This window comes from Crassostrea angulata, chromosome 2 (genome assembly GCF_025612915.1).
Source record: "Crassostrea angulata isolate pt1a10 chromosome 2, ASM2561291v2, whole genome shotgun sequence".
NCBI lineage: Eukaryota > Metazoa > Mollusca > Bivalvia > Ostreida > Ostreidae > Magallana > Magallana angulata.
The window spans coordinates 65,515,819-65,659,997 of record NC_069112.1 but is presented as its reverse complement, the minus strand read 5'-3'; the positions used below and the strand labels follow the sequence as shown (position 1 = coordinate 65,659,997).

At 34.4% G+C, this 144,179-nt stretch overlaps 14 protein-coding genes, 2 long non-coding RNA genes and 2 pseudogenes across 17 annotated transcripts; 9 read left to right on the top strand and 9 right to left on the bottom strand.

The window, feature by feature from the left end:
- Positions 1 to 32,556: 32,556 nt before the first annotated feature.
- Positions 32,557 to 34,137, top strand: LOC128172798 (uncharacterized). Its single transcript, XM_052838544.1, has 4 exons — positions 32,557 to 32,582; positions 32,747 to 32,866; positions 33,517 to 33,582; positions 33,870 to 34,137. The coding sequence occupies exons 1-4, from the start codon at positions 32,557 to 32,559 to the stop codon at positions 33,979 to 33,981; spliced, it is 324 nt and encodes a 107-aa protein (XP_052694504.1). The 3' UTR covers positions 33,982 to 34,137.
- A 23,185-nt stretch (positions 34,138 to 57,322) lies between these two features.
- On the top strand, positions 57,323 to 60,687 carry LOC128172762 (uncharacterized). Its single transcript, XM_052838515.1, has 5 exons — positions 57,323 to 57,455; positions 57,577 to 57,630; positions 57,804 to 57,866; positions 57,989 to 58,084; positions 60,463 to 60,687. Exons 1-5 carry the CDS (start codon positions 57,395 to 57,397, stop codon positions 60,636 to 60,638), a joined length of 450 nt encoding a protein of 149 aa, XP_052694475.1. The 5' UTR covers positions 57,323 to 57,394; the 3' UTR covers positions 60,639 to 60,687.
- Positions 60,688 to 66,091: 5,404 nt separating this feature from the next.
- LOC128172793 (uncharacterized) lies at positions 66,092 to 67,374 on the bottom strand (annotated as a pseudogene).
- A 1,033-nt stretch (positions 67,375 to 68,407) lies between these two features.
- On the bottom strand, positions 68,408 to 73,484 carry LOC128172806 (uncharacterized protein KIAA1958-like). Its single transcript, XM_052838551.1, has 3 exons — positions 72,410 to 73,484; positions 72,068 to 72,101; positions 68,408 to 69,140 (listed from the first exon to the last, which is right to left on the bottom strand). Exons 1-3 carry the CDS (start codon positions 73,362 to 73,364, stop codon positions 68,660 to 68,662), a joined length of 1,470 nt encoding a protein of 489 aa, XP_052694511.1. The 5' UTR covers positions 73,365 to 73,484; the 3' UTR covers positions 68,408 to 68,659.
- Positions 73,485 to 75,487: 2,003 nt separating this feature from the next.
- Positions 75,488 to 76,073, top strand: LOC128172846 (uncharacterized). The gene is made up of 4 exons (XR_008242358.1): positions 75,488 to 75,581; positions 75,693 to 75,761; positions 75,869 to 75,916; positions 76,032 to 76,073. It is a non-coding gene; the product is annotated as an uncharacterized LOC128172846 (long non-coding RNA).
- Positions 76,074 to 78,341: 2,268 nt separating this feature from the next.
- Positions 78,342 to 80,093, top strand: LOC128174728 (uncharacterized; annotated as a pseudogene).
- Positions 80,094 to 80,233: 140 nt separating this feature from the next.
- On the top strand, positions 80,234 to 82,816 carry LOC128174727 (uncharacterized). Its single transcript, XM_052840207.1, has 2 exons — positions 80,234 to 80,775; positions 80,938 to 82,816. The coding sequence occupies exons 1-2, from the start codon at positions 80,234 to 80,236 to the stop codon at positions 82,814 to 82,816; spliced, it is 2,421 nt and encodes an 806-aa protein (XP_052696167.1).
- A 2,486-nt stretch (positions 82,817 to 85,302) lies between these two features.
- Positions 85,303 to 86,616, bottom strand: LOC128174726 (uncharacterized protein F54H12.2-like). The gene has a single exon (XM_052840206.1). The coding sequence runs from the start codon at positions 86,614 to 86,616 to the stop codon at positions 85,303 to 85,305; it is 1,314 nt and encodes a 437-aa protein (XP_052696166.1).
- A 928-nt stretch (positions 86,617 to 87,544) lies between these two features.
- Positions 87,545 to 88,687, bottom strand: LOC128174725 (uncharacterized). Its single transcript, XM_052840205.1, has one exon. It carries the CDS (start codon positions 88,685 to 88,687, stop codon positions 87,545 to 87,547), a length of 1,143 nt encoding a protein of 380 aa, XP_052696165.1.
- A 371-nt stretch (positions 88,688 to 89,058) lies between these two features.
- On the bottom strand, positions 89,059 to 89,526 carry LOC128174724 (death-associated inhibitor of apoptosis 1-like). Its single transcript, XM_052840204.1, has one exon. The coding sequence runs from the start codon at positions 89,524 to 89,526 to the stop codon at positions 89,059 to 89,061; it is 468 nt and encodes a 155-aa protein (XP_052696164.1).
- Positions 89,527 to 103,664: 14,138 nt separating this feature from the next.
- On the top strand, positions 103,665 to 104,600 carry LOC128172858 (uncharacterized). Its single transcript, XR_008242370.1, has 3 exons — positions 103,665 to 103,771; positions 103,895 to 103,971; positions 104,496 to 104,600. It is a non-coding gene; the product is annotated as an uncharacterized LOC128172858 (long non-coding RNA).
- Positions 104,601 to 105,118: 518 nt separating this feature from the next.
- LOC128174723 (uncharacterized protein F54H12.2-like) lies at positions 105,119 to 106,435 on the top strand. Its single transcript, XM_052840203.1, has one exon. It carries the CDS (start codon positions 105,119 to 105,121, stop codon positions 106,433 to 106,435), a length of 1,317 nt encoding a protein of 438 aa, XP_052696163.1.
- Positions 106,436 to 109,371: 2,936 nt separating this feature from the next.
- LOC128174722 (uncharacterized) lies at positions 109,372 to 111,565 on the bottom strand. The gene is made up of 2 exons (XM_052840202.1): positions 109,921 to 111,565; positions 109,372 to 109,535 (listed from the first exon to the last, which is right to left on the bottom strand). Exons 1-2 carry the CDS (start codon positions 111,563 to 111,565, stop codon positions 109,372 to 109,374), a joined length of 1,809 nt encoding a protein of 602 aa, XP_052696162.1.
- A 1,064-nt stretch (positions 111,566 to 112,629) lies between these two features.
- On the bottom strand, positions 112,630 to 114,517 carry LOC128174721 (uncharacterized). Its single transcript, XM_052840201.1, has 3 exons — positions 114,389 to 114,517; positions 113,048 to 113,722; positions 112,630 to 112,683 (listed from the first exon to the last, which is right to left on the bottom strand). The coding sequence occupies exons 1-3, from the start codon at positions 114,515 to 114,517 to the stop codon at positions 112,630 to 112,632; spliced, it is 858 nt and encodes a 285-aa protein (XP_052696161.1).
- An 854-nt stretch (positions 114,518 to 115,371) lies between these two features.
- LOC128174720 (uncharacterized) lies at positions 115,372 to 118,315 on the bottom strand. Its single transcript, XM_052840199.1, has 3 exons — positions 118,054 to 118,315; positions 116,697 to 117,185; positions 115,372 to 116,354 (listed from the first exon to the last, which is right to left on the bottom strand). The coding sequence occupies exons 1-3, from the start codon at positions 118,313 to 118,315 to the stop codon at positions 116,002 to 116,004; spliced, it is 1,104 nt and encodes a 367-aa protein (XP_052696159.1). The 3' UTR covers positions 115,372 to 116,001.
- Positions 118,316 to 119,779: 1,464 nt separating this feature from the next.
- LOC128172792 (uncharacterized) lies at positions 119,780 to 120,430 on the top strand. The gene is made up of 2 exons (XM_052838539.1): positions 119,780 to 119,796; positions 119,986 to 120,430. Exons 1-2 carry the CDS (start codon positions 119,780 to 119,782, stop codon positions 120,287 to 120,289), a joined length of 321 nt encoding a protein of 106 aa, XP_052694499.1. The 3' UTR covers positions 120,290 to 120,430.
- A 3,045-nt stretch (positions 120,431 to 123,475) lies between these two features.
- Positions 123,476 to 129,498, bottom strand: LOC128172670 (ficolin-2-like). The gene is made up of 6 exons (XM_052838442.1): positions 128,265 to 129,498; positions 127,759 to 127,846; positions 127,060 to 127,199; positions 126,761 to 126,857; positions 125,005 to 125,169; positions 123,476 to 124,548 (listed from the first exon to the last, which is right to left on the bottom strand). The coding sequence occupies exons 1-6, from the start codon at positions 128,571 to 128,573 to the stop codon at positions 124,280 to 124,282; spliced, it is 1,068 nt and encodes a 355-aa protein (XP_052694402.1). The 5' UTR covers positions 128,574 to 129,498; the 3' UTR covers positions 123,476 to 124,279.
- Positions 129,499 to 132,352: 2,854 nt separating this feature from the next.
- On the top strand, positions 132,353 to 140,713 carry LOC128172745 (uncharacterized). Of its 2 annotated transcripts, XR_008242323.1 has the most exons (4): positions 132,353 to 132,828; positions 133,095 to 133,133; positions 139,396 to 140,464; positions 140,580 to 140,713. XR_008242323.1 is itself a non-coding variant. In XM_052838500.1 (3 exons), exons 1-3 carry the CDS (start codon positions 132,789 to 132,791, stop codon positions 139,854 to 139,856), a joined length of 540 nt encoding a protein of 179 aa, XP_052694460.1. In that variant the 5' UTR covers positions 132,353 to 132,788; the 3' UTR covers positions 139,857 to 140,713. The 2 variants fall into 2 exon arrangements, 1 of the variants encoding a protein (XP_052694460.1); XM_052838500.1 differs by having other exon boundaries at positions 139,396 to 140,713.
- The last annotated feature ends 3,466 nt before the right edge of the window (positions 140,714 to 144,179 follow it).

Below are 144,179 nucleotides of genomic sequence, written 5' to 3'. Positions count from 1 at the left end.
TGGCTGTCAGAATTTCCTCGTTAACGATTCACACGAGAAAAATATCCTCCTTAAACAAATATGTAGTATTGTTCCCTGTGCATGTTCATATGTTTCACAGCAAATTGAAAATGCATGTGTACACCGAAAGAATACACAACTTCTCTTCTGCATTACGGCTCTCTCTTTTCTACAATGCCGTTCGTTACTGTTTACATTCGGCGCGCGCGCGCGGGGGTCACAAACAGGGGCGCCCTGACACATAGTTGCACATAGAACGTTTAAATAATGTGTGTTCATTGAATTCATAAATGATATAGATGAAAAAAATGAAATTGAACCACAACAATTTATCTAAGACGCAACACAACGTAATGCAGTAAATGCCTGGGCCTTAATGTGGCATTTGTTCGCTTGTGTGTCTATGTAGACATATTAACTCGTTCATGTACGATTCTTACATATTTGTTTTATGAAATTTGAAAAAAAATATAGGACAGAACTTGTTTAATTTGATACCAAATGACATTATTTAATATATTAACAATAACTAAATTAATTTTTTTTCATAAAATGATAACGATTTTTGCTATCAGAAAAATACGTGTATGAGCTGCTGACCCCTAATTATAGGGGCCAGCCCTTTTTTCTTAATTTTAAATGAAAGCTCTCGTTATTCTAAACAACTTTTGTTCTATATGTATTAACAAAATATTTTTAGTTTAAAGTTTATAATACAAAAAGCAACAAAATTTCAGCCCCGAAAAAATCTTAAACTTTGGCGACAAATAGCTCAAAAACTAACAAAGAAATTACCATAATTTTCATGCCAGCAAAATTATAAAATGTTACCGACAATTTCGCCAAATTTTATGCATCTATCATCTGTAGTTCCCGAGATCAACTCTGGACAAAAGACCCCCCAATTTTCAATTAAAGGGCTATAACTCATAACCGGAAGTGAATTTTAAAAATTTGAGAAAAACGTCTAGAGATATTAATATCATCTACATACCCTGAAAGTTTCATAGCAATCAGACAAAAAATGTTCGAGAAATCTCGTGCACAAAATTTGCGGGAAAAAAAAAAAAATAATAATAAGAAACAGTAGAATAACAGAAGGGTTTTCCGTTGAAAAACGGAAAACCCTAAAAAACCTGAAAAAGAAACATTACAATAATAGAAGGGTCTTCCGCTGAAGACGGAAGACCCTAATAATAAAAAGAAACAATAGAATAACAAGAGGGTCTTCCGTTGGAAACGGAAGACCTTAACTAGAGCAAAGCTCGTTGCAAAGCAACGAGTGGGTTTTCCGCTAATGTCGAAAGTAATGCTAGAAGTCGCTCTAAGAAGCAGTCTTCTTAATCTAATGACAAAAGTAACTTAAGTACAAAAAAGATTTTAAAAATCAATTGATTCTTGGTATGACTTAACAAAATCCGAATGGTTTTAAGTACAAATTAACAAAAAAAACATCACCATTTCAAGACCGAGTTACCAAAAAAATCCGAATGTGTTTAAGTACGACTTAACAAATTTGACTTCATTTTAGGTAAAAGTTAACTTTACCTGGAACTAACATCTAATTTCTTAACCCAGAATGCAAAATCAAAATTTCCGTAAAAAATCAATTTTGTTTAAAACATAAATCTGAGCAACATTTCCTCTACACTGCTTTTCAAAGGGTTGACCTTTCGTACTATGTGCTTGTTGCATCATCAATTGTCAGAAACTTATCGATGTATAGTTTACTTAATTTTATTATTCCTCTGTGAATATTTTTTTTTAAAATTACTATGAACCAGACAACACTGAAATGGTGAACATTTCAAAGGGCTCCGCTGATGTTATTTTAGAGAATTTTGCTTTGACCTTGACCTATAACTTGAAATTTTTCCAGCTGGCAGAGAACTTCTAATTAAATTTCATTGCCCCTAACATATAGGCATTTTTGTTCAATCTGACCAAGATTAAGCATATCCGGGAAATAATCTACTGTCTAAAACTAATTTCATGAAGATCTGCTATGACCCTCAAATTGACATGGTTCAAGGTCACTGCACGCCATTAACCAATAAGCTCTGTTTAGGCAAAATATTAGCCAATTAGGGGCTAAAAGGAGAGTATATATATGCTCTTAAAATATGGATTTTTGTGTGATCTGATATGACCTTGACACTTGATCTACAAATATCATTCGAGGTCATTGCATATCCTTTGATCAAAGCGTCATGTGGGTGAAGTATGAGCCTGATTGGAGCAAAGGGAGAGAAGATGTACTCCAGACAAGGATTTTTTTAATATAATTCTGCTATGACCTTTACAGTTTACCTTGAAAATAGGTTCAAGGTCACTACACACCCTTTACTCAAAAGCTCTGCTTATGTGAAGTCTGAGCCAAATAGGGGTTAGTAGAAAGTATATATGCTCTGAAAAAAGGATTTTTGCATGATCCGATATGATATTTCACCCTTTACCTAGAAATTTCATGCAAGGTCACTGCACACCGATTCACGATAGAGACAGTCTGTGAGTATTAGCCAGATTGGACCAAAGGGAGAGAAGATATGCCCCAGACAAGGATTTTATATATGTAATTCTACTATGACCTTAACCTTACACCTAACAACATGGTTCAAGGTCACTGCACATCCTTAACCCAAAGGAACCCTGTGGATGAGGTATGAGCCAGATTGGGCCAAGGGGAGAGAAGCTATGCTCCGGTCAAGCGATCTCGGATGGACAGACGGACAAACTGATCACTAGAAGGCGCCCACACAAACTTGCTTTCTATCTAATTTGAAATAGTATCCATGCTATCTGCCCATGGTGAATAGTCATCAAAACCATTCATCAGCAGAATTTGATTTCCCTCCTTTTTAAACTCGGAACACCTCTGACCTAATCAGATCACCGCATTAAATACAAAGTTTGATAACTCAAATTTGTTTATCATCAAAAAATTCTGCATCGCTGACAAATAAAGTTTTCTTCGGTATAATAGTATACCAATTAATAGCAAGTTTATTGTCCCACCCCACAGCAATTATTTCCCTTGGCTTTGCCTCATGAAATAGTTGCTGTCTTGGGGGACAATAAACTTGCTATTGTCCTCATACCCAGTAGATACTAAATAGGCATATAATATCCCATCCACCTCCATTTCATGTTATATAACCTCCCGTTTGTAACCTTCAATTTCAATGTGTAAAGTCAACACAACAGTCAAGGCCGCAAGTTTCACAATTTATTACTGCTTCTCATGTACTTAAAATTAGGGGCCTTAATATTGCTTTGACCTAAAAAAAAAAAAAGTTGTGTGTTTCGGGTAACCTGACCTAACCTACAAAAATGGCCCGATCCTACCATTTTTAGATGCCTGATTTTATCCGACTGTGAATTTTATCTTATTTCCAATAAAAATACGTTTTTAAATATGAAACAAACAAACATTCTTAGGATTCAGGCAAAAAAAATAGATAAAATAAAAAAAAATCCCCACCTACCTAACCTAATTTTTTCATCAGTGTTACCCTAAACACATTTTTTTTTTTAGGCCTTACCAATTCCAACAAGAGACATCCCATTAACTATTGATAAACGTTAAAATTCATTTCATGAATCTACGCAACACTGGTAAATCTTCAAGTACAGTCACTATCAATTTTACAAAAATATTGACGGTTCTTTATCCGAAACTGTTCCTTGTACCTTTAACTGCAGTTAGTACACTAACATTTTATGAAAAGACGGTTTGTCTTAGAATAAGAAAGCTAATGCAATTCTGAGAAAAAGAATACCACATATTGCCAATTCCATAGAGGTTTAATAAAAATATGGCCATTTAAGTGAACCCACCATTTCCAATTTCCTTTAGTAAACTCAGATTTATAGGGTTCTCCATAGTAAAACATCTTTACCTGACCTTTTAGAGGTCAATTGTTGTTCAACCACCTTTAAAAAGAAACCTTATTCAATACAACATACATCTACATGATATAATCATGATAAAAAGCTTCACATCACTTAGAAATGCCCTTACATGTATACCCCCCCCCCCATCTTTTGATTTTCACAAAAAGTAATGGTTTGAAATGTTTTACCTAATTTTATGAAACTTGTGGCAATTTCCTTGAGTCATTTCTCACACATATTTGAAAACAATCATCAATGATTCTAAAATGTGATCTTTATTTGTTTATTGTATGATTTGTACCATTTTAATTAACAAATAGACAGCTGTCCTGCTTGTGATTTCTTGTTTTCATGAAAATAGTAAGCTAACAATCATATTTAGTGAATATCTAATCTATTCTGATTTCTAGTCTCCTTCTAACCATGCTAAAACAGTAAGTTACAACCTACAAGTTAGACATCTGCCTTAAATTAAAATTAAATTCAAACACACCCATGCAGGTATCTGGAGACAGATCGAGTTGATTTCCATGAAAAATGTTCAAATTTGACATGTTTTTCTACTTTTTTTATGCATATATACCTTCGAAAGGTAGAAATAGGTTGTTTCTTGTTCATTTCAAAAGTAATTATCATAGCAGATGTTATTTCAAAGTCAAATGTACATTTACATATCCTACATGTAATCTTAATGCAGACAATTGGATGAGGGGGGGGGGGTTCAATTATGTAAACACATCTAAATATCTTTATAAAATAAAAAATAAAGGAAACATAATTGCATACTTTTATTGAAAAACAAATTTTCACAACAATTATGAATTTCTTTAAATAGCCTTAATTTTGTTTTTCATAATATCTTATCAAACACAAACCACAACATGGGATGATGCTTTCATAAAGTTCCATTATTGTTCATGCATTATCCGATTTAATTTGAATAACCGGTAAAAAGTCTGTAGAACACAAGGAATATGCATGTGGATAGAGGTGACAAGTTAATCTCAAGAGCTGACCCACAAGAATCAACAGGTAAAAGCAATGTGGTGCCATGTCGGAACAAGAGTCCGTTTTGAGCTGAAATAAAAAAAAAATAATTAGCTGTGTTTACATACATGTACTAGTAATAGCTGTGTTTACATTAACATATGCATATTATTTCTGGAAAAAATACACTGACCATTCAGTGTAATAAGTTTTACATATCCCAATACATGACATAACATTTAGGCAGTACAAGATCAAAAATTTGCAAATCAAGTCATACAGTACAGCTCACGAGTATCCCGACAAAAACACCGACCACCGTGTTTGAAAGTCCACGCTGAGCGTGGAAGTGTCGGTACCTTTGATCTATTGTTCTCTGTTACGGCCACCGAACAAGAAAAAACACGGTGCGACACGGTGCAACGCGATGCAACACGGACAATAACACGGTGTAACACGCGGTATTTACCTGTGAAAAAAAGGAGGATTTAGGAATAAAACTTATAAAGAATAAAATATTTATTGATGTACGTAAGAGAATCAAAGACAAAGACAAAGAAATAGAAATAAATAAAATTTTTATGCACGCAATTTTCAGACGCAATTTTCAGACGCATGCGATTGACACGGTTGATTTTTGTTAATATTAAAAATCGATTTCGCCCACATAAAGGTTTGATCAATTAAAGCACTAACACTTTCTTTTTCGTTTTAAAATTCAAATAAACGGTTCCATAAGTTTTTGTTTCAGTCCGTTTTTAAACGTAGTAGTAATCGTAGTTACTGTAGTTTGGCAGTTTCAATAGTGCATAGAACCATAACTGTGATCTTTTCTCACGTATACTCTATTCAACGATAACAAATCTAACGGGTTGTTGATAACAAATGTACTTTCTCTAAATAATATAATTATACAGCTTTATATCTAATATATTTTCAAATTTTCTTTCTTTTATACATATGTGTGATGTACTTGTCCATGTAGTACCGCACGGTACATATTCATAGCGCTAAGAATCCGTGGATCGGTACTTGATTATTTTTTTTTTCATCATTATAGCAACTTGAGTTTAGAAATTATTTGTGTTCCAAGAAACTACTCAGTATTGCAATAATTACTGTTTGATTGTTTAATGATCGTCATATAAGAGAGAGAGAGAGAGAGAGAGAGAGAGAGAGAGAGAGAATACCAGTATTATTTAATATAAGTACATTTTACTTGTAATTCAGTGTAATAAGTTAGATTTATAGTTTCCATTATATTGAACCCTTTTCCCTTAAATTGCGATAGAATATATGCAGTCAGGGTCCACGTGCTATCCCTGTCAATCAAATCAGCCCGCGAGATAGACCACGTGCTCCTTCCATGATATGGAAAAAATGTCGTTCTATTGTTTTTTTTAAGTCCGCAAAATAGAAAAATGTTTAACAATGAAGTATTCAGTGTTTGAAATGTTAAGTTTCTTCATTCTTATACTGCATGCATGAGGGTTGGAATATTCAGTTGTAAAATCTCTCTCTCTCTCTGTGTGTATGTGTACTTTTGTGCAATCATTTTAGAATTATAAGAGTTCTATTTGTATGAATTTAATTCATTTATTTTAGATCCATGGTTTTAATAACGATTTCAACACAATGACTAAAAGTTTGTAAAGTTCACGATGTAATAAGATTTTTCGTTAAATTTTCGACGCTATTTCACATCAGTAAAGTTGTGTTTATTCTAAATGCTTGCAAAAAGTTACCGGTATTATCTCATTCATCTTTTTAATCAATCAGGGTTTTTTTGTACATACATGTATGTGTACCCGGTAAATAATTTCTTAGCGCAAGTTAATATTTTGTGAAATTCCCGCATTTATAGAGTTGCTGAATTGTTCCCCGGATCCACGCGCCGATAGTCTTACGTGTAGTTGTTTGTGTACATATCTACAGACAATTTTGTTTGTTTGTTAGAGATTAGGTAAAATCATTGAAATAACAAAGTAGAAGTAAGATATATTCAGACCATACCCACGACGGGTTGTGATGAGTTACTTAACAGGTGTTCGCGGAAAGGTGTGAATAACGGCATCTCGAGTACACCTGTTCAGACGTCCAAATATACACACAGTTAGTTGTAAATTCCAATGACACCTAACAAGACAGAAAATAACACCTGTTGTGTATAGAACCCAAGATGAAAGACTATGCTGTGTATCTGATCAGCTTCCGTACATTGCACGAGTGATTTTTTCATGTGAAATGACGAGGCCATACCGAACTATACGGAAATAAAGTTGAAAATTATTTTATGAAATGCGGGTATATTTTTAATACATGTACAATGCTTGAATATGATTTAACAAGAGTTTGTACATGCATTTATCTATAATCTATAATATAAAAGTGATTTTTTGTTTATTTATTGCTACATAAATAGCTGAAGTCCAAATTATTCGAGTCACCGGTAATATGGGGTTGTTATTTACTATAGCACATCAACAGCACATGTTTTTAGAAAAACATGGTCTGAAATGTTTTCATTTCTCATTTTTAATTGGTTTAAAGTAAGGCAGTAAATCAATTAATAAATCAGAAAGTGTTTACAGATAACAGAAATAAGACGTTTAAGCTCCCGACATTTTAATAGGATCGTCAGTTACAACATCACGTGTGTAAAGAAAAAAAACAAGATGAATTAAATTGATTTGAATTTTGATTATATATTAAATGATTATTAAATATTTTTGGTGAATTTATTTCAATTTATTTAAGAACAAATGAATTAAAAGGTACCCATTTATGTCGAGTTTTCAGATCACAAAAAATTAACTTCACGTTGACAGCCTCGACAACTTTCTAGGTCCGTGCAACTTAAGTCGACATTCTTTTTTTTTTTAAATATGAAAAGGATGTATATGTTTCAACCCTTGTTTAGCCATAATTTCTTTATTTCTAAACATACACTATATCTATCAACGTCTCAGGTAACGATATCCACGGAGTAACACAGTGGCCACGGAGTTACACAGGTGGCCACGGTGCGACACGGTGCTTTTTCTTGAATTTTCCAATACACATACACGGTGTCACACCGTGTGCACGGTGCGACACAGACCGTTTTCCACCGTGTTTTTTACACGGTGGGTGTCGGGATACTCGTGAGCTGTACTGTAATATAACATTAAAAAAATTTCTTAGGTATAGACACTTATCAGATTGAGAGAAAGTTTGAGAGAGAGAGAGAGAGCTAGAGTTTATTTCTTGTAGTGCAACAGTCAAAAATTTCAATTCGAAAATTACAAAGGAATATTATATATAATTACCCATCTGAACAGCGTCAAAGTACATGTATTTCCTTCTGGTATACCATGTTTTATCAATTCTTCCGGGTTTTTTTTTTTGCAAATAAATTTGGCGAGGGTTTTGGTTTCTTTTCTTTTAAATTACATGTTTTAAAAACAATACTATGTGTAATAAGCATAAAACATGTATGAGTAAACTTAATGAAGAATTTTTAATAGATTATTTTTCACAGAATGTGTTACATTACATGTATGTCAATCTTTATAAAAGTAGCGTTTATTTTGTGCGTCATCAATTTGAAGTTTTAGTAAATATCATTTACTTGCATGGTAGCTATATATGTCTAACCCAAATTTTCTTCATAAAGCTACAGCTGTATGTACCACATAATTATATGTTTTGTCACAAGTAGACATTTTTAAAAAATACCCAAATTCCAACAGTTGAAAGTAACTTGATGAATTTTTCATTCTCTGATAAGTTCATTGTGTTTTGTGCGTGCATATATTATAAGTCTGCTGCAACAGCAGCCAATCAGCGGTAAGCTGAATCCACTAATAAGAAAGTTTGTGGTTTAGGAGCGGGTTATGCATTTATGCATAATGTAGCTGACACTGACTTGAATGCGATGCTGTCAAGAACACCACACCAAATAATATCAAGAGACATAAATATTCACTTAAATGTATTGTGTTGTAAAGTAAAGGTTTTAATACAATTATTGCATCTTGCAAAACATGTGATGACTCTTATAATCATCTGTAATATATCTGATATATATGTACAAGGTGGGAAAAATAGTGACAGAACAGACTGGGATTCGAACCTTGCCCTCTGAATCTCCAGTCAAGTGCTCTACCAACTGAGCTACATGTATCTGGCACCGGTATTCAAACCAGTCTGACCGTCACATCCCCCCCCCCCCCTTTAAATGATCTTCACCCTCAAAGATCACCCTTGGCTCTTCCACTGGCAGGAGTTAACCTGTCAGTTCCAGGGGTTGGTTACAACACCAATATTGTATAGGGATGGAACGATCCACCGATGCACCGGTGCACATCACGGTATTTATTTTGAGGATATTTGGATCGTTACATTTACCATTAATACATTACGATACCTATGCGGACTTTTTTTATTTTCCAAAAATATCTGAGCTTCATATATCGGCTATTTTTAGTCTGCTCGCCTAATATGAAAGTACAAAGATGGCGGAAAACCTCGTAAAGTTGTCAAACCTGTTAGGAAGCGAAATTCTTTTAAGTAATCGATTATTAATCGATTACTTTTTTGAGTAATCGTGCCCATGCCTGGTAACAGGATGGGAGAAATAATGAAGGACCAAACCAGGAATTAAACCTTGGCCCCCTGAATCTCTAGTCAGGTGCTCTACCAACTGAACACTGGTATTTAAACCGGTCTGACCGTCACATATATAAGAAGTTATTTTAAACAATGGTGTTCAATAAAAAATAACACTTGCAACCTTCAGTTTTTGTCTGTAATTAATCAATATTGGCGTGCGATCAGTTATCCTTGAGTACCATTTTTCATCAGTGCATTGTTACGTCATTTAATCAACACATAAAATTATATACAAAAATATGATGTAACATTGCACCAGCGAGAAATGGTCCTCGACAAGAACTGCTGGCATGCCAGTACTGCCAGTAGTCAGATTAAAAAAGAGAATATAAATGAAAAATTACATTTCAAACATTAATAAGGACAATTCAAGTACACATCAAAACTGCTAAACAAGAAAAATTATGTGAACTGGTAGAGTGGTACGCATAGTTCTAATTTGTAACCTACATGTACAAGTACATGTACCGGGTACCCGTTGGTCTGCTAAACCTCTCTAAAGATACATTGATCGGCATCATAAAAATATTAAAGACTTTTTAGTCATGTTTTAACTCTGAAGTCTGAAGTATACAATTTTATTTTCTTGATGTTACATGTATGTCTACAGGGTATTTATGTCTACATTTGGAGTCTTCCGCACAAGAATATGATCATATGTTTCTAATTAGACCCTGCTTTGAATTTTGAGTTGAAATTCACAATCTGATTTTTTTTAAATAGATAAATTCGGTCATCCTTTCCAGTCACCCATGAACCTCGAGCAAGTCTAAACATCCAGTAAACAATGTAAAAATTACATGTTAGTAAACAAACACCCACACCTTAACAAAAACATCTAACTCTGTAATTCTTATAAAATTCTTAACCCAGCAGATGTTAAATCATCAAGATATATTTGTAAATTCATACGTGATGCACATAACATAAGAAAATCTATGTACAGTACCAACTACATGTATATTTGTATACTGTATGTATGACTTTCGCCACATGTGGATTTTCTCAATAAATTGAATTGTAATTTACACAAAATTCTAGTAAAAAGGAGAAAAAAACAAGTGAAAGGTAAATCATTTGGGATTCAATTCCGTTAAAAGGATTTATATTGTCTGGACTAGAAAAATAACATACATCAGTGACAGTGTGCACGTACTTACATATACATCTATAGACTAAATGTTAACCAGTTAACATGCTGACATTTTAACCACTATAGACAAGAAACTTTAAAAGGAATAAAAAGCCTCACCTTCTTCAGTAACATCCACATAGATCACACACTTTAATGTCCATCTTTACCCCTTTATTACTCGTAGCTTATCAACGGCTGATCAATGGAAACATAAACATCCGTCGACATGGTCGACAGAAGTGTGGCTGTCAGAATTTCCTCGTAAACGAATCACACGAGAATATATCCCTCCTTATACAAATATGTAGTATTGTTCCCTGTGCATGTTCATATGTTTCACAGTAACTTGAAAATGCATGTGTACACCGAAAAATGCACAACTTATCTTCTGCATTACGCTCTCTCTTTTCTACAATGCCGTTCGTTACTGTTTACATTCGCGGGTCCGCGACAAACATTGCAAACATTTGTTCTGCGTGGCCAATTAGAACGTGTTAAATAAGTAGTTGAATTCATAAATGATATAGCCTAGATGAAAAAAAATGAAATTGAATCACAACAATTTATCTAAGACGCAACACAATGTAATGCAGTAAATGCCTGGGCCTTAAAACGGCATTTGTTCGCTTGTGTGTCTATGTAGACAAATTAACTCGTTCATGTACGATTCACACATATTTGTTTTATGAAATTTGAAAAAAATAGCGCACAGAACTTTTTAAATTTGATACCAAATAACATTATTTAATATATTAACAATAACTGAATTAATTTTTTTTCATAAAATGATAACGATTTTTGCTATCAGAAAAATACGTGTATGAGCTGCTGACCCCTAATTATAGGGGCCAGCCCTTTTTTCTTAATTTTAAATGAAAGCTCTCGTTATTCTAAACAACTTTTGTTTTATATGCATTAACAAATTATTTTTAGTTTAAAGGTTATTATACAAAAAGCAACAAAATTTCAGACCCCCCAAAACCTTAAACTTTACCGGCAAATAGCTTAAAAACTAAAGAACATTTTGCCAACATTTTCATGCCAGCAAAATTATAAAATGTTACCAACAATTCTGCTAAATTTCATGCAACTATCTTTTGTAGTTCCCGAGATCAACTCTGGACAAAAGACCCCCCAATTTTCAATTAAAGGGCAATAACTCATAACCGGAAGTGAATTTTAAAAATTTGAAAAAAATGTCTCTAGATATTAACATTGTCTACATACCCTGAAAGTTTCATAACAATCAGACGACAAATGTACGAGAAATGGCCTCCACAAAATTTGCGGATAAAAAAAAAAAATAATAAGAAGAAACAGTAGAATAACAGAAGGGTTTTCCGTTGAAAAACGGAAAACCCTAACTAGACACGATCTCGTTGCGAGCAACGAGGAGGTCTTCCGTCCGAATTTTAGAACGGATTTGACGTCATGGGCTTAAATTTTGACAACAAAACATGATCTGGAAATAGTAGTTGAGTAATAATGCTTTCCTGTAATGCTTTATAAGTTCTCTTACGTTGCTTTTTTAAATGCTTGCAATTCTTTCAATTGAGATAGAAAAGATTAAGCGTTTAACCTCTGGCCCCTAAAATCCCTAATCAGGTAACGCATGAGAAGATCATTAAATTGTTAGGTTAAATAAAAAAAATTCAAACTGCGTAATTTTTTCAAAGTACGTTGCATACCTTATTTTGCTTTTGAAACCTACTAAAAACATCTCTCAGTAAATGACTATATAGATAAAAAGACTTTAGGCCCACCTTGATCCCTAATTTGAGGGGTCAGTCCCTTTTACTTAATATCAAATGAAAGGTCTTTTAATTTGAAACATATTTTGTTCAACACGTGTTTAGATATTTGTTACCGTTCCTGAGATATACGGGAAAGAAAGTTTTAGGGACCAATTCATTATCACCTTATAGGGGCCGTTTAACGACATTTTGAAGGTTGAATATTGTTTAGTACATCATTTAGAGCATCTTTTCATCTATACTGCATTTCAAAAGATATTTCATTTCTGATATATTGGTGTTTAAATGTTGAACATTTGACCTCTGAAAACCTCTGATTACGTACGCATGATAAAATCATTACATTGCTTAGATACATAACTGTAAGATAACATTTCTGCTTTTATGACCTTTCACAAAATATTTCTCAGTAAACAGCTACAGATAACAGACTTTAGAGCCCTCTGGTCCCTTAATTTGAGAGGCAAGTCCCCTTTTCTTGATATCAAATGAAATGTCAAATATCAAATGATATATTGGTGATCAAAATTTTCAACGTTTGACCCCTAAAAATCTAATTACCTCATTACGTAACACATGATAAAATCAATACATTTCTTCGATACATAACAGTTCTGATCGACTCAAATTTTTAAATTCTTTACCTCACGTAATTTTAAATGAAAACAGTTGTGAATGGAATTAGTGATTACTTTGGAGAAATAAACAAGTATTGAAAATAATTCAAGCCCAGGATCATGCACATGACAAATAAAGTGTCTTACACATGTAAATCTTAATGTTAAAGCTGCTTGGTCCGATTTTTAATAAAATAGTTGTACGCTTTTAAACGAGGGTTATGCTAAGTATGTGTGTAATGATATACGTTGCAGTAGTTTTCCTGGTCAATTAAGCCTTATTTCAATGAAAAAATAATATACATGTTGAAACTTGTTGAATCCGGATGTCGTGTATTATTAAAAAATATTGTGCAACCCGGATCTTGTCTATTCCGGCCGCGATGCTTATAATTAGTGAGAGTTATCTCCCGTAGTCCGGTCACTTATCGATCGATCGGCCTTCTGCGAGATAATTAATGCTCAATTATCGACAATTGTTTCTGTCGTAGCTCTTGATTTAAACATCTGTGAATAAAGATCCAAACTAGCTCATTTCAGTTTATACCGTTAAGTCTTGTTATAAATAAATACGCATTTTTTGCCAAGATTAGATAGGTAGATTATAGTTCACCCAATTTTTTTAAGGCCGTGATTCAGGATACCGTGGGAGTAAGACTGCCGATATCGTTTGTTATCCCCGTTGTATGGGTACACGTACAAAGTTGCATATTATTCTGTCAAAATTCTCAATTTTTTATATATAAAATTCTCATTTACATATAAATATTAATCTATTGTTTCCTGCATAATAACAGTTCTCGCCATTAGTTAGTTCAGCCCACTGTTGACTTGTTAATGTTTTTTAACAATTTCCGGTTAAGAATTTTCAGGTTAATTGGATGTTTGAAAAATTATCAATTAAGATGATTTGATTGAAAAAGCATTCCATCGTATGTATTCCGTTATGGATTTATCCCCCCCCCCCCCAAAAAAAAAAATGAAAATGAAAATAGATACCGTAAATAAAATCGATGTAATCTAATATATTTCAAAAGAATTGAAAGTTTTGCAAGAATACACGATCAAGACCTACTGCATTAAATATTATTATTATTTTGCAACAGATATCTTTAAAAGGAAGTTAGCCATTCCGGCCAAGTTTTTTATCCACCAAATTAGACAAGTTTTTCCGTACAATGTACAAATTTATTTACAAAATAAACGACATAAAAGGGTTTCGCGTTATTTCGCCTCGTGTTTAAACTGGCCCCTTACGCCGAAGCTAGTATGATTGTATTACGATTTTGACAATAACAAATAAAATATACAGTATGACTATTTGATAAAAAAGTGTATATTTGTTCATTAATAGTTTTGAAGTTTACGTTGTTTATAATTGATGCAAAACATGCAGGATGAATAAACCCGGTCATTCGAAGGTTGAGACCAAACAGTTAACCGTTCTAAACTATCCCATGATGTATTTATGGGGGTTTTGTATGCCCAATTATATTTATTTACTTTGAATATTTCTAACGTTAAAAGGCTATAAATTCCGTGTAAATACGAGTATCAAATAATTTTCCATGCAAACCAAATGAATGGTCTTACAAAGATGTTATGGCCAATCGGAACATTCTCCACTTATTATACCTCGAAACGTTATTTCAAATCATCATCTAACAATGAAGGGAAATAGAAATATTCGGCGGATCTAAATGTTCAAATATTCTTATGATAAAATTTTGTATTTATGGCAAACGTAGATTAATTATATATATTTTTTATCTCCTACAAGATATAATCGCACTTGTGTTTTGTATCCATCTTTTTTACACTCTTTGTAGCCAAATCTGTCAAAATTCGTGGTCGTTTAACCCTCTTGTTTTAAACCACGCTGAAATGTTCACAATCGATGCGCTGTCAAACGAAAGAACTATTTTATGACATAGACAAGATCACAAAGAACAATTATGTAACACCTTTTTTCAATGACAGTCATACTATCTTTTTTTGAAATTACGAGACCAAAACAGAATTCATTCGTAGGTAAAGATATAATCTTTTGCAAAGAAATAAACTCATGTGTGCATTACAGCAAGGCGCAAATCTTGTGTATTGGATAACGGTATAGCTAGGCCGCTCGCTAGTCCACCAGCGACCTATTTCCTCGGCCGCAGGCAAGGGATCGGATGCTTAAAATTGTTTACATACATAGCCCGGAATCCAGCTAGATTTTTAAATGCGACTTAAATTCATTGCATAGAAACAGTTCTTCTATTTATAATGTGTTTTACTAGAAAAGTATTAAACTGTTTAAACATTTTCCGCATGTAAGCTGGTTTACTGTCTATGGAAGTAGGTAAAATCTTTAAAATTGGAATTTTTCTGTTTGCAGCTAAATAAATAAACCCATGGGTGCATAACAGCAAGGCGTAAATTTTGTGTATCGGATAACGGTAGACCGCTCGCTAGTCCAGCCGTGACCTATTTCCCCGGCCGCGGGCAAGGGATCGGATACGTAATTGTTCACATACATAGCTCGGAATCCAGCTAGATTTTAAATGCGACTCAAATGGATTGCATAGAAGAAGTTCTTTTATCCATAATGTGTTTCACCAGAAAATAAATAAAATGTTCTAACAATTCCCGTAATATAAACTGGTACCCTTTATATCAGTTATACGCACTAATACCCCGTTTATTTGCCAAATAAAACACAAATACATGGTAACAAGTCTAGCTTTTAACACTCATATTACGCAATACTCGAACAAAATATTATTGTTATGACATTAATTAGATCATAATGAACAACTTTTGCAGCGACAGCTATATCGAAATCTTAACCGCTTTTGAGTTATAAAGTGAAAACTTTAAAGCGTTCTAGGTCCCTAATTTTAGGGGCCAGTCCCTTTTCCTTGATGTCAAACAAATGATCTCGTTAATATAAATCTTTTTTCTTCTACATGTCTAAACAAAATATTTACGAGAAAAGAGATAAACTAAGAAAACCAAGCAAAATTAGAACGCTTTTGTTATCTCAATTTTCGAGCCCTACCGAGCGCCGGCGTTTCTTGTGCTAGAAAAACATGAATGCGTTTGTTCAGAGAAGCAATCTTTTTTCTATCATCCCTGAAATTTTGAAATCGATATCTTTTGTAGTTTATGAGAACACTCTTGGACAAACCAACCCCCTAAAAATCATTAAAAGGCCAATATCTCAAAAACGGAAATGACGTCATCAACCAAAAAATTTTCCGATAAGGTTCACACCATAGTTAGTAAGATCTGAAAATTTCGTGCAAATCGGTTGGGCCGTTTCTGAGATATCGCGTGCACAAAAAACCGTAAGAAAAAAAAAAGAAGAAGAAGAAAAAGAAGAAGAAGAATAACAACTAGACACGATCTCGTTGCGAGCAACGAGGAGGTCTTCCGTTCGATTTTTAGAATGAAATATGACATCATCGACTTTGATTTTCGACAGCAAACATGTTATGGAAAAGGAGTGAAGTACTAATGCTTTATTGTATTGTTTTTGTATAAGTTCTCTTGCTTTTTTAACCTAATCTAGCTTTAATAACGTTTCACAAAGTGGCTCTCATTATAGGGCTATAGATAAAAGATTTTTGAGCTCTTTGATCCGCTAATTTAAGGGGCAAGTCCCTTTTTCTTGGATTCAAATGAAAGGACATTTAATTCTGAACACATTTTGTCAGCAAGTGTTTAGAAAATTGTTTTATTAGGGGCCAGCCCCTTTTTCTTGATATGGAATGAAATGTCATTAAATTCTAAACAAATTTAGTTCAACACATATTTAGTAATTCGTTACCGTTTTGGAGATAGATGAGAAAGATGGTTTTAGGGGCCGGTCCCTTATCTCCTTTTAGGGGCCGTTCAACGAAATTTTGACGGTTGCAATTTGTTGAGAACATCATTTTGAACAACTTTTCTTTTATACTGCATTACAAAATATTTTTCCTTTCTGAGATAAGGGTGATCAAATTTTTGACTTTTGGCCCCTAAAAACCCTTAATTACGTAACACATGATAAAATCATTACATTGCTTGAATACAGAACTATAAGATAAACACATTTGCTTCTATAATATTTCCCACAATATATCTCAGTAAAGGGCTACAGATTTAAGATTTTAGAGCCCTTTGGTCCCCTAATTTGAGGGGCCAGCCCCTTTTTCTTGATTTCAAATAAAAGGTCATTTAATTCTACACAAATTTTGTTCAACAAGTGTTTGGAATTTCGTTACCGTTTTGGAGATATATGAGAAAGAAGGTTTTAGGGGCCGGTCCCTTATCTCCTTTTAGGGGCCGTTCAACGAAATTTTGACGGTTGCAATTTGTTGAGAACATCATTTTGAACAACTTTTCTTATGTACTGCATTACAAAATATTTTTCCTTTCTGAGATATGGGTGATCAAATTTTTTGACTTTTGGCCCCTAAAACCCTTAATTACGTAACACATGATAAAATCATTATATTGCTTGAATACAGAACTATAAGATTAACACATTTGCTTCTATAATATTTCACAAAATATCTCTCAGTAAAGGGCTACAGATTAAAGATTTTAGAGCCCTTTGGTCCCCTAATTTGAGGGGCCAGCCCCTTTTTCTTGATTTCAAATAAAAGGTCATTTAATTCTACACAAAATTTGTTCAACAAGTGTTTAGAAATTCGTTACCGTTTTTGAGATATATGAGAAAGAAGGTTTTAGGGGCCGGTCCCTTTTCTCCTTTTAGGGGCCGTTTAACGAAATTTTGACGGTTGAATTTTGTAAAGTACATCATTTTGAACAACTTTTCTTATGTACTGCATTACAAAATATTTTTCCTTTGTGAGATATGGGTGATCGAAATTTTAGACTTTTGGCCCCTAAAAACCCTTATTTACGTAATACATCATAAAATCATTACATTGCTTGAATACATAACTGTGAGATAAACATATTTGCTTCTATAATCTATTACAAAATATCCCTTGGTGAAGAGCTATGGGTAAAAGACTTTAGAGCCTTCTAGGTCCCTAATTTTAGGGGCCAGCCCCTTTTTCCTGATATCAGCCGAAAGGTCTTGTAAATATGAGCCTTTTTTACATTACATGTTTTAATAAAATATTTTCCAGAAAAAAGATAAAGAGAGAAAAGCACAAAAATTTACGACGCTTTTTTAATGTCAATTTTCGAGCCCTAGCGAGCTTTGGCGCCAGAAGTGCTAAACTTACAAAACAACAACCATGCAAAACTTCAATCTTTCCTTTACCAACCGTAGAAATTTGAGCTTAATATCTCTTATACTTTAGGAGAACGACAGAAGACAAAATACCCATATAAAAATTAGAAAAATCTCAATATCTCAAAAACAGATGTGACGTCATCAACACAAAAAATTTTTAATCAGGTTCAGACCAATATCTATCATATCTAAAACTTTCATTGAGATCGGCCGAGCCGTTTCTGAGGAATCGCGTGCACAAAAATAGGAAGAAAAAAAATAATAATAACTAGACACGATCTCGTTGCGAGCAACGAGGAGGTCTTCCGTCTGATTTTAGAAATTGAGATTTATGTTCGATCTTGATTTTGCTATTTAACAGCTATACATGATTTAAAACAGGAAAAGAGGATCTTCATTTTAAGTGCCTGATACTAATTTGTTTCAGGTGTTTAGAAATTCGTCACCGTTCTTGAGATATTTCAGAAAGAATATTTTAGGGGCCGGACCTTATCTCCTTATTGGGGCCGCTGAACAAAAATTGTAAGGTTGCATGTTATTAAGTACATTATTTTGAGCATCTTTTCTTTTATACTGCATTTCAAAATATTTTTTCTTTTTGAGATATAGGTTATCAAATTTTTGGACTTTTGCCCCTAAAAATACTTAATTACGTAACACATGAGAAAAATCATTATAATGTTAGGCTACATAATTGTTAGATAAACATATTTGCTTCTATAATCTATTACGAAATACCCCTCTGTAAAGAACTATAGGAAAAAACTTTAGAGCCCTCTAGGTCCCTAATATTAGGGGCCAGCCCCTTTTTCATGGTATCAAATGAAAGGTCATTTGATTATAAAGACATTTTGTTCAACAAGTGTTCAGAAATCCGTTACCATTCTTGAGATATCTCAGAAAGAATATTTTAGAGGCCGGTCCCTTATCTCCTTATTGGGGCCGCTGAACCAAATTTTTTAGGCTGCATCTTGTTAAGGACATCATTTTGAGCATCTTTTCTTTTATACTGCATTTCAAAATATTTTTTCTTTTTGAGATATAGGTGAGCAAAGTTTTGGACTTTTGACCCCTAAAAATCCTTAATTACGTAACACATGAGAAAATCATTATACTGCTTGGCTTTATAACTGTAAGATAAACATATTTGCTTCTATAATTTATTACAAAATATCCCTCAGTAAAGAACTATAGTAAAAAGAGTTTAGAGCCCTCTAGGTCCCTAATATTAGGGGCCAGCCCCTTTTTCTTGGTATCAAATGAAAGGTCATTTGATTATAAAGACATTTTGTTCAACAAGTGTTCAGAAATTCGTTACCATTCTTGAGATATCTGAGAGAGAATGTTTTAGGGGCCGGTCCCTTATCTCCTTATTGGGGCCGCTGAACCTAATTTGTTAGGCTGCATGGTGTTAAGTACATCATTTTGAGCATCTTTTCTTTTATACTGCATTTCAAAATATTTTTCCGTTTTGAGATATAGGTGGTCAAAGTTTTGGACTTCTGACCCCTAAAAACCCCTGATTACGTAACATATGAGAAAATCGTTACACTGCTTGGCTTCATATTTGTAAGATAAACATATTTGCTTCTATAATTTATTACAAAATATCCCTCGGTAAAGAGTTATGGGTAAAAGACTTTAGAGCCCTTTAGGTCCCTTATTTGAGGGGCCAGCCCCTTTTTCCTGATATCAGCAGAAAGGTCTTGTAAATATAAACTTTTTTTACATTACATTTTTTAACAAAATATTTTCCAGAAAAGAGATAAAGAGAGAAAAGCACAAAAAATTACGACGCTTTTTTAATGTCAATTTTCGAGCCATAGCGAGCTTTGGCGCCAGTAGTGCTAAACATACAAAACAACAATCATGCAAAACTTCAATCTTTCGTTTACCAACCGTAGAAATTTGAGCTCAAAATCTCTTATAGTTTAGGAGAACGGCCGCAGACAAAATACCCATATAAAAAATAGAAAAATCTCAATATCTCAAAAACGGATGTGACGTCATCAGTGCAAAAAATTTGCTATCAACTACAGACCACTATCTATCACATCTGAAAATTTGATGGAGATCGGTTGAGCCGTTTCTGAGAAATCGCGTGCACAAAAATGGGAAGAAAAAAAAAGAATAAAAATAATAGGGAAAAAGAAACCGAAGAATAACAATAAGGTCTTCCGTTGGAAACGGAAGACCTTAATAAGAATAGGGAAAAAGAAACAAAGCAATAACAATAAGGTCTTCCGTTGGAAACGGAAGACCTTAATAAGGTCTTCCGTTGGAAACGGAAGACCTTAATAATAAAAAGAAACAATAGAATAACAAGAGGGTCTTCCGTTGGAAACGGAAGACCCTAATTAAAAAAAACTTGTCAGGGAAATTTATCGTCAAGAATTTTAATTTAATCGATGTCATTAAAAAAAAATTAAAAGTAAATAAAATTGAAAGGACTATATATGATTAGGACCTAAAATTGCTCCTAAAATGAACATCATCATTTCACTATCATTCTTTTTTTTCTAAGTACAGATATGTATGTAATGTGTTTACATAATATTCATTTTGGTTCAAGTGCCAATAATTTATAAATATGACATTATAAAGACAACCTTTTCCTGCCATTTTTGCATTTTTAGCGTAAAACAGCTTGTTTTCAAGCAGTTTCTCCTTCCGGAAACATAGAGCGCATTCTTGAACAAAAAAAATATTTTAATCAGAGATGTATCTAGCCAAGACTGATAAGTGAAGACAAAATTTTCCTTGTTTAAGCATGCGCTCTATATTTCCCATTCGTAAATAAATAAAAAAAAATGTCAATTTTTGGCTGATTTTGATTGAATTATAGAAATGGCGTCACTTCTGACGTCATTTACTGCCAGTGAGTGCAAATAAACCAAATAAATAGATGAAAAATTTATTTTATATCAACTCTTCTAAAAAATTAGTGAACATTTTATTGTACCCGAAACACTTAAAAAATGGCGAATGATGGTGGCCAAATTTAACACTTATCATATATAGTTCTTTATGGGGTTTTTATCAGAACGGCCAGCACAGCAGTTAGGCCACAGACAGTATTACGACGACCACCCTTAGAACCATGGTAATGACAGCCATTGCATTCAGTAAGTTTTGAATTAAAAATGAATAAATTTAAATAAATAAAATAATGGATGATTTAAATTACTATTGAAGTTGTTTTTTAAGCAACCCTTTTATTTAGACAAACCTTGGATATATGTTATCCTGGGAGGGACGGCTGTGGTGGTCTTTTTTCGGTGATGATTGTGCGATTAAGAGAAGGTGTCTGAGGAGACGGGTGGACATCGAGATCGAGTCCCAGTCACCCGCCGAGTTTGACGCAGTTGTCATGAGGGACTTTAAAAATGATTAACTTTTTTTTAGTGATAATTCTGACGCTATGTGTGAGGAGAAGAGTCCACGATGTACCTATTCAAGTTCGACCCCCACACCACCACCAGTCATGCCAGCTCCTCAACCAAGACCACTCCGCCGTCGACAAGGCAGAGGCGCCCACCCAACAGACTGACTGATTGCTTTCTCCAACCTCCTTTTGTAATGGTAAACTTTTTAACATATTTACTTTTCTGAAGTACTTTATGTATGTAATAAACGATATATAAATATTAAAAGAAGATCTAATTTCACAAGACTAAGACTCCGCGAAAACTGAAAAAATATAATGTTTATTTTATTCAAGATACACATTTTACAACTGAAGAAGAAAATTATATAGAAACAATGTGGGGTCATGAGGTCTTTTTTAGTTCATATAAGTCAAATTCAAGGGGAATTGCAATTCTCTTTAATGATAATTGTGAAGTTAAAGTACATAAAAATTACAGAGATGAAAATGGAAATTATCTTATTTTAGAGGCTACAATCGACACGCAGCATTGTTAAGGCGTCCCGATGCTAAAATACGGCTGGAAAACGATATTATTTGAATCATGGCAAAAATAATTTTACCGGGAGTATTTCTTTAAATCTATGTTACATTTATTGACATCGATGTTAAACATTATATTTGATGCATTTTTGTGACGTCATATGTACTTCGTAATCACGTGACAGGCGAATCCTAATATTGCAAATGATCTAGTTAAAACGCATCGGCGCAGGTGATTAATGACATTAAATCATACATATTTTTAAGAAAAATCCTTTGTTAAGTCATAAACTTTGAAGTTCTTGCTTGGGAAAGAAATAGATATTTCGTTTATAGAAGATATTGTTGAAACATTCCACAAAATCATCAAAATAATGCACATTTTTACTAATCAAATGCGATTTACAAAAAATCGGGGTAAATCCGTAGGTTTCCGCAGCACGATTCACATTGGTACTTATATTCTCTACCAATTTTACGTAAAATATTCTAAAATTATGTTGATCTTTCACCTGCGCCAAGCTGGTTTTACATGCATTAAAATTTCTTCATTCAGTTGTTTACACGTAGCAGGGAGAGTCTCCAAATCACTAGTTTATAAATAGTCTTTTACCTAAAACGAAGCTTTAAAACTGCCGATTATTTGATACTGGTTTTTAATATGAATGAATTCTGTACGTCTAGAATTAACTGCAGCATCTATATAAAGAAAACATGCGGTATTTTACTGGTTTGATATAATCCACTTTTAACGTTAAGATACATTCCCTGAGAACTATCGACAGGAATGCAGATCGTGACGTCAAAGTTAATTATGACGTCATATCGTATGAAGTACAGACAAGTGACTTTCTACATATCGCATCGGGAAGCCTTAACATGCCCGCGCAACCTACAATTTTTATTAGTCAACTTATATGGCCCAAATTCTGATACCCCAGAGTTTTATTCCCAATTGTTAGGAAAGATAGAAGAAATTTACTCAGGCCAATATATTATAATAGGTGGGGATTTTAACTTAGTATTGAATCAAGACCTAGATACAATGAACTATAAAAGAATTAATAATCCTAAGGCACAAGTAGAAGTTCATAAACTCATGGAGACTCTTGACTTAATTGATATTTTTAGAGAAAATACTCCCACATTAAGAAGATACACCTGGAGAAAGAGAAACCCAATTAAACAGGGAAGACCTGATTTTTTTTTTATCTCACAATCTTTTTTATCTCTGGCTCCACAAATAAAGTTTGAAAATAGTTATCGATCAGACCATTCACCAGTAGTATTAATTTTTAAAACAAATGAATTTAAGAGGGGTAAAGGTTTTTGGAAATTTAATAATTCACTACTAACAGACAAGGATTATGTTAAACTAATTAAGGAAAAGATTTGCGAGGTTAAGCTACAATATGCCTGTTTAGTCTATAATAGAGAATTAATCCCAGAGATAGACAATGACATAATATCTTTTACAATAAATGACCAAATATTTCTAGACATCTTGTTAATGGAAATAAGAGGAAAAACAATATCATACTCTACTTTTAAGAAGAAAAATGCAAGTAAGCGAGAATCACAATTAGAAAAAGAAATACTAATTCTGGAACAAAACTTAGGAGAACAATCCTTGCCTGATATTACCAGTAAACAAAATGAACTTGAGAATATTAGAAAAGAAAGGCTAAAAGGACAGTGTTTACGGTCAAGAAGCAAATGGATAGAGGAAGGTGAAAAGCCTTCTAAGTACTTTACTTATTTAGAATCTAAAAACTTTATCAATAAGCAAATACCAAAACTAGTGCAAGAAGACGAAACAATAATATATGATCAAGATGAAATTTTAAATGAAACAAAAAACTTCTATGAGAAGCTGTATAGTATAAAAAACACAGGAAGCTGGAGAAAATTTTGTTAAAGAAAAAATAAATCAGTTTGACTTTCCAAAATTAGATACTAAGGAATTGCAATGCATTGAAGGCCCATGAAGTAAAACAGAAGTATTAAACTTTCTTAAAAAAATTAAGAATGATAAAAGTCCTGGATCGGATGGTTTCTCTATCGAGTTTTTTAAATTTTTTTGGAAAGACTTGGGTTCCTTTATAACACGGGCAATAAATAACTCATATGAACTGTTAAACTTTTCAGAAACTAATAAATTAGGAATTATTACCTGTATTCCCAAAGAAGGAAAACCTAAGCAATATTTAAAAAATTGGCGCCCAATAAGTTTATTAAATGTTGTCTATAAATTAGCCTCTGGATGTATAGCTGAACGATTAAAAAAAGTCTTAGACAAACTAATCAGTAGTGACCAAACAGGATTTTTAAAGGGGAGATTCATAGGAGAAAATATTAGACTAGTGTATGATTTAATGAACTATACTGAACAAAACCAAATACCAGGATTATTAATGTTGATAGACTTTGAAAAAGCATTTGATTCCATATCTTGGAGATTTATTTACCAGACCCTTGATCTATTTAATTTTGGTGATTCAATTAAAGATTGGGTAAAAACTTTCTATAGTGGAATCAAGTCATGTGTTATTCAAAATGGGATAGCGTCAGATTATTTTTACCCTCAAAGGGGCTGTAGACAGGGTGACCCAATTTCACCATATCTTTTTCTTTTATTTGCAGAAGTTTTAGGGATTCTTATAAGAAATAACAAAGATATTAAAGGTATAATTATAGAAGGAGAAGAATATAAACTTTCACAGTATGCAGATGATACTACTCTGTTTTCAGATGGATCCCCAGAATCATTAGATGGAATTCTAAGAGAACTAGATTTTTTTGCTGACTTATCAGGACTAAAAATAAATTTTTCTAAAACAAAACTTGTTTGGATTGGGAGCAAACAATTTTCAAAAGAGGTTTTTCATCATTCAAGATGGAAGTTAGAATGGGAAATAACACTTTTGACTTGTTAGGAATTAAATTCTCCATAAATCTTACTGAAATGATTGATTTAAATTACAACCCAATATTTCAAAAAATTCAAAGTACTTTGAAACAATGGAAACGCAGAAAACTAACACCTTTTGGACGATTAGTGGTTTTGAAAAATTTAATTATTCCAAAATTTAACCACCTTATTCTTACCTTACCAAACCCCAACAATGAAATGTTAAAAGAAATTGATAAAGAACTATATTATTTCCTATGGGGTGGCAAAGTCCACAAAATAAAAAAAAATATTGTCATCCAAGATTATAGACTGGGGGGATTGAAAATGATTGATTACTCTGATTTTACACTTGCTTTGAAATCAAGTTGGATTCGTAGACTCCTCACATCAAAATCCAAGTGGGTTAATTTATTAGAAGCTCAAATGAAAATAAAAATAAATAACTTATGGATAAAGGGCTCGGATTATGTACTTAAACACAGTAAAAGTATAGGTAACAAATTTTGGTCAGAGGTGTTCCTAAGTTACATAAAAATAAGTGAGACAATCTCCCAAAACACCAATCCACTTTTTGAACACATATGGTATAACCCAAGGGTAAAGATAAACAAGGAAAGTATATTTTTGAGAAGTTTTTTTAATGCTGGTTTTGTTTGCATCATTGACCTTTTTGATATAGATGGTGACTTTAGAAGTTTTGAATCTTTAATTGAACTTGGTATTAAGACTAATTTTGTTGAATATAATGGTCTAAAAAAGAGTATATTAAAACGAATAGGTGAATGCAATATAAAAGAAATTAAACCAACAGTTGGACCATATATCCCAAACACATTAGCCATATTCTACAAAAATAGAAAAGGATATAAAGATATGTATAATATATTGATAAGGGAAAAGAGGGTCCAAAATAAAGCAATACTAAAATGGGAAGAGAATGACACAATATATAATGAGAATGATTGGTATAAAATATTTGAACTTCCTGTTAAGACAACCCAAGAATCTAAATTCCATTGGTTACAATTCCAAATTTTACACAGGATATTACCAACAAATTATTACTTACATAAGCTGAAACTTATTGAATCCCCTAAATGTTCTTTTTGTAAACAAGATTCTGAAACAATCAGCCATCTTTTTGTGGAATGCCCATTTGTAAAAGAACTATGGAGTGACATTGAAGAGTTATTTTTAAGAAACTACAGGGTGTCCCTAATGTTTGATAAGCAAAGTATACTTTTTGGTAAATATAAAAACTACCATATGTATAGAATACAAAACATGTTAAGTTATATTGTAAAACAGTATATTTTCACTTGTAGACTTAAAACTTACCCAACTTTAAATGTGTTGGAACTCAAAAGGAAAATTGAAAACAGGCTTCTTGTGGAAAAATATTTACTTTTAAAGAACTGTGAATTCGAAAAATTTGAGAGACACTTGGAGAATATTATTGAAAGAATTTAGCAAGTCTTTACTATATCCCCAACTATTTGTTATTGTTTAAAAGAATGTATGATGCTTTTTAAAAAAATCTAAATAAATCTTTTTGATAAGCAAACCCTGATAGATAGCTATGCTGCAAAGCAACCATTGCCCCGTCAGCTTTTTCTCTCCGCCTTCTTTTCCCTCATAAATAAATATATGTACATGTACGTGCTAAATATTATGTTCATGCTGTTGTTTGTGTACATTATAATCACATATTGGAAAATCCTTAAATTTAGAGCTGTCAATTTATAAGTTGGTGTGCATGTTATATTTTTTATTTGCTTTTCTTCTTTTGTTTCTTTTGTTTGTGTTTATATGCATATTATTTCACTCAATGTTTTCTGTCCTTTCTCACCCCCACTAAAAACATAAAAAACAAACTTTCACACCATTGTGAACTATTATATATCTATTCTTGCATGTATATTGTATGTAAAAAAAATGTTGAGATTCCAAAAGAAATGTATTATGTAAGAAAGCTGTGAAAGTCATGAATAAAAAACATAAAAAAAAAAAAAAGACTCCGCGAGTTTTCTAAGCTAGAGATACTTTGCATAAAAATGCTGGGTATTACCTTTCGACAAATGTAAAACGATGAAAATGCGATATCTACAGTATTATATAAGGTAATTTTTTTATAGACATCTAAAATTTATTTTATGGTTTTTTTTAGACTAACGATGTTTGGTTAGATGCCAGGCCGATTATAATTCACTCACCCCCGAGAGCCCCTATGTTTAGACTGGTATGTATGATTCATTAGATTTTTATCTCTACAATGAAATAACAAAACAACATGTAAAATATTGATTAAGTAACATTGTGTAAGTTACAAATGTTCATTCAAAGAAATAACTGAAATAAACTATGTTAAAGAATTTTTACGTATACATTTTCTATAGGTAAGAAGGAGAATATAATTTACAGAGACGGAGGAAGGTGGGGAGGTGAGCACTCCGTTTGATTCACCGGCACGGATGCAGGCGCCTGCAGACACGGTAAATATATTTTTAAATTCATGAACAAAGATATAGAAATCAAAACTATAGTAGCATACCTTGCATGTCTGCTGGTGTCGTTGACATTTGTTCTCATCAAAATATTCAACGCTGCAGTTTTCATATTTTAATAATTTATCTCTGTGCTCAATGTAGACATGTGCGGTGCGATGAGATGAAAACTTGAACGTGTAGTCGCAGTACAAACATTTAAATTCCGCTTTGCACACCTTAACGATCATAGTTGTCTTTTCGATTCAGAACTTTTTTACAAGTATCGCTTCGAAATCTTCCTGATTTTTCAGGTACCTCTCTATTATGACGCATGAGAGAAGATTTGTTACAAAATGACTTGCTGCATATGATACAAAATGACATCCTCGAAAACAACCGCACTTTGCAAATGCTATTGACAACTGAACTAGACTAAAAGTACATATCTTTATCATATATGTTGTATATCGTTCGTCATGAAATTACATTATGTTACTTCTTGGTTCTATTTCCAGGTTGATAGATCTGGCCGGATGTTGTCCGGAAATTTACATTTTTCTTGTAAACGCAAGTGTTAAGGATTTGGTATTAACTTTAATCATAATTTTGTGAAATTTCAACCCCTTAACCTTTTCATCAATTAAAACATTGTAAATTGTTTGGTTGTGCTCTCCCAGCCGACTCAATTTCTCTACATTCCAGTATATATATTTACACGAAATATATTTTATTATATTGACACTGACAAACTAAATTGTGACCGACTTCCGCCTCACGAGGCCTTTCATTCCAGTTTAAAGAATGCCAATATTACCGACGAAGAGTATGCTTTCTGTCAAAGAGTGTGGAACGAAAATAAAATGACAACCTTTCATGATGGTCTAGTCTGGTACAACAACCTTGATGTCGAACATTTCGTACAAGCCATTAAAAAGTTGCAAAAGTATTATTTCGAACGAAACATTGATATATTCAAATGTAGTATTTCGGTACCGGGTCCTGCACGCCGAAAGTTGTATGAAAGTGGTACAAAAGAGGGGGCGAGTTTTGCCTTGATCGATTACGAGAATGAAGATCTATGACACCATCAAGCAAAACATAATTGGGGGTGGGGCAAGCATAATTTTCAAACGCTACCACGAGACCGGAAGGTCATTCATTCGTGGTAATCCACAAAAGCCCTGCAGTAGAATTATAGGGTTTGACGCCAATGCGCTATACCTACATTGTATAGGAAGAGAAATGCCCCTCGACGCTTTTGTGCGCAGGCGCTTAAACGATAACTTCAAGCCCCAGGAACGAGATATATATACCATTGCATACGACTGGTTGGATTGGTTGTCCCACTGTGGGACATACAAAACCATTAAACACAAACTCAACAGAAAAGAAAATAGGACGCTTTTCAGTCGACGGATACGACACGGACACGGTGATGTTACTGGCACGGGCATCGTTGTTGGTTGACTCGCCATGTTGAAAACAACAAATTCTTACAAAAGAGGCAAGTTAAATCCAAACTTGCAACAAGATATCTCAAAAAACGAGGTTACAATGTCGTTGAAATGCGCGAATGCACTTTTCGCTTCAGTATTCGCACCAACCTTCAGTTGAAAAATTGTATTCTCGAGAAAATTGTCAACAGGTCAAAGTCAACTTACACCTCATTCAAGTTGTGGTGAATGGCAAGTTATTTGGTATTTGACCATATAGAATAATCGTTTGGAATCCAGTCATGTTTGTTATCATAAGGATACAAATATCTTCATGTATTAACAGTTAAGTAGAAATAAAATCAAAATAAAAGATTATAACTGGGTTTGTGTACTCAAAGTAGTATCAACAACTTAAAAGAATAGAACAGTTTTTATTTATAGATCATGAACAGTGAAAAGGGTAAAATCCGCCCATATGCCCCATAATTTTTGCAAATCAGGATGAGAATCTAAATATTAACAAGAATAGAATTCATGGGTCCCCCGCCGGTCAAGCAGTATACTAGTATCGAGTCTATCGACCAAGGCTGATTTTCGAACTTGACCAACGTATTAGTGGTATAAACATTTGGTATAAATTTAATGAAAATCCGTCAAAATTTGTAGGCATGAGAGCGCTTACAAGGTCAATTTTTGGATAAACTGGGGTCATTATTGTGGTCAAAGTCCCATAACTCCAACAAAAAGTATTGACCAATGCTGATTTTCGAACTTGACCAAGGTATTAGTGGTATAAACATTTGGTATAAATTTAATGAAAATCCGTCAAAGTTTGTAGGCATGAGAGCGCTTACAAGGTCAATTTTTTCATAAAAACGGAGTCATTATTGTGGTCAAAGTTCGATAACTCCAACAAAAAGTATTGACCAATGCTGATTTTCGAACTTGACCAAGGTATTAGTGGTATAAACATTTGGTATAAATTTAATGAAAATCCGTCAAAGTTTGTAGGCATGAGAGCGCTTACAAGGTCAATTTTTGGATAAAACGGAGTCATTATTGTGGTCATAGTCCCATAACTCCAACAAAAAGTATCGACCAATGCTGATTTTCGAACTTGACCAAGGTATTAGTGGTATAAACATTTGGTATAAATTTAATGAAAATCCGTCAAAGTTTGTAGGCATGAGAGCGCTTACAAGGTCAATTTTTTCATAAAACGGAGTCATTATTGTGGTCAAAGTTCGATAACTCCAACAAAAAGTATCGACCAATGCTGATTTTCGAACTTGACCAAGATAATAGTGGTATAAACATTTGGTTTAAATTTAATGAAAATCCGTCAAAATTTGTAGGCATAAGAGCGCTTACAAAAAAGTGTGACGGACGGACGCACGGACACACGGATCCACGGACACACAGACCCACGGACCCACGGACGGACGCCCGGCATTTCTATGTCCCCGCACCGCGTTGCGGCGGGGGACAATTATATATGGCCTTAATTTTACACCCATATAACTGTTCTTGCAGTATATAGACACAGTTTTTGTCAGAGATCCATAAATTCCATTAAATAAACATACATGCATTTCATTTTAGTACACAGACATACTTACATCACCTTATAGCCAGAGGAGTAAAATCACATTAGAGTTCGTGCAGGGTTCAAGAAAGGTTGTAAGCTCTGGGGGAAATGCGCACCTTTTGACAGGAATACAATGTACAATTTTATTAAAAGCTTACAGGAGAAGAAAACACAACATGCACTCCTCACCATCAAAAGAAAATTGTAGCAAATCTTATAGAAGATTTAAGGATCAGGCCTTTAAAGAATATAGAACATCGTTTTTATGTTCAGTTTCCAGAGGTTAAAGACCATAGAAAACACCTGAAAGGAGAGGTAAGCCAACAAATTGGTACTTTTATTTGGAATGCATATTTAAGGAGGCTGGGTTAACAAATTAACCATCAGATCTTCTTTAAGTCTTGAGATATGATTTGTTTAGCTATAAACTATCATTTGCTTAAGAAACTTTCTAAATAATTTATCTGTTAAAATCAATATCCTCTATCTTTGTATAGAGCTCTTCTATGTTAATATTAAGGAGATTAAAATATTCCAAAAATGGCAGCGTCCATGGAGCCCTCTTCAGAGCATTGAGTATCACCAATTCGTTTTTTTGAGTGATTGTTAAAGCTTAACTGTAAAATTTTAATCTATATACATGTACTATTGTGACTATTAAAAATGATAAAATATATCCCTGCTATGGCTTTTATTCTGCATTTAAGTTTTTCATGTGAATTAAAGATCTAATTTGTGCCCAACTTTTTTTTATTTAATGGCCCGACTTCTGAAATTTTGATCTTTAAAAAAAATAATCCTCTGCCATAATTTTATTAACCAGGCATCCAGTATCCTCCAGCCAATGGATTAACGGCTTTCCGATTACATAAAGAAAGTTGTAACTGAACATGGGGTTACTAGTACCTTAAAAATGAAATTGCTTTTGGAGGTTTTTTTTAAGACAATACATTTTTCACAATGCTCCTATGCCACCATGATGAGGCTTACTTTACCGCCGAAACACTCTACAACTACCATTATAACTACATGTATTTCTTCAATATTATCATGATGCAACAATCAGGTGTTGTTTAGAGTGTCGGGTCCTAATAATTCAATATCAAGTCTGGTTGATTGATGTTGTTTATTTTAAACTCTTGCTTATTTGTAATTACCTCCTGCTAATTTGTAAAGAAACAGGTGTCATGTGGAGACCATATATATATATATATATATATATATATATATATATATATATATATATATATATATATATATATATATATATATATATATATATTCCATTCTTCTATGCAAAGGCAGTCAATAGGATATAATTGTAACATAGTTTGTAGTTGACCTAATATGGTTTATCTGTGCATTGTTACTTGTAAGTAAATTCCCTATGGGCTCGATCTAATAATGTCATTAAATTTCATCTGTCGGTCATTAAATCCTTACGAGTATTTCTGATGATCATCTTACTTTCTTAAAACTAAATGTATATGTCTACATAAAGGTAAAGATGTTAAATTATATGCAGTTCAGTAGGATTAATGTGATTTTTTTTTATGAATAGACTGAACAGTCCAAGAAGGTGGTCAGCATTTTGTGCGAATGGCCAAGAAAGGATCTTCCCATCAGCAAGGGAACAGGAAACATACTAGGCCACAATATAGCAACCTTGGTAATTAATTAATCGCATAACCTTGGCAATGACGGTGTAATGTGCAAATATCTGGATAAACATACACAAGTGCACGCGCGCACACACACATGCACACACACACACAAAAGCTCAGCAGTCAAGACAATGTTTAAAAGAGACTGCAAGTTCTATAACTTACTTTTTCAGTGCAGACAGATTTTCAGAAAAAAAAATATTTCATATATTTTTATATTATGTTATTCAATGTAATTTTTAACAGTTTTCAACACACATCAAAGCTAAGCTGAAGGAAATAATGGAATTAGAGGAAGGTGACAAGAGGTAATCAAATGATAAACAATAAAAGAAGCCAAAATAATGTCATCTCCATATCATTTTTATGGCAATGAAATAAAATATCATATGATGTTTTTTATAATGTAACCCTAACTGTTTCAATACTATGATTTCAAAATTTTAGATTAATTAGACTTCTTATATTACAGGTGTTATAAGCCACACTGGAGACATATGCGGTGGATTGACAGAAATGATCTCACAGACCACAACATTTTGAATAACTCTTTTAAAGGAATGGAAGAAAGAATTAACATTTTCTCTAAAAAGGTAGCTTACACACAAACACATATAAATATATATTTATATATACAATTAAACACACTGTGTAATTTACTAAGTTTTGACTTCATTCACATAAATTCAAGTTCAATAATGGAGAATGTTTTAATGCATGACTTTCTGTCCGTATGAGGCATCTGGCAAATTTAACTATGTGTGCATGCATTAATTGCACCTTAGGTTACTTATTTACTGACAGCTTCATGTAAATCCTTAATTAAATGTAATTACAAAAAAAACAGTATTCTAATGTGTTTGCCTTGATAGTAAAATGTTTACATGCTTACATGATAAAAATCATGTTTTTCTTAACATGCATCAGGATATTAACTGAAAGTACAATTTGCATACTATGAAAAAGTTTGTCGATTTCCAGAATGCATGTACATGTGTAGCAATTATTGCTACACATGTACATGTATTCTGGAAATCGACAAAATGTTGGGATAAATCCAATATATCATGTTTATCGCATGTACCGTAATGCTTTCGCATTACATTTAGAGAGCTTGCCAATGATATATTACATGCTGATTATTCCTTTAGAAGGAATAGTTGTTAGTTCTGTATTGAAGTTTTTTATATACATGCATGTACATTACAATAAAAAAAATAAATTACTTTATTTTTCCTTACCAAACTTTACAGAAATGAGTGCCCTTGTTTTGGAAGATTTTGCCTTGTTTAAACCAAAAACAATCATGTAAGTATTTGTTGCAATTTAATTTGCATTGTAAATGAGCTTACCATAAGATATTTAATCATCCCGGCCTGAACTTTACAAAATTTGAAATTTTTAAGTTCACCTTGATTTTATTCAAACTCTCAGTCATGTTTACTTTGATTTATATATTTTATTTCCTTAAGACATTTAAGTAATATGAAAACATTTAAATATACGACTGCTTAATAAAAAAGTGGTGAAGGCCTCCATTTAATAGATGTTGCCTTCATAAATGTACATAGTGGTTCTTTTTCTTTTTATTTTAGTGGTCTCCTGAGTCCCCCAGGATATTACCTGAGCGTGAAAAATTGCAGGAATGAGAAGTTAATGGCAACACTTGAGGATGGGTATGATAGTTTATACTCGCCTATTATATAGAAAACAAGAGGCCCATGGGGCAACATCGCTCACCTGAGCAACAATGGGCATTCAAAAAGTATTGTGCCATATGGTCCCTCGGTAGAATAACAAAAAATAAATATTGTAAAGTATTCGAATTTTACACTTATTTTTGCATACACGTAATATTTGACATTGTACCACGGCTACTAATAAGTCTGTACATTTTGCCGTTTTCAAATGTTTTTTTTTTTCAAGTTTTTTTTTCTTTCATAAAATGGGGTTTGGTGAATTTGGTAAACACCCATCGTAATATTTCTTGTAAAGACAAAGATGGAAAGTCAGTTTATTTTAAATCTACGAGTGAAAACGTGCTTCTTTTTTTGAGAAAGTTTCCTGGTGTCAGCAACTTGAGTAGTTGATATGGTTATTAAGCTTCATTTAATATTTCATTTAACAATCCTTCTCGGTGTATGATCTTGAAAAAATGGTGGTGAGAAAGAGGCAATAACGCTTGTGGAAAAAAAAATGTGCAGCAGATAATTGCGATATGTAAATGGAAATAGATTTATTTGGTCAATTTCATCGTTTTCGGAGAAGTACAGATTTCAGAACCTGTACAGATAATGATGTACTTCCACAGCTTACTTTTTCAATGATGTCACTAACGAGCCTATGACTCTAGATGGACACATATCTATATAGCTATAATTTCATTATCAATTCTTTTAAAAAAATAGGGAAAGGAGGGATGTCATGTTAAAAGTTGAAAAACATATTTCATTAGAGTATTTTGTTTCTCTTTTTTCAAAGATTTCGTTGATGATGTGAGTGAACGGTTCGGTCTTTTGTCCCATTGTTAGAAAAGCAGCATTGTAGGAGAGTTCATTATGAGATCTCAAGTCGTGAATGAACTATAATTAAATTGTTTACTTCAAAAATGTTGTTTACTTTATAAATTGACCAAGTAAGCATCTTGTAACACTACACATTTTAAAATTAAAAGTGAACAGCTTATAATTTCCTCTTTTAGAGGGTGGTCAATTAAGTTTGCTGGTAGGATAGAATTTCGTTTAAAGGTGTTATATTGTGTTCCAATTTTTTTTAGCAAACATATTAAAAACTAGACACGATCTCGTTGCGAGCAACGAGGAGGTCTTCCGTCCGATTTTTAGAATAAGGTACGATCTTGCTCTTGATCTTCGTCAACGAAACATCTGGAAATGGAGATGGGATCTAAGAGTAATGAGTGAAAGACTATCTACCACTTTGGTGTCCTTTATTTGAGGGATCAGCTCCTTTTCCTTCATCTTTTTGTTTCCCGCTAATAATTTTTTTTTAAAATTGGTTACCGTTCTTGACATATCTGGGGAATATCGTTTTGATATCCACTCATTTTAGGGTCCTGATAACAAACAATATATGGTTGTACATTGTATACTACATAATCTTGAGCATCTTCTGTTTAATATTGCTTTTCAGAATTTTCCTCCAATTCGAGATATTGAGGATCGAATTTTTGGACTTCTGGCCCCCTAATTACATAATATAGAAGTAAATGATTGCCATGTATAGATAAATAACCTTAGAATGAACTTCATTGCTTCTATAACGTATCACAAAATATTTGACTGTAAAAAGTTATCATTACAAGACGTTAGAACCCCCTCATCCCCTTATTTGAAGGGCCAGTCCCTTTTTCTTGATGCCATAAGAATGTTCTTGTCAATTGAAACACATTATGTTCAACAAGTGTTTAGAAAGTCTGTACCGTTTTCGAGATATCTTAAGAAGGTCGTTTTAGGGGCCGATCCTGTAACTCTTTTTAGGGACCGCATAACAAAAAAATTATAGTTGCAGATTGTTAAGCTCAATATTTTGAGCATCTTTTGTTCAATATTGCTTATCAAAATTATCCTCCATTTTGAGATATTGAGCATCAAAGTTTTGAACTTCTGGCCCCTTAAAATCCCTTATTACGTAACATAAGAGTAAATGATTGCCATGTGTAGGTAGATAACGTTAGAATGAACATAATTGCTTCTATAACGTATCACAAAATATTTCATGGTAACAAGCCATCATTAAAAGACTTTAGAGCCCCCTCAGCCCCTTATTTGAAGGGCCAGCCCCTTTTTCATGATTTCAAGTGAAAGCTCTAATCAATTTAAACACATTTTGTTCAACAAATATTTACAAATTTTGTGCGGTTCTCGAGATATATTGAGAGGGTCGTTTTAGAAGCCGACCCTGTAATTCTTTTTACGGGCCGTATAACAAAGAAATTATGGTTGCAGTTTGTTAAGCTAAATATTTTGAGCATTTTATGTTCAATATTGCTTATCAAAATTTCCCTCCATTTTGAGATATTGAGCATCAAAGTTTTGGACTTCTGGCCCCTTAAAATCCCTAATTACGTAACATAAGAGTAAATGATTGCCATGTGTAGGTAGATAACGTTAGAATGAACATAATTGCTTCTATAACGTATCACAAAATATTTCACGGTAAAAAGCTATCATTTAAAGACTTTAGAGCCCCCTCAGCCCCTTATTTGAAGGGCCAGCCCCTAGTTCTTGATTTCAAATGAAAGCTCTAATCAGTTCAAACGCATTTTGTTCAATAAGTGTTTACAAATTTTGTACCGTTCTCGAGATACCTTGAAAGGGTCGTTTTAGAGGCCGACCCTGTAACTCTTTTTAGGGGCCGCATAACAAAGAAATTATGGTTGCAGATTGTTAAGCTCAATATTTTGAGCATTTTCTGTTCAATATTGCTTATCAAAATTTCCCTCCATTTTGAGATATTGAGCATCAAAGTTTTGGACTTCTGGCCCCTTAAAATCCCTAATTACGTAACATAAGAGTAAATGATTGCCATGTGTAGGTAGATAACGTTAGAATGAACATAATTGCTTCTATAACGTATCACAAAATATTTCACAGTAAAATGTTATCATTTAAAGACTTTAGAGCCCCCTCAGCCCCTTTTTTGAAGGGTCAGCCCCTTTTTCTTGATGTCATATGAAAGCTCTTGACTTTATAAAGATTTTTTGTTCTACATATTATAACTAAAAACAATCGAGGAAAGAGATATTAAAAGAAAACCATGAAATAATGCAAAGAGAAACCATTCAACTAGATGTGGGAGGTTATGAATACAAAACTACAAAGGAGACTTTAACCAGAATACCATCAAAACTGTCAAAATTGATAACATTGAAATCTGCGAACGCGGCTTCATATTTCTTAGATCGAGACCCTGAACATTTTGCCTATATTCTAAATTTCTTGCGAAATGGTGAAATTGACGAGAGAACCTTGCCATAGGAGAGAGGATCTTTAACCGCGGTCTTAATGGAATGTAAATATTAAGTACAGGTTCACGTAAGAATCAGGCAATATCGAAATTTTGTGATAAGTGATAAGACGCAAAATAAAACAAAATTTTACCCAGCAAGAAACTGGGATGTTTAGAAAGTATATGCCAAATTATTCTGAAATATTCCGTTTCGTTTTTGAATACGGGCCCGATATATTGACAGGGCGCTCAATTTTGACGCCGTGCAAGTCTTAGTAAAATAGCATATATTTTTATCAAATTACTAAAAACAGCAAACTTTACGAGAAAATTTGATTATAAATAGTTACTAAACTCACTCAGCTTAATGATTTCCAATTTTAAAAAGTATTGAAAAGTTTGAGTTTCGAGTTTAAATTGCCGTTAAAATTAGCAAATTCGAGTGAAATCTGGTTGTCTTTCTTGGTTGATTCACAATATCGTCGCTAGATGGCGCCTCGTTGCTACGTACGCTAGTGCGCGAAAATGGAAGTTCGAGAAGACTACACGGTTTCGGGACACTACGCAAACAGTTTCACAAGTCTGTATAAAGCCGATCCAGAATAAACAACTCCAGTGACCCTTTGTAATTGTTGCAGAGACATAACAATACATCTGCAAGGTTTAAAACTTAGTGATGGCCGACAAACAACCTGTCAACCCAGCCGCGGACAGCGAAGGAAGTCATACCCCAAAGAATCACATTATATACAGGTATATTATTGCATATCCACGCTATACATGTTGAATGAAATAAGCTTTTTCAAACAGTGATATAAGTTATCTAACAACTGCAGTGAAGTTTTCGTTTTATTGGCATTTTTCACTACATGTATCGGTGATAATACTGGTTTTCCCCGAATCTATTTTTAGAACATCAAAGCGATTGATTTTGGCAATTATCCGGACACTCAAATATAACTGCATACTTTACGAATGTATGCTTTCATCTGTTCATTTACAAGTCTAACTATAAAACGTGCGTTGTTATAACTTATATTCATAGCTTGATTTGAATAAATGTACTGCAGTAGCCTTACACTGCCCTTTGTTTTCAGATACATTGAAAAATGATGTATCCCTACATGTATATTAGAAACTAATATATGTTCAAGCCTCAATCAACTATTGAAACAAAACACCAGTCAATCTTGAATGAAAAGTTCCACATTGTAGTTTTTTTTCACAGCTGTTTTCATTGTGGGGTAAAAATAAGGTGGTTTTTTTTCCCTCACTAAACTTGGGGGTATGGAACACCTGTCGGTATTGATGTGGATAAAAGTATATTATAGTCAAAACACTTTCACTCTTTTAGAAATTTCTGTTTAACAATATTTGACCGATAATATAATTTTATAAAATAATTGCAAAGGTTAAATAAATGATTAGGTCATTTCCACCCCATCAATATATACTGGTAATTCGCGTTGTTCCAGTAGAGATCCCCACCCCTAAATGTACGGGTACATGTAAATTCTTTGATACAGCTCATGATAAGACGTGGCGATTACTTTGGTATGCAAATGCCCGGGGGTTATCTCTTACCCCATATTTTTATAATTCATTGGTCAATTTACACCCCACCCTTAACAATTATATTTGTTGCTGGTATTTGAAGATCTATTTAATTTATGTAATGGTTTGGCAAGTATCCCCTGTTGTTTTCCCTATTCCAAACCATTCAGTGTATCATAAATGGTCATGGGTTTAGATCCCATTGCAGAAGTTCAAATCTTCTTTGATTAATTCATCTAAGATTACATTGATTAATAGTGTCTAATAGGGTTCCACAATTGGCCCTACCTTCAATTTTATTAACATAGACCAATCCACCCAACCATCAACTTTCCCTATCTACTGATTCTTTCTTTTCAGACTGGAATAGGAATCAATGTTTTATCTAGGCTTTATTGACATGACTGGTGTATTAATATTTATATGTTGTTTTACATTACATATGAAAAGTAACAATATTTCTAGTTTTTAAATCTACTATTTCAGGACTCAGAACTTTGACAATCATAGACCCTGTCATAACATTAAACTGAACTGATGAGGCAGAATATATCTTACAGAATGTTTCAACAAGCGAAAAGTCGAAGAATGTGTTGACCCAGTGCTTAATCTGATTGCACCAGGGCAATCAGAGAAATTAAAACAATTGATTATGTTAGGACCTAAATCAACTCCAACAGATAAAGAGCTGACAAACTACATGTATATGAGGAAATAACTAACATTGAACTTCACACTCAAATTTTTTCAATGTCAAAAAACTATGTTATTATATATAACAGTAATAAGATGTACACGTATAACTAATTTATGTAGAAGATAAGTGCATATATGTATGTCCCTTTCTCACTGATTGTCCATTATACATGTATAGAAAGAATAAAGAAATTTTATATCTCATTACTTCAGGAAAAATTATGTGTAATTAGCATTAAGAAAGACAAATTTAGCTGCATGGTTAATAACCAAGGAAGACAGAACAATAACTAAGGATTAAGTTAATTGAATTTCTAATATAAAAAAAGAATCTCAGAATGCTATGATATTGATATAATAACTAGTGAAATACTATGTACTTATCATGATATATCATGATTTCATCTTTAATTACTAATATTTGTATTTATGTAATTACCATGATGGTAGCTACATTATTTGGACTACATTAACAGTGTTTTCCCCAGAAAATTTTTGATGCATGGGGGGAAATTTGTCAGAGTAGGTGCATGGTGCAGCGTTAAAGGGCCAACACCGGGGCAAAATCACTTCGGGTAAAAATAATATAACCATCTGATGAAATGTACTGCATGATATGCACTATAATTACCGTAATGCATTTTCATGAAATTCATATTTTGTATTTATGTAATTACCATGATGGTAGCTACATTTTTGGACTACATATACATGTACATGTATATAGGAATATTCTAATAGCATAAATTTGTATACACAGCATTTACCCAACTGCTGCACATTCATATAAATGTATGCACTATTTTTATCCCCCCTTCGAAGAAGGTATGGCATATCACTTTGCTGCTGTGCGTCTCTCTCTCTGTCTGTTGGTCGGACGGCTAGTCCACCAACAGTTACCATTCATTTTCTTCGCAGGGGTTCCACATTTTGAAATGAAATATGGTATACAGATTTAACTGAATAAGATCTAGGCAAAATTATTTTTTGGGTATGATTGAGCAATTTTTGACCTTGGAATTAAAAAAAATTCCAATTATTTGCATTTTCTTCTCAGATGTTTCCAAAGGAGGGGGCATAATTGTTTCACAAACATGTCTTGTTTGTGTGCAATTGTTCACTTAGGATTTTCTTTTAAAAAAATTCTAAACTTTTAGCCTTTCCAGGGTCCAAATTGAGGGAAAAAAATCAATATGTAATCTATTGGTTGATGTTTGATATAGCCATCTATAGTATGTGTGATACATTTTGACATGTATGGTGTCATGTACTGTGGTTTCATTAATATTCAAGGGTATCAATTTTAGTGGATAAAGTGAAAATCATAGTTTCAAGGATACGTAAATTCGTGGCCAATGACCTCATCAATACAAAATGTTAATAGAAATTGCATTTCAATGAACATTTAATTTCGTGGATCAACTTAAAAACGAAATCCTTGAAAATTGGTATTCAATGAATATTGATGAAACCACAGTATATCGAGTTATTCATGTACAACTTGCTTTAGTTATTATATCTATGACTGGAAGTCAGTTTAATAAAGTACTTGTTATGGTGTCACACGTGTTTTCTACATATGGTTGTTTTTATTAAGTATACTACCTTGTAGTATATTTGAATATTATATAGATAAACATTTTTAGATATTTATTAAATATCTAAAAATGTATATCTATATATATAAAGGGAGTGAAAAATGCTTATATGTTTTGTTAAATTCTGGAATATAAAGCATGCCCTTAATGATTTAACTGTATCCAATGCACATTATATAAACTAATACAGGGTTACAATAATACGCTTACAATAAATTGATGCTTACTGAGGACCCCCCCCCCATATAGTATACAAACATATTTTAAATTTATATATCAGATATGAGCCTGTTTTACTGTACATTGTAATAGTATAAAATATATTTATTTTTGATTGGAAAGGCTGGGCTAAGGGTCCACATAAAAAGATAAATTCATTTTAATTGCTTAATATGGTGTACATGGTATTTAACAAATCTGCAGACATCTTTGTTAAAAAAAGAATTGTTATTTTTTTAAAAGTCAACATCCCCAACAACCTCATTTCAAATTACGTAAAAATAATATGAATTCCTCAAAAATACATGTAGATTCAGGTGTTATTGACCACCGAAACAAACAATATTGTATATAAGTTTTTTAATGATTGTACATATTACTCACTGTAACCATGATATACAGCAGGTCGAACAGTTAATATTGTTCCTTTTCCCTGTTAGTTATCGTAAGACTTGCTAACTTTGGCTACTTCCATTATTTTTTTTATAGACATACATGTACTTATATATTGTTTTAAGACTTGTGAGACATCATTAAATATTGTTGAAAACTAAACTTTTGATAACTTTATGAACGTATCTTTTAGAAGTCTGAGATAATTCGGTATAAATTTGAAACACAATATTTGGTATTCCGATCCCGATCAATAATGATGTAGGAACACATTTTCACAGGTAATGGGTTAAAACAATAACATTTACACATCAATGAAATCAAAGTCTAATCCTTGTTTTAAAATGAAACTATGAATATGCAATATAATTATAATATTACTCTTAGATACATGTAAAAATGATAAAGATTTTTAAAATTTTGTTAGAAATCCCACATGATTGCTTATATTATGTAAACCGTCTGTTAATTTTTCAAAACTTTTTATTATGTAAAAAAATATTTCAGAATATCCTTTATTCATTCATTTATAATACACAGTCATATATGTTTGCTGTTTTTTTTAAAAAAGAGACATAAAAGTGATCGTTTTTCTCTAATTTTAAAGACTGTATGGCTCATTATTGTCGTGGTTGCCATGGAAACCAATAGGATACTACATCTTTAACATTAGAAAAAAGAAGAGGGCATTGTCTTTTCTTCATACCAACATTTTTTAATAAATGAATTGACACTGAATTTCTGAAAATCCTGTCAGATCTTCATACCATAGTGTTTTCATTGTGTTTAAAAACTGTGACAGAGTGGATCTATTTTTAGTAACACAGCTTCACAATTATGCACGATTCACTAAAAATTTTATCATTTTTTGAGAACACTTATATATACTGTTCTCAAAGTAAATTATCATCTCAATATGAAATATATGACTTATCACTGTTTGCCTGATTCTTACGTGAACCTATACTTAATTCTTGGAATTTAGAGAAACAGTGAAAAGTAGCCTTAGTCACTACTAATTCATCAACTAACCCTGATTTTCACAGTCAATGTTAAACAGGGCATTACTTATTGCCCTTAGTTTACTGATGTGAAAACAGAAATTTCTTAGTATCATCTATATTACAAATGTATTCAATAAAAAAAATTAAATGTCTGTAGATATTGATTTTTGTTTAAAACAATCAGTCATGTATTTCTTACACAGTGAATTTATTCATTACAAAATATATTATGTAAATGTTGATTTGTAGGTGGTGTGATCTAAGTTCTTTTTTTATGTGCTTGAGTAAAAATTCTTCAGGATTCACAAAGGGAGTTAGCAAATCCTGGATTTGCTAACCCCTATTGGGCGCATGCCCCAGGTTTTCTCTGGGGTTAGAAAATCCAGGATTTGCTAACCCCTATTGGGCGCATGCGAGATGTCTTTGGTTAGTAAATCCAGGATTTACTAACCCCCCCCCCCCCCCCTTTACACAATTTGAATTTAGTTCCAGGCTGTCCTTTCAATCATTCAGTTTAAGAGATATTCTTCGGTTTCTTTAACATATCCTGTTTCAATGTGCAACAAAGATGCATTTTCCAATCCCTCTCTGAAATAACCCGATCGTAAAAAGATAGCCATCGATCTATAGTGCAGCATCGCCGTGTACACTGTACTATGTCAACACATCTACGTTTCCGATTACATGTGTACCTACCATTGTTTACCTTATAGATAGCGATATCTTTCTCCCAGCGCGGTGGAACATAACAGACTTGAAACATAAAGCCGCACCGAAGCCATCACTGCACAAAAGGGAGTAAATTTAGCGTCACTTCCGCCTTCCCTGACGTCATATTCAACAGTGAAAAAAAAATTGGCGGATCAAATATTGCTTACTATTATATAGTGTATGCTTCAGTCATGTTTCTCTATCATATTTTAGATGATTTTATAGAATGTGTGTATTTATTATTTTGTTTATTTACATCATTAAAAAAGGGGCGTAAACCCGGTACACTGATCCTAAAAGCTATAGAAGGAGGGGGGGGGGGCTGAAAAGAACCTCGATATTTTCATATTTAAAATTTATTATTTTTGACAAACTTGGGATGTTTCCAACCACCAGTAGCATCGTATATATAAAGGATCTGGAGAAATTAAGAACCTCTATGCTCGAAAATTCCATCTGAAATTTATAAATTTCAGGATCCGCCATTGTATTTCATTGCCGTTAAAAGCGCCGGTTTTAGTGTGCAGGTCTAACAAAATCCACTGCAAAATGACGTAAGACCAACTGTTACGTCATGAGGCTAAAACCTAAGATCAATATTCAGCATCTCACATATCCTGTGTGCATGTGTGTATGAGAGAGAGAGAGAGAGAGAGAGAGAGAGAGAGAGAGAGAGATTGCGAGTGTACTTGAGTGTAAATTTAAACTTGTAGCATGCACAATATATTTTTATTGCATACACAATTTATTTCTATAGCATGTACAACATTACATGTATAATAAGACAATGCATGTTTTCAGTGTTATGATGTATGCTTTTTATAACTTCCCTAAATGTGCTTATTATTTGTCACTCCTTGCCTTTTTTATACTGTATACCAACACTATTGACACTATATATTCTGAATTAAATGTACCTAGTAAATGCCTATTCACATGTATGAATATTACTATTATAAACATGCGCGGATCTAGAGGGGGGGTCGGGGGGGTCCCGACCCCCCCTGGAAAATGAAAATTTATTAAATTTACATAGTAAAATTATCGCGAAAATATGCCTCGGACCCCCCCCCCCCCCTGGCAAACACAATTATCTTTCGGACCCCCTCTGGAAAAATTTTCTGGATCCGCGCATGATAAAGTCAATAACTATAAGTAACATGTAATATCACTATAAAAATTGCACTGGCGTCGGAAGCAAATTGAAATGGGGGGGGGGGGGGGGGGCTAGACTTATCCTGAGTATTATTGAAAAAAAGCACCTAATTCCTTGGGGGGGGGGGGGGGGGGGTTGTACCTATAGTTCAAAAAAGGAATTCTTCCCTACACTGTACCAAATTTTTTTTTCACAAATCATTAAATTCCTAACTTGGGGGGGGGGGGGGGGAGGGGGGGCGGCTAATTAACCTATGACTCCAACTTTTCAATATTTCACTTTTTCACGGTAAATTTAGGAACAATTATATTTCCTACGAAAAAAAAGTGTGGGGGGGGGGGGGGTTGAACCCTTTATGATGCTATTTGCCTAACGGTTAGGTCTACTTTTGCAAAAAATAAGAAGTCGGGGGAGGGGGGGGGGCTTAGCCCCCCCCCCCCCCCGGTTCTGACGCCTATGAATTGTACATATTGTATGTATTATCAATAGGAGAGGAACTTGTAAGTTGTAAGAACTTGTTTCCAATCCTTTTGTGTAATTTACACAATAAAATATGTTCAAATCAAATTTCTCTTATAGCTATAGTACACGCACTTCACATAACTTCTACATTTCCATTCTGATTCTAATTTTTCTTATTCTGTTTATTCTGTAGTATATTCACCCTCTGACCCTTAAACACCCTCTGTAGTATGCTAGCTAGCTTTGTAACATAACTGCATGGTGTGCGCTTTTGTGCTTATGCGTATGGGTCACTAACCAGCTAATCCAAGCACTATGGACACTGGGGGTTCTAGCTTGTGCTACTGAAATTTAACGGCATTTCAACTTTTTCTTGTATATTTTATTTCATACGACAAACCCATTACTGTTTTTTTGACCGGTCTCCATCGTTCCGACTCTTTAATCAGATAATCGGTTCAGTTTCTTGGCCTGAATTTCTCGCATAATCTTTGTTTATAGCTACGATTGTATCAAAATGTTTTGTATTCGTTACCTCATATAATATTAATGGTTATGTGCAGATACCCGATGGGCATGGTCATACGACTACAAAGTATCTATAATATTCGTACCATTTAAGATTTGACTATTCTTAAGGTAATTAAAATAAATTTTCTTGAAAAACAATGCGTCTACATACAATTCAGCCTATATATCGATTATTTTCAAAAACTATGTTTGGTCAGCGGTGATGATTTGTGCTAAGATCCAAACACTGTTTTACTCCTGGTTTGCCAAAGTATTGCAAAGAAGAGTTGACTCCCAAAAATCGTTAGAGCAGGAGACTTTAAAACTATATACAAAATAGAGTAATAATTGTAGATATGCATCCTTGTTTTAGTTTTAAAAAGTGGCACATGTTAAATTGACCCTGCTTTCAGTACTCTCAATACAACATATTCTTTATGGGGAGCGCTTTCACGAAGCTTTCGGGTTTTGGTTACATGACATATAAAGCATTAAAAGTATACGCTAACCGCTTAGAAAGTGATGAGGATGCAATGATTTATTACTGATTATCCAGGCACGTAGCATCGTATTCAAAAGTGGGGTGGGGGGGGGGGGGTGGGGGCAGACTCGTCCAAAAAATCTTGACAAGCAATCTTGGGAGGGGGGGGTGGGGACAACTCCATGTTAACTCTATTTTTTGTATGTAAATTTAACAAAAATGTTTGCTGCGCCCCCCCCCCCCCGGTCTCTGGCCCCCCTGATGCTACGTGCCTGTTATCATACTACTCTTCAAACAGTACAAAACACATTTAAAACTTTCTAACTTAAGTCACACGAGAGATTAAATTGCAAGTTAAAAGATAAATGAACAGAAATAGAGCAGCCAAATTAGCGCCCCGACAAATTACACTCAAACAACAATGATGAAAACTTATATACATGATGTGATGATTACATGTTGTTTAACAAATGAGTCAATTTAGATAAGAAGATTGGAACGGCCAGATAACGGCCCACTCCTGCAATAGTGGTAAAGATTCGTGTACATGACATGTACATGACATGAAATAATTAAGAAATAAAAAACGTTATTTAGTGAACATGACGTTATGAATAGCAATTGCTCTGTTGGCATATTCCATGATGCGCGCTAGTGCATCATGGAAAATATGCCAGCAGAGCAGTTGCTATTCATAACGCCATGTTCACTAAATAATCGTTGCTTATTTCTTATATTTGCATTTTACCACTCGCAAATACCCTGTATTAGCTTAGACCTTGACATTTAGCTATTACATCAAAAGTAAACATTCAGACTGTAATCTATCTTTTTAATTCACATAGATTTGTTAACAGAATCAATGATATGTTATAACAGTAATTCCTTTAAAATGTTATCAAAACATGTTTCAATATTACATGTAAATACGTCAATTTTAATGAAGTTGGAGAAAAACACATGATGTATCGTATAGTGGTTTAAATCTATAACGTCATGGAAAAGTATATATAACGTTACACCTTTATGACGTCATAGTATACTGACAGAGCAATTGCGATTATAGAGAAATAATTGCAGCTCCTCCGTATGGGCTTACAGTGGGAAAGAACAATGGAAATGCAAATATTTAAGAAATAAACAACGTTATTTAGTGAACATGGCGTTATGAATAGCAATTGCTCTGCTGGCATATTCCATGATGCGCGCTAGCGCATCATGGAAAATATGCCAGCAGAGCAGTTGCTATTCATAACGCCATGTTCACTAAATAATCGTTGTTTATTACTTATATTTGCATTTTACCACTCGCAAATACCCTGCATTAGCCTAAACCTTGCCATTTAGCTATTGCATAAAAAATAAACGTTCAGACTGTAAATGTCTTTTTTTTTCTTCACATAGATTTGTTAACAAAAACAATGATATGTTATAACAGTAATTCCTTTAAAATGTTAATATAAAGCATGTTTTAAATACATCAATTTTAGGCAGTTGGAAAAAAACACATGATGTATCGTATAGTGGTTTAAATCTATAACGTCATTGATAATATATGACGTCACACCTTTATGACGTCATAGTACCCCAACAGTTAGGTACATAAATCATGGTATCGATCGGAAGAGTTATCTTTCCTTATACATTGAATTTTGTACATGAAAATATAAAAATCAAACACTTTCGTTTTATTTAGGCACATTTTTATCATACAATAATAAATAACATTTGTAATTGATTAAAATTAAATATGAATAAAACTATAATACCTTGCATTTTATTTTAAACTTTAGATAATTTATATTAAACACCACATATTTTTTTTATTAAAAATATTCACTATATATTTGATTAAAAATCAATATATAATTGTTGAGAATTCGCTACCCGAAAGTCATTGGGGGCAATTGCGCATACAGACAGAGCAATTGCGATTATACAGTAATAATTGCAGCTCCTCCGTGTGGGCTTGCAGTGGGAAAGAACAATGGATATGCAAATATTTACATATGATTTGATAGTGATTTACAATTTACAATGAAACAAAAACTGAAACCCCCCTCTCTCTCTCTCTATTCCTCACTAATATTCCTCACAACTTTCAACAAATTTTCTTGTAATTTTAACTTATGTTCTTGAATGACCTTGACCACAGCCGGGTGATCTTTTAAATTGTGATCAAGATCGATCGTAATATCAAGATGGGTGTTCGTCTCCCGGTATTCCTTTACGTCATCGATGAAGTCTAGCAACACCTTTGGTATAAACTTCCGTGTGATGTTCAAACCTATGAAAAATATTTATGATGAAAATAATAATGGAGAACTTGTAACTTAATGCTTATTGCATGATGATGCATTAAAAAACGAACCTGCTCATAGGAATTCTGTTGACAATGACTCCTTCATCCGGAGTTTGTGTAATTCAAGTAATTAACAACATAATCATAATCGAGTCACAAAACTAAGGAATGAATTCGATATCGACCCCATTCATACATTAGTTTAAAATGGGTTTAGGCATTTTAGAAACATCGAAGCTATGAATTCTTTCCCTGTAATCATACTTTAATTTTCCTGCTATTAATGATTAAAAACGACCATTTGACCTTTAAAATGACATAAATTTTGTATGAAAATCAAACTCAACCTGAGAAAGTTTGATATATTTTTTGTTTAACTTTAGTCTAACTATGATTTAGAAAAATTCTTAATACGATTTAGTTTTATTCGACATAAAATGGTTTTAAAGAGTTTAAGCTTTTTTTAATAAACCGCTTCGCGGTTTATAAAGAGTAAACTGCCCCAAACCATTTTATATCGTATAAAACAAATAAATATTGAATTTATTCCTTAAATGAAATAATTTTTTAACCAATCAGAAAGCGCGCTACAATTAAAATTTGATTGTTTTTACATACATGTGGATTAAACGCTTATCTTAATATTTACTTTGAGGTGTTATAAAATTGGTTGGAACAGTTTACAGCTTTTCTGTTTTTAAAGCATAAAATTAATTGTATAAAATAGGTAGGTATTCAATTTATTACTTTAAAAATTGAGCGCCAACATTAAAAACAAATACCTTGAAACCGTTCAAGTTTCTCGGAAATATCGTCGAATGTATCGCAGGCTTCCTCCCAAGTACTACAGCCTGTCCGTTCTAGGAATATTTTCTGCAGTACTTCTGTTCTCTTTCTCCTGTCTATTTCTTTGGCTGTCCTGTTGATGTCAGCGACAGTGTTGATTTTTTTTAAATATGCCAGGCTGGCATCATTAGGCAGTCCTGATAGGCTTTTAAAGATCTGTGAATAATGTAAGCTTTCATTCATGTACACATGTACTAGTATTATAATTTACATGTAAGTTAAACTCGCTTCAAAAGAAATTTTGGTGTCACTTGTTTTCTGATTCCGTTTGTCTTTGAACTTTTAATACATAGGAATATAAATATTAAATTGTTCTCGTTGCGAGCAACGAGTGGGTCTTTCGTCCTATTAATGATTAAATGAGATGGAACACATCATTTTAAGGATGACGTTTACTCAGAATGAAAAAAAAATCCACTGATGATAATGAAAAACCATCTATTGTGTGTTTTAGACCTTTGCTTGTATTGTTATTTTTCACTTTTAGAAAAGTAGGTCAATGACCTACTTTTTGAGTTAATGGCCATTGAATATTTATTGAAAAACCAAGAAAAATCCCATAAAATTTTACACTACGATTGAGATTTTCTTAATTACAAAAATATTACAAATAATTAAACACTTAAAAAAATAAGATACAGTTTATGAATGGTAGTGGCACTAAATAAGTACACAACATTAAGATTTCAGCATCAATTAAAAAAAATAATTCAGTCCGAATTTCCTCTATCTGTTTTCGAATCCCTACCCATTTTTGATTCAATTTTACAAAAAATTGAATGATGATAATACGAAAACATTTATGATATTGAACTACTTATATTGACCTTATTCTGTTGGCATAAAATTTATATGAGGTCAATGATCAAAATTTTGAGATATGATGTCTTTCATCGTTTTTAAGCATTTTTCAATATTTTTATTATTCGTGCCATAAGATTATTTTAATGAATAAGTGAGGTAAAACCAACGGAAAATATGCAAAATTACGTAGACTTAAATATGAAATCCTAACTTTTAATATTAGACTAATGCCACAAAACTTTTAGCAGAAAACAAAATCTGCAAAATTTAGTCCGAATTTCCTCTGTTTGGCTAAAAGTCAATTTTTGTTTGAGCATAATTCCATGATAAGGTAAAACTATTCAATGTTTTGTCAATAATAATTTATTTCATAAATACTTTTTGTGTTTAGAACAAATTTTACTCATTACATTGAACTTTTTAACAATCGGAATTTGAGAACTCAAACCCTGAGTAAATAACACCCTTAAAGATAAAATTGTTCATATACGTAAAAAATAAGAGGAAAATATTTTCGGCACCCGGGGCTTGAAACCGTGTCGCCTGGGCACATGTCCACCAATAGTAGTAATAATTAATTTCATAAAAAATACCGATACTCAATCAGTATTTCTTACAATTAATTTAAATTAGACATTATGTGTTATAGATTATTGACCGGAGAGTTGTTAATCGGAGGCAGTTATGTGTCTGCTCCGTCCCAGTATCAGTATTTTTAATGATCAATTTGATTATTATCCCATGGCCATTTTTAATCTTGCTTGTAATTACATATGACTGCAAAGCACCTTTTGTTGCATCTCCTCCATTGGACGTCCAGTGTTCCAAATGTCTATTACTCTCTCTATTTCCTCAAACAAATTTTCTGGATAGGAAATAACCCGAAACAAGAGGCTGTGGTTATTGCTGCTCTCCTAAAAAAATAGTCCGTGTTAATTATAGTATAATTAACAATGTATTACATTGAAGTGTACATATCAGTTTTACATGTATATCAGAACCATTTTGGGTTTTTTAGAAGTCCTAATAACTACGCCACCTCTGTTGCAAATAAGCGGGAATACTCCCTAACATGGAAAGAATATTTAAATATCCGTATCGCTCCGAAGAGTCATTTAAGAAATGAACCCGAAATCTAACCAAGCTATACTCGTATAACCTGGGTTGGGGCAGTTAACGCTTTATAATCCGCGAATTTTCTGTTATATACCGTACAATTGAGTGCATTTTACTTTTACAAATAATATTTATCTGTTCAAAACTCAAAAGTAACGTCAGACGTTAGTGCATTGTGACAAGGCCTGTGACGTGCAAACCAGTTTATACAAATTTAATTAAGTTATTCTATCCAATCAAATGCTGCGTTTCAACCAGAATTAAAATATATCTTAATAGACGGCAATACATGTATTTACAATGAGGGTATGTACCATATTTAGGCAACATAGTATTACAATAATACACAAATATTCTACGCGCATTTTTATCGAACATGACATCCACCAAATACAGTTAGGAAGATGACCATATATTCTGTATTTTGATGCTAACATATATCCATTTGATTTTTACTGCCCAGTGTGTTTTAAATATCATTTTTGGAGCTACTTGAATAAATCGGATTCTGGCTCTAATTATAATCATCCTATGTTTCTATCGTATATAGACAGACACACGCCTAGTCCAGATAATAGATAAAATTTATATAATGTTTTTATAAAAGTTGGTACAAACTTTCCAGATAAATTCCACCCTGCTTGATAATACAACGTTGCAAGCAAAAGAAAAATAACATCGAATTTTGTAACTTTGATTTTTCCATTTTATCTGCAACTCTTTTAGGGAAAATGAGCATAGGAACTGCAACACCTTCTGTCAGTAGTTTTACCTGTATCTGGTTGACAATCTGAACAACAGCCTCTCTCCAATCATCTCCAGCACTTTTGAAAATGCATCTGGCTTGTTTAACCAGGTCCTGAAAATCAAATGTTTCAGTTAAGATAGCAATTTACGCCCTACTCACACTCGCTCAAGTTTACGCTGAGTAAAAACTCCACGGAACAAAAAGTTCAAGTTGTATTTAAGTTGGTGAAATAACCAATTCTCGAAGTTCCGAGACTTAATAACGTGCGGAAATCTAGCACAGTTAGCCGGATATCACACATACTCCACTAACGTGCGGGGTTCCAGCACAGTTAGCCAAACATAACACGATATTTACATTCCAAATATTTTTTGCTTGTAAAGTGTGTGAAAAGAAACTGCAGCTATAAGACCGTAACAGACACAGGATACTCAAAGGTTAGAATGACTAGTTTTATTATGACGTCACAAACGTTGAACGCTGTAAAATGCAACGTCACAAGCGAGAAACAAAGTTTACGCTTGTGACTGTTACAGTGGCTCTTCCATTGATTTGAACCTACCCTTAGGATAAAACAGAAATTTTGACGTATAAATCACATTTGCAGACAAGGCAATTTTTTGAGAGTTTAGTCTCATAACTGCAGCGGTGTGTGCATACAAATTTTCAGAACGCGCAAGCGCGCGTTACTCAATTTGTATGCACACACCGCTGCAGTTATGAGACTATATCTTTCAAAAAATAATGATTCAACGCTTAAGTACATGTATGCTAACGTGCGGGGTTCAGCACAGTAAGCCCAACCATACTCCTGATCTTAAACCAATCTCGGGGGGGGGGGGGGGGGGGGGTTAATGGCACTGCTCTTTTTTCGATAACAAAGTGACATGCCAGAAAAATAAACATTCACACATATATCTGTTAAGATAATGTCGCACTTCTATTGTCTAAGAATTATTTAATTTGCCTGGAGATTAAGTTTAATAAACCTTAGAGTGGAAAAAATTGAACTTATGTTCTCAGAGTTCTCGAAAATTTTAAATTTTTTAATGTAACACATATTTCATATATTTGATTTGTTATATTAGTTCCATGAGCCTAGCATAAAATATACCGGGACATACAGTTTCAAACTTCGTCACTACTCAATATTGAAATTTACATAAATTCTCACTTAATCTGTGAACCATTGAGTAGTTACATTAACAAAACACATAATTACAAATTAATTGAATTTTGCAGTATATCTTACTAACTACAAAAAAAACCCACCAACTTTTTGCTTACTTGAAAAAACACTTTTTTAGTCATTGTCCTTTTATTGTGCATGTTGGCCAATAGCTGACCCTCTTCTGTCGATAGTCCAACATATAAGTCGATTCTCACCAACCTTGTTGAAAGAATTTCAATAAAAATCGGTTTAAAAAATGTTATCATTTAAAAGTAAGTGTCACTTTTGTTATGTGTTTTGTTCTTACTTGTATCTATCTAAACCGGCATTTGTTGGCTCTTCCTCTATCGCCCGTTTAATTGCTTGAATGACATGATTGCCACCAAGCGTGTAGAGTGTTTTTTCATGAAGGTGTTCCTCCTTGAATTCACTTGGGTCACTAATCTGTAAAAGAAATTTATATCAGAAACCAGGTTTTTAAGATGACCAAGAGACTTGGACTGATGAATAAAATATATATAAATACCGATGGGTCTAGCATGACTGGGAATACTGTCACGATCCCACCGGGCGAGTTTAAAATGGTATCTTTGATGATATTAATCCAAGAACTATCAAAGTTTCTTGATCTAATATGAAAAGAAAAAAAGAAAGATTGAATTTAACAAGTACACCAGTATTTGCAGGTACAGTGATATACAGATAAGGCACGAATAAGGGAGTTTAATTATTGCTGAAAAAGTCAAACAAAACCAAAATACCTATAATTCGCAGGTGCCACCTGAAGCTTCGAGAGTTCTACCTCAAATTGTCCTGAAATTTTGAAATAGTACTACTAGAGTAAAACCTTTTTTTTATATTATTTATTCATTTCATTTTTGGTTTATATAAATATGCACGTATTAACGATTTACTACAAGTATGAGACAGAGTTCATGTAGTTTCATACCAACAAATTTCCCCTCTACATATTTTACTTCATCCGGCACCTCTGTGTCCTCTGGCCTTTCTAAACTGATTGTAGAAGGCATCTCCGGCCTCTTCCTTTTTCTTGACTTTGCACCATTTTGTTTATTTCCATTACCCACGCCATACTCTCTTAGCTTATCCACGAAAAATGAGTTGGATGGTGAGTTGTCCAACTCTTTGAGAAACCCGTTTGTACTCTTGTACTTTGTTCTGTCCAAACGCTTTCCATTTTTTTTACCACTGAATTGGATCTATTGATAATAATTCAATGATGATATATTAATAACACTCACATGTCATGATCCATTGTACCTTATATTTTTTTACTTGACCAACATGTATTCATGATAACCATTTTAGCCTGATATCACAAATATATAATACAATACTATATAGTATATGTTCACCTTTTCTTTTATGTTTTCAATCTATATAGAGCATCATTGTATTTACAATGTATGATTAATACAAATTGACGAATTAATACAAATTGACAAATTAATACAAAATGTGATTCCGATATCTGGTTTGCCACATATGGCACGGAATACAACTTTTTTTCTCAAAAATCTCATATCCATGATAATCAATTTAATAGAAATATTTTTATAGTTGACACACATGTATGTTATCAAAACCAACATATATCTGTAGGCTACTGAATTTAACATGAAAAAATCAAGTTTTCATATTCATGTTTGTTTTAGCGAGTCTAACTATTCTATAGAAGTCACACGATGCGTGTATATGAGGAAAAACTTTACAAATTAGAGATCTAAACTATATATAATGCATATTGAACAATAATGAATTTCAAATTCCAAATGAAAACCATGTAAGCGTTGTCGATTGACAGTAAGCTTGTCAATTTATTTAATCCTACAAACACTGCAAGTATCGCTCCTCTCTCCCAATATATTAATATTGCAATACATTGGAGCCTATGTATATTAAGACAATTCCCATATACTATACTTCGGTTATTGTAGGGAATGTTTTCTCTATAAACTATTCAAAATATTTATTACTTACCCATATCTCTGTGGCATTCCTTCCTGGTTTCGCTGTTTCGATAGAACCAAGCGCGGTACCATTAAGATCTAAAGCTCTTAAACCATTGATTAGTAGGAAGATTCCGTTTTCCGAGCTTTCCAAACTCCAAGACATTTTTCAGAAACTTGTCGTCTGGATTACATGCGACGTCATCGATACATTGATTTTAATAACCTCGTGACATCATAATTCATTTACACGTACTTTTTCCCGTACTTTTCCTGGATTTTTTAAACAACAGTAGATGTGACAAAAATTCACGACATGGAATTTGAGATCTATAAAGAACTATATAATGTAAAAAGATTATTTTAATATATATTTATTAGATTTAATTAATTTATAATCGTCAATTTCAATCTTAAAATAATAAAATTTCTCATTAAAAAACTGTCATAGGATAATAAAAACAGTAAAGTCTTTCAAAAAATGGCACATTATCTAGAAGAGAATTTTCTTTTTCTTTGACAAAAATCACTGTTTCTAGTTATAACAATTTTCCCTTACTTTATTAATCCTGAGACAAAAATTTACATTTGTCATACTTATCCCGGGGGGGGGGGGGGGGGTTCCTGTAATACCAATATCATCGTTAATTTCCTTATTTTATTTCAAATTTCCATATTTTCAATTTGATTTTGGTTTTTTAAATCTTTCAAGTTAATCATAAGTTATAGATTCTAAATCATTGTTACTACAGCAGAGTGTTTTAATCGGAGACGGCAATTTGGCCGTTCCGTCCCAGTATCAGTATTCAATTTGGAATTTGATTATTACATTGCCTGTTATAGATTATTGACCATTGTCACCCCAGACGATGGCCGGATCCTCCCCATTTTCTATGCTGACTGCCCCCCCCCCCCCCTCCATTTATAGATAAATAAATTTCGCTTCCCGACTTTTCCAAACTCCAAAACGCAGCCATATTTCTTAAAGAAACGTCTGCTGTGAATATTGCGTCAATTTTTCACACGTGACGTCATTACTATTTTCGCATGTATAAGCACTCGTAAGATGTCGATTTCTTAGAGAAATATCTCTTAGTGTCCGCAGTTGAAAAAAGGTAAGACGATCATTTTCAAAGTATTTAAATATTTTAGAAAATTATTTATAAACATAACTATATACGTAATTTCCATATATATACATGTATATATATAAATGTATAAATAGTATTGTGGACTTCACCGCCCCCCTTTCTGTTGTTTTTAACAATGGGAAAAGTAATGATAATTTTTGACAAGTTAATAAGTTCCAATATTTATTGTAGAAGTAGAATATCATCATAATATATAGTGTATGTATCCTTGTTTGTATTGGGGGAGGGGGGGGGGGTGGATGCTCTACCCAGAAAGTCTGCAGGTATTTCCGGAGGGAAAACTATGGTGTTTTTACATATTAAGTTTAATCTAAGTTTCAGAGATTTCATCAAAAATATTCGCTGAAATGTTTAATAAACAATTTCCCTGGAATAATTTTCACTTGCGCAAGTGGCCCTTTTGGAAATTCCCATATTTCAATGTAAACAATCGTCTGCTTGATAAATAAAGGATTATATTAGGCAAACATCCACCATCCTTTGACCAGTCATACTTAACACAAAGTCAAGATTCAAAATTGTCATCTAATATTCTAAGAACACAATATATTATCTTAATTAACACAGAAAATTGTCTAATTACATGTTTAATGCTTGTTTCCCTTGTAAGGGGGAATAACTACGCCTCAACTTTATCTAAAAATTGTGTTTTCATTCAACTATACCTCAACATCATGTACAGATCTAGAGGGGGTCGGGTCGTGGGGGTCCCTCCCCTGGAAAATGCAAATTTATTAAATTTTCATAGTAAAATTATCGCAAATATGTCTCTGACCCCCTTCCTTGAATAATTTTCACTTGCGCAAGTGGCCCTTTTGGAAATTCCCATATTTCAACATCATGTACAGATCTAAAGGGGGTCGGGTCGTGGGGGGTCCCTCGCCTGGAAAGTGCAAATTTATTAAATTTTCATAGTAAAATTATCGCAAATATGTCTCTGACCCCCTCCCTTCAAACACAATGATCTCTTCCCCCCCCCCCCCCCGGGAAAAATTTTCTGGATCCGCGCATTATTTGATTGAGTTGTAATGTGGGGGGGGGGGGGGGGCTGACTGACGGCATTTTAACGTAGACTGATTTTGATCATTGGTCTTTCAATGAAAGGTGGGTTTTTTTTTTTAAAGAAAACAATATTTTGTTGTCTTTTTTTCGCTCACTGTAAGAAATAAATTCGTTGATAGAGTTATTGATATATATTAATTGCCCGATTATAAAAATATATTCTCCGTATACATTGAAAATAGAAAAAACCCAGAAGAAATGAGTTACAACACAGATGCAGAGGAATCAGATTCATCGATGAGTTCCGCTCTTTCTTCCGGTAACGATTATTTGAACGATACCATTTAAACGAAAGATAAGTAAATCAATAAAACATAGTATATAGCCAACAGATTTACTTGTACAAATGTTTGTACGTCTGTCTTGATGTTTTTTTTTAGACGAAATCGATTCGGATTCCTCAAGCTTAGAGTCTGATTTGAGCTCAGAATGTGGTAAGGAAAGAACATAAGATTGTTCATTGTTGTTTTCGATTTTCTTTTACAAAAAAAAAACACACCAAATAACCCGTAAAGCAAATATATATGAGAGAGAGAGAGAGAGAGAGAGAGAGAGAGAGAGAGAGAGAGTACAAATAAATTTAATTAGTAGTTGCTATACTTTTTAGAAACTGTTCAAAATCAACAATCTCACCATGATTCATCAGGAAACAGACCAATAAACAGAAAACGTAAGTGGTTTGTTAACGTTTAGAGTTTGGAACTACTTAAAGTGGGTAATTTTTGAATGAAAAAAAAACCCAGATCATTTATTTGTACATTTATGCTGTCAATGCAATGTTTAACGCAATAGGGAAAAGGGGTCGGCCATTTGGATCTAAAAAAAGAAGAGCTGTTGATGTTTTCGAGGAATCTTCAGAAGATGAAATACCTTCAACAAAAAAAAGAAGTAAGCATAATAATGCGCCATTTACTTCAAAATGGCAATAAATGAAGTCACTTGATATGTAAACGAGTCTTGTCTGATCTGCTTTTTTTCATTCGTACGTAACCAATAAGACCGCGACACATTGCCTGTCGATTCAATGGAAATATACAGCTTACGTCAATTTCACCTGTTACCATCCAAAAATTTGAAATATGCGGGGACAAATGGACGCGGACGTCTGAGAAAACAATAGATTGAAACTATAGTTATGGGAAGTGCATTTCAATCCACCTCTGTATGGTGTCCGGATAGGGCCATTTGCGTTAGCGCGACATCGCGTTCAGATAAACGAGACATCGCGCTAACACACAACACGCCGTCGCACTAACGCACCTTTGCACAACACGCCGTCGCGCTAACGCAACTTTGCAAGTTTCACAGTCTAGTAGGAAGTCGTGTCCAGAAATATCAGACTGCGCATACTGAAATATGTAGGCCTGCACGCAAGCATGGATGAAAAATAAATAAAATGTACTTTGAAATATATATCATTTTCATTTATTATCAATGCATATGAATAAAAATATAGTTATTAGTATGTCACTGTTTAAGGATATGCTAGCATCCATGTAAATTATTATAAAATCTACCAATTGACAAATTTACCATAAATATTTAATATAATTCATTAATTCAACAATAATATATTCATCACATGTTATATCCTGTAATTTTACATTTTAAAATTTCTTTGCTTGGTAATATACAGAGCACCTAATATGAATTTGTGACATGTTCGTGTTTTGTGTTAGCGCGATAGTGGGTCCCAGGCATATTTTTGGTAATTTTATAATGTAATTTATAGAAATTTGAATTCTCTAGATCCGCGCATGCTAACAGTAAATAAAAGTCTGAGGTAGATTGAAAATACACTTCCTATAACGATCATTTCAATCCAATGTTTTCTCAGACGTCCGCGTTCATTTTCCCCGCCCATTTCAAATGTTTTCGCTGTAAAGGGTGAAATTATTTCCAATCTTGCCAGTTTATGTTCCACGGTCTTATTCATTCAATGAATAGGGTCATCGGTTATGCTTTAAAAAACAGGGGCACCGCAAAACGGAGCATCCCTTAGCGAAATAAAATATTGTGAGGGAAATGCATTATTTAGGATGTATACAAGTAATTGAAGAGACCAAATATTCATCTTTTTAAAACCTCTTTGAGCAACGGAGCATCCGCTAGCGAAATAAAATTTATTGGGAAATGCATTATTTAGGATGTACACGTAATTGAAGAGACCAAATATTTATCTTTTTTAAACTTCTTTGAATTAAAATATTTCGTTTTTCCTATCCCCATGAACGGTCTGGGGTGTATTTATTGTGGGATGGGGGGTACATTTAGGTGATTGTACAATTCCTTCCATTACTAGCGAAAACAAAACACACCACAAATGTTTTTAACTTAAGTAATATACTATAGTAGTTTTATTCTCCTTATTAAGTACATTACGCATTTCATAATGAATATGAAACGTAGCTAAAGATCTAGCGATTTGTAGTCCGCCTTCTGAATTCAGAATTTAAGCCAAGTGGGACGACACCCCTTAAACGGGGCGTGCAGATTTTAGTCTTTTCTTATAGAGCTATGAATTAAGTAAACCTTTAATTATGTGCTTTTTGTGGCCTGGGGTAAAATGCTGACCGTGGACCCACCGCCACTTTGGAGGGTCCAGAGTGGAGGGGGTGGAGCTTGGTGTGTCAATCTTAATTTAGAATCCGTTTGATCTGTCTTTTAATTGCACCAATCATGCACCTAATACCTAAAACATATGGGTTGTTTATGTGACTGGTTTTTACTGATAAATTGTTATGTATGCACATGTTAGAAATTTTAAAAGGTGGGGGGGGGGGGCCTAAAATTTATTGATTTTAGCAACTTCAAATGAACTTTATCAGGATACATAAATTACTACATGTTTGTTTAACAATTATTCTGAGGCCAATGAGACTGGGAACAGGAAGTTAACTCACCTCAACTTTGAGAGATTTATTGCATCCCCACCCCCTCCCCGAAGCAAAAAAGGAACATCAGTACAAAAAAGCAAGAATAATCAAACTTGCACCGAAGTAATTAGATTATTTAAATGTAGAAAAAAGTAATATGCTAAATCTCGAACAACCATTTCATTTGACATTTCATGCTGGTTAAGTTAAAAAAAATAATGCTATGGATGTGGGGTGTTGGTAAAACGCGGAAGTTATGTGCTTGTGTCACCCCCTCCACTCTGGACCCTCCAAAGTGGCGGGTACATCGTCAGCATTTTACCTCTAGCCGTTTTTTGTCTGTCCTTTATAAAGCGTCGAATAATTGAGATCAAATTTTTCCCGATTCAGAAAAACGTCAGTTGTTAGCCCCAGAGAGCATAAGGAGGCTTCCATGCTGCATTCTCATGTGTGCTATGACCTTATCAGTGGTAGATATTGCCACAAGTAGGTCAAACTTTATGGCCCTTAGCACACATGAAAAAAGTCAATGGATATTAAACTGGATCCATAGTCATTCGTCGTGAGTTTGGTTTTGATAAAAGAACAATCAAATTAGTTCATATCTGCTTTTTAATATGAATGGAATTAACATTCTATATGATTATATTAAAGCCTTCAATCATATGTTTGAAACTCTAAAATTGGTAGATTATCAGAGAATGGACAATTTGAAACGACATTTCTCATCGGTAGCATCACAGTATGCTAAACTACGTGGCTGGCAGTGCTTGGAATCAGCAAAAGCACGTACTATAATATGAGAAAAAAATTTCAAAGTAAGATTTAAAAGTCAAACGTTGTATTCCTTGAATTTTATGCTTAAATTTGACATTTCTACCTAAGCTCTTATGAGCCAAAAAGAATAATGAGATACATAGCATTCTCACGTCTAACGAAAGCCCAGAAACTTCATTCGAAATTCAAAAACGAGATTGGAAAAACTAGATTCAATATCTACATCAACCAATCAAATCATCGATCTGAAAACCTATATTCTGGCGATTTTTTCGATTACAACAATTTTTTACTAAGACTAAGAACTCTGTATCCTGTTATTAAACTGTGTAGATACAGCTAAAAGGAATATATTGTGAAACTGGCAAAGTGCATACTAATAATTTTTCAAAGTGCGTTGTAACGGGGCATCCGTGTTTCATACACACATTCTTTTAAAATTCAACATCTCCCTTGCACATACAGTATGTAAAATTGTAACATTCTGAGACAATATCTCATCATCAAAATACCTGAAAATCCAAAAGCTTAAACTTAAAATCCAGGAGCATCCGAGGGCTTTGCCACAGGCCCTGCACTCCCTGTCAATTTTTAATACACTAAAAAAAATCCTAGCTACGCCACTGCGGTGCTTTGTTAAGATACCGCCCGTTTATGTAATTTTCCGGCAAATCTCTACAACTTTAATTTGAGAAGTCATGATAATTGTCTGACAGCACAATAATGAACAGTTGTCATTTTTTTATTAGACAAGTCGCGACCAGTGATTATTTAATTAATTCAACTTTACAATAACTTTTCTTAAACTTGCCAGATTAACTATATTTTATGATGAATAATTAGCTACTGATCTCGACTTGACAGAAAAAAATATTGTGTTCAATACAGATAAAAACACTAAACAGAATTTTTTTCGTGGGTATGTTTAGGGAGCATTAAACATTTATGACGCATTTGCCGGTGTAAATAAGAATAATGACCGGGGGTCAAAAAATTACCCCGGTCATTTTTCAAAGGGTTCATTATTCTGCTATACACCGGCTTTCTGCATATGCATAGCCTTAAAAGATTACAACGTATCCTTGTTACTTTTGAGTCATAAATTTCCTGAACGAGATTTAAACTCCAAAAAATCGCCACCTATCCTTGCCCCTGAGCATGATCCTCTGCTTAAAGGAAAATAAACTGCAATTTCTCTATAAATTTGTAGCAATCAACAACTACAATGATAAAATCAACTAGAGCAAAGCTCGTTGCATAGCAACGAGTGGGTCTTCCGTAAATGTCGAAAGTAAAGCTAGAAGTTCCTTTAAGAAGCAGAATTCTTAAACCAATATACATGAAAAACTAAAAAAAAAACAAAAAAACGAATTATTCTTGGTACGAGTTAACAAAATCCGAATGATTCTAAATACGAATTAACAAAAACCTTTTCGATACAAGAACGACTTTGCAAATAAAATCCCGAATGTGTTTAAGTACATTTAACAATCATCGAATTATTTTAGGTACGAGTTAATTTAACTTTGAATATAACACTATTTTCTTAACCAAGAATGTGGAATCAAAATTTCCGGAAAAATCAATTTGTTAAACCCCTATATCTCTGTAATGCATCGTCCTATTTTTAAACGGATTTCAGATTTAAATTAAGTCTTATGAGTTGAAAATGTTTGCTTCTATAGTTATTTACAAATTATTTTTCAGTAAAAAGTTATTATTTAAAGACTTTGTAGCCCTCCTGGCCCCTAATTAGAGGAGTCAGCCCCTTTTTCTTGATATCAAATGAAAGGTCTTGCAAATATAAACATATTTTGTTCAACAACTGTTCACGAATTGTTAACCGTTCTAGAGATATCTGAACAACTGTGTTTTAAGGGCCGACCCTTAAACTCCTTACTGGGGCCACCAACAAAAAAGTTTTAGGTATTATATTATTAAAAACATTATTTTGAGCAACTTTTCTTCTACAATGCTTTTCAAAATAGTTCTCCTTTTCTAGCTATAAATGATCAGGGTTTTGGACTTCTGGCCCCTTGAAACCCCTAATTACGTAACATATGACTTAGGTATGGTACTGTATAAATAAATAACTGTACAAAGAATATTTTTGCTTCTATAATATATAACAAATTATTTTTCAGTAAAAAGTTATTATTAATAGACTTAAGAGCCCTCTTGGCCCCTAATTTAAGGGACCAGCCCTTTATTCTTGATATCAAATTAATAGAATAACAAGAGGGTCTTCCGTTGGAAGCGGAAGACCCTAACAAGAATCAATAGAATAACAAGAGGGTCTTCCGTTCGAAACGGAAGACCCTAATAAAGAAAAAGAAACCGTAGAATAACAAGAGGGTCTTCCGTTGGAAACGGAAGACCCTAATTATGGTTTATAAAATACTGTTGTAAAGATTTTGTGAGGCAAGCCATTTAGACTTAAATTGAAGCAAATTTACACTGTCGGCATTCTGACAAAATTAAAGTAGCAATATCTTTACATGCATATTCAATTATGCAGAATGTTTTTTTTAACTAAAAAAAGGAACGATTTGTTTCAAACTTCTTAATTATAAATACTTTGTTAAATGCAGGATTATCATATAATAGCACATTACCACAGCAACATATATATGGAATACTGAAAATACCGGTTTTCAAGCTAATAAAAATACAAAAAAAAACCCAAAAACCAACAGACATAAATGCAAAACAAACAGAAATCATCATAAAACTAGGGATGCACAAAAATTAACAGGTGGCGTTTTGGGAAGCAATATGGGTGGCCTGTTTTACGTACTTTTTTCAAAATTTTGATTGGCATATAAATACATTTGGTAGTAAAGAAGATCAATTTTAAGACTTAATTTTGCCTTTATGGTCGTTTATTATATTTTTTTGGATTGTTGGCTTTAAATTACCATTGATGATCTTGATAATTTTTTTGTTTTGCTTTTTCTGCTGCCATTACTATTGTCATGTAATGAATTTACTTTAGTGTTTGCTGTCACTAGGATACAGGTTTCCAGATCAATGACCAATGATTGATTGGAGGATTTAGATATTGAATCTCATGTTTCGAAATCTTGAATCTCGAATGCATCGTCTGGGTTTTCGTACACCTGGAATAAAATTTATATTCAATTTCTTTTTTTAATTTTTAAGTCCTGTCTTATTTAATATAAGTAGTATAAGTGGCTGTACAGAGGGGGAAAACAATGGGCGCTATTGTTCTCAATTGAATGGAGCTATTGTCCCGGGCACGTGCGGCTGTAGAGAGGGGGAAAACAATGGGCTATTGTCTGACCACCGGTAGCTGTAAAACAATAGATCAATGATCCACATCGGTGACCCCAACGGGAACGTCGTCACCCAACGAGAGGGTAGGGAGGGGTATGTTACTTTACAGAGAGGTTAAACAAAAGAGGGGGTAATTGTTCTCGAATGAATACGATACACCTTTGATCGATTGCGTTGTTAACTATGAATGAAAGTTCACCTGAAAGCATTGGGCAATGACGATATACGTCTTTGATCTATTGCGTTGTTAATTATGGGTGAAAGTTCACTGTGCGATGGTGCAACGCACTGATACTGATGTCTGAAATAAAAGATGGTTATCACTAAAATGGTGTTTATCAGATATAGAAAAGACACCGATTAACGAAGTGTGGTTGAACATTATCAGTGAACAGGATCATCTCCTACACTCGAATTTCATTTTGTGATTCGGACAGAAAACATCATATAATGAGACTAGACGTTTTCATGGTCAGATGTGTTATCTGATCATAGACAAGTACACGGTGATCTCACTTGAACTATTAAGGAAAATTATTATCCATAAAACTTAATACAGTAATAGATATTCTTGTTTTCAATATATCTACTCGGTACATTAGGTTTGACTTCATGTGTGTTGACCGTGTAGACAGACTCCAACCAATTTTTACGCAACTCAGGTGGTTATGTTTCTTACGATCGAATTTCACTACGTAGCTTTTCTCACTTTTCAAACATCAATCACTAGATGACATTGACAGAGGAACGGGGTTGACTTACTCTCAGTCATATCGAATCAAAACTGTTGTCATTTCAGTTAATTCATTTAAACAAACAATGATAGTAATTCAATAAAATTTAATCAAAATTTTTTTCAATATGTCAAAAGCTTGCACAGCCTATCTTGACTACAGTGCAGTCCTTCTTTGTCTTTCTGTCCTTACTTCTTGGAGCTAAAAATCAAAGAAAAATCCTTTAAAGTAGATCCAGTGTTCTGTGACGTCACACATTTTTGTAAAACTTTGAGTTCTATAAAAATTGTGCAAGATAGTTTTATTTATTTTATGTGAATATAATCACATGGATGTAATTAGAATTATTGGTAGGTTAAAGATATTTTCGCACTAAATTTTATACTAAATTTCCAAATTTTTATATATTTTATTTATGCAAAGGGGAAATAACTCTTTTTCTGACTTTTCTCTCAGTTGTATGTCTAAATGCTATAGTTTTTCTTATTCCAACGATTAATTTTAAAATATTTTTGTAATTTCAGTTTTCTGATAAAGTTGACATTAAAATTAAACAAGAAAAACAAATTTCTGCCTACAAGATTTTACCTCTAACAGAAAAAAAATACATTTTTCTAATGCTAAAATATGCTTTCGTTTATGTTTATCTGGCATCTCAAAAAGTGTGATGACATGTATATTTTTTCTAACAATTGATGACATTTAAGTCTACTAAGTGGAAATCAGTTCAGTTTTTCAACTTTCCTCAGAGAATTTTACGAGTATGGAGCTACCTTAAATGTATAGAATATTCAATGACGGGTCAAACAAAATAAAGAGAAAATAGACTATAACTAGTATACGTCTTCGTTTTACTGGATTTTTTGTAACTGAGAGAGAGAGAGAGAGAGAGAGAGAGAGAGAGAGAGAGAGAGAGAGAGAGAGAGATTTGAAATAAAACATTTGACTTACGATCTGAGGTAATAAGACGGTGGAGTTAAGATCAGCTTTTGGGGGGCATCGTACGGGGTCGGCCACCCTTTGCCCCAGGTGGCAGCGGTCTGTCACGATCCCTTTCAGTTCCAGTGCCAGTAGATTCCATCATTTCCAGCTGTTAAACAAAATATATTTTAAATTTTATTCTATATATATAGGCTTTTAAGAGGTCTTTTTTTTTATTGTTACGATCAATTAGGTTAACTTCTGTACATACACGCTCTTTGGGGCGGGTTTCCTCGTCCCGTGGCTGGGGGTTTTCAACATCACTCTGTCCTCTCCCCCTCCTCACTGGGACGCAGCATTTAATTCCAAAATGGCCTAAGATGGATCGTAAGATCCATCCCAGGAGGAGGAGGAGAACCATTACTACAGCAGAGACTGCCAGGCCATAGGCATCTTGGACTGTAATAAAATTAAACACAAAAAAAATTAATTATAAATACGCTGTACATGAACACAATAGAATACTTTATATTTAAACTCCACCTGGGGTCACTCTACTTAATTTATAATTTAAGAAATGAATTAACTACTTACATGCTGATCTACAACATCAGGTTTCGTATCATGCAAAACAAAAATCAAAATTGGAACAGATTGGAAAAGAAAAACACGTACATGCGAAATATCACATTTATTTCTACAATCCAAAAAGAACACAAAAAATAAGAGTACATGCATATTACAGAAATACAATATTAAATAGATTCTGAATCAAGTTCGTCCATTTCTATATTAGTGTCATGAACAGAGGTTTTTAATCTGTTGAAAATATCGTGTTCCTCTATGATGTCGCTGGTCATGCGATTAAAACCGTTTTTCTTTTTTTGCCGTTGATTATAAATGCATGCGAGAATAACTATGGGTATTGCCAATAAACTCAAGAAGTAATAAACATATTTACTTTGTTTATCGGTCGTGTTAGTCCTCTCTGCAGGGTAGGATATAGAAACAGGGGTGGCTGTAATGACTGTGGAAATGTTGACTGTGGAAGTAGATGTGGGAGTGATGGATGTTAGATCCTGTGTACTGATTACGGGAATGGATGTGTGGGGCTGCGTGAGAGTAGAATCGGTAGATGTTTGATCCTGTGTGCTAATTTCGGGGGTGGATGTGCGGGGGTGTGTGAGAGTAGAACTGGTAGATGTATGTTCCTGTGTGTGAGCAACAGGGGTGGAAGTTTGGGTGTGTGAGCGAGAGGAACTTTGGACCTGTGTGTGAGTGACAGTGGACAATGTACGATGAGTGCGAGTATCAAAGAGAACACCGGCGGATGTTCGCTTGTTGTCAGTTGTTACCGACGCGCTGGTAGATGGAGGTCTGGTATCTAAAGATATAATAATAATAATAGAAATTCAACAACAACATAAAAACGAACAAGAAAAGAGATCAACGCAATATTCCTCCACCATGTAAAACTAAATAAATAATCAATAAACAAAAAAAAAGAACAACAAAAAGATAAAAAAGATTACAGTAATATATAAAACTCACGCATAGACGACGTGTCGGTCATTCTGATCGTTGTTTGGTCTGAAAAAAAAATCATATCCATTCTCAAAAGTGTATTAAAACCGTAAACATTCACACAAGATTGATTATACATTACCATGTTTTTCAATTATAGAAAGGGGGAATAGGTTTGCTCCCGCCTGCCCCCCCCCCCCCCCTCCATCCCCCCCCCCCCCCGTTGGATTTTTTTTCCGGTGCTGTACGTTAACATAAAAATACAAATAAAGTTCAAAACGTGAAACTAACCATACTTTGCATACAATAATTATAAGTAATGATACAAATAATGCAATTATGTACCAGAGCAAATCACCTCTTCTCCCACAAAGTGACAGGGCATGATTGATTTTTTTTTTGTAAATTGTACATGGTCAGCAGAATATTACGTAAGTCAAGGCTGTGTGCAAATTTCTTGATGGTCTGCAGTATCTTTACAGGTCTAGGATTGGTCAAGAATGACAGGAGGCGGAGTTTTCCCATACAACGATACCGCATATTTTTGAGAAAGAACGAAAAGGATAGAAAGAACAATTATTCACACAGGTGATAAACCGTGTTTAGCAACGTGGAGTTGAAAGGAAGGAAGAAGTGATAGAAAGAAAAGATTTTTTTTACCTGCACAATACAGGGGTTTTTCCGAAGTATCCAGAAGAATAATTTCTTTAATATTATTTTCAAAGCAGAAATGTGCATAGTGTTCAACTGGTCGGCAGCCGGGTCCTGCGATCATTAATTGTAGAATTATATCACTGGATATAATTTTTTCTATTTCACACTGTACTTTAACATATTGAGCATCCAGCGGACACACAATTTCACCCTTACATTCCACAGAAAATGGAGTACGGTCACAGAAATTGCATTGAAATGCTGATCCGCATCCGATTATAGAAATTAAGATTGTAATGAAATACATTTGTAAATATATATATGCAGAATCAAAATCTGACAAACTTATCCTCTTTCTGTATGAATTGAATGAAAATGATCAGAAATTTTTCAACTTGACTTTAATATAATTTGTGACACGACTTGGTAACTTTTACTATAGGATTTCTTGTGCTGTATCTGTGATACAGAACACTTTTGATGGGCGTTTCTTATGCAAATGAGGCAAAAGTGTTCTGTATCTGAGAAACATCACTGATAAAACATCGGTACTCTTTGGATTGCTGCCAACCTTAAGAAGAAAAAAAAACCATGAATAAATTGATCAAGCTTTAATGTTGCTGTTTGGCAAAAACCAAAATCCTGAAAAAAAAAAACCATTTCATGCATTTTTTTAAAATTTAATTTCCAATGCTGAAATTGAAGTTGCAATTGGCAAACACGGCTTTGTTTGAATTTGTAAGATCCTGCAAAATGTTTTCACATGGAATATTTTCAGATTTAATTTTTTTTCTCGGGAGATAGGTATCACACGCTGGTTCCATAGGTGGATCCAAGATCTTTGACACATCCATTTCGATTTGTTCACTGCTTCTCTTGTACTTTCTTACACTTTTCTCGCACCTATGACCAGTGCGTCGCATGATTTCCTGCTCAGATACTCCATTCATATACAACTGTGTGGCACACGTACGTTTTCCACTATGATTAGTGAAGTTTCCTTTTAATCCACCCTTTTGAGTTATGGTTTTCATGAACGACTTCAGTTTATTTACTCCAACCACCTGCTGTCCGAAGCGAATCTGCTCTTCATCTGTAGGAGGCAATGGCCGTCTATAAAACGCACCGGTATTTCCTAATGATCCCAGATATACAGTACAGCTCACGAGTATCCCGACACCCACCGTGTAAAAAACACGATGGAAAACGGTCTGTGTCGCACCGTGTACACGGTGTGACACCGTGTATGTGTATTGGAAAATTCAAGAAAAAACACCGTGTCGCACCGTGGCCGCCTGTGTAACTCCGTGGCCACTGTGTTACTCCGTGGATATTGTTACCTGAGACTTTGATAGAAATAGCGTATGTTTAGAAATAAATAAATTATGGCTAAACAAGGTTTGAAACATATAGATCCTTTTCATATTTCAAAAAAAATATCGACTCACGTTGCATAGACCTAGAAAATTGTCGGGGCTGTCAACGTGGAGTTAAGTTTTTGTGATCTGAAAACTCGACGTAAATGGGTGCCTTTTAATTCATTTGTTCTTAATTAAATTGTTATAAATTCACCAAATATATTTAATAATCAGTTGATATATAATCAAAATTCAAATCAATTTAATCGTGTTTTCTTTTCTAAACACACGTGATGTTGTAACTGACGATCCGATTAAAATGTCGGGAGATTAAACGTCTTATTTTCTGTTATCTGAAAACTTTCTGATTTATTAATTAATTTACAGTCTTAATATAAACCAATTAAAAATGAAAAATGAAAACATTTCAGATCATGTTTTTTTTTAAAAACACGTTGATGTGCTGTAGTAAATAACAACCCCATATTACCGGTGACTCGAATAATTTGGACTTCAGCTATTTATGTAGCAATAAATAAACAAAAAATCACTTTTATATTATAGTTTATAGTTAAATACCTGTACAAACTCTTGTTAAATTATATTCAAGCATTGTACAGGTACTAAAAATATACCCGCATTTCATAAAATAACTTTCAACTTTATTTCCGTATAGCGGGTAATGGCCTCGTGATTTCACATGAAAAATCACTCGTGCGATACACCTGTACGGAAGCTGATCAGATACACAACATTGTCTTTCATCTTGGGTTCTATACACAACAGGTGTTATTGTCTGTCTTGTTAGGTGTCATTCTAATTTACAACTCACTGTGTGTATATTTGGACGTCTGAACAGGTGTACTCGAGATGCCGTTATTCACACCTTTCCACGGACACCTGTTTGGTAACTCATCACAACCCGTCGTGTGTATGGTCTGAATATATCTTTCTTCTACTTTGTTAGTTCCATGATTTTTTCTAATCTCTAACAAACAAACAAATTGTCTGTAGATATGTACACAAACAACTACACGTAAGACTATCGGCGCGTGGATCCGGAGAACAATTCAGCAACTCTATAAATGCGGGAATTTCACAAAGTATTAACTTGCGATAAGAAATTATTTACCGGGTATACATACATGTATGTACGACAAAACTTGATTGATTAAAAAGATGAATGAGATAATACCGGTAACTTTTTGCAAGCATTTTAAACAGTTAACACAACTTTATTTACTTTATAACCAATCTAATATGTGTGATGTAAAATAGCGTCGAAATTTTAACGAAAAATCTTATTACATCGTGTACTTTACAAACTTTTAGTCATTGTGTTAAAATTGTTATTAAAATTATGGATCTAAAATAAATGAATTAAATTTATACAAATAGAACTCTTATAATTAAAAAATGATTGCACAAACGTACACACTGAGAGAGAGAGAGAGAGAGAGAGAGAGAGAGAGAGAGAGAGAGAGAGACAGAGAGAGAGAGAGAGACAGAGAGAGAGAGAGAGAGAGAGGAGAGAGAGAGATTCTACAACGCTATATTCCAACTCCATACATGCAATATAAGAGGGAAGAAACTAAACATTTCAAACACTAAATACTTCATTGCTAAACATTTTTCTATTTTGCGGACTTAAAAAAAACAATAGAACGACATTTTTCCCTTATCATGGAAGGAGCACGTGGTCTATCTCGCGGGCTGATTTGATTGACAGGGATAGCACGTGGACTCTGCCTGCATTAAACTGAATTACAAGTAAAATGTACTTAAAATTAAACTCATACCGGTATTCCCCCCTCTCTCTGTCTCTCTCTCTCTCTCTCTCTCTCTCTCTTTCTCTCTCTCTCTCTCTTATATGACGATCATTAAACAATCAAACAGTTATTATTGCAATACTGAGTAGTTTCTTGGAACACAAATAATTTCTAAACCCAAGTTGCTTATAAAGATGAAATAAAAAATTTATCAAGTACCGATCCACGGACTCTAAGCGCTATGAATATGTACTGTGCGGTACTACATGGACAAGTACATCACACATGTCTAAAAGAAAGAAAATTTGAAAATATATGAAATATAAAGCCGTATAATTATATATTTAGAGAAAGTACAGTTGTTTTCAACAACCCGTTATATTTGTTATCGTTGAATAGAGTATAAGTGAGAGAAGATCACAGTTATGATTCTATGCACTATTGAAACTGCCAAACTACAGTAGCTGCGATTATTACTACGTTTAAAAAAGGGACTGAAACAAAAACTTATGGAACCGTGTATTTGAATTTTAAAAAGGAAAAGAAAGTGTTAGTGTTTTAATTGATCAAACCTTTATGTTGGCAATATCGATTTTTTTTGTTCTTAATATCAACAAAAATCAACCGTAACAATTGCATACGTCTGAAAATTGCGTGCCTAAAAATTTTATTTATTTATTTCTATTTTTTTTTTTGGTCTGTTTCTTTTATTCTCTTTCGTGCAATATTTTATTCTTTATAAGTTTTATTCCTAAATCCTCCTTTTTTCACAGGTAAATACCGCGTGTTACACCGTGTTACTGTCCGTGTTGCATCGCGTTGCACCGTGTCGCACCGTGTTTTTTCTCGTTCCGAGGCCGTAACAGAGAACAATAGATCAAAGGTACCGACACTTCCACGCTCAGCGTGGACTTTCAAACACGGTGGTCGGTGTTTTTGTCGGGATACTCGTGAGCTGTACTGTAGCTCGAAGTAATCAACCAAGCATCGGTCCCCTTCAATTAAAAAAAAAACATGATTCGATTAACTGTAAACTCTAAAAATGTTATTTTCGGTTAAATAAGCTCTATATGCGCGGATTCAAAAAATTTTCCAGGAAGGTCCAACGGTTATTCAAGTTTGACGGGGGGGGGGGGGGATTGGGTAACGATGCATATTTATGGTATTTTTATAATAAAAATTTAAAGAAATTTGAATTTTGCAAGGGGGAGGGTTTCTGGACCCTTCAGACTCCTCCTCTAGATTCGCGCATGCTCTAAATATGTTATTTTATCACCATTAAAAAGTGCATTTATTGGCTTACCTGGCGATGAATGATGTCTCAGGTTCTTAGACTGCACATTCAGATGCCCAAGGCCGCCTTTGTAGGTCTTTGTGGCCCTTCCCGAGAACTGAATAAATCGCCCAGCGCTGTCCTCTCCGATCGTGAACTGCTCACACTGCAAGTCGTGGTGTTCGTCGTATCCCCTTAGTCCAAAGACTTTGCATGCGTAAAAGAAAACGGTGTGTTGCAACTGTTCGGCACTTTCCTTTCCAAACACGTGCTTTTGCCACAAAGTCTCTTCGTCTTTAGGCAGAATAGGGTCCACTTGTTTTAAACTACACCCGAATCCTTTGTCAATTAAGGATTTCATTCTTGCATCAACCAATTTCCGGAAATCGGTAAATTCTCCGTTATTTTCGTCAAGGAAATTCTTATCATAGACACCATTGTCTTTCAAATATCGCAAAAGTCCGCACAGTATGAGGTAGATAGATCTTGGCGGATATTCTGTTCCATCGCGCTTCCGCGCCTCCATTACGAACCGTCCAAGCCAAAAACTCATCTGCTCCGTGGTCATCAGCTTAAAATCGGGAATATTTTCCCGCCGGTTGGCCCGCCATTTTTCAAAGAGATTCATGGCCCACTTCGTGTTGTTTTTCGTATTAACGTTTTCTTGATCTTTGATAAGTTTCAAGATTTCATCATCACTTACAGGTTGACCAAAACGACTGTCGCTTGATGTAGATGCGCTGTCCTTACAATCTACGTCCATTGCTCCGGTTTTTATACCATCAACATCCATTGCTCCACAGCCTGCCGAGTCGGGAGTTAAACATAGGTCCAACAGTCCCTCAAATGCGGCGTTTTCACATTCTAACGTCTCGCATACTTGCGATAGGGTAATGTCATCTATTTCGTTGACCAGAAATTCGTCAATCGGCGCCAGTTCGGCGAGCAAATCAAAATCAAACTTTAGATCAAATTCTCCGTCCATCGTCTTCAAAGTTTCGGCGCATTATGTCAAAATTAAAGTCTAATAGCATGATCAGCTAAATAAAACATATCTCATTGGTCATTTGATTGCGTGATCTTGGAATGATAATTTATGATTGGTCATTTTATTAGTGAGAGTGTTATAACCTTTTTTCCTATATTTGGGGTCGAGTCACAAGTCATTTAGAATACTCGTTTCCTATTTTATCAGAGATACAGGGCGGGCCCGGCTCGAGCTGTCGCTCTCGCCTTAAGCCACGCCCTGTATCTCTGATAAAATAGGAAACTCGTACTCTAAATATAACATACACCTATCATTGCCTCACTGATTAGAACTGACACAATAATGTTAAAGATAATTGAGCTATTTCATTGTGTCACCCGCACGGTTATACGATGTAATGTCATGGTACCCTGATCCCACCCTCAGGTGATGATAGATTGTTGAAAGTCGTTATACTTATTCACGAAAATTTACAGTATCTGCTCAAATTAATTAATAAACCCCTCGTATACACACAATGCATGTATGTAGTATGTACCTAAACTTTTAGGATGAAAATGTTAATGCATGCACGGATCCAGAAAATTTTTCGGGGGGGGGGGGGTTCCGAATGATAATTGTGTTTGCCAGGGGTAAGGAGGTCCGAGGCATATTTGCGATAATTTTACTATTCATTCATTCATCTTTTATTTCCTCTATAAAGAGATACAGAATTAAGAATTAAGTTAATTAACACATTAATCTATGTACAAGACCCCCCCCCCCCCCCCCCCCCTGCAAACCCTCTAGATCCGCGCATGCAATGAATTAAGGATCCCCACCCTTCTCTCAATTCAGTAATAATTTAAAAATATATATATATATAAAGACAGAATATCTTCGTTTCTGTAAATGAACAGAATTTAATTGTTTTTCATTCCGTTATTTTAAAGTTAAGGGGAGGGGTTATAGCGTTACACCGACACACCTATGAAAATAAGAAGTTAAAATCTCTTTTTCTAAAAAAAAATCGGTTTCTATTGTTTTTGTTTATTCTTGCAGATTTTAGGGTGGTTTTTTAAAATTCACCAATGATATTCCTTCAAAAAATAGTTTTTAAGGGGGTGAAACATTCGAAAATTTCACTCCTCGGGGTAAAAGTCAAAATGGACAAGTATGTATTTCTCTCTCTCTCTCTCTCTCTCTCTCTCTCTCTCTCTGTTCCTCTCTCTTTTCCGTAACGATTTGAACATTATCAGAGATAATGTTATTATTTTTTTTTTATCTCAAGTCGATGCATCTGTAAGGATATGCGCCACGTGATTCGGGATCTTACCCGAATCACAAAGTTTTTGAAAAAAAATACGCTGTGCCCGTGAGTATCAGACTTTTCTTATGGATTTTGGAAATTACACACATCTGGTTAGTTGCATTTGATTTTTTATTTATTTTTTATTTTTGTTTTTAGTGTTGAACAAATAGAAAATGAGAGGCGAACGAGGTATTTAATCATTATTTTAAACGTAGTTTGGTTATCTTGATGAGATTTGTTGTTATACAATAATCCCCTCCTAAAAATAATATTGATTTTTTTTTTTACATTACCTTACAGTACACCTTTGAAGTAAGTTAATATTGTTTTGTAGTTAATACAAATTAGCAAAAGAAGAATCTTTAAAATCCAACAAAATTTTTTTCTTTAATATACACACAGATAGTTTTATTTATATAAATTTATTTATTTATTTATAGCACACCCAAGAGACCAAGGGGAATAGGGTCAGTAACTCAAACATGATTTAATTTGATCTTAAAACAGAGTTATATCAAGCAAGTTTTGTTGATATATTTTGTGTTGATTTTTTTTTTTCCAGAGAGCCGCCTAACGCACCTGTGCGAAACCCGTTAGTATCGTACACATTTACGTTTTATTGCATTTTTTAAAAATCATTACTGCCGTAATATTTCAATTTTTTTGTACTGATATTTTTTGTTTGTTTTATTTCAGAAGAGAAATTATCTCAATAAGTGACGAGTAAGTAAAAATATCTTTATTTTTATCATAAGAAAACAAAAATTAAAAAAAATATTCGATGAAAAGTTCGGATTTCCATTCTGAAAAAGTTCAATGACTTACAAATCAAAGCTATCGTATCATTCTGTTACTTATTATTCTATTTCTTTATTTTTTAGTTCCACTTTTGAGGATTTTGTCAAGTACATGAATTGGAGCAGGTTTGTTATTTTATTTAATCTTAGTATAATTTTTTTTGTGACGTAAAATTTACGCATTCATATTATGAATATATATATATATATATATACTCTAAAAAAATTTTTTTACAGCATGTATGAAGATGAAAGTAAAAGTGGTCCCGGACCAAGCGGACCGGTTCATGAAGGGGCCAATGAAATGTAAGTTCAATTTTTATTTACTTAAAAGAACTTTTAAAATGATATTTAAAATCAAAACTATTTTTTTTAACTCTGATTTAAAAAACACAAAACTCCTTTTTTTTTAGTGTGGAGGAAAGTAACCAGGAGCATGTTTCTTCATGCATGGAAGTGACGTAAGTAAATTTAAAAAAATTATTTTGGTAATAATAATAATTTAAATGTAAAAAAAACAAATTAGTTTCCACTTCTTTTGATATTTTTCAATTACATGATTTTTTTTTTTTACAGTTCCACCCAGCCAAAAGAAAATTAAATGTACTTTTTAAAGGCTGAATAAATGTTAAAATATACTTGAAGGGTTTTGTTGTGACTTCGACACCAAAATGAGAAGAGAACTTGATTTTTTTTTTTCAAATGCAGGTTCAAATCCTTTGTTAACAATAAAGAAAAAGTTTTAATTTGGTTTCTGATTAAACAATGATCATAAATATCAAATGTTAATAAGGAGAACTATTTGAAATATATCTAACTCTTCTACATTGTTTTACGCCAAATTGAAATTTTTTATTTATCATGATAGAAAATTTAATTGGTATCAAAAAAAAAAAAAAAAGGGGAATGGTTATTTGACAAGGTCAAAATTGAATTGATTGTGAATAATTTATTATTTTAATTATAAGAAAAATGGAAAATCGACAATTTAATAATGATCACCTGGAATATTCTTTTTGCACGAATTTCAATTTTGACCTTTTATTTAGTTCTGGACGTCTGCAATGTGTGTATACATATCACTTATCAGCGAAATATTTATGAAAACAAGATTTATTTTTCATGATGAATAAATAATGATTATTTTTCACATAAAAACGTTTGATTTTAATTGTTTTGTCAACGAAACAATTTTTTGACCATATACAATAGTAGAGAAAACAAAGACTAAATATTCACCATGACAACAAAACATAACAACACGATAACAAAAACATTAGCATTCAATAGTCTTTTTCAAATATATTTTTATGAACACATTAAGGAGAGAACAATTAAAATCTCTATGACGACATAACGTTTTTTACGCATAAATACACATATCCAGTAATATTTCTATGTATAACTTTCTGTTAACATAGTTATGAAATACAAATCAATCATTTTGCAATTAGTTTTTGAACAGTGAAGACACTCAATTTGAGGGAAAGTTTAAAGATGTTTCAGTGTGGATATTGTCATTTAATTTTTGAAGATTTTAATAGTATGGAAAATCACGAAAAAACACACGAGTTGGAAAATAAATTAATCCACGATAGGTAAGATAAAAAAAAATATTTAAAAAAAAATACAAAAAAAAATAATAATTCTATAGTTAATCTTTTTAAATAATCTAAATTTATTTTATGAATTCTTAAGTAATATTAAAAACTTCTTCATGTTAATAATTATGAAAGAAAAACCCAAATTTATATTGAATATGTATCGTGATTTTTATATATTTTTCAAACGACGTGATTGGGCAAAGGGAGGTAATACAAATCAGTAAATGGTTATAATATTGCCAAGCATTACAGAGTTTTACTCTTGTTTTTTTTTTTTAATCGCGTAAAACAAACAACGTAGTTATCGTAGAACAAACAACGCTTGTTTAAATTTTTGAGTGTCTGTAAGGGTTATGCGATTATTCTTTTAGAACTCGTAAAACAAAGAAAACATATTCATATAAATTTTGATAGAATTTGCATTTTATAAATCCATCGACGGTGAAAAAAAAAATCCCAACAACAACAACAACAACAACCAAAAAACCAAATGCCTCCCTGGTTATCAATGAATTACGATCTATATTACTGTTGAGAAATGATGATTGGAATGAAAAGATCTATCATATACCCCTATTTGTTCCGTTCCTGTCGACAATTTGAAACGTAAGGTGCGCTGTTTGTGTTTAAATTCAAAGAAATAGAGCATTGTCAATGTATGGTGACCCGTTTCAATTAAAAATACATTATTTGATCCTTTTTTAAAAATTGTAACATGTCCGCTACAAATGAAATAAATCTTTTAGAAAGAATGGTATGGTGACTCGTTAGGGATAAAATAAAGAAAAATCATTTGAAATTAATTGTGATTTTAAATGTTTTTATTTATATGTATATGTTTCATTATTAAGACATAGGGTAATGCAAGATGGCATTTGTAGGGAAATGAGTATACATGGTATGCAATGTTATGATTAAATGTAAATTATGAAAATGTGAGAATGTTTGGACACTGAATTTGATTATGATTGAATAGATGTTCCTTTTCTTATTATAAACGTATGATGTGACATTTTAAATCAAAATCAAACAAACAATAATTCTACTTTCTACAAGTATACAACTTGATACTGATTTATTGTCTTTAAACAACTCTCAAGTTCTATCTGTTAATTGTTTGAATAGTATTTCTCGTTAAAAAAAAAAGATTAATATATTACCTGGCATTAAACTAAATGCGAATTTTTTCAAGTTCATTTTAATTATTTATTTATTTATTTTTTTTTGTAACTTTTTAAGGTCAAAAGTACAAGAACAGGACCTCTTTCGAGACATTGAAGACATGGAATGGACCGCTTTGTCTTTGCCTGTAGCAGATGATCTTTATGGTGACAACCAACCTTTACCAACCTCTCAAAAAGAAGCCTTTGAGGATATAACCGAATCCTCTTTTCACGCCGATCAATCCCTTCTCGCGGACACAGGTCAACTGTATGATCTTTTAGATTTCGAGTTGCTGGAGGGATCTTTTCACGAGGAGGACTCGCTTGTTAGGGAATTACTACTAAATCCTCTTGACGAAACTGTACAAATTGGTGGGGGACAAACAGATTACAATATACAACTCGTCAAAGAAAAAACTCTAAAAACGATGGGTGTTAAAGAGGTCACATACGAGTTGACATTTAACGACCGCCTTTTTCGTCAACAAAAAAAAATGAAGGAGGTTAACAACCTTCTTAAGGAAGCGTTTGACAAGATGATACTGGACATGAAGAAAGATCTCCGACCCGGAGACATCATGAGAGGGGTTATACATAATGACGGATTAGATCTACCCGTATACATTCCCTTTCGTCCAATGGAGGACATGAATGCCGAGGCCATGTTAAACTGTCTCGAAAATGTTCTCAATAGTAATGAAGACGTGCTTTTTGATTCTTCTTGTCGAATTGATGTAGGAGCAATCAAGTACCCAAGGGGGGGTCGAGGAATGAAAATGTCCAATCTAACACGGAAAATTAAAAAAAAGTTATCAGTCGTAGAAATACGAATCTGGACAATATGTGTCTCATTCGAGCCACTCTCGTCGCCTTGGCCAGTACTTGCAGGGTTCATTTGACCCAGTTTCAGAGACTCAAAGCTCTTTACCCGACCTACGATACCGGGGAAATCCTTATCCATTTTGCCACCTGCCCTACATGGTATTACATCGAATTGCGTCAAAACAAAAAGGGGGCTCAGGATTTGCTAACACGTCGAGTTTGCGAGACTTTGGGTATTGTCACAAATCAGGCCCTGACGTATGCTTATATTCCTCTATTAGAAGATTTTTTAAATGTCAACTTATACGTCGTTAGTGCACGCATGGGGGATGCGTTTTCTTACATCAGTCGAAACCACGACGAGGAGAGGAAAAAAATCTTTTTATATCACGAAGACATAGAAGATAGTGGTCATTTTCATGCCATTACAAAAATAACAGGATTTTTTGCCCGTTCTCGATTTTGTCTTCACTGCCTCAAAGCGTATGAACACTCTTACCAGCACAGCTGCAGAAATCATTGCAATGTTTGTCTCTCTGATGACTGTGGAAAGGAAGATACTCAAATCTGTTCGGACTGCCATCGTACTTGTCGATCTATGACTTGTTTTCTGAGACACAAACTACCTACTAAGAGCGGAGATGTTCCCTGCGAGGTAACTTATAAGTGCCCCGAGTGTCTCCAAACATTTCGTTCTTCGGAGAGAAAACGGGAAGACCACCGGTGTGGTTATTTCACTTGTCAGTCCTGTAGTCAGTACGTGGAACCAGACCACTTGTGTTATGCAAGAGCTTACTCTTCCATGTCTGCAGATCAACGTCGATACATTTTTGCCGACATTGAAGCATCGCAAAGAGACGAAATTATTCAGTGTGAATTTGGGTATGCACCTCAACTGGTTGTTGACTGCTCACGATGTCAAGATCAAACCTGTAGCGACTGTCGACTTTGTCAACACTGTCAAAAGTCACACTGTGGTCGAGCTAAACACTCGTTTGTTCTTGCTGTGTGCCAGACCGCGTGTTATAAATGTGAAAAAGAGGATTTAAACCCAAATAGTACCTGTTCATATTGCGGCGATCGGTGTGGATCTTGCTCCAAGGTTGACAAGAAAAGCAAGAAATATGTATCCCCTCCATGCCCCGGTAGATGTGGTAATCGAGAGCGCGTTTTCAAGACACTATATGACATGGGAGTCTGGATGTTTAGTGAGAGTCACAAAGGATTTACTATCTTTTTCCATAATCTCTCATATGACGGATCATTCCTGTTACAGTACTTATTGTCACAAACTCTGCGACCCTCGTTCATTATTTATCGAGGTAGCAAGATTCAGATGTTTAATGTCGACGCATTAAACATTAGAGTCCTGGACTCTTACAATTTCCTCCCCATGGCTTTAGCCAAACTCCCCAAGGCCTTCCAGTTGGACTCTTTAAAAAAGGGATATTTTCCTCATTTCTTCACGAGCGCAAATAATTTGAACTACGTTGGAACCTATCCTCCCGCCGAAACATACGGACCTCATGCGATGTCAGTAGAGGGTAGACTTGAGTTTTACAAATGGTACGAGAGCAAAATTGCCGACAATGCTGTTTTTGACTTTCAAAAAGAAATGCTCGAATACTGCCGTAGTGATGTAGACATCCTCCGACGAGCCTGTCTGAAATTTAAGAACCTTCTGTGGGAAGCAACCTCAATAGATGGCGGTCATGGTGTAGATGCTTTCGAGTCTTGTACCATAGCATCACTCTGCATGAATGTCTTCAAGACCAAATTCTTACCGGAAGATTGGAACATACTTGTTCAGGAAAACAATCAAGAACGATGGTTACTCGAGCGACGTCTCAATGGTAAGGCAACAGTTTGGTATCAGGATTGATGGATTCCTAGCAAGGACCTCGGACTTGAAATCTTAAAGGAGGAATTTGTGTCCTCCCCCATTGCTCGACCTCCTCCAAAGGGATATCACTCAAAAGTCAACTTCAGTAAGAAATCCATTGCTTGGCTGGAGTGGCTACGACATTGCGAACGAAAAGAGGGGAGGGAACTGGACATTAAACACGCCCTCACTTCAAATGGAGAGTATCGCATACCTGGAACGCGGTATTCGGTAGATGGCTACGTAATGCCTAGTGCCGATAATCGCGGTGGTGTTGCATACGAGTTCCACGGATGTCGCTATCACGGTTGTCCCGTTTGCTACAAGAATCAGGAAATCGTTCTCGTACCCGGTTCAAAGCAAACGGCGCTGGAATTGTTGGCACTTACGAAAAGAAAAGAGAATCGGCTCCGAGAACTCGGACTCAAAGTTGTCGTCTGTTGGGAACATGATTTTGATGCTTTGTTAAAAACAAATCCCGAAGCTAAGGCGTTTGTCGATCAACTCGATCTGGTTGACAGACTAGATCCCCGCGACAGCCTAATGGGTGGACGCACAAACGGATGCACGTTATATAAGAAAGCCACAAAGGGAATGATGATTCATTATGTGGATTTCACGTCCTTGTATCCTTTTGTGAATAAGACCTGTCAATATCCGGTTGGTCACCCTGAGATCATTACTCGAGATTTTTCTGATCTCTCATCTTATTTTGGATTAGCTAAAGTCAAAATCTTACCTCCACGAGGTCTCTTTCATCCTGTCTTAGGATATCGTACTGGAGGTAAATTAACATTTCCTCTTTGTCGAACGTGCGTGGAAAATCAACACCAATCTCCCTGTACCTGCTCCGACGACCAGAGAGCCTTGACTGGAACGTTCTGCACTCCTGAACTTATCAAAGCCATCGAAAAAGGGTATAGAGTTTTAAAAATCTATGAAGTCTACCACTGGAAAGAGACCTCACAGTATGATCCGAAGACGCAAACTGGGGGTCTCTTTGCCTCCTACATCAACCTGTTTCTCAAAATTAAACAGGAGGCTAGTGGACGACCTTCGTGGGTCAAGTCTGACGAGGATCTCAGGAGGTATGTGGAAAAGTACGAGCAAAGAGAAGGTATCAAACTAGATTCGTCTAAAGTGGAACACAATGCAGGTCTCAGAAGTCTGGCTAAACTCCTTTTGAACAGCTTCTGGGGTAAATTCGGTCAACGTCAAAATCAAACCAAAACAAAGTTCTTACACGATAGCCAGGCCAGTGAACTTTTTGGTCAACTAACAAATCCAACCGTGGAGGTTGTCGATTTTCAAATTGTCAACGACGAAAATCTAATGCTTTCTACAAAACGCATCTCCGAGGAACTATGCTTACCTGGTCATACTAATGTATTTTTAGCTTCCTTTACCATCTGCTGGGCGCGGTTACAGCTCTACGATTTACTGGATCGTTTACAGACACGTGTGCTCTACTGGGACACTGATTCCGTGATTTTTACCTCGATCGAGGGACAGTGGAACCCTCCCGTCGGTGATTATCTCGGAGAGCTTACAAACGAGCTCGATGAGGATGATTGGATTACAGAATTTGTCTGTAATGGTCCTAAAAATTACGCTTACCAGACACACAAAGGTAAACGGGTGTGTAAAGTCAAGGGGTTTTCCTTGAATTTCGACAACTCACAGATCCTAAACTTGGAGAGCATGAAAGACGCCATGTTTAATCGAAATGAACCTGGTGTAGGAAATTATCAGACCAAGAATCCAAGTAAAATTTGTCGCGAGAAAATACAGTCAGAAATTTACTCTCAGGAAGAAGTTAAACAGTACTCAGCAGTCTACACCAAACGTGTCGTTCAGACAAACCTTTCAACTCTACCATATGGTTACTAATATTAAAAAAAAAAAAAAACCACACCTATACTTATTTTGTTTATGTTTATTATACAATAAAATACATAAATACATGTAAAAGTTATTTGTAACAGGTTTTGGGGGTTTTGTGTCTTTTTTTTTTTTTATAGAAAATATACAATAAACTAATCAAAACTTGATCCATGTCTTTTTCTTCTTGGGTGGAGAAGTGCGCATGCCTGGCGGTGACTTCCTTTTCAAGGGTTTGTCGTAAATCAGTCCTGATCCAGTGTGAGGCTCTTCGGGTTTTGGGGGAGGTACAGATTCGACAGATGTTTGCAGTTCGTCAGAGGTTTCGGTATTCGTTCCTTGGTCTTGCATATCTTTTCGTTCATTCTGTCGGAGTTTCATTTGATCGTGTGTGGTTTTTTTCACCAGAACGTATTCTTCTGCCATTGTCTTTCCAGTGTGGTTTGAGAATCAGGGATATGGCCTCTGGATGTCTCCGAAGTAATGATTTCACGTCCTTGTTGTCAACACTGCGGTCGGCGAGAGACTGAAGAAGTGTCTTATGCGTTTTTAGTTTTGATCGGTAGTAGGGTGTCACGGTCGGTCGCCCCAGGTACAGATTCATGGCAATTTCACGAAAAGCTTTTAATTGGTCCTCTGATGCCATCTTCACGAGCTCTTTTTTTTGTTGCACATTCGCTTCGTAAAGAAATCTCAAAAAAAGTTCGTGGTGTTTAGTCCTTTGTGACATGACGAAATGACAAACAGCAAAAGGAATGCAGGGTATTTATAGGGGTTGATAGACAACCGTATCCCCCTCTTCCGGTAACACATTTGTTCGCAGGCGGCGGTCTTCCTGACAATGATTGGTCAAATCGATCAAAATGTAGCCATACGGACGTCGCACAGCTTTGGCATAAGCATCCATCCAAAACTTGGACCGCCCCGTAAACACTTGACTTCCAAACGTAATGATCTGTCGATTATCTCTCACATTCTTGAACAAGACCACGTGTTGACAATTGAGCAAAATACTCTTAGCGTAGACCCCTGGGGGATACAGGTTTTGTGACAAGAGAAATGCCGTTACGTTTGCATGAGACACCATGGTCTGAAACAGATGTAAGGCATCGGCACTCTTGGTCACCAAATGTATCATGTCATCGAGGACGACCACCGTGTGAGGGGAATTCATGCTCCATTCTCTGAGTTCCTCTCGACTCGGTAGACCTCGATACGTAGAGAAGTCTGGTAGGCTAGACTGCATGTCATCCACTATGGGTTGATCCTCTAAGTAGCAGTAAACAATCTTTTTCGGAGGTACATCGAAAAGTTCTCGACCATGTTTTAACAAATTCCATACAAAATGGGTTTTACCGGACATGGTGCCACCAACTATGGCAAAGGATGTGGGGACCTTGAATTGCATGTCGCTTGTTCAAATGCTCTCACTCGACTGATTTATTTGAGAACAAAACCTCTTATTTAAGGTCCATGAAACCCTCTGATCAATAGCGTTGAAAGTTGTTTTAAAATGATATTTCTATTGTAATGAATATATAAAATATAAATAATAATTATAACATAGCTTAGGGGAAGGGGGTGGATCAACTTTGTACAAAAAAGAGAGAATTTTGATTTAATAAATATTATACGGAAATAACAGACATTAAACCTATAAAGACTAATTTCTTTTCACGGTATCAATGGACCTGTAAACTCTGACCAAAGAAAAAAATACCAACAACAAATATTTTGCCACCTTCACCTCTTTATTCAAATACATATGCAATACATGTTTTTATTATCAATATCATTTAACATACACAATTTAAGCTATATAGTATATAAGTATATAAAATTATATAGAAAATTATATTCACAAGTATTTAACCTTTCTATATATAAAAAAACAATTAAATGAAAAGCCGTCACCGCCGCCGCCGCCGCCGCCGCCGCCGCAGGAGACCTGGAGACTCCGGAAACTTTTGGTCTCCGGAAACTTTTGGTTACCGGTAGCCTCAAGTCTCCGGATTCATTTAATCTCCGGAAGTCTTTGTCAGACTTAGTCTCTGTTTGGGAGAATGTCCCGTACCCGCATTTCGGAGGTCTTGTTGACAATGTCTGACATTGAGATTCCTCTTGCACGCGCATTCAAATAATACAACACGTGAAGTCCACAAGTGGAAGAAAAATCCGGCTGCACTTGGATGTTATTGTACAGACACAGTGGCGAATTGCGATCAACAAAGTCTCTGAGACGCTCATCGTAGTCCTCTGGTGTTCGTCCAAAACTATCGAAAAATTCACACTGATTGACACTGTCAAACCAATAGGCAACCCAATGAGTACCTTTTTTCTCGATGGGGTCCGTGTTACACACGTAGGCCGACGGAAATCGACGCACACGATCGGGTAGAGTGTTGCAGGCATAAATTCCTCGAAAATAAGGTTTTAAATTTTTCAGAGATTCGACAATGTTTATAAGCTGAGTGGAATCCATGGTGTTTTTTTTTTCAAATATTTCTAACTTCTCTGGTTTGGTCAATCATCAAGAGTCCGGGACACTCGCAGTAAGCCAGGGCGCAGATGGTTTCTGTCGTAGCTTCGGCGAATCGAGCGTAGACTCCTACATTTCCCTGATGAACAAGGTTTATATACCCTTCTCCCAGATCGTTGGGGACGAGGTCAAAAGCATAGATGGCATAGCCTTTAGAAAACGAATCTCGGTCAATGATTATTCCCTCATCTTTATACCATTTCTCGCTGGCCTGATACAGGTTACAGAGGGCGCTCACATAGTTTTTGTTGTCTCCATAGTCTAGTTTCAAAGGTCGCACAGGAATGGGCTCGCCATTGACAGTTACTACGATTTCGGAGAGTTTAAAATGTTGAAAGTTAAAGGGGTTGCTCGTGTAACTGCCGTTGACACCTGCCTGTTTTACGAAGGCAATGTACATCTTGGACGGGCGTTTTCCATTCCATACATCGTCCCAGTAGAATTCGCTTGTCTGGTCTGGAATGGTTGTCATTTTGACATCTGATTTCACGTAATTGTAACGCGCCGGCGTTTTAGTGATAGTTTCGGCATGATTTAGTAAAATGGCACTGTCTACTTTGATTTTACAGGCTTTGAATACGGCGTCTAAAATAGTGACCTTGTAACTGGGACTGGTCTCGGCACTCATCAAGACAAATTCGTTCCGAGAACGAAACAGTCTCAACTGTAAGTCCACTCCGTTGATCAGATACTTGTCCAAGTAAAAACAGTCCAAATAAAGAGGTCCTTCTAAATCAAAAGTGCGGGACTGTTGTGTAAAAACATACCGGGAACGAAGACCGGTATTTTTTCCCCCGGCAGCGTTAGCGTCGTCTAAACTGTCCTGGTCGGGATAATACAACTGCGTCTGCAGGTGAGAGGAGCTGGCCGCCGGGCCATTGGACAAGAGGACTTTTAAATAAGCCTTCCACGGGTAATTGTTGGCGTTTTGAGTGACACATTTTCCGTTCATGTATACGTCGATCTGAGAAAACAAGGACTGTAGGGGTAGGTTGACGATCCCCGTCTTTTCTAAATTAGCCAGAGCCGTTCCGTCCGATTTTGTAATTTTGGCTTTCAAATAGAGACGACTTCTTCTCAAATCCAAGTACTCATTTCCACTTCCTGGAATGGCAAATTCAAGGGGTGCGTCTGCTGCGTCGAATGACGAAACGGGGCGAGTTTCCGAAAAATAAATTTTTTGAAGAGCCACTTGATTGGGAGGATCGCTGAAGAGAGACAGTTCGCATGGTTCTGCGGTGGTTGTGTTGATTTCACTCAAAAAAGCCATAGTTGCCAAGAAATAAAGATCAAAATCCGAAAGTCCTAGGAAAATATGGGAATTCCGTCAGGATGTGTGTTCGGTTGACCTTTTCCTTTTTGTACCCTTTTAGATTTTTTTTTCTTTGCGGAATTTCTTTTCTTCTTCTGAGCAGGTCTTTTCTCTTTGACGGTCGAAGAACGACTGACACTTTTTTTTTTAGGGATCTTTTTTATAGATTTTTGAAGAGGCATGTGAGGTTCGTCGTTACGGATGGTTTCTTTCAAATCCGATTGGGCTCTTTCTCGTTCGGCGGCAACTGGTGTTACTTGTCGAATTTCGGTTTGGGGAGCAGCGATGCGTTTCACGGGAATCATGTAGGCTCTACGGCGGTTTAGGATACCACCACCTTTCTGGCGTTTTCTCTGTATTGTCGGAATAAAGTTCTCACCTCTGTGTGTGTGACGAAACTGCTCCCATAACGCAGGATGAGACACATAAGTCGGTCCAGACATGACCCTCAGAGGCGTCGAAATACTAGTGTTACCGTCGAGTCTCCAGTCAAGAATGAAACGTCTGCGTCTTGCGAGTCCTTTATATATACGTGGATATCTCTGAGATCTTTGGTACGCAAAGGAATTCTATAGGGGTGCTCAAAAATGATATTGTCGGTGTTCTTTAAAACGATGCGTCTCAGAAGCGGTTTTGAACTTCCTCCCACAATGCTGTCGTCACACACGGAACAATAGACAAAAATTTCCCGATCTGTCGTCTTTGCGAGTTTTGTGTTTCTAAATTCGGTCAGTTCTACTGTCCAGTCACCTGTCAAAGGGAGTGATCGGGGTAATCGAACACGAAAGTTTTGCGGATTATTATCAGGATGAACAGCACTGCTGTCCGTCGACTTGAGAACCATTCGCATTGACATTTCGAAGAAAAATGACGGGGCTAGAGCAGATCACGTCTCTTTTATCTCCTTTCGGGGAATCCAGCTGTCAAATTTTTTAGGCCACCCAAGCCATCTTACCAATACTTCTTCTTTGCCGCGAACTTTGCGCTTGCGTAAAATCTTGTCAATTCTCCAAATTGTCTTTTCGTCTTTGAACACTTTCTGTAGTTCGCTGGCATAAAATGTTCCTTGAATAGGATCGTCTGTCAAATCCTTCAATTTATAAATGGGAATACCCTGTGAAACGAAGCGGTCTCGAATCACAAAAATTTCCTCAGTATACGTTTGGTCGTAATCACGCTGAAAGGTTCGTCGCAGGTGCGTGATTCGCACTTGGTCCCCAACTTTAAAAGTGTATGGTAAACGCTTTTTAGTCTTAGACTTCTTTACTCGAGGAGGTTTAGTGTCTTTTTTCTTACGAGCTAAATAGGCATCAAACCTCACCTCGTCTTCATTTTCTTTGGTCACGGAGGCAGGTGTGCGACCATTCAGCGCTCGGTTAGCAGTTTTGTTGATCGATTGAACGACGTCTTGTAGGATGTCAATATATCTGTGTTTTTGAAGATGAGTAAAATATCGATAAATTCGTTTTTTCAGCGTCTGTATGTATCTCTCTGCATAGTTGGCTTTCGTCTCGTTCAAGGCATAAAATATCTTAATTTCTTGGTCTTTGAGATACTGTTGTAAAAATCGGTTGTAAAACTCTGACCCCTTGTCGGTTCTGATGGCTCGGGGACGTCTCGGCCCCGTTAACACGTCTTTGAAGGCGTCGATCACTGATTTGGCTTTTCGGTCTTTTAAAGGGCGAACCCACAGAAAGCGAGAAAATACATCAACAATCACGAGAAGGAACTTGATGTCATTGTTGTGCTCGGACAAATTCTGAACATCTGCCAGGTCTGCTTCCCACTGGTAGTCTATTCCTTGCACCACGACTCTTCTTCTTTTAAATCCTTTTCTGTGAACTTTCTTTTGCAACGAATAAGCATCTTGATTTTGTAAAAACTTTTTGATTTTACTCATACCCACTTTAAACTTGCCCTCTTGTTTTACCACCTGATATAACTTTGAGGGTCCCGCAAAAGATCCAGGGTGTCGAGGATCATACCAAATTTTTTTCAAGTACTCTTCCATGTCTTGACTCTGAGGCATTGAGTATCTAAATGATTGTTTTACCATAATCACATACACTTTTATAGGTTTGGTCACAGACAAATAAAAAGAAAAAGAAAAAGAAAAATTTTGAGAACTTTAATTGACTGATATTTTAAAATACATTCAATTGTAACAAATTTTATTATTATGAATTTGTTAATTTTTTTTTTTGCTGTTCATCTCACTACTAAGGTCGATCGTTACCAACACGGCTCGGAGCACATTAGTGTCCTTGATCATTTTTTTCGGATTCTTGACAAACAAACATTTGAAGGAAACATGTAGAAATATTTAAAAAAAAAAAAAACCACACACACAAAAAAGTCCTCTGATTTTCATTTAAAAGAAATTGTTTCTTTTTCTGTGGTTCACAATTTTCCGTCAGTCACCATTTGAGCATACTGACAATATCTGGACCAGCGAATATGTTCTTGGTAGGCATCGTCTACGGGTTCCCAATTTTTCAATGACATTCCGCAACAAAAACAGGTTACGCAATCTCCAGTCCGGGTATAGATAAATCCAGCTCGAGCCAAGTCTTTTCTGCTGGGTCCCTTCAAGTATTTTGGCCATTCCTGAAACGATGCAATCCGAGAGGCAAATGTATGGTACTCCGGATACTGCCAAAAATGGGGTTGAGTAGTAGTGGTAGGTGGTGGTGGGATATTCTTGATAGTCGTTTGTCTCGTCGTAAATGCTTCCGAGTCCTTTTTATTTGACAGAACGTCTGGATGACGCAGGACAAACTTAGCAGGGGAAGCTAAGACTGGACGGTGAATACGTGGACAAGAATCCGTCTCTACGACATTTCTCATGCTGTCAACAGACGAAGTCATCGTGTTACCTCAAGCTTTGATCACAGGGGAAAAATGGTGATGTTAGATGTGAGCGGCGCCCATTTATACTCTTGATTTCATGACGTCATATATATTTAGACTTTAAAGAATTTTTTTATAAATAGATTTAATACTTAATGAACTGTTGTTGAATGAGAACAAAGAAAAATATTACACTTTTACGTCATGACTTTTTGATGTCATGTCATCGTTTGCAATGGTATTGTATGCTTATTATTGTTCATATAACAAAAGACACGAGTATACATTGACGTCATTTCAAGTTTTTATCATTGTTAAACGAAAAACAGTAGGTTTTAGGAAAAGACACTTCATGGTTAATAGTTTGACGTCATGGAATTTTCATGACATAACCTTTGCCATATAAGATACCACGCTAAAGACACAGTGCTTATTGTTCATATAACAAAAGACATCTAAATTATTGACGTCATTTTAAGTTTTTTACCATTGTCTATCGAAAAAACAGTTGTTTTTATTGAAAGTAACTTCATGGTTCATAGTTTTACGTCATGGAATTTTGCATGACATAATCTTTCCGATATAAGAGAGGGTGTCAAAGACAGCAAACTTCATTATCGCATTGACTGTTACCCAGATCATGTCGAACGACCGTTTATGCATCGCACTGGAAAATGCGCGATATGCCAAAGTAACTGTGTGGCGAAACGAACCTAGATTGGATTTACGACAATGGGAAATTGGGGAGAAGGCAACCATACCTACTAAAAGAGGGATTAGTTTGAAACTTCACCAAGTAAAAACATTAAACAACATGCTAGATTCTGTTGAGGAAGCCTTAAAGAAAAACGAAGAAATGAAATGGCATCTCGGAATGAACATTTTCGTTTCTATTCAAAAAAACAATCCATGTGTCAACATCTGTCAGTACTGGAAACCACCACAGCTAGATGAATCGGTACCGACTAAAAGAGGACTCTGTTTCCGACCTCAGGAGTTTGAGAACTTGCGAAACCATTGGGAGGAAATTATGAAGGCCATGCCTGAACTGGAAACTTTTGTTCCCTGTTACGATCAAGATGACCATTTGAACCAAATGGGAATGTTAAAGTGTTCCTCCTGTAACCCCGAGGGATGGGAAAATTGGTGAAAATCTGACATTATCACCTACAGAAAAAAGTGATTGACTACTTTGACATAAACTTATAATATTAACATTTAGTTTTTAGAAAATAATGAAAAATGATGTGCATTATACATAGCATTACCTTTTTTAAAATAAAGTTGTTTTTTTTAATCTTAACAGAGTTTTTGGTTTTTTTTTTGTTAATCTTTGATCCAAACAACCTAAATGTTTAAAAAATTAAAAAATAAAATAAAATCAAGAATTAAATACTGAACAGATTTATTTGTAAATTCAATCAAAAATATAACAACGTTGTTGTTTAACGTTCTGGGCCCAAATAGGCGCATTTTTCACAATATTTAAAGTTTTCAAGATCGTCATCCCATCCGAGACAAAAATCACAACTTTCAATGCATGAATGTACCCATTGATCTCCCGATTCAATGTCATTCAATCGTTCGCAATCAGCTTGGGTACTCACAAGATAGTCAATTTTGTCTTTCAACAGTACATAACCGGATCCAAAATCACACACTAATTTCATTGGAGATTCTCCCCCAGCCGTTCTGGCAACAGCCTCTACGAGATCAAATCTATCAAAAATAAATCCAGTTGTTTCCTCAATATAATGGTGATGATCCCTGGACGGCTCACTTAAAGTTGATTGGTCGTTTGTTTCCTGACTTAAAGTTAATGTAACATCATTCTCAGATCCCTGCTCACTAACTTGTTGAGGTAGTTGCATCTTTAATCTCCTTTGATGGTGATTACTTTAAATAAACGATATTTAATTATACAACTGTTGCTTGTAAAATGACGAGTTTAAAATGAAGTTTTATTTTGATTGAAACAAGATTATATACGAATAGACTACGTCATAGAAAATTTAATGACGTTAACATCGAGAAAATTCAATGAACAATAGACCATTGTTTCCCCGTTCTTGATCACGGGTATCAATTTCACATTGATTGTTCTTGATCACGGGTATCAATTTCATAATGATCTATTGTTTTACATCTACCGGTGGTCAGACAATAGCCCATTGTTTTCCCCCTCTCTACAGCCGCACGTGCCCGGGACAATAGCTCCATTCAATTGAGAACAATAGCGCCCATTGTTTTCCCCCTCTGTACAGCCACTTATACTACTAATATACGTGTCAAAAATATTTGGTAACAACATGAATTTGAATTTGACGGTAGTATATTCAAATTTAATGGTCTCGATATCTAATGACATAATGTGCTTTGAAGGAGTCGTGGTCGAAGTAAGCCGCTCTGGCACTGTAAAAGGGAAAATGACAACGGAGAGCCTATCTGCAGTTGCTTGGCTACAAGATTTCTGCAATAGTTATGCAGAAAAACTCCCAAACGAAAGCAAACTAAATCTCCCCCCCCCCCCCCCCTGTCTCACCAAACAGTACGTCTACGGACTTTATTTGGAAAAAGCCACCAATCCGGTATCAAAATCCCACTTTTATAAGTTGTGGAAAAGGGAGTTGCCTAATGTAACCATTCCAAAGGTATCCAAAATGTATATAATTATGTTATATACTTCTATATACGTGGAGACGGGATTGAATTTGAATTTTGTACTTGATTGTTGTAGAAAAGTCGTTTCTCAAAGTGCGACAAATGCACACTAATAAAAGAGCACTTGGCCACATGCAGAGAGAAACATCAGAGGGAAACTCTCATCAAAATGAGAAGAAACACCAAAAACCACAAAAGTAAAAAAATATCTCAAAAATATCTTTAAAATGATATAGTTAACAGAGGCCTATGGACCACAACTAATATAGACTTGGTCTTTTATCCATGTTTATCCATGTTAATGCAGGAGGCCATTACCATATCAATTACAAGTAACACATAAAACTTGTTTTGTACGAATATAAACAAAAAAATCTTAGATATAGAGAGGTTTTGTGGAGATCCAGTCAAATTCTTAAGAAATCCATGCAAATGTTTCAGGTTATATAACGAATTCAGATATAATGAATTACGGAAATAGCAAATAAATTTTGAGTCCCACATAAGGTAGCATATGATTAATAAATTCCTTTATTAATTTGATTTTATTCAAGCTCGTCTGATAAGATTGCAAAATATTAACTGACCAGATTGGAAATATAGAGCTCATTTGAAATGGGCGGAGACAAATTGACGCGGACGTCTGAGAAAACATTGGATTGAAACTATAGTTAAACGAAGGGTATTTTCAATCCACCTCTGCGTTTCAAACTTGTTTTATGAGTTAAGCGATCATTTTGTTAAGTATTAGCAAAGCGATTAAAACCATTTTATTTCATCAACAAGTCCCAATTCGGGAGAGATTATACCAAGGCAAAACAATGTCCTATGACTTGAGATAACCAGTCGTCACAAGTCTGAAAACAATAGGAGCCATTGTATTACTGATTTGCTAATATTGAATAAAATTTGCCCCCGCCCATTTCAAATGTTTTGACTAACATGTGAAATTGACCGAAGCTGTATATTTCCAATCTTGCCAGTTAATGTTCCGCGATCTTTAAATTCTAATTCTATTATTAACTTCATCTGGATGAGTTCCTATACAAATAAATACATTTATTTGCATTTTTATTTCATGTGTCTGCTTTACGATGACGTTTTGACATGAGACAACGGACGGATTCTCATTTTAATTCCTCTTTGAGAACTCAGTAACTTGCTTCAAAATTAAAAAAAAATTCTGCTGACTAACATAAAAATCAATGTTACTTATTATAGGATAAAGCAGGAAACAAAATCAAAAAAGAAATGAATTTGTGACTATACATAAATTTACATTTCAGTGTTGAAAGAAAAAAGTATTATAAACACGCCTCAAAAGCCAAGGACAATCCCGAAAAATACCTATCAATGATAATAGATGCCATGGACCAGAACAAAACGTACCTCCCACACTTTCTATACAATGGAAAGTTTTTATCTAACATGTGGAAACTACGTTTAAATCTAATGGGAGTCATTGTTCATGGAATAGGTATACATAAACATTATCACACATTATGGCATCCTATTTTGATCTCATTTCTTTATAACGTGACATCGTTTGAAAGTTTTCATGGCCATAATAAGATTCCTCCATACTAAGACAAGCTTCAGGCTTTACAGGAGTAAAGTAAAGACTAGATTCGTGAAAAAAGAGGATTTTTTAAATTACCATCAACTTTATAATTTTATAGGCATCTATGCCTTCTTTGATTATTTCCAATGGTCCCACGGTAGCAACCTCACCATATCTGTTCTGTTGCAATGTCTTCTCATGCTAAACAAAATTCCGGACACATTGTATTTGCAAATGGACAATTGTCCTGGACAGAATAAAAACCGGTAATTTTACACAACACCAGAGTAAATGAAATGACAATTTATTTTATTTATTTCGTCTGATTTTATTCACACTATCATATGTTAATTACTAAAATTATGTTTAGATATATACTTGGATTCCTCTGTTGGTTGGTGGAGATTGGCGTATTAAAAAAAATCAAAGTGTCATTCCTCATGGTCGGACACACGCATGAGGATATAGATCAAGTATTCTCCAGGTACAATCAACCTCGAAGGAAATTGCGCAAATTTTGTAACAAGGAACTTTATGTTTAGAAATCGATTTATGAAATATTCTTCTTTAATTAAGAGATAAATTGGGATTGACGAGATTCGACTGCAATCATAAACATTGCACACTAGTAATATGTACAAATCATCTGATAAATTACAATCTTACTACTAGTACCCATCATCAATAGTTTATTTTACTCCTCTCTGATCTGCATAATTTTTATTGTTCCCCAACATAATAAATAAACATAATTACAATGAATCCATGCTAAATTAAAGCCTCGTCCTAGACCGTAAATCTTGTCCCCCTCGGTGGAATTCCTCTTGTCCACAATCGTAATAGTCTTTAATTTAATTTCATTTGTAACAAGCATTTTGATTGGCTAATCACACACAAAAAATTAATTTATTTTGTATAACCTGGTTAGCCAACGTCCCCTTGACAACCACATATTCATGCGCGTGTTAGAGTTTTTACGTAAATTAAATTTTATGCAAAAATCAACAATTTCTATATTAAATTATTGATTTTAAACAATCTTTTTACAAAATTATAAGGAATGCTTTGAAACAGTGCTTCGCGGATTATAAAGTGTGCACTGCCTCAAACCAGGTTATATCGGATAATCTGGGCAAAAATTAAAAACATTCCTTAATTGGCCAGGTGCAAATTTTCATATTAAATTCTGACCTTTACATTCAAACAAATTTCTTTCTACCTTCAGATTTTCTAGCCTCCTTTCCAGGCGGAGTGCTTTGACTCTAACCAAATTAATAACTGCGTTTGAAAGGTGTTACACTCCGGTACCAACAGGTGACAATTTCCCCGAGTTTCTAAAGACCTTTCTTGACTCTCATTTTCTCATTTTTTCCCCAGTGAAATGTGATGATAAAACAATAGAATGCAGACGTTCAATTATAGTTTCTTTTATTCCATGCATTTCTTTTTAATATGATAACGGACAGAGTATACAATATTTCAGAAGCCTTGGACCTTGAAAATATTTCAGGCCATTCAAAGCCGCATGCTTTTAAAATAATTAAGGAAGACGCAAAAGCGACGATTTTTTGGAAGAAATGGTCGACCGATCGGGTATGTGTAGTAATTAAAGCTACACTTTACAGCTGTTGCATAGATATAATATAAATATAAAGCGTCGTATCTTTTAAAGAACGATGGTCATCAGTTTAAACAAATGATTACTACAAGTAGTAGATAGTCAATTTCCTTGATGCTTAAAATTGAGAAAATATTTTCCGTCACATAATTTTTTTCTGATAAATTTCAGATATGGCAAAAATGTGAAGGAACCCTTCTTAAGGATAATGCATTAGTATTTAGGAAACTTAGTCCATGTGTGGACGATCTTGACATGGAAAGGCTTGAGCGGGACGTGAGGGGCTCGTACAGATATTTTACAAAAAATGAGGACAAACAGTGGTGGGAAAATTTTTTTGCCGAAGGTATTCAGTGTAACTGATTTTAAACCACGAGATACAATAACCAAGCTTTCACTAAAATTATGATAATATATTTCAAAACATTATTTTATAATTAAAAACCATCAAAATGTTTCCCAAAGTTCCTTGCCTGTTTCAACATGTATATTTAATGTGAACACCCGTCCGGTCTTGTGGATGGTGAAGCGTATAATTGTGGTATTGGATGAGAGAGAGAGAGAGAGAGAGAGAGAGAGAGAGGAGAGAGAGAGAGAGTCGTTTAGTGGTCAATGGTCGGTTGCATGGTTTGATGCATACATAATTATTACATAAAGTCCATGCTGATATAATTTTAAAGAAATGAAATAAAGATATTGATGTACTTTAGTCAATGAAGAGTATGATTCAGACGACGAAGATGATGGAATTGCAGAGCAATTATTGGATAAAAAAAGGCAGAATTTCCCAAACACTGAAGATCTAGAGGTTCACATTTCCGACACAGAGGACCCTATTCCCCCAGTAATTTATTTGTTATATACAATATTTTGATATATTTAGCCCATGAATCGTAAACTTCCAAATCAGTTTATACTTTAAGCAATTTTTGTCGTCATGTCTAATGTTGATACTTCTCTTGTCACTGCCTTAAATTTAGAATTTGAAAAAAATAAATGAAAGTAATTTTCTCATACCCGAGAAATGTTAGAACATATCATCGAAGAATCCTCCAAGAAATAATGTAAATGAATTCTAATCTGATGCGTACTACCTTAAATCTGACATGAATTCATAATCATGCGTCATTCCCATTCACGTTCGACTACTGTAAACTACGTTTTTACATACGTACATGTACTTAATTCCGCGATTCCGCTGTTTTGTATAAAACTGTATATTTTTTTGAAAGAATTGTAAATTGGTTTAAATCTGGTTGTAACGCGCTTTCTGATTGGCTAAAAAAAATTTATATCGTATAAAGAATGTTGATACTTTATTTTTTAAAATATTACCCGTCCCAATGTAGGCATTTTACCCGAACTAATGGCCTCTACTTTTTTTAGTTTATCAGCTAGGATTAAAAACTTTATAGTAAAGCATACTAAAACTGTTTTAACAGAAAACGACAAAGTGAAAGGCAAACAGGACAACCGATTATGCCAAAATATATATAATTAGAAACCCAAATAACATACATAATATATCTATTATATGCTTACTACTTATTTTGAAAATGATAGGTTGTCATTGGAAAGAGGCGGAAAGAAGCGGTCCCTCCTTGTACTATAGTGGGGATGATGGCATTAATGGATGTCCCTCAGTACGCCGGCGAGTGGCCACAGATAGGCCAGATAATGTCTCATGAAGGGGATGAGGTAGACATACACTGGTATGGTGGAAGCAAGACATCCCCATGGAAACCTTGTAAAAGGAGAGTGCCGGGTGAGCGAGGAAGAAGAACGGACTGGGTGGAAAAATGTAACATCACATATAGTTTCAACATTCAAGCTTACAGGGTCTGGAAATATTCCTAGACATATAAAAGACATTGTTGAAAACTATCATGATTAAATTAAACTTTTGCTTGTGTTTAGTATTTCAGGTATATATTTGGCCGCTATGTTCCACAATTAATCTTGCATTTCATTTATTATATTAAATTGATAAGTACATATTATTTACTTAGGTTTGACCATTGTAACCGGAGTGTAATCAATCGGAGGCGGTAATCTGGCCGCTCCGTCCCAGGATCTGTATTTTTTAAGATGAATTTAATTCTAACATTACATGTAATAGATAATTGACCATGTAACCGGAGTGTAATCAATCGGAGGCGGTAATCTGGCCGCTCCGTCATCAGTATTTTTTGTTTTGAATTTAATTATTGACCATTGTAACCATAGTGTAATCAATCGGAGTCGGTAATCTGGCCGGTCCGTCCCAGGATCCGTATTTTTTAAGATGAATTTAATTCTAACATTACATGTTATAGATAATTGACCATTGTAACCGGAGTGTAATCAATCGGAGGCGGTAATCTGACCGCTCCGTCCCAGTATCCGTATTTTTTAGAATGAATTTAATTATTGACCATTGTAACCAGAGTGTAATCAATCGGAGGCGGTAACCTGGCCGCTCCGTCCCAGTATCCATATTTTTTAGAATGAATTTAATTATTGACCATTGTAACCAGAGTGTAATCAATCGGAGGCGGTAACCTGGCCGCTCCGTCCCAGTATCCGTATTTTTTAAGATGAATTTAATTATTGACTATTGTAACCAGAGTGTTATCAATCGGAGGCGGTTATCTGGCCGCTCCTTCCCAGTATCCATATTTTTTAATTCTAACATTACATGTTATAGATTATTGACCATTGTAACCGGAGTGTAATCAATCGGAGGCGGTAATCTGGCCACTCTGTCTTCAGTATTTTTTATTATGAATTTAATTCTTGACCATTGTAACCAGATTGTAATCAATCGGAGGCGGTAATTTGGCCGCTCCGTCACAGTATCCGTATTTTTAATGATTAATTAAATTCTTACATAACATGTAATTGAATATTTACCATTGTAACCAGTGTGTAAATTAATTCTAACATTACATGTTATAGATTTATTGACCATTGTAACCAGAGTGTAATCAATCGGAGGCGGTAATCTGGCCGCTCCGTCCCAGTATCCATATTTTTTAATTCTAACATTACATGTTATAGATTTATTGACCATTGTAACCAGAGTGTAATCAATCGGAGGCGGTAATCTGGCCGCTCCGTCCCAGTATCTATATCTTTTAATTCTAACATTACATGTTATAGATTTATTGACCATTGTAACCAGAGTGTAATCAATCGGAGGCGGTAATCTGGCCGCTCCGTCCCAGTATCTGTATTTTTTAATTCTAACATTACATGTTATAGATTTATTGACCATTGTAACCAGAGTGTACATGTTATAGATTTTTGACCATTGTAACCGGAGTGTAATCAATCGGAGGCGGTAATCTGGCCGCTCCGTCCCAGTATCCATATTTTTTAATTCTAACATTACATGTTATAGATTATTGACCATTGTAACCGGAGTGTAATCAGTCGGAGGCGGTAATCTGGCCGCTCTGTCATCAGTATTTTTTATTATGAATTTAATTCTTGATCATTGTAACCAGATTGTAATCAATCGGAGGCGGTAATTTGGCCGCTCCGTCCCAGTATCCGTATTTTTAATGATTAATTAAATTCTTACATAGCATGGTATTGAATATTGACCATTGTAACCAGTGTGTAAATTAATTCTTACATTACATGTTATTGATTATATTGACCATTGTTTCCGGAGTGTAATCAATCGGAGGCGGTAATCTGGCCGCTCCGTCCTAGTATCCGTATTTTTAATGATTAATTAAATTCTTACATAGCATGTAATTGAATATTGACCATTGTAACCAGTGTGTAAATTAATTCTTACATTACATGTTATTGATTATTGACCATTGTAATCAGAGTGTAATCAATCGGAGGCGGTAATTTGGCCGCTCTGATCCCAATATATGTATTGATTCATTTATTACATAACATTTATAAATATATTACATTTAGACTTTTTTCGACTTCATCAACTGGAATTGGAGTGTTATTTCATTGGGGATGGTATTCTGGCCACAACAATCCAATTACCTGTATTAACTCACTTGTTACGCAACAATTAATTATTACATTACATGTCACTACATGCCTTTTTGAGTAATCATTGTAACTGGGGTGTTTTCTATTAGGGATGGGACGATCCACCGATGCACCGGTGCATCGCGGTATTTATTTTGACGATATTTGGATCGATACATTTACCATTAATACAACGATACCTTACCGAACTTTTTTTAATTTTTCAAAAATATCCGAGCTTCATATATCGGCTATTTTTAGTCCGCGCGCCTAATATGAAAGTACAAAGATGGCGGAAAACCTCGTAAAGTTGTCAAAACTGTTAGGAAGCTAAATATGGAGTGTGGAAAACTTTTGGAGTACTTGTTTATGAAAAACTAGTGTACACGAGACTAAAGCAATTTGTAAATTGTGCAACGCTCATTATGAATTTAACAAAATAACTTTGAACATGCGGTAATACATCGGCAGGTTGAATAAATTTTAAACTTTTATTCATGTTTTCATTTAATTGCAATGTATCGTGATATGTATCGTATCGCACCTCATGTATCGTGATATGTACCGAATAGGCTCAGTACAGTATCGTCCCAGCCCTATTTTCTATCGAGGGCGGTAATCTGGCCGCTTCAATTCCAAATACTTTGTATTTTTATGTATTACATAACATGTAATGATTACATCATATCTTATTATGTCTTCATCATTGTTGCTGGAGTGTCATCCATCGGAGGCGGTGGCCGCTCCATTGCTGTTCATTTATTCATTTATGTGTTTTGTATTGTCAGAATGGTAACGGTATAACAAAAAAAGCTACGAAGAACTATGTAGTTCACTGTTTATTATATACCTATTGACTGGCTATGAGGACGCTAGCAAGTTTATTGTTCCCCGAGACAGGAACTATTTTACAAGGAGAAGCAAGTTAAAAAGTATTTTATTATACCAAATAGTACTTGATTTGTTGGCGATGCAGATTTCTTTATGATATAAACAATTGCAAATTACAGTAATCGGCATCAAAATTTAACTGAGCGACTCAGATAACACCTGAGGTGTTCCAGGTTAAAAACATGATGGAAATAGAATGCTTCCAGTGAATAGTTTAGACAATATAGCACGGGAACTTATATTCACTGAGGTAAAATAAACTCGTATAAATCATATGCAATCGCTATATATAAATACATGTGGATGTTAAATCTTTTCCTAAAATATATATAAAAGATTTTGACACAATATTAGCTATAAACAAAGATTATGGGAGAAACTTATCCGATTAACTGATTAAAAGGGTCGGAACGATGGAGACCGGTAAAAAAAAAAAGTAAAGGGTTTGTCGTATGAAATAAAATTCTAGTATACATGTACCAGAAAAAAGCGAAATGCTGTTAATTTCCGTAGCACAAGCTAGAACCCCCAGTGTCCATAGTGCTTGGATTAACTGGTTAGTGACCCATACGCATAAGCACAAAAGCGCACACCATGCAGTTATGTTACAAAGCTAGCTAGCATACTACAGAGGGTGTTTAAGGATCAGAGGGTGCATATACTACAGAATAAAACAGATTAAGAAAAATTCAAATTGGAAATGTAAGAGTTATGTGAAGTGCGTGTAATATAGCTATAGGAGTGACGCATAATAAGCACATATAGGGAAGTTATATAAAGCATAAAAAATAACACTGAAAACATGCATTTTGCTAATAGGTCTACATGAAATAGTGTGCATGCTATAGAAATATATTGTGGATGCTATAGAAATATATTGTGCATACTAAGAGTTATAATTAACAATGAAGTACACTCGCAATCTAAATACGCAATATCATTCTGTATTCAAAATAAATCTCTCTCTCTCTCTCTCTCAGGACATGTGGTTAACACCATGCTGAATCTTAGGTTTTCGCTTCATGACGTAACAGTTGGTCTTACGTCATTTTGCAGTGGATTTTGTTAGACCGGCGCTTTTAAATGCAATGAAATACAAGGGTGGATCCTGAAATTTATAGATTTCAGATGGAGTTTTCAAGCACAGGGGTTCTTAATTTCTCCAGATCCTTTATATACCTGATGCTACTGGTGGTTGGAATCAAGTTTGTAAAAAAAAAAAAATCAATTTACCGGTAAAAAATCAAGGTTCTTTCCAGCCCTCCTCCCTTTGTAGTGGGGAGAGGGGTGTGAAACAATATCACAATAATTTTACCACTTTCCATCATTTGCATAAACAAAACAAAACCTGGTATATACATTGTATATAATCTGCAAATAATTATCAAAATGTTGCAGACCCATACATGTTTAATTTAGAATATTGGTTGAACAATAGTATACAACATCTATTTGTAACACGGTTGGATCCACCTATACTCTCTCAGTGCTTGGGGTAAATATGACGTCACAGCGGAAGTGACGCTACCAGCGTCTGCAGTGAGCGGAGGAGGAAGGATGCCTTCTTTTATGGCAGCCGTGTATATTGTATATTTGACAATTTACAGTTAACTGAGCGGTTTTTTTTCTGTAGCAAAGTTCACGCGGTGGATAAAATGTGCAAGGTTAGTGAAATTGACATGGTAGAACTGCCAAGGCTTGACCTCGGAAGTTTCGGTAGAGTGTGAAATTTACGCTAGCTTGTGATGAATTCTGCAATGTTTTGGATACATTGCCTGAGCAGTATTTGAAGTGAAAGGATATTTATTCCCTTTGGATCTTTTAATAATTTCTTCGGCGAGAGTGAACTGGAGAAAGGGGGTGGGGGTGGGGTTAGTCATGCCAGGCATGACTAACCCCCTATTACGCGTGCGCCAAATAAAGGGGGGGGGGGGGGTTAGTCGTGCCTGGCATGACTAACCCCCTACTACGCATGCGCTAACTGATACTGAAGAAATAAAGAGAGATTGAACAAAATGAATAAAAAAAAAAAAGAACACCAGCACATTCAATGCCATGAAATAAAATAAATTAGACAAAATAAAACACACAAAATGAAATAAAAAAAAAACAATAAACAAATACAAGTTTTAACTGACTTGAATGAATAAAATATCAGGGATGTTGAAATCATTCCTTTAAGTTTCAACTAGGCTATAGTCTGTATAACCCAATATTTATGAGGGAAATTTATGTTAGTTGACTAAGTTAGTTGGAACTAACACAACAGACAATAAAAATTCAAGTTAGTTGTCTAAATTAGTCTAACTAAGGGCAATTTTCTTGAAAGCCCTAAATTCCAAGAATCAAAATAATTCCAAATTCAAATAATACTCTGTTATATATATATATATATATATATATATATATATATATATATAAAAGAGGGGGGTATACTGTTTTACCCATGTGTGTCTGTGCAAGTGGCTCTGTATATCCGTAACACATTTTCAGAGCATTTAAAAAAAATTTCCTTAACATCTAATTCACATTTCTTGTTTATGTTGAAGTTTCCTCCACTCTTCTTGAAAAATGTTATCTAAGCAACACAAACTAATGAATATTATGTAAAGATAGGATATTCAAAAGAAAAAATTTCAAAACTTGAAAATGAAAGAATAAAATTGATTTTTTGAAGAAAGAATTTTGCACAAGTCAACGAAAATGAAAGCTCCTGATGACTTGAACCCCCATACCTGTGGGTCAGCAGTCACTTAATTATGTCAGGTGACTAACCTACTAAGCTACAAAGTAATACACTCGGATTGATTAATATATTAGCCAGAACAATACATGTGATATACTTCTAAAAAATAGGTACAAGTCAAAAGGTGTGGAGGAAACTTTTTTAGAATAATCATAATAATAAAAACATTTTGTCTTGTAGAGCTGTTCAAATAATCACATCGCTCATAAATGGTGCTCGCAATCGCTCCTCAACAGAAGAGTCCACAGTGGTGATGTTTTAATGGCTGTTTCTCTGTTGGCCTCAGGTGGCAACTTTCATCAGTCTACCCTTTTTTCAAAATTTTTGAAGTTGCCATTTCTCTCTTCTTCCTCTTTTACCAAAATTCAAAGAAGATACGTCATTCCAGCAATTGAGGAAGTATGGGAAAACCATCAGGGTCATATTTTGGAAGAATTCAGAGACAAAGATGTTGTTATTCGTGGTAAGTTTGTGCTACATTTACATGTTGAACAATATTCAATTTAACTATCATACGTTTTATGGATTATGATATCTATGTAACAAAGAAAATTTTAATTCCCAGGGGATGGTCGTATGGATAGTCCGGGCCATTGTGCGCAATATTGTACATACACCTTTATGGAAAATGAAAGCAAGAAAATATTGTGCATATTAACCATGGACAAGAGGATGACAGGGAAAAATAGTTGAACATTAGAAAAAGCTTGCTTCCAGAAAGGTTTACAGTTCCTCTTACAGAGCGGGATACATGTTGTAGAGGTTGTCACCGACGCACATGTACAAATTGAATCTTTGATGAGTAAGCACATGTATAATGATTTTAACTTATATGTAATAAGATACTGCTATATTATTGTGATACTTTAAATTTTAATGAGTGAATTTTTCAGTGAAAAAAATAATTTAATTTTTTTTCTTCCAGAAAATAACTATCCTGATATCAAACATTCCTTCGACATCTGGCATGGGTCCAAGAATCTAGGCAAAAAACTGTTAAAGGTACTTGCTGCATTGCACATATTTCTATTTATTTTAGTGGTTACTTTGACAAATTTACTGATCTGGTATTGGCTTATAACTGCTAACTAAATTCCAAACCCAGTGTGACAGTAATGATTACTAAACAGATATTTTGCGTACTGACTATGCTTAGCCTTAGCATGTATGGTATGAACTTTACAGTATTCCAGATTATGTCTGCACAATCACATTTCCAATACATGTACAACATTCTGTGATGCCCATGTGGAACATAGGGAATGAGGTTTTTACCTCCTCTCACATTAAGAACAAAATCCAATAAATTAGAAATTTAACCATAACACATATTTTTTTGAATTGTAAATATATTTTCAAAATTAACTTATCAATTCACCTTATTTCCAAGATCAGAAAATCAGATGTATTGGTTTTCTTGGGGTTTGATAAGGACAATTTTTGTGGGTTACACTGTTTGTAGAAATACATCAAATTGTTTGTCTTATTAAATGACAAATCTTTTAAAAATTACACTTTTGTTTTAGGCTGGCCAAGAGAAGACCAAGAAACCTCTTCTGCAGTGGACAAGAGAGGTGGTGAACCACTTCTGGTATTGCTCAGCTTCTGCCAACACAGTTGAAGAGTTCATTGTAAGTATTTTTTCTTTGCATGCCCCCTATGCAATACAATATTACACTACTGCTGAAAAAACGTTTATTTGAAATACAGTAATGGGTTCTACGTATGTGTCAGACCCTAGGGTGTGGAAAACATTTTATCAAAATATGTTCGAAGGAGGATTTAAACCTAGTAAATACAGAGGTCGGCAGACAGGTGTTGGAATAGGGGGTATGTTTTCCAAGAAACCGTACATGATTCCAGTCAACCCACATCTATCCCGGAAGGAACCGGCAGATCAAGTTGTGGGAAAACACGTGACGCCTATGGCAGCCGTAGAAGAGAGAGCCAAAGAAGAAATGAAAGAAGCCATCAAAGAGAAGATTCCTCGCGTGTCGGAGAAGGCTATAAAAGCACAAAAAAGGCAACCTGTTATCAAACCTAAGCCAACACTCAAAAAGAAAACACCTCAGAAAGGACTGAAGAGAAAACGAGACACAGGAGACAGTATTTTTAGCGGAGCCAAGAAAAAAGTCAAGCATCAATAAGAATGGCCTTTTTAAGCGACAAAATTACAGACATTGGACTTCCGGCAGAATTGGCTTTATTTACCGTTCCACCCAATCAAGTAGCGGTGGATAAAATTTATTTCAGTGAATGCAGACCTGTAAGTTCCTTCGATACGGAGGACGCTCCGATCGAGATATCGGTGCCTGGCCAGGGTAACGAGTACATAGACTTAAGAAGAAGCCGCCTGTACGTAAAATGTAAGATTGTTAAAACCGACGGTGCAGCCTTGGCATCACAGGAAAAAACGGGGATCATTAATTTGCCACTGCAAACCATGTGGTCTCAGATAGACACTTATATGAACGGAAAGCTTGTGTCCCTCAATACTAGCTACTATGCTTGGAAAGCCTACCTAAAACTTCTCCTTTCGAGTGGCAGTGATGTCTCTCAATCCCAGTTACAGTCCCAACTGTACTATCCAGACGACGACGACATGGACAATCCGGACGCATACGGAGGCAACAACGGGGGCCTTAACAATCGCTATGCATTTACTCAAAACAGCCAAATATTTGACATGGAAGGTCCACTGTATGAGGATATATTCAGAACTGATAAATACTTGATCAATGGGGTAGATTTACACTTGAAACTGTTTAGAAACCCCGCTGCCTTTGTCTTGATGAGCAAAGAAGCCTCACCTAGCTACAAGTTGCAGTTACTAGACGTGTCCTTTAAAGCATGCATGATTAAGGTGGACAGTGGAATTTTGATCAACCATGCTGAAATCTTGAAAGAGAAGACGGCCAAATACCCCCTGACTAGAACCGAAGTAAAAATGAGCACCTGTCCTAAAGGTTCTGGATCGTTTATTTGGCAGAACGTTTGGTCCAACACCTTACCAGCCAAAGCTGCATTCTGTTTCATTTCTCAGAAAGCCGTTAATGGAAATTATGAGAAGAACCCATTCAACTTTCAGAACTTGGCAGAAGAAATTGCACTTTACGTAAACGGGGAAAGCATGCCAGCCCGACCCATGAAAATTGACGTAGGGACCAATCAAAATTACGTGACACTTTTTGTCAATTTATTTGAAGCGGCTGAGAAATGGAACAAAGATGCCGGCTTGGAAGTCACAAGAAGCCAGTTTGGCAAAGGATATGCCATATATGCCTTTAATTTGGCACCAAGTGACCTGGGTGAAGAGTATTTAAACCTGGTGAGACAAGGAAACGTTAGACTCGAAGTCAAATTTGCTGCCGATACAACGGAAACCTTGAACTGTCTGGCTTACGCAGAATTTCCGGCCCTTTTGGAAGTGGACCAATCACGGGACATCAAATACACTAAAGTATGAATTCATCATACATTGTGTGCATTGCCAAAGGACACGAGTTGCTTAGCAAATTTTTCAGAGGCGTATTTTCACCGGATACCTTACCAGAAAGAGTCCAAGCCTACCCTTCGGCCTACGTTTGTAATACAGATCCCTCTCATTTACCAGGGTCCCACTGGATAGTCATGTGGATAGACGGCTTCCGAACAGCGGAATTTTTTGACAGTTTTGGTCGACTTCCTGAACATTACGATATACGAATCAAAAACTTTTTAAATCATAATTCGAAAAAAATAAATTGTAATGAAATTCCAATTCAGAAAAAAAATGCCTTGACTTGTGGTTATCATGTACTATTTTATTTAATGATGAAATGTCAAAATTATACAATGAATGACATTGTACATATTCTTAAAATGCAGGATGATCCTGATGTTTTTGTGTATCAAACTATATCTCAACAAACGGAGTGCATTTAACCTTTGTATTTACCATATATATGCATACGTTTTGTGAATAAAAAAATGATGTAATCTATTTTTTTTATTCTATAAAAATAGTATGTATTGTAAAAATAAAATCAGTCTTAACTGAGGAATCAATGAACATGGAAGCTTGGTGGAAAGAGAGATCACTCTTACCCTTTAATTCACCCGCCACAGCTATGATCGTGGGACCCACTATGAGTGGTAAAACTTCTCTTATTTACGAAATATTAAAACATGCCGATGGTATGTTTCAAACGCCACCCGAGCGAATAATATCAGCCTTTGTTTGAAGAAATGGAAAAAAACATCGATAGATTGATTTTGCATCAAGGGTTACCCTCTAAAGACCAGCTCGATGAATGGAGCGAGGGTGTACAGCACACTGTCTTGGTGTTAGATGACATGATGATGCAAGTCGCCAAGAGCGAGGAATCTCTTAATTTATTTTGCGTGACGGCACACCATCGTCGAGTCAGTGTGTTCATGTTAGCTCAGAATCTATACATGCCTGGAAAGTTTGCCAGAACTATTTCTTTAAATTGTCATTATGTCATTCTCTTTCGTAATGTACGCGATTCTAGGCAGATCTTTACTTTTGGATCTCAGGTTTTTCCTTTAAGGTTGAAATATTTTAAAGAGGCTTACGACAAGGCCACATCTATACTTTTTGGATATTTGATAGTAGACATGAGTCCTAGGACTGAGGACAAGTACAGATTGCGCACGCGCATCTTACCTAACGAAGATACCATTGTTTATCTGCCTAAATAAATTAATTGTCTTTTTTGATTTTTTATCATTATTTCACAATGAACCGAACAGTAAAAACGCATTTATCATTTCTAGAATTGTTAAACGCTACGAACACGAAACAGCGACGAGCACTGTTGTCGACCATGACACCCTCTCAAATGCAGACTTTGTGTGAGGTGATGTTTAATGTTTACAAGGGGACCATTCCGGTCTCTAAGCAGTACATAAAAACTCTGTATCCGTACAAAAATGTCATAAGTACCCTTGTGAGCAGAACAGTAAACAAGGCTCAACGTAAAAAGTTTTTGTTAAGGCATCAGAGCATCATACCTCGTCTGATCAAACCTGCGCTACATCTTTTTCAAAATGGCTCAAGAACTAGTTCTCGTTCCAAAAGAAAAATACCAAAAACTGACGCAAACAGAGAATCATCCCCCGAAGAGCATGGAGACAATCTTGGAGCCGACGAAGGACCCACCCACTGACAAAGATATTCCCACTCAGATGCACGTTCTCGAAATCTTGGAACATGTTATTCCAAATAAATTTCATAATAAAGCCAAAGGATTGCTTAAATTCTTATCTCAGTATGGCGGTGACGTACTCTCTTGGAAAGATAATGGAAATTTGATTTACAAAGACAATGTCATTGAAGGCTCGCATATTACAGATTTGATCAAACATGCACTAACTCATAATTCAAGAGGAACTCCTACCGGATATCGACAATTTTATGAAGCCTTAAAGGACATTCAAACCCCTACTTCATTCATCCACAATAAAGAAATGATGAAGCACTCTGGAGAACAGACTGGCAGTGTTCTCGAAATCTTGGAACATGTTATTCCAAATAAATTTCATAATAAAGCCAAAGGATTGCTTAAATTCTTATCTCAGTATGGCGGTGACGTACTCTCTTGGAAAGATAATGGAAATTTGATTTACAAAGACAATGTCATTGAAGGCTCGCATATTACAGATTTGATCAAACATGCACTAACTCATAATTCAAGAGGAACTCCTACCGGATATCGACAATTTTATGAAGCCTTAAAGGACATTCAAACCCCTACTTCATTCATCCACAATAAAGAAATGATGAAGCACTCTGGAGAACAGACTGGCAGTGGCTTAGTGGTTAAAAAACATACGAACGGAGCACCTCCTAATTACAATCCTCCAAAGAGAAAGAGACTGACCAAGACAAAAATAAAGTGGTTAAAATTTTAATGAAACAATGCATCAATAAAAAATTACAAATGTACATTTGATAATATATTGTTGTAAAGACAACTGTATGTTTTTTAATAAACGTTTATAAAAAAATCGTTTTTAGAGATTTCTTTAAAAAAACAAATTGAATAATATCAATTCATTCAAATTACAATTTTTTTCAATATGATGGGAAAAAAAATCAATTTTAAACAATATAATTATAGTGTTCACATGATTTTGTTCACTACTACAATAACAATCAATATCCGTAGGGTAAGGTGTCCCAAGTGTTACGTTGAATCACTCTTTTGTCATACACAATTTTGTATTTTTTTTCTTCATTTCGATTGTAAATAATTTGCTGTTGCTTATGTCGCATAATTCTTTGTGGGTTAACAATCGTTGTACATGAACCTGTTGAATCGGAATGTTGACCCTGATCCGGCCTGAGTACCAAATCCAGCATGGAAGCAAAATTAAGTTTTAAACTGTTAACATAGTTTAGGGTAAATCCTTTGATTTTGCATACTTCTTTTCCTTCTGAAGTCCTGTAGGCGTAATTTTTAGGTCCTCCCGAAACAAATTCTGTAATGTATTCTTTGGGTTGTAACTCACTGGTAAGTTGACCAAGAAATGACCCGACTTTTGGTTCCTGATCTCCAGGTCTGCTGACGAAAATGACTGAATCCGTATCGAAATATAAGACTCTTCTATCCAGCATCTGTAACACTTCATACAGTTTAAGGCGGGCCCAGCAAGTTGTAAAAGTAGCAATAAATACGTTTGTTTGGTAATCTTCTTTAGTAAAATTTTCTTTTTGCTGTCACGAAACTTGAATAATTTCTTTACTGACAATGTGAAAATTCGAGACTTCTTTGGAAGGATCCGATAATAGCTGAAAAAATTTGTCAGCCTCTCTTTCGTGAAAAAATGTCGTCTGCTGCATGTTGAGTCGTTGGCCAAACTTTCCCCAAAACGAATTCAGCAGTAGTTTAGCAATCGATCTCAGAGCAGAGTTTTTGGTAATGTTCTCTCGTTCGAGTTGAATACCTTCTCGAAGAGCGTATTCTTCCATGTACTTCACTGCGTCTTCCTCGGTATGCACCCACTCAGGCCAGCCGCTGGCTTCTTGTTTGATCTTTAAAAATAGGTTGATATATTCGCCAAACAGACCATTGCTTTCCGTCTCTGCATTGTACTGTGAAGTTTCATCCCAATGATAGACCTCGTATATCTGTAGAATTTGGTAACCGCATTCTATGGCTTTTTCAATTTCTGGTGTACAAAATACTCCTGTAATTGCCCGGTCTTCGTCTCTGCACTGACATGGATTTTGTTGTTGTTGCTCCGAGCAGGTACGACACAGAGCAAAAGTTAATTTTCCGTTAATTTTTTGAGGCAACACGGGGTGATACAATTGTCTAGGAGGTAAAATTTTGACTTTGGCCAACCCAAAATAGTCTGTAATTTCCGTAAAATTGCTTGTAATGATTTTTGGTTCTTTTACGGGATATCTGCCATACTTGTTGACCGAGGGGTAAAGAGAACAAAAATCAAGATAGTGGATTTTTTCACCTTCCTTGACCTGGTAGTACATTTTAACAGCATTTGTTCTTCCTCCAAAAAAAGATTTTCGAGGGTCTAACCTTTCTTGCAGGTTTAGGGAATGAACATAATCAGATGCGTCTTGGTTCTGCTTCAGTAAGTTTTCAAAATCATGCTCCCAAATGTAGACATATTTCATACCCAGAGACTGAATGTAGTCTCTCTTTTTTAAGGTCATGGTCAGTAACTCGTTCATGGAGTGTTTGGTTCTTATATGTTTAAGTTGCTGACGCTGAGTAGGAAAACATATGGGACATCCGTGCCAGTAACACCCGTGAAATTCGTATGCAGTGTTGGTTTCAGGACAGTATCCATCTAATAAGTAATTGGTACCCGGCAGTCGAAATTCACCCTCATTTAAGGCATGCTGTATGTAGAGGCGGTGCCCTGTCTTTTTGAAATGATCTTCTTGTATCCATGAGAGCCACTGTATCGATACGCAACTATATTGTCCGAGAAAAGGGGCATAACCCGTGGAAGGGATTTGTGAAATAGGTGAACTAACAAATTCAGATTCTTCTATTACGTATTCTTGATTCTGTAACTCTTCACCCGTAACCCAATGTTCCTTGAATAAAATGGAAAAGTCCCCTTGCAGTCGGCGGGCCTGTAGCCAATCACTTATTCCATCATTGCCTCTAACTTTGACACGCCATTCTTCTTGAAGAAATTTGCTTTTAAACACTTCCATGCAAACCCCAGCAATGGTCGTGCATTGAAAAGGATCCACGCCTCCCATTAATTTTTTCTCTGGCATTTCATCCTCAAATACCACTTCTTCTTTTCCTGTGATTTTCATAAGAATTTCTCTGAATTTCAAACAAGCTTGTCTGAGTATGTCCACATCACTACGGCAGTAATCTAAAATTTCTCGATCAAAGTCAAAGATCATGTTTTTCTCCAGTTTTTCCTGATGCCAGATTAGAAAGTCTTTGCGTTCTTTAGCATTCATCATGTCACTTCCGTAAAAATGAGCTGCAGGGTAGGATCCAACATAGTAGGCATTTTCTTTAGTGTTAAAGAAATGAGGGAAGTACCCTTTCTTTAGCTCTCGTAAACCGAATGCCTTGGGTAGTTCAGCCAATCTCATGGGAAGAAAATTGAGGGAATCTAATATTTTTATATTAAGCCCTCTTTGAACATGTAAGTACATGATTTTTGATCCAGCATAGATAATTTTTGGAATGATGGAATTGACTAATAGATACTCTAGTAAAAAATATCCATCATAGCCCTTCATGTTGTGAGCAATAGCTGTAAAGTCTTTGTGAGTTTCAGTGAACAACCACAAACCAAAGGCATTTGCAGTTTGATCTCCTCGAAATACTATTTCTCGAAATCCGCATGTATTTTTACATGGTGGGTTAATAAAAGTCTGTTTGTTTTTCTTATTACATTTTTTGCACCTAGTTCCACAGTTATCGCATTTAGAATTTGGCGTGAGTTCTTGACCGAAGCATTCCTCACACACTGTTTGAGCCACTACCAAGTTGGGTTTGTGCTGAGATTTTCCACACCAAGACTGATGACAGTTTACACATTTTCAGCATTCCATGCAGGGTTCGGGGCTGTTACTGCATTGAACACATTCATCATTTCTTTTCATTGAGTATCCATCTTTACAATGCAAAAGATCTTCTTGTATACATTCAAAGTCAAAAAAGATATATCTGGGTTTTTTCTCTTTACATTCTCTGGACCTAATGTAGCACAAATGAGGCCCTGTTACAAATCGTTTACATGCTTCACACTGCCATTCTCCGCAAATATGATCCTCTGGTTTTCTTTTGCATCTATCTAAAGTTTTTTTACAAACCACACATTTCCACCATCGATCACACTGAGATGATTTTGACTTCCCACTTTTTATCTTATGAGAATTAAAACAATCCAGAGATCTACAAACCATGTGACAATTTCGACAACTTAATTCGTGTTTTACAAAACAAGATTTTTTTCTTTTACACACAATGCAGCTTGATTGACACTGATGCAGTTTTTGATAGGGTTTCAAACATTCATGGCAAAATTTGGATTGAATAAAGAACCCACAGACATTAACAATAGAATCAAAATGTGCATTTCCATTTTGCTCAGAATGATATAAAAAAATACGATCTTTTTTCGGAATTTCTAACCCTTGCTCATCTTCACTTACATCTTTTGGAACAGTTCGTATGAATTTGTTACCAGTAGTGGCACTGACAACTAGAATATCAGCATTCAATACGTTCTCAAAAGCATAAATGTCTTGAATGGACAGACGTCTCTCACTGCTTACATTGGCTTTCTGGCATAACAAAATGGCTAATTTTTTTTGACGTTCATTATTTGTTTTGTTGTGCTTCATTAATTCTTTGTAGAACCAAATAGGACATTTCCGCAATTCCATTACTTTTTCTTCTATTGTTCCTTTGTCACTTTGGTGTGCTAATTTCTGCCATTCAGATGTTGGAATTTGATGTAATTTGAGAAACCCCATGCAAATGCTTCGAGCAAGGCATAATTCATCTGTGTTTTGAATTTTGATACATGATCTTTTGATTCTGAGAGAATCATTGTCGCCACCAACTTTGTTAATATTTTTGCCTGCTATACCGCCCTTTGGAACTTTAATAAACCCCACATTTAAATAAAAACTTTTATCTAGAGAAAGATTTTCATGGCTGTTTAAGACATTTTGTAAGTTCTCCATCACACTTTTTCCAGTAAGATCTTTCAAGGGCCTTAGTGGTACATACACAGGATTGTTCAATCCCATGTGATGAATGATGACTCGTCCAAGATCCAAAAAAGGGTCAAGTCCTCGAGCTGTTTCATTGAGAATGTTGTCAAACATATCTTCTAATTCACGAAGCAGATCAGTCAGCCTCATTCCTTGTTCAGGGTTTTCTGCATTAAACCGAATATTGTAGTTTACATCGATAGCATTATTTTTCATTATAGTTCGTTCTCCTACTTTTTGAATGGTATATGGTATTTTTTTCACACCGCCAAAACCAATTTGAGATGAGTTGGTTCTAGTAGAGGTTGATGCTTCATCGGATTCCATGGATTCAGGAGCCATTTCTTGATCTGCAACATGGTCCTCTTCCATAGGTTCACATGTTGAATTGGGAATCAATGGGGACCATGGACCTTCACCGCTGTATTCCATTTGATCCAAATCATGAGCTAATTCGTGAAACATCAGGTCCTGTTCATTGCTCATTACTTTATCACAGTGGTGGCAATGATGTTCTTGATCCTACAAAACACGGTTTAAAATTTTTATAATAAAATGGTTTTTTTTGTGAAATTGTTCTTGCCTTAATGCGTAATGTATTAATCTGTATTACAAAGAATATAGGGTGAGTTCACCATGTATCACACAAACTTAAACAGTAGAGGCTTAACAAAATTTCTTATTTTCATGCAAAAATGTAGAAGTTCAGAAAAATAAATTCATTATATTACTGTTTTTGATTTGTTTTAAGTTTACAGTCTGGAATTTAGACCAGTGCCTTTGTAATGAATATTTTGTCAATGAGGGAATCTTTTATCGTGCCAACACCTACAGGAATTTTGGATTTAAAAAATGTTCTATCTTCAAACATATAAAACTTGGTCAACAAAAAAAAGTGGTTGTATCAATTATTTTTTAAAAGTCATTGTACTACACATTTTGAGGTATATTGCATGGAATGTGTACCTTGTTAACTATAAGAGAAAAAAACATGCACTGAAATCTCTTCAATGCATGGCTAATTTGTGCCCAATTACTTGATAAACCCACCTGCAATTCTTTTTATAGTGTGACTCATTTATAAACAAGGGTGAGTGTATTTGCTTTGAAATATGCAATGTAATAATATTCCATTTTTCTTCAGTGTTGCAGGTTATCAATAAAAAAAAGCAAGTAAAAAATAATAACTGTTTTTGAATGGAATGTTGCCCCCTTTTCACCGTCATGATGAAGATCGTGTTCACTCTCGTGTCTTTGACCTTCGTTGTCATCGTCAAACAATAATCCGCAGTATCCGCATAAGAAGAAGATGTTCATCTAGTTTAAAAATATTCATGTGTACTCATAAAATGAATATGCAATTTAATCTCAATAGTGTAATGGTCTTTTTTTTATGAATTTACTACTTACTTCTACTTTCTTGATTAATCCGGAAACAATAATTCAATTATAATATTAAAATTGAAAACGTTTAAGGATGTGATATTTCCGTAATTCATAGTAAGATGAAATCGTTGATTTTTACTATTAATATTCTAAAACTGAGTAAAAATGTATGATTATGTAATTAAGATTAGTTACTGGTAACAATTATATATCATTACTGGGTCATCATCATCATTATTCGATAGCATTGGGCGGTTATGTCCATCTTCATGCATTTGACCTTCAAGGTGATTCTTAAATATCAAGCCGCAGTACTTGCATAGGAAATCTGACATCTATATAAAAAAAAGATGAACATATTCTGATTCTTTTTTTTTTTTGCTTTTCAAATATTTATTTCTTTTTTCTTAAAGTCATCATTGTCTGTTGTTTCCCCCCCCCCTTTTTTAATCACTGCAAAAAGAACGATAACTCTACTGCCTGGTTTTTCAAATTATCTTTCCCTTCTCCATAGAACAACAGAAAAAAAGATAGTTTTTTTTACGAAATTTATTAAATGGATGACCATGCATCGTATAACTACAATATAAAATATACACCTGATATTATACTACAATAACAGTAAAATGGTATCTTAAGAAATTAATTACATAATATAAAATTACACCAAATATTTTGAAAAATAGTTTTATAAGTTTTGGTAAAAAAAAAGACTAGAATTAAGAAATGGCACCTACTGTAGTATAATATCATATTTTTAAAGTAAAAATTAAAAAAAACAATTTGGCACATCAATGTGCACATGTAAAAATTTGTAAAACAAAATTAAAAAAACATAAAAAAATCAATTTAACATAATGACACCTGATGTTTCGCCTAGTTTTTACAAATTAGTCACATCCTTAATTTTATTTTAAAAAAATACATCACCATGTATAATTATATACCTTTTTTAAATTTTAGTAAAACAAAAAGTGGCGTGTAATTACATAACACAACCATACAAATCTACTCATTGTTAAGTTTACAAAATAATTCAAATGTATACTTATTGTTAAACTCAGCCATACATATATACTTATTGTAAAGCTTACAAAAAAAATAATTCAATGTATACTTATTGTTAAGTTAACAAAATAATTCAAATAATGTAGCAAAACTATCAAATCTTTTTAAATACTTCATAGAATAAATGTTAACATTCTGTATTTTGATGTTTCGACAGTTCCTGCAGTAGCTTATCTTTACTTTTAGATAAAAAATTACCCCAAAATTTCCAAAATAAAAAAAATTTGAGTCTGTAAACAAAATTTCCTAAAAAATACCCCCACCATCCCCAGAAAAAAAATAAGTCTATTAAAAAAGTTTCCAAAAATCACCCCCTTCCCCAAAAAAACTGAGTTATAAAAAATGATTTAATCTTTTTTCTTTTGTACCATTGATCTCGTTACCCTTCTATTTATATTACCAAATGTTGACATTTCACAGTGTTCTTCATAATATGGTTTAGAAGAAGCTGCTGCAGGAACCGTTGAAACATCAAACAATGATATCTCTGAACTTGATGTACTGGTTGAAAACAATGAGGGTGTATGTAATGGCGTTGACATGTCAATACTTAAAGGTGGTGAAGGTGGAGTATAGATAGGGGATTCCTGGGTAAATGGTATTGGTGAAGGTAATCTATGGATGGTAGTGTGGCGTTTTCTTCTAATGACAATAAATATGATGGTGATGATAAGGCAGATGGAAATGGAAATGGATGTGACTGAAAAAAAATTAAAGTTTGGTTATTATAGTCTTGGTAATTGGTTCCAAATATAATTCATTTTCTGATACTGATACAATAGATGCAATAGATGCATAATCATTACTAAAAGATGAATCAGAAAAATATTCATCCATGTCAATATTGTTTGATTCATAAGAGTTTAAAATACAGGTTTCTTTATAAACACCAGCCATATTTATGGCTTTTTGTCTAGTATCAAACTGCTTTTTTGAGAATAAATGATAAATCTATAAATACTTATTGGAAGAAACAACACAAGTAAAAATAAAAAGTAAAGGTAATTGAAATTCATATGATAAGTATTTGATTGCAAATTACCTAATATGAGTGTGGTAGAACTAGGCGAAACATCAGGTGGTGTTGAACCAGTAGAGGAGGGGTGGGTAGAATTACCTATTCTACCTGTAGACCTCGCCCCCTCCTCTACTGGTGTCGTGGCCTCCTCCTCCCGGCCTGGGTAGCGGTGGCGGCCCCCGGTGGTCTCCACACCGGCCTCCTCCTGTGGGCTGGAACTCCCTGGGGTGGTGGTGGTGGGCGTACCACTACTGGGTGTGGGGGTCCTCTGGAGGCCGGTGTGGAAGTGGCGGCCCCCGGTGGCCGCCACGCTCGTCGCTGAGGCCTCGCTGGTGGCTGGGGCCTCGCTCCTCTCTGAGGGCTCACTGGCATTCTGAATGGGGAGGGCGGTGGAGACAGGCTCACCGGAGGGGACGGGGTCCTCGGAGGGAGATGAACTACGATCATCCCCTCCGGTGGCGCTGGTCTCACTGGCTGCCGCCTCATGGGTCGCACGATGGCTATTGGACGGTTCTTCAAAACAAAAAAAAATATATACATATTAAATATTCATTGCTTTAATATTTTTGCTCTTTTAAGTGAAATTGTTTTTTAATCATAAAAAATCTAAATATTCTGACATAGTGTGTGAAAATCATGGTGTGAATGTTTTTTATCGAAATTTGGCCCCCACGTGCGTAATCATGTTACCAAAAAAATCGATGATGAAATTCGAATGGTAAATCGAGTTGAGAAAAAATATGTAGGTATTTTTTATGACAAAACACAAGGTATTCTCTTCTTTATCTGTTAACTTTCTTCAGTTTATTCCTTTTCCCCACCCTTCAATGATGCAATGCATCAACTAAAAAAAATGTGACCTCGTGTTCCGTAAATTAAATCGCGGGGTATGACAATTTGACAGGTAACCGTCGTCTGCAATCCGATCTTTTAATGGGAAAATAAATGGGTCGTGAGTTAAGTACATTAAACACCTTTCACAATCTAACAAGTATTTTCATTCCATCAAGCCCCCCATATTAAAATATAAAATTCTAAGTGTCGGGATGACAATCCACATGTCATCTACCTACCATTTTGCTTCGAAGAATGCGCGCTCAATAAAGTTCAATAGTTGAAGAGGGATGACGTAAAACCCGACATTTTTCCGAAATAGTCTTCTCACCCCATAATTATTTTTTTTTACTTATAAAAAAGCATAGGTTTTTTTTATTTTATACTTAATTTTAACATTTCTTTTATTTCAGATTTTTATTTGAGTCTTTTTGTAAACAGTTACAAATTCATAATCCTCACCCCCCCCCCCCCCCCTTTTTTTTTGTAACTATTTTTTTTACATAAAAAATATGATATCTTTGAATAAATATTGTCAAAAACATACCTTGACATGGCATCCTTGTAAAGGCTGTGGAGCTCTGCTGATGGACAATTATTTTCTCTGAAGCAAATATTCTGTGGGTAGCGCGGCCAATGTCCACAATCTTGTTGTCTGCCACCCCGCACAGAGAAATACAGGAACATGGATCCCTCTTCAAGGCGCAATCAAACCCGCGAGCGGTTTCCCGACAACAACGGTTCACATTATTACATTGTTGGACCGACAGTCCAACAATTCCGAACAGGAGAAAAACAGCAAATTGCATTTTTACAATTCAACACGTAATAAAAGATACTCGGTGTGAAATGAAGTCAAAGTGCGGTACTGATAAATTTTTTACCTTTACTTATATAGTTTAATTGTGACCCTCATAACATTAGAGGGTCAAAAACGATAATGGAGAATCGGGTGTAGCAATTGATCCTATAATTGAAGAACCCCCAAAGTTTCAAAACTTGAAGAGAGCTGACCTATACATGATGACATAAAATGTGCCCTTTTTTTAGCAACAGTTCATTGTATTAAGTGAAGTGTAGTAAATCTGTGTTAAAATAAATTGAACTAGCACAATTATTTGTCAACCGAAATCACTAATACAAAAATATTGAATAAAAGTAGAAATTATCTTGACCCATTAGGTCAAAAAAGTTTCTAATCGAGCTGGTTTTATTGTAAATGCAATTACTTTTATTAGGTCAAACCTTTCCAAAAGAAGTGAAAAAATACAAAGTCAGCAGCTTTGTGTCCTTTTACCAGGGTCAAAACATATCACATCCATGGGTTGATTCATTCTTACAATTAATTGCAAAAAAAAAGGGGGGGGGGGGTGAGGGGTGATTTGCACTTCTCATTCAATAATGTCATCCTATTTAAAAAGTATTTCACTTATTCAGCATTTTCTTAAATATACGCAAAAAAATTTAAACTAATGTTACAAAACCCATTACCAATGTATCAAGTATTGTATTCAATTTTTGAAAACTATGCGCTTCTCTTTCAATTTTTGAAATCGATGTCATCTTAACAAAAAAAAATTTTCTCGTCACGTTACACATCATTATAAGTACAATCTTATCAAACTTTGAAAGGGTTACGGTATCAATTTTATCTACACCCGTAGGATAATATACATATCATTAACCTGTTTCAATACACTGTACCAGCTGCAAAGAACTCATTTTCTGCATCCAATCAGAAAAAGTAAAATAGTTTTTGGAGGGAAATTTAACATTTACAATGTATAACAAGACAGCGCTAATATCCAATCAGAAAATCTTACGCTGTACTAATTGCAAAAAATTTGTTTTTTGTATCCAATGAGTAGGAGTTAAATAGTTTTTGGAGGGAAATTCAACATTCACAATATATAACAAAACCAAACCAATATCCAATCAGAAAAAACTTAAACAGTACAAAAAATTGGAGGGAAAATGCATCTCTTTTTTATAAAAATCAAATTAAATTTTAAGAAAATCACCTTGCAATCTTAAACCCAATAGGACAAGTTCATTTTTTTCTGACCAGATCTGAACAATTCAATTCACCCTTCAAAAAAAAAATGGAAGTAATTATTATGTAAGTAGTTTTTTTTTTACATCTATGCAGATTTTATTTTATTTATTTTTGTCTTTATTTATCCTTTTAAATTTTTAATATTCATTTCTTCATTTTTTTTAGAAATGACTTGACAGCTAATAACAGCATTACCATACAGTTTACAGAAAATACCATGCATTTCACAGTCAGGTATGCATTTTATTTAAAGCAAATGAAAAAAAGGATAATTTAATATAGAAAAAAATATTTAAAAAAAACTTTTTATATAAAACAATTTTTTTTCTACCGAATGTTTTTCTTTGTTTAATTTTCACTTATTTTAAGCACAAAATATAAACTTATGTAACATTGACCCTCCTCTTTTTTATATAATTACAGTAACTCCAATCTCCCCTTAAAATCAACCAAAGAAGTAGGTACTTCTTGTGAAGGCCTACAGCAATTCAGAAATAAAGAAACACAGCATCAAGAAACAGAAGAAAAAGAAGAAGAAGAAGAAGAAGAGCAAACGGCAGAACAAATGGAAATTGACATTGACAGTGTTATATTGGAGAGGATGATTCATAGACAAGAAGAGTTAAAAGAAGAGAAAGAAGAAATTGAAAGACGTTTAACAGACTTACAATCGAGAGTTGATAACATTGAACAAGAACTTGAGGACATCATGTATTTAATGGATTAACGGGAAATTTTCGCAGTGCTTGTATAGTTTGTAGAGTTACCTCTCTTTTCTCATCATTAAGTAATTTATCATGATTTAAAAACTTACCTTTTCCACTGATGTCTAGATGTGAAATGAAAAATACCTATATCTCAAAAAAGAATTTTGTCTGATATATATGTGTCTGTATTTATCATTTCTAAAAATATTCTTTGTAGAAAATACGTATAAGGGCATTATTATTTCATCACGTTTATGCAATACCATTCACTTATTTTTTTTTTAGACATTATAACAAATGATAGCAATTATGTTCTATATATAAAACCTATTCTTATAAAAATTATGTTTTTTTTAAAAAAAATGTTATATAAAAAATATTGAACATAATTTTAATTTGTTTTCTTCTTAAAAAGCATATAATTTCCGTTATTTTTTTTTTCAATTTTCTTGCTTCCTACAGTTATTTATCACAAACCTAACTGATTAAGCATATGAAAAAATTAACTGTAGGTTGTCAAGAAAAAATCTTTCATTATACAGTACATTCGGTGGGAAAAAAAAAACCTTTTCACCTACTGTACTCGAATAATACTTTTCCTCTAATGCACACGTTTCATTGTATTAGAGACATCTTTTCGAAAAATTTGGTGGCCGTTAAAACGACCGTTGAAATATTTGAGTTTCAAAGAAGCTACTGTTCTTTTCTCTTGTCTTCTTCTTCTTCCTTCTTCTCCTTTACTTCTTCTTTCTCTTCTACTTCTTCTTCTTCTTCTGCTACTTCTTCTTTTTCTTCTTCTTCTTCTTCTTTTTCTTCTTTTTCTTCTTTTTGGTCTTGTAGATTTTGTAAGTACTGTTCGTACTTATAATCAAACATATACACTAGTCTGCCATCAATGTCTCTTAACCTCCCAGAAGGATAGGGATCCATTGCTATTTCCCAATCCCAGTCTTCATGCTCAGGGATTGGTAAAGCAGTATCCAGCCCGCTTACCGCGAATCGTTTGGTGTTAAGGGCATTTTGAAAAATGATAAAAAATTGTAACTACTCTTTAAAATATACCCTAAACTTTTTTTAATATACACCCTTTTTTAATGTTCAAGTGCGCATGCTACATCACCTCATTTTTTCATGTAATTTTTTTTATTAAAATATCTCTCTCTGTGCACAGGTAAGTACACCTTATTTTCACTGTTTGCTCAAAATAGGTCATCCAAATCGATCTATTTTTTCTAAATAAAATTCACGTATTGCTTAATATCATCTATTTTACGTTATCGATACTACAGCGCATGCTCTCAAACCATAGAATCATCTTATGGTTTCGTCATAACCTAAAACCTCCTACTTTTTTTACACATGCTCACTAAATCTGTATATTCAACCTCCCTTTCTAAAAGCAACCAATGAGAACACGACCTCTATAAATTTACTGTTCTAAAAAGTCCCCCTCTATAGGGCCTCAATAGTAACTACGTCATCACCTCTATATCCAGTCCACCAATGAGAACACGACCTCTATATTGCTACCTTTTCTAAAAATACCCTCTAGGTGACCCTAATAATTACGTCATCGCCTATACCTCCACCTCTATATCACTATATATGCTGCTCCCGTACCACTGGACCACGATACCTCTCACAGTGAAAAACCGCAGATGTCGCTTCTTCGATTAATGATACCAAACAAAGCAGTATTGTTGTTAATGTCACTTCATTCAAAGATTTACAAGCTATAAAACCAACCATTGTATTTTTTCCCAAAAACTTAAATGTAAAAAATATATATTTTTGTTCTTTTTATGCTTTGCTGAGGTTTACATTTTTAGTATAATTACAAACAGTGCAGCGCGTTATCTTATAATTTGTGAAAAAATTGATTTTTTCCTAGTTTAGAAATTAATTATATATAAAAGAAAGTGCTATTGAATGACCGTCTTTAAACGGTTCGGAATATTAAATCAGAAAGCCCACGAGCGGAAATCCTCTTTAAAGAATGATCAACATCGTTAACAGGATGTAATATATTATTCATGTTTCACAGTTTCACGGTTCCGTTTTCATAATATTTGAAGCCCCATTCTCTTTATTCTTCTTTTAAAATTATGATTATCACATATTCTCATAAGAAGTCATGCAAAGACTTAACTTTTGATTTTATTTATTGATTTCTTTTCCGATTGAAGTATTCCAATCCAATCATTGCTTATTTCAAATTATAGACCACTTTCGTTTCTTAAGATATGTACATTGGAATTCAATCCTCGCATAGAAGGTAATGTCCATATATTTGTGTTTTTTGTCTTTTGCATTTTCACTTCACCCTCAGAACGACTTGGCCATTTACATCCAAACTCGGCACAAAGCAACCTTTTGCAGGGTTCGATATTAATGCGTGTCTTGTACCGGTGAAAACAAAAATACAGACAAGGTTCATCAATATTCTTTGATGGACTTTTGGACAATTGCGTTTTTAATGTAAAGAAGTTTTCATATTAGAAAAAAACATAGATCACAGATTACAAAGCTCGCCGGGACGAGGGATCAACTTTATGGGGCATCACCTTTATAGGACCACCTTTATCAAGTTACCTGAAAACCATAGTTAATGATCGAGGACATTCATGGATACTGTTTTGACACAATATCGTATATCATTGTTAAAACATATAATAGAAATTATATTGTAATTTCATGCAGTATTATAAGATACAACGTTTATCAATACAATAATATAGAAAATGATAATGTGTCCAATGATACTTACGATATATTTATCATTAAATACATTATAAAACTGTCATCAATAATGATGCATTAAGATATTGTGTCGTATAATATGACATTGTATTGTGTTATACGTTATTGTATTTTACCACATACAACAATATCATAAAAATATTACATGTATACAATATCATATTATAAAATATCACATTATTCAACAGTGTATCATATGATACAAAATTATATATAACGATATCATATTATACAATATCATATCATTAAATACAATATTATACATTTTTCAATATCTTATCGTGTGATACACTTTTATATATTGTAATATAATATGAAACAATATGAAAAAACATCATTTATTAAACAATTATTATACAATATCGTTTTATACAGTATTGTATAATAATATACAATACTATACATAACAATGTCATAATGCAATTTATATTAATGAAAAAAATACAATAACATATCGTCTCGTATAATTTTTACAATATAATGTAGGATATTATATTGTTTCATATAAATCAGTGGTGTATCATATCATACAATACTATATCACAGAAATGATGTTATATCATTTAACAACATACACATGTATCTATCAAACAGGTTTGAGTGAGGTAGGATATTTTTTTAGCATCCTTGATAATGGATGGAGATGGACATCAGACTCTGCATCTGAAGCTATCTTTGCAGTTAATTTATATTATAGTTAAATCAATTATGCAAGCCTTTATCTATAAAACGTGTGACCTGTTCCAAAAACTAAACCTTATCAAGCATCTGAAACATATGGCTAAGATTCAGCATTCAAGCTTATCAGGTGCATCAGTATTATAAGACGTTTGGTGAAATAAGGACAGAAATAGCCAAGATATAATCGTCAGAGGCCACCTCCTCCAAATACTTTCACTTGCTCCAAAAACCTTAACCTTTTCCAGCATCTGAAATTCATGGCCCAGATTCAGCACCTAGGTCTTTCAAGTCCATAAGTAGGTCCAGATGCATCATCCATGCAGGTTTGGTGAAGATAAGGCAAGTAGTAACTTAGATATAGGACCTGGAACAAATCTTTAACCAGGTCAGCACGCCGACGCCTGGTGTATAGCATAAGCTCCCCCTGATTTTGTCTCGGTGAGCTAAAACGACGAAATGAATGTCAATTTATATTCCACAGCGGCGTTGTGATACACAGTGTAAGACAAAAACAGAAACATAGAGAAGGCTGCCTACGGTCTGTCAAAGCACACGTAATTGTCTCTGACTTAATTTACTCTTCTGACCATGAGCTGTGTCACTTTCAGCGAATATAAACCACTTCGCCAAGGTACATAAGTGAGTCCTTCATTTCTTAACGAAGTCTCCCCTCTTAGGTAAAGACCATTCGGGTTAGAACAGGAACAACTTTTGTGCCACCACCCTGAGTTTTGGGAAAAAGCACAGTTACCTGACCGAAGGTCATTGTCGTCATCCCATGTGGAGAACTTCATATTGTTTATTGGGTTATTTAATGTTGTACTCGTGAAACAGTCATCTACAATGAAAACTTAGTGCTACTTTATAAACGCTAGAGCGGATATATTTCGATTGAATGTACGTTGTATGTGGATTAGTTCCTTTGTATGTTTCTGCATAATTTCTCCAGTTTTTAAAGGGATTAAAAATTGATGCACAAAACATCTATGCGTAACTTAAACCAAACTTTACTGTGAAAAATTTGTGAAATTTGAAAAAAAAGAAAGAAGGATCTTGCCCTTGGCAAGTATAAACCATATATTGAAGAGGTTTTTTTTCAGGTAATGGTTATAATAATTTGATGATATTTTTAAAGTTTGTTAAAAATTTTATTTTAAAATTGAGCCTATGAAGTTTTCAAACTTAGTGATATATTTTACAAATAAACAAATTGGGTAACCATTAAGAATAACTTTATACCAATCATAAGTAATGCAATTTTACAGACGCATATAAAAGGAAAACAAACTCTCACCGACATCTCCCGAGAAGCCCGACAACGTGACGGTGTATTTTGATGATTCATTTCCTACGTTAAAACTGCTGTACTTGACGTAACGTGTCTGGTTGTCAAAGTCCTCCATGTCCATCCTCATCTCATACGTCCCCTGACTCAGAAGGTTATGTAGTTTGTGATTACCTGATATACACAAAGAATATGTATTTTATACATCTACAGTGAACTGTTATACAATGAGAATACGAAATAACAAAAAAGAATTAGCATAAAGTTGTATAATAGAAATATAGAATCTTTGTTGCACAATGTTATAAAAATTAAAACATACACGATAACGAAAAATATAGGATATTTCATAATTTTTATCTGAGTTATGTGTTTTCTATTCCCCAGCTTGGCGAATGGACAGAAAGCACATAAGTTGAAAAAAATATCACATACCATCCCAGATCATGAGAGATTTTTATAGGATCGCAAGTAATAAAAGATTGTTTTGTTAAACCTCGCGCTGAATATGTGATAAAAATATATATTATTCAGTGAGCTGTTATTTAACTAAAACTAAGAAGAAAATAAACACAATATATTAATTTCATTGAATAAGATAGAAAAGGGCAATTTAATAACATTTTCATACCACCTTTTATCCAGATAACAATGTTAGCTATTTCTAAATATGGATAAAAATAGACTGGAATATACGTATACATTTGTATTGCACTCTTTTTAGGATAACTGTAAATAAACTGTAATTAAATTTTACCTGATAAATAGTTGGCAAATAAATTAAAAACATACTATTATTTTTTATAAACCAGTCCGAAATAGCAAAAATGAGAATTAGGTGGTGGATACGCTGTGGCGGATCCAAGTCATTGGGGGGGGGGGGGGGTGCATCAAATTATATGCTTGCATGTTTTATTATTGAATGATTAGGTAAAAAGTATATATATGTATTGTGATCTGATTTAGGGTATCCAAAGAAATAATGATCTGAAAAATGTTGAATGAAACAAAAGAAAAAATAATTCGTTTCTTGAAGGAGAGATTTTAGTTTTGATGGATAGATCATAGGGAAGCACGACTTCTGGTAAGAAAATACCATAGAACTATCTAGAAAGGGGTAACCAAGAACGCGGGTTGACATGACGAGTTTGTCATAAATTGCAGGCAGAAAAGTTGGATTGGCAATCTATGTTTAATTTAATAAAAGATTATTAGTTACAATTTGACAGGTTACAATAATTATATGATAGTGTAGATGAAAATAACTTTCAAGAACGGGGTACCAAGGAAAGCGGTTAAAAGAATGAACGCCATGGCAAAAAGTGTCGAACGAGTTGACAAATTGACAGATGCTTTATAGCTGACAACTCAATTAAATATGCAAATACAATCGTTTTTTTTTATTTCATCTTTTAACAACAATAAACAAAAATGTGATTTACATCTATATTAATAAATGATATATACATGTATGCATAAAACGGGGATGTAGAATGTGTGTGTGTGTGGGGGGGGGGGGGGGGGGGCTTCCCAAGTACGTTTCAACAGTCTTTAATGTTAAAGTCTTATTTTATACTGTGATGAAAATTATAGTGAAATTTAATTTAAAGAATAATCAAGGGATGTGACACCAGTAAATACTTACCAACTGGTTAAATATAAAATAAAAACTTTTATCCTTATTCCGTTGAAGAATACGCGCTTGTGCGGGATATCATTAAGGTATATTTAAATAAACATTGACTAAAAAAACCCAGCTAAATACCGAGCCAAAACTCAGAGCCCAAATTTCCGAATCCGTTCTTGTACTCTGTCCAGGTTCGGTAAAAATCCTCAGAACCATCCTGACGACGTTGGAACACCTTAATAAACATATCATTGGGTAATTATTTCACGGAACAGTCTTGTTTCTCTATATTATTAAAATTTTTGTTAACGTTTTGTTTTATTTAAAATAAACTACTTGTTAACGAACATTAAATACCTTGTAACATGTATCTTTATAAATAAAATCAAAGTGCTTTTTATTATGACGAAAATATAACCCTAGAAAATTGTCATTACTGTCCATCCCCCGCCATCTTTTTCCATCTCACAGAAAACTGTCACGTGACCGATGTATGGTAGACGTACTCTGTACAGTCCACAAGGCAGGCCACAGTTGATGTTGTGCAGGGATGTACAATCCGTCGGACTGCCATTGTCTAATAACATGCAATTTATATTATTTGTAAAACGTGTGATACGTAATTAAATCTACACATCAAGCGTTTGACAAATCTGTATGAAAGTAAGTATATCCGTCCTATAAAGCAGATGTGAGATGTGATATTGGCATCGCTATTCAACCATTGAAAAGATTTATAGCATAAAAAAGGTAAATGGATATTAGAAATGTAACTGCATTTCATAGCAATAATATTTATATAGTTATTATTTCGTGCATAATTAAATATTAAGTAAAAAAAACTTTGATTCTCGAATTACACCGGCGACAAAAAGGTTATAGCAGTGATTGTGCTTAATGTCTTTCAAATGTCGTTACATTTTTTTTTTCGTTATAATGTTGTAACGCCGTAAGTGGATGCTTCGAATCTCCACCTCTAGTCAAGTTGCTTCTTAAATATATGAATCAATGTATAAAACAACCAAGTAAGCTTACAACAGCGGTATTTAACTAATGTTTTGAACTTAAAGGTATCAAAAGATCTATGATTGTGCTATTACCCAGGTGATGCAATGATAGACAACTAGATAATATACCTCGAATACAGTGAACTTCCTTACTAGAAAGCGTCACACACAGATCATCAGTAGAACATGACAGGCAATCAACTGGAATATGGCCAGTCTACAAGAGAATCAGGGTGGACGATTTATGTATCCAAAGACAGAGAGGTGTGTGCTCTAGAACGCTTGCCTATATGTTCTCTCTCCTACACAGAGGTAATAGAGCGCTTGCGAACACCTGATCTACTGAACACACCTCAGATATACATCATATACATTACAGCGTTAAGTGTGGTCTTTCTTGTGCATAAAAACTGGAACATTTTCAAAGTTTGGATCAATGAAAATTGAACCTTTTGATATAGAAATCTACTACGTATATATTTTTAACTTTGTGGTAATGAATTAAACAAGATATGGTGTTTTCACAATACGTCCCACATCTTAAACTGAGATAAAAAGGGATAAAAGCAATATCAAATTTGTACATGTGAAGGACAGTTTGAAAAGAGAGAGAGAGAGAGAGAGAGAGATCTTACCTGATCGAGTTCAATTCTAACGTAGTCAGGATTGGATTCCGTTTCGTTGATGGCCGACACGAGTTCACACAGTAGTTTCTGTTTCTGATAGTTGACTCCTCGACATAGCTTGGGTCTGTGTCTACATTCCCGGACACACTGCTGTTGTCCAATGATTCCCACCACCCGTACCACGGGACCACGATACCTCTCACCAGGGACAACCGCGGATGTCACTCCTTCGGTTAATGATACCAAACAAAGCAGTACTGTTGTAAAAGCCACTGCATTTAAAGAATTACTAACCAAAAACCAAACATGCTGTTTCATTCTAAAACTAAATGTAAAAAAATAGACTGTATTTCTGTTTTCTTTGCTCTGCTGAGAGGTTACATATTCTTGTTTTAGTGCAGCGCATTATCTTATAACTTGCAAAAAATTGATTTTCCTCATTGCTTTGTCGAAATTAATTATATATATTAGGAAGGTCTTCAGAGTAACCGTCGTTAAACGGTTGGGAATATTAGATCAGGAAGCACACGACCAGAAATCCTCTTTAAGGAATGATCGACGTCGCCAACATGATGTGATACTTTATTCATGTTCTTCTGTTTCACGTTCTGTTTGCATAATATTTGTAACCACTTTCTCTTTAATCTGTTTTTTGTTTTGTTCTTATGACTAGAGTTTGAAATGTTTCTTCTGAAGTATAAACATCAAATCATGGCTTTTTTCCCTACTATAGAACACTTTCTTTGTTAAGATATATTAGCATTGATATTTAATCCTCATTGTCATTTGCGACATTCACAAGATTGTTTCTAGTATAACGTAAATTTCAATGAAACTATGATAACTGTGGCTAAATTATTGGAAATGTTTTCTCTCGAGGTTATCTGATGAATTATGCTGTTCAGATTTTAGAAAATCTATTTGAATTGGTACATGAAAATAAAAAGAAAACAAAATCTCACCATTTACATTTAATATAAAAACATCTTGTTTATATTTTAATTACATGTATCCTCCAAAGCAGGATGAGAGATCTTGAAATGTTAAGGTTATTCGGTTTCATGTTTAAGTCACATCTGTTTCACTTTGTACACACAAATCATTTTTGGAGAGTGTGAATAAATATTAGCGTTCTTACCTAAAAACAAACGTACTGCACAGAATCCGTTTCATTGCACTAACGATGATGTTACAGTATTTCTGTCCAATAATTATTTTCAACGTAAGGCGGAAAGTCGACCATCCTGTCTTTTTAGTTTTTTTTTTTTTTTTTTTTTTTATTTGTTTTTTTGTGGGGGGGGGGGGGTCCGTAATTCACTTAAGCAAAGATGTTTACTAAAATTAAACATAAATGATCTTTACATTGGCGTTTCTCCTCTAAACACATTGTCTCGCTTAAGGTATACTTGTTTTTAGATTGCATACATGTTTACTGAATTCATTGAATGAAAATTGAAAATGAAAAATGATTTTCTGTACGGGTTAACAGAACTGCATTTCTGGTTAATATTAAATCATGCCTTAGAACAATTTACACTTTAAACAATATAAATCTAACAAAAAGTATAGTAAATAATTAAATAATATAATATTTTTATCACTTTTGGTATTCAATCAAGGATGATATATTTTGATTTTTTTTCTTATAATTGAAAAAAAAAGAAGATAAATTTAAGAACGAAGTAACAATCTTTATTTGCTTTCACTACTTTCAAAGTTTTTCTGACAGCGTTCTTATTTCCGAATTTTGTTGAGGTCTTTTTGAGTTATTGCTATTGAAATGTTTTTATCATTGTTTAATATGTAGTTCGATCAATAGACTTAAAATTATCGTCAATTAAAAGCTTGAACCATGTTTAAATGTTTCTTTTCAGGTGGAAATATCCTCCCAAGTGCCTCTATCACGGGTGAATGGATCGTTACACCTGCATTCCGATTGCCATCTATTTGAATTTATAATTCATATTAAAAAATCATTTTAAAGGTCCATGTATCGCTGAGCTGGCGAGTATTTGTTTTTATAAAAGAATCATAAAGCATAACCAAATCAAAAAGAAAAAGGTAAACAGTTCTGTAGCTGTAAAGGGAATGACATCGTTATGTTAAACGAAGACTTAAAGGTCCTAAACTCCCTGCTGTCTTACGGGAAAATAGCTTCACCAAATATAACTGTGATAAAATCAAGTTGACAAACTTTGAAATGTATGATTTGGATGTAGAGACGGCTTGATGCTATACAATAGAGATGGAATTCATTAACCACCATGTTTGTCAGCGTCATTAGATCAGTAGTGTGTCATTGATCCGGTCTATCTATGCCAACTGAGGCTGAGAACCGAGCATATTTGTAAATTCCTTTGAGAAACCCAATTTAATTATCATTCGTATATGAGTGCGTCACCACCGCTGTAAAATTTTAAATATAATAACCTAGGAAAATTGATATTATTTTTAGTTAATCAAATGATAAAATCTTCTAGAAACAGCAATCATTTCTTGCTCAGTTTCATTATCCGACAGTGGTTGTTCATAAATAGAGATGGCCTAAAGTAATACATGAAGTATTGGGCCAAGGGATAGATCGCTCACCTTAGTCACATTAGCTATAACTAACTATAATGTTATTTATATGTACATACTTTCTGATTTCCCTTTCAATGAAAAAAAAATCGGTTGAAAACTTAAAAACACTAGTATTGTCTTGTAAAGATGTGAACAATCATAGTCTTACAGATTTTGTGATACTTGAGTTTGCTTACTCGGCGTATGTGAGGAAATATTTTGTGAATTTTAAAGTTGTTTTGTTGTGTTTATCTATAAATGTATATTTTTTAAATTAAATATGATGTTAAGTGGAATAACTTCCTAATCTCCTACGGACAACTAAGGCATTTTTTACAGGTTGGTAAAATTTTATGCTAAATAATATCGGGAATTTAGATCTCATTTATCGAGTGACCCTATATGGAACATATTGCAAACTTGTTGATATTGATTTCTCAATAAAGATTGGTGAGAGGCTTCATTTGTAAAAAAAAATCGTCTTTACAATTTCCTGAAACTATAATCTACTCATGAGTATTAAATAATGTCATTGCAGTTTCCCAAGTCTATAAATCACTCAAAAAAAAAAATTAAAGAAAATTACAAAGTATTGTGTAATAAAAGGGAATCTGGAATTTAACTAACGTCGGCGCATTGGTGCGAGGAGGGGGGGGGGGGGGTAAGATAAATAAAAATGATTATTAAGTGTCATACTGTTTTCAGCATACCGCGCTGTATGAACTTTGAGATTGAATATTTCAAAAGAATAAAATCAAATTTAATCTACTGACCCGATCGTCATGTTTTAACATGATTTATTTAATACAATGTGTCTGTAAAACTCCGCCCTATTGTAAACTTCGTGGAAAAATATGCTTCTTTCAACAGACCTTCCTGACAAGAAATACCACTCCTTGTGAGAACAAAATGATTTCTAACTCACGGAATTCAGGGACTATACTGCATTGAACAATTTTTCAATTAAAACATTGTTTCAAAATATAGTTTGCTATATTTGTAAATTTGTAATATCCACATTCATTATAACCACCACATTTGTTAGAAATTTTACCAAGGAATCAACATAAAATAAACTAAATACCACCGATAAACCTGGGATATTTCTATATCCGTATTCGCACTATACAAGTTTTATTATTATACTTCCATGTTAGATACTGAAATCTGATTGATTTAGACGGAGTTGATAATCCGTTCTCTTACCTTCAGCGTTAGCAACACGCTTGGCAACGGACCGACAGTACGAATTGTTACATGCGCGTACGGTTCGCCGTTATAATCACGTCATTTCTATATAAAAGCAGTAAAAACAATTCTAAAATTAAGACATTCAGTACAATAAAATAAATAGAGCCTGTTGGGGAGGGTAACAGTTGAAATTGACATCACTAACAACAATTGTCAACCGACGCGAAGCGGAAGTTGACAATGATTTTCTCGGGGTGTGAATTTCAACTGTTACCCTCCCAAACAGGCACTATTTATATATTGTACAACTATTATTTCAAAGACAACATTTATTCAAACAAGAGTGAAAAGGAATACTGCACAAACTTTTAAGAGAAAAGCATAAGTATTAATGATCGCAGGACCCGGCTGCCGACCAGTTGAACACTATGCACATTTCTGCTTTGAAAATAATATTAAAGAAATTATTCTTCTAGGATACTTCGGAAAAACCCCTGTATTGTGCAGGTAAAAAAATCTTTTCTTTCTTTCACTTCTTCCTTCCTTTCAACTCCACGTTGCTAAACACGGTTTATCACCTGTGTGAATAATTGTTCTTTCTATCCTTTTCTTTCTTTCTCAAAAGTATGGGGTATCGTTGTATGGGAAAACTCCGCCTCCTGTCACTCTTGACCAATCCTAGACCTGTAAAGATACTGGTGACCATCAAGAAATTTGCACGCAGCCTTGACTTACATAATATTCTGCTGACCATGTACAATATACAAAAAAAAATCAATCATGCCCTGTCACTTCGTGGGAGAAGAGGTGATTTGCTCTGGTATATAATTGCATTATTTGTATCATTACTTATAATTATTATATGCAAAGTATGGTTAGTTTCAAGTTTTGAACTTTTGAACTGTATTTGTATTTTTATGTTAACGTACAGAGCCGGAAAAAATTACAAGGGGGGGGGGGGGCAGGCGGAAGCAAACCTATTCCTCCTTTCTATATTTGAAAAAAACATGTTAATGTATAATCAATCTTGTGCGAATATTTACGGTTTTAATGCATTTTTGAGAATGGATTTGAATTTTTTTTCAGATCAAACAACGATCACAATGACTGACACGTCGTCTATGCGTGAGTTTTATATATTACTGTAATTAAGGTCTTCCGTTTCCAACGGAAGACCTTATAGTGATTGTAAGGTTTTTAGGGTCTTCCGTTTTCAACGGAAGACCCTCTTGTTATTCTATTGTTTTTTTTAGGGTCTTCCGTTTCCAACGGAAGACCCTCTTGTTATTCTACGGTTTCTTTTTCTTTATTATTCTTTTTTTTCTTTTTCTGACTTTTTTGGAGCGCTATTTCTCAAAAACTATCCAACCGATTCGCACAAAATTTTCAGGATGGATAAAGCATGATCGGCGCTACATTTAATAAAATTTTTTAATGATGACGTCACTTCCGGTTTCAGATATTGACGATTTTGTAAATTTTTTAGGGTCATTTTGTCCACGCATCTCCTCCGAAACTAATCAAGGTAGAAGCTTGAAATTTTCAGGGATTGTAGATGAATGTATGTAGATGTACCCCCATGCTTCCAATGATGAAAATTGCTAAAGGCCTCCAAGCTCGCCTGAACCTGAAAATTGGCACCAAATTTTTTCGCGAAATTTTTGCACATTTTCTGTGATATCTTTTGATGTATAAATATTTTGTTATAAGATGTAATGCAAAAGTTGTTTCAAATTACACGGGCTTTCGTTTGGTATCAAGAAATAGGGACTGGCCCCTCAAATTAGGGGCCAAGAGGGCTGTAAAGTCTTCTTACAATTACTCTTTACTGAATAATAATTTGTTATTAATTATAGAAGCAAAAATGTTTATTGTTCGGCTGTTTATCTATACAGTACCATACCTAAGTCATATGTTACGTAATAAGGGGTTCCAAGGGGCCAGAATTTCAAAATTTCGATCATTAATATCTGAAAAAGGAGAAATATTTTGAAAAGCATTGTAGAACAAAAGTTGCTTAAAATAATGTTCTGTACAATATGCTACCTTAATTTTTTTTGTTATGACCCCATTTAGGAGATAAAGGGCCGGCCCCTAAAACACATTTGTAAAGATATCCTAAGAAGGGTTAACATTTCGTGAACACTTGTTGAACAAAATATGTTTAAATTTGCAAGACCTTTCATTTGATATCAAGAAAAAGGGGCTGGCCCCTCCAATTAGGGGTCAAGAGGGGTCTTAAATCTTCTTACAAGAACTGTTTACTGAACAATAATTTGTTATTAATTATAGAAGCAAAAATGTTCATTGTACAATTGTTTATCTATACAGTATCATACCTTAGTCATATATTACGTAATTAGGGGTTTCAAGGGGCCAGAAGATCAAAACTTTGATCATTTTAAAATATCTGAAAAAGCAGAAATATTTTTTAAAAGCAATGTAGAACAAAATAATGTTCTGAACAATATGATACCATAAATGTTGTTATTAGTGGCCACGGTAAAGAGTTAAAGGGTCGGCCCCTAAAATACAGTTGTTTAGATATCTCGATAACGGTTAACCATTCGTTAACATTTGTAGAACAAAATATGTTTATATTAGTGAGACCTTTTATTTGATATTAAAAAAAAAGGGCTGACCCCTCAAATTTGGAACCAAAAGGGCTATTAAGTCTTTTTAAAATAACCTTTTTCTGTACAACAATTTGATAAAAATCATAAAGCAACAAAAGAGCTTTTATTAAGCTTAATTTAAAACTGAAATCCGTTTTAAAATCGGACGATGCATTACAAAAATATTGGGATTTAAAAATTGAGCTTTCCGGAAATTTTGTTTCCACGTTCTTGGTTAAGAAAATAGTGTTATTTTAAAAGTTAAATTAACTCATACCTAAAATAATTCAAAAATTGTTAATTCGTACTTGAAGACATTCGGGACTTTTTATATTAAGTCGTTCTAGAAATTGTAAAGGTTTTTGTTAATTCGTTCTTGAAATCATTCAGACATTGTTAAGTCGTACTAAGAATTATCCGATTTTTTTTAAATTTTTTTTTTATTTTCTTTGTAGTTGGTTTTAGAACTCTGCTTCTTACAGGAGCTTTTATCTTTACTCTCGACACCACCGGAAGACCCACTCGTTGCTTTGCAACGAGCTTTGCTCTAGTTTATTATTATTATTCTTCTTGTTTTTCCTTCTGACTTCTTTTTTGCTTTATATCTCAAAAACTATTCAACCGATTTGCAAGAAATTTTCAGGGATTATGTTAAATTCTTGTTCCTTGAAGCTTGTAAAGGTTCAGTCATTAAATCACTTCCGTTTTCTAGTTACGTCATTTTAAAATTTTTCAAAAAGTGATTTTGTCCAGGACTTTTCTCGTAAACGGTGGTTTATATAGACTTGAAATTTTCTGTGATTGTAAATCTGCGGATTTATTTATGGCATTTGACCAAAAAAATGTATTTTGTCACTTCCGGTCGAAACCGGAAGTGAAACAAATTTTTCGAAAAAATGAATTTTCTGATCGAATCAAAAATGAAAATGTGTTTTGTAGAGCTATTTAAGCTGAATCTAACACTGAAAGCCGTTTTCAAATCGGATGATGCATGACAGAGATATCGGGGTTTAAAAATTGATTTTTCCGGAAATTTTGATTCCGCGTCCTTGGTTTAAAAAATAGCGTAATGTTCAAAGTAAAATTAACTCGTACCAAAAATAATTGCTAAGTCGTACCTGAACACATTCGGATTTTTTTTTGTTCAGTCGTTCTTAAAATCGGAAAGGTTTTTGTTAAGTCGTACTTAAAATCATTCGTATTTTGTTAAGTCGTACCAGGAATATTCGATTTTTTCATCTTTTTATTTTAGTTTCTCTTGTTATTGGTTTAAGAGCTCTGCTTCTTACAGGAACTTCCAGCTTTACTTCAAACATTAACGGAAGACCCACTCGTTGCTTTGCAACGAGCTTTGCTCTATTTTATAATTATTATTTTTTTCCCAGTTTTTGTCCACAAGATTTCTCAGAGATGACTGGATAGATTTATGTGAAATTTTCTGGAATGGAAGAAAATGACAATATCTCGAGGCGTTTTTTTCATTTTGTCAAAAATCGTTTCCGGTCGTCCGTTTCCTGTCCCGCGTTGAGAAAGCTTGTACCAACGAAATCTCAGAAACGGTAAACACTTGAACATCCAAACTTTGTGGGATGATAGACCTATAGTTGTAGATGTGTTTAAACTATTTTGTTTTGTTCGGCGTAACTTCCGGTCGTCACCGGAAGCACTTGAATTTTTTTTGTTTTTACATATTTAATTTATTTCCCATAGAATAAAGATATTAGTATAGATCCTTACATATGTCATCTATACAATGTTAAATAAACAAAAAAAATCTACTTCCGGTGAGATATCTCGATTATCTCAGGAAGCTTTTTTAAAACATATTTTGTACCCGCAAGTTCTCAGGTACTGTACGTGATCAAAACACGAAACTTTCACTAATCATAGACATTTGATTGAAGATGTGTTTAAACAGTTTCATTTTGTCTTCCGTCACTTCCGGTCCACAGCGGAAGAGTTCAAACAAATCAAACTGTTTATCCATAAAACTGTTTTTATTTGATAGTTTTAGCTACTTCGATGAATAATAATGTAAAATGGGAAAGTAACAAGATATAAAAAATTTAAATTTCATTAAGCACTTCCGCTTGTCCGTTTCCTGTCCCGGACAAAAAACCTTATATCGACGAGATCTCAAAAACGGTAGCGACTTCAACAACCAAACTTTGTAGGATTATAGACCTGTGTATGGACACGTGTTAACACTATATTGTTTCATCCGGCGTAACTTCCGGTCGTCACAGGAAGTACACCAAATTCTGAATTTTTGAAAATATGTTGGTTATTTAGCATGGAAGTAAAATTTTAGTTATAAAAATACAGGAGGTCATCCACAGATGGTAAAATAACCCAAAAAAGTTCTACTTCCGTTGAGACATCTAAAATATCTCAGGTAGCCTTCTTTTAAAAAAACAAACTACCCCCAAGATCTCAGAAACTTTGAGAGATCAAGACACAAAACTTGTATGGATAATGGACATTTGAATGAACATGTGTTTAACGGGTTCCATTTGGTCGTACGTCACTTCCGGTTTTCACTCGAAGTGATAAAATAAAAGCAATAAAAGGTTTTGTTTTTTTTTAAATTAGAATTTTTTTAGCATATTACTTAATGTGATGAACAATAACTTATCATAGGTAAATGTACTAAAATACGTATTTTCAATTTCTTAATCACTTCCGTTCGTTCCTTTCCGGTCCCGAGACAAAAACCATTTCTCAACGAGATATTATAACTAACAAAAACTTGAACATCCAAAATTTGAGAAAATACAAGGCAATGTATGAAGATATGTTTACTATGTTTTGTATGATCCGGCGTAACTTCCGGTCGTCACAGAAAGTACTCAAACATGAAGTTTTGTCTTTTTGTTTTGTTTATTTCTTGGGATTTCCTTTACAGTATAAATTATATCCATTTTCTGTTTACGAGAGAAATGGATCTTTTGTACAGATTTATACATGAGGAACGGAATTATTATTATTTTTTTTTTCCTTTTTTTGTCCACAAGATTTCTCGGAGATGGCTGGATAGATATTTTTGAAATTTTTTGGAATGAAAGACAATGATAATATCTCTAGGCGTTTTTTTCATTTTTTCAAAATTTATTTCCGGTCGTCCGTTTCCTGTCCCGCGTTGAAAAAGCTTGTCACCTCGAGATCTCAAAAAGGGTAGAGACTTGAACGACCAAACTTTGTACGATGATAGACCAGTGTATGTAGATGTGTTTAAACTATTTTGTTTTGTTCGTCGTAACTTCCGGTCGTCACCGGAAGCACTTCAAAAATTAATATTTTTACGCATTAAATTTCTTTTCCATAGAATAAATATAAAACTATTATTCTATACATATGTTATCTATGCGATGTTATATCAACAAAAGAATTCTACTTCCGGTGAGATATATCAATTATCTCAGGTAGCTTTTTTAAAACACATTTTGTACCCGCGAGATCTCAGAAACTATAAATGATCAAATCATGAAGTTTTCATGAATGATAGACATTTTATTGAAGATGTGTTTAACCGGTTTGATTTGGTCTTCCGTCACTTCCGGTCCACACAGGAAGAGTTCAAACAAATCGAGCTGTTTATCAGTTTAACTGTTTTCCTTAGACATTATAAGTATTTTTAATTATCAATTACGTACAAAAGGCAAGTATACAAGAAATATTTAATACAATTTACATTGAGCACTTCCGTTTGTCTGTTTCCTGTCCCGAGACAAAAAACCTTATTTCGTCGAGATCTTTATTACGGTAACAATTTGAAAAACCAAACATTGTGGGATTATAGATCTATGTATGTACATGGGTTCACATTAGTTTGTTTTATCCGGCGTAACTTCCGGTCGTCACAGGAAGTACACCCAATTTTGATTTTTTTTTTAAATATTTGGTTAATTAGCTTGGAAGTAACATTTAAGCTATAGAAATACAAAAGGTCATATACACATTAGAAATAAACAACAAAAAGTTCTACTTCCGGTTAGACATCTCAAATATCTCAGGTAGCCTTCTTTTTAAAAAAAAAGTATCCACAAGATCCCAGAAACTGTGAGAGATCAAGATACAAAATTTATATGTATAATTAACATTTGATTGAACATGTGTTTAACGGGGTTCATTTGGTCGTACGTCATTTCCGGTTCTCACTTGAAGCGTTCAAAGAATAGAAGTTTTTTTTTTAACTTTAGATTTGTTTTAATATTGTTTTATTATTTTTAATGTTTTAATATTGTTTTAATATAAACGTACCGTAGGTAAATGAACTAAAACATCTTCTTTTAATTTCTTAAATCACTTCCGTTAGTTCGTTTCCGGTACCGAGACTAAAAACCTTTTCTCAAAGAGATATTATAACTTACAAAAACTTGAACATCAAAACTTCGAGGAAAGACAAAACAATGTATGAAGATATGATCACTATGTTCTAAATGATCCGGCGTAACTTCCGGTCGTCACAGAAAGTACTCAAAAATTGATATTTTGTCTTTTGTTTTTTTTTATTTCTTTGGAATTCCTTTACAGTATATGTTATATCCATTTTCTGTTTACAAGAGAAATGGACTTTTTGTACAGATTAAAACATAAGGAACGGAAGACCTTTTTGTTGCTATAGCAACAAGAGTCTAGTAATTTTTATATTTTTGTTGTTCGTTTATTTTGTTTGTTAATTATTTAGTTTTACAAGGGGAAGGAATTGGGTTGATCTCTTTTCTTGTTCGTTTTTATGTTGTTGTTGATTTTTTTTATTATTATTTATTTAGATACCAGTCCTCCATCTATCAACGCGTCGGTAACAACTGACAACAAGCGAACATCCGCCGGTGTTCTCATTGATACTCACACTCATCGTACATTGTCCACTGTCACTCACACACAGGTCCAACGTTCATCTCGTGCCACTCGCTCACACACCCAAACTTCCACCCCAGTTGCTGACACTCATGATCATACATCTACCGGTTCTACTCTCACACATCCCCGCATATCCACCCCCGTAATTGGTATACAGGATCTAACATCCATCACTCCCAAATCTACTTCCACAGTCAACATTTCCACAGTCAACACATCCACCCCTGTTTCTATATCCCATCCTGCAGAGAAGACTAACACGACCGATTATCAAAGTAAATATGTTTATTACTTCTTGCGTTTATTGGCAATACCCATAGTTATTCTCCGATGCATTTATAATCAACGGCAAAAAAAAAAACGGTTTTAATCGCATGACCAGCGACATCATAGAGGAACACGATATTTTCAACAGATTAAAAACCTCTGTTCATGACACTAATACGGAATGGGCGAACTTGATTCAGAATCTATTTAATATTGTAATTCTGTAATATGCATGTACTCTTATTTTTTGTGTTCTCGTTTCTACATGTATTTGGATTGTAGAAATAAATGTGATATTTCGCATGTACGTGTTTTTCTTTTCCAATCTGTTCCAATTTTGATTTTGGTTTTGCATGATACGAAACCTGATGTTGTAGATCAGCATGTAAGTAGTTAATTCATTTCTTAAATTATAAATTAAGTAGAGTGGCCCCAGGTGGAGTTTAAATATAAAATATTCTATTGTGTTCATGTACAGCGTATTTATAATTATTTTTTTTTTAGTTTAATTTTATTACAGTCCAAGATGCCTATGGCCTAGTAGTCTCTGCTGTGGTTATGGTGTTCCTCCTCCTCCTGGCATGGATCCTACGATCCATCTTAGGCCATGTTGGCATTGAATGCCGCGTCCCAGTGAAGAGGGGGAGAGGGAGACGGAGTGATGTCGAAAACCCCCAGCCACGGGACGAGGAAACCCGCCCCAAAGAGCGTGTATGTACAGAAGTTAACCTTATTGATCGTAACAATAAAAAAAGACCTCTTAAAAGCCTCTCATATATAGATATATATATATAGAATAAAATTTAAAATATATTTTGTTTAACAGCTGGAAATAATGGAATCGACTGCCGCGGGAAAAACGGATCAAGACAGACCGCTGCCAACTGGGGCAAAGGGTGGCCGACCCCGCACGATGCCCCCAAAAAAGTATCTGCTGTTAACTCCGCCGTCTTACTACCTCAGATCGTAAGTCAAATGTTTTATTCCAAATGTATCTCTCTCTCTCTCTTTCTCTCTCTCTCTCTCAGTTACAAAAAATCCAGTTAAACGAAGTTGTATACTAGTTATAGTCTATGTTCTCTTTATTTTGTTTGACCCGTCATTGAATATTCTATACATTTAAAGGATTTTTCTTTGATTTTTAGCTCCAAGAAGTAAAGGACAGGAAGACAAAAAGAACAGTGCGCTATAGTCAGATAGAGTGTGCATCCTATTTACATGTTGAAAACAATTTTGATTAAATTTCATTGGATAACTATCATTGTTTGTTTAAATGAATTAACTGAAATGACAACAGTTTTGATTCGATATGACTGAAAGTAAGTCAACACCGTTCCTCTGTCAATGTCATCTAGTGGTTGATGTTTGAAAAGTGAGAAAAGCCACGTAGTGAAATTCGATCGTAAGAAACATAACCACCTGAGTTGCGTAAAAATTGGTTTGAGTCTCTCTTCACGGTCAACACACATGAAGTCAAATCTAATGTACCAAGGGTAGATATACTGAAAACAAGAATATCTTTTACTGTATTAAGTTTTATGGATATTAATTTTCCTTAATAGTAGAAGTGAAATCACCGTGTACTTGTCTGTGATCAGATAACCCATCTGACCATGAAAAGCACTAGTCTCATTATATGAAGTTTTCTGTCCGAATCACAAAATGAATTTCGAGTGTAGAAGATGGTCCTGTTCATTGATAATGTTCAAACACACTTCGTTAATCGGTGTATTTTCTATATCTGATAAACACCATTTTAGTGACGACCAACTTTTATTTCAGACATCAGTATCAGTGCGTTGAACCATCGCACAGTGCATTCAGGTGAACTTTCACCCATAATTAACAACGCAATAGATCAAAGACGTATCGTCATTGCTCAATGCTTTCAGGTGAACTTTCATTTATAGTTAACAACTCAATCGTTCAAAGGTGTATCGTATTCATTCGAGAACAAATACCCCCTCTATTTTTAAACCTCTCTGTAAAGTAACCCCCTCCCTACCCTCTCGTTGGGTGTCGACGTTCCCGTGGGGGGCACCGATGTGGATCATTGATCCATTGTTTTACAGTCACCGGTGGTCAGACAATAGCCCATTGTTTTCCCCCTCTCTACAGCCGCACGCGCCCATAACAATAGCTCCATTTAATTGAGAACAATAGCGTCCATTATTTTTCCCCTCTGTACAGCCACTTATACTACTGTCCTGCCTACTAGTTCTAGAAAACAAGTGAAGAGATTTCTGAGGAATTGGATTTATATAAGCAACAATAGACTTAGCAGGGATTAATCTAGGTTTTGGGGAAAACTACCCTCTCTGGAGAAATTGGGTAAATCAGCCTGGAGTCAGAGCCCTGCTGGGGGACCAGAGGGCCGAAGCCACATGGCTGAAATTAAATTTCAGCATTTTCTGACTATTAAGAGTACATACAATGCTCACACAATTCAAATGCTTACATAATTTACATATTTAACCCCGTTTGGAGTAGCTATATTCACAATGAAAAGAAAAAAATATTTCAGCTTTTTATTTTAGTAAAGGGGAAATTTTTCCTTATCAAAACGGGAAAAGAGGAGATTCTGGGAAAATTGTCTCTTAATTGGGGGGAAAATACCGAATATCGGTAGTAAATACGCCCTAGATTAATCCCTGGACTAAATTATATGACCATTCAAACATTTGCAAAAAATGCATGGCCAAAATTTATGTACATGAAATAGAAATACTGAAATGTATAGTTATGTTAATATGTACATGCATGCAGCCCTATAAAATACAAATCATTATCATTAATGTGTGGGTTTTTTTTTTAATTTGCTTGTTGGTTTTTAAAAGTTTTAAAACAAATGAAAGCCCCATAGCTCCGGAAAAATACTGGGATCCGCGCCATACGTTTTGACAGTATCCGTTATTTGTTATAAATAACAAACCATTCTTAACAGTGAAATAGTTACCTAATGCAAGTTTGGAGTTTACGTCAAATGCCCCTTGGCTCCTCTTCCCAGTTTTTACATCGTTTAAAACCCAGCAAACATTGTTTTGGCATCGAATGAACAGTATACTTCCCAGTCCTTTCACTTTCGATATTAGAAAGATGCAATGGGGTATTACAAGATGCACAAAATAGGTTTAAATTGACATGTTTGGTGTACATCAAAACTCGCACCGAGACCGAGGTCTGACAGATCTGGATTCGGCGGTTTGTCTTGACAGTAAGAGTGGTCTTCTTTAACAGCGTCGTCTACCCAGTGTGTAGCTTAATCTATCTTCGCTTCCTGTGCGTTTAGGTCCTTATAATATGATTTTTTACTTTTAAACTTTCATTTCTTGTCTCTGTAGTGCATTGTAACATTGTTTGACAGATTCAGACGACAATGTTTACTAATAAGTACTTTAATTGATGGTTTATATTTCGCATCAATAAAACGCACAAGTGATTCTTTTTGTTTGCAGCGCCATCTTGCATAGATAATTAGAGTTATCTGCCTGTAATCGCAAACCTTACCTTAAGGCTTCAACCAACATATATGAAAAAATCATTTAGAACTGTTAAAATTACCGAAATTTTAAGTATACAATAATCCAAGCGATCAGCGCGTGCTATGATTTGTGATGTCATGAAAAAGTTTTCGCTATTCTATAGGTTCATATAAGGAAAACATATTTGCAAATGTAAATATAAGTATATAATTTAAGTATTGTTACATGTACACAAATGATTAGAGAGAGAGAGAGAGTAAACAACAATAATAGAATTTAAAATTAATAATTATATTTTTATTAAATAATAATTTATTTCCCAGCATAATTGATTAAAGAATAAAACCCTAACATCGAAGAATTTACACCATCATCAGGCCTTAGTTTGGTTCATTTTCAATATGTGGAATACTTGAAAAGAAAGTATTTAGTTCTTCTGCCTTAATTATCAATGGGATTAACCAGTAGTGTAGTGTCATGTGCAATGACAAACGATTGGGGAAATAGTAATTGTGACTTCAACATGCTAACCAATTTTGCTTATTCATGAAGCGCCACTACTTCTACTCATTCCAGTGCAATGCTTAGTTACTGAAAATGTTAATTACAATCTAAGAAAAGCATATAAAAATTCAAGCTCTTTTGCTTTAAGTAGATGATCATAGATATAAGAACGTCAAAAAAAACAGGTAACAAAAAAAATTACTTAGAACATTTTGGTATTTTATAGCTTATCATGGGGACATTTTGAATTAAGAACTTCGAGTTCTGAGTGTGAGTAAAAGTGTTTGAGAGGTAGCAATGTTGTTATAGGGTGGGACATTGTTGACAATACGTGTTTAGTTCCTGTTGTGCTTGCTCCAATGGTCACTCTGTAAAACATTTATAGATGTTTTTGCTGGTAAAATTTCCTTATTGAAATTATGTCTATTGCTACATAAAAA

What these genes read in the sequence shown, in the direction of transcription:
- LOC128174722 (XM_052840202.1), bottom strand. Translation starts at nt 111,565, where the DNA reads ATGAGATTGGCTGAACTACCCAAGGCATTCGGTTTACGAGAGCTAAAG. An exon ending in AGAATACGCTCTTCGAGAAG is followed by an intron (nt 109,536 to 109,920) that starts GTATTCAACTCG and finishes TTTCGTCAGCAG; the next exon opens with ACCTGGAGATCAGGAACCAA.
- LOC128172745 (XM_052838500.1), top strand. Translation starts at nt 132,789, where the DNA reads ATGCCCTGTCACTTCGTGGGAGAAGAGGTGATTTGCTCTG. An exon ending in AGAAGAGGTGATTTGCTCTG is followed by an intron (nt 132,829 to 133,094) that starts GTATATAATTGC and finishes ATTTTTTTTCAG; the next exon opens with ATCAAACAACGATCACAATG. An exon ending in GACTGACACGTCGTCTATGC is followed by an intron (nt 133,134 to 139,395) that starts GTGAGTTTTATA and finishes TTATTTATTTAG; the next exon opens with ATACCAGTCCTCCATCTATC.
- LOC128174721 (XM_052840201.1), bottom strand. Translation starts at nt 114,517, where the DNA reads ATGAACATCTTCTTCTTATGCGGATACTGCGGATTATTGTTTGACGAT. An exon ending in CAACATTCCATTCAAAAACA is followed by an intron (nt 113,723 to 114,388) that starts GTTATTATTTTT and finishes CGTGTTTTGTAG; the next exon opens with GATCAAGAACATCATTGCCA. An exon ending in CAGGCAAAAATATTAACAAA is followed by an intron (nt 112,684 to 113,047) that starts GTTGGTGGCGAC and finishes CTGATATTCTAG; the next exon opens with TTGTCAGTGCCACTACTGGT.
- LOC128172798 (XM_052838544.1), top strand. Translation starts at nt 32,557, where the DNA reads ATGGAATTAGAGGAAGGTGACAAGAG. An exon ending in TTAGAGGAAGGTGACAAGAG is followed by an intron (nt 32,583 to 32,746) that starts GTAATCAAATGA and finishes CTTATATTACAG; the next exon opens with GTGTTATAAGCCACACTGGA. An exon ending in TTTAAACCAAAAACAATCAT is followed by an intron (nt 33,583 to 33,869) that starts GTAAGTATTTGT and finishes TTTTTATTTTAG; the next exon opens with TGGTCTCCTGAGTCCCCCAG.
- LOC128172806 (XM_052838551.1), bottom strand. Translation starts at nt 73,364, where the DNA reads ATGGACGGAGAATTTGATCTAAAGTTTGATTTTGATTTGCTCGCCGAA. An exon ending in GAGACATCATTCATCGCCAG is followed by an intron (nt 72,102 to 72,409) that starts GTAAGCCAATAA and finishes TTTTAATTGAAG; the next exon opens with GGGACCGATGCTTGGTTGAT. An exon ending in GTTGATTACTTCGAGCTACA is followed by an intron (nt 69,141 to 72,067) that starts GTACAGCTCACG and finishes GATACTCGTGAG; the next exon opens with CTGTACTGTATATCTGGGAT.
- LOC128174723 (XM_052840203.1), top strand. Translation starts at nt 105,119, where the DNA reads ATGGCCTTTTTAAGCGACAAAATTACAGACATTGGACTTCCGGCAGAA.
- LOC128174724 (XM_052840204.1), bottom strand. Translation starts at nt 89,526, where the DNA reads ATGACTTCGTCTGTTGACAGCATGAGAAATGTCGTAGAGACGGATTCT.
- LOC128172670 (XM_052838442.1), bottom strand. Translation starts at nt 128,573, where the DNA reads ATGAAACAGCATGTTTGGTTTTTGGTTAGTAATTCTTTAAATGCAGTG. An exon ending in GGAAGTTCACTGTATTCGAG is followed by an intron (nt 127,200 to 127,758) that starts GTATATTATCTA and finishes GCATGTTATTAG; the next exon opens with ACAATGGCAGTCCGACGGAT. An exon ending in AAGATGGCGGGGGATGGACA is followed by an intron (nt 126,858 to 127,059) that starts GTAATGACAATT and finishes ATGTTTATTAAG; the next exon opens with GTGTTCCAACGTCGTCAGGA.
- LOC128174725 (XM_052840205.1), bottom strand. Translation starts at nt 88,687, where the DNA reads ATGCCTCAGAGTCAAGACATGGAAGAGTACTTGAAAAAAATTTGGTAT.
- LOC128174726 (XM_052840206.1), bottom strand. Translation starts at nt 86,616, where the DNA reads ATGGCTTTTTTGAGTGAAATCAACACAACCACCGCAGAACCATGCGAA.
- LOC128174727 (XM_052840207.1), top strand. Translation starts at nt 80,234, where the DNA reads ATGGGAGTCTGGATGTTTAGTGAGAGTCACAAAGGATTTACTATCTTT. An exon ending in CATGGTGTAGATGCTTTCGA is followed by an intron (nt 80,776 to 80,937) that starts GTCTTGTACCAT and finishes ATGGATTCCTAG; the next exon opens with CAAGGACCTCGGACTTGAAA.
- LOC128174720 (XM_052840199.1), bottom strand. Translation starts at nt 118,315, where the DNA reads ATGCAATTTGCTGTTTTTCTCCTGTTCGGAATTGTTGGACTGTCGGTC. An exon ending in TACAAGGATGCCATGTCAAG is followed by an intron (nt 117,186 to 118,053) that starts GTATGTTTTTGA and finishes TTTGTTTTGAAG; the next exon opens with AACCGTCCAATAGCCATCGT. An exon ending in TTCTACCACACTCATATTAG is followed by an intron (nt 116,355 to 116,696) that starts GTAATTTGCAAT and finishes ATTTTTTTTCAG; the next exon opens with TCACATCCATTTCCATTTCC.
- LOC128172762 (XM_052838515.1), top strand. Translation starts at nt 57,395, where the DNA reads ATGAGTTACAACACAGATGCAGAGGAATCAGATTCATCGATGAGTTCC. An exon ending in GAGTTCCGCTCTTTCTTCCG is followed by an intron (nt 57,456 to 57,576) that starts GTAACGATTATT and finishes GTTTTTTTTTAG; the next exon opens with ACGAAATCGATTCGGATTCC. An exon ending in ACCTTCAACAAAAAAAAGAA is followed by an intron (nt 58,085 to 60,462) that starts GTAAGCATAATA and finishes TTCCCGATTCAG; the next exon opens with AAAAACGTCAGTTGTTAGCC.